The sequence below is a fragment of the Corvus hawaiiensis genome, chromosome 26 (genome assembly GCF_020740725.1).
Source record: "Corvus hawaiiensis isolate bCorHaw1 chromosome 26, bCorHaw1.pri.cur, whole genome shotgun sequence".
Taxonomy (NCBI): domain Eukaryota; kingdom Metazoa; phylum Chordata; class Aves; order Passeriformes; family Corvidae; genus Corvus; species Corvus hawaiiensis.
Window position 1 is genome coordinate 6502644 of NC_063238.1, and position 109521 is coordinate 6612164.

General features: G+C 39.6%; 2 protein-coding genes and 1 long non-coding RNA gene across 5 annotated transcripts; 1 reads left to right on the forward strand and 2 right to left on the reverse strand.

Moving 5' to 3' along the window:
* Positions 1–7482: 7482 nt before the first annotated feature.
* Positions 7483–8072, reverse strand: LOC125317121. Its single transcript, XR_007199944.1, has 2 exons — positions 7817–8072; positions 7483–7718 (listed from the first exon to the last, which is right to left on the reverse strand). It is a non-coding gene; the product is annotated as an uncharacterized LOC125317121 (long non-coding RNA).
* Positions 8073–8238: 166 nt separating this feature from the next.
* On the forward strand, positions 8239–23577 carry LOC125338428 (syndecan binding protein). Its single transcript, XM_048329192.1, has 9 exons — positions 8239–8348; positions 12719–12800; positions 15668–15746; positions 18319–18428; positions 18748–18906; positions 19772–19947; positions 21178–21349; positions 21908–21999; positions 22861–23577. Exons 2-9 carry the CDS (start codon positions 12750–12752, stop codon positions 22913–22915), a joined length of 894 nt encoding a protein of 297 aa, XP_048185149.1. The 5' UTR covers positions 8239–8348; positions 12719–12749; the 3' UTR covers positions 22916–23577.
* Positions 23578–27211: 3634 nt separating this feature from the next.
* NSMAF (neutral sphingomyelinase activation associated factor) lies at positions 27212–66260 on the reverse strand. 3 transcript variants are annotated; one of them, XM_048329189.1, is made up of 31 exons: positions 66127–66260; positions 56310–56399; positions 56137–56215; positions 55978–56045; positions 55856–55892; positions 52988–53038; positions 50517–50588; positions 50101–50148; positions 49923–49975; positions 49288–49417; positions 47410–47481; positions 46468–46576; positions 44249–44425; positions 43217–43296; positions 41763–41853; positions 41606–41669; positions 41434–41485; positions 40381–40501; positions 39985–40116; positions 38193–38235; positions 37536–37699; positions 35975–36083; positions 34567–34625; positions 34053–34120; positions 32383–32450; positions 32034–32157; positions 31211–31294; positions 30066–30216; positions 29587–29689; positions 28512–28621; positions 27212–27582 (listed from the first exon to the last, which is right to left on the reverse strand). In XM_048329189.1, exons 1-31 carry the CDS (start codon positions 66177–66179, stop codon positions 27488–27490), a joined length of 2757 nt encoding a protein of 918 aa, XP_048185146.1. In that variant the 5' UTR covers positions 66180–66260; the 3' UTR covers positions 27212–27487. The 3 variants fall into 3 exon arrangements, with proteins under 3 accessions (XP_048185146.1, XP_048185147.1, XP_048185148.1); XM_048329190.1 differs by lacking the exons at positions 55978–56045; positions 66127–66260; XM_048329191.1 differs by lacking the exons at positions 55856–55892; positions 55978–56045; positions 56137–56215; positions 56310–56399; positions 66127–66260 and adding an exon at positions 53917–54036.
* Between the last annotated feature and the right edge of the window lie 43261 nt (positions 66261–109521).

The following is a 109521-nucleotide window of genomic DNA, read 5'->3' on the forward strand; positions in this document are numbered from 1 at the left end:
CTGTGCTAGGACAACCTCCATCACTCCAGGGTGAAAGGAAATCAAAAGGTCCACCATCCTACTGGCAAGATGACATTCTGGCTGGGAGCCATCTTGGCACCTGTAGTCACAGTGGGGACTTTTCTCTTGGCTATGGCCACTACAGGTCTAAGGGGACAGAGAAGCCAATAGTAGTTGGAAACCACCAGTGACTTCCCTGTGATGGTGATTTCAACAGCTATTAGGCCACTTTGGGATTGGAGAAGTCTCCAGAAGTTTGGGAAAAATGGAGAAGCTATATTAACAATGCAGCTGGAAAGGATCCACAGCCTGAAAATGGGGGAGGTCATCAGCACAGCTTTCCTTGAACAGTCTTCTCTGGTTTCGAATCTTTTTACTTTTCTTTTGAATCTACACATGAACACAGGAATCATTCTACCATTCTCTGAGAGCATACCTGGTGGATTTTTGCAAGCCTGTTGCCTAGGTATGGAAAATTTTGCCAAGAATGGTTGTATATAAATATGTTTTTTAATGGAGATCTAAGCGTCACTGGACTGTGCAAAATGCAAAGAAGGAGAAGTGTGGGGCACACAGTTATGCAACTGAGCCACATTTTACTCTTCAAAGGGAAAATACATGTCCTTCTACTACTACTTCTACTTCAAGATTTACTTGAAGATTTCTTTTTCCTATATCTATATTGTACTTTTTATAATACAACATTTACTGGATTATACAAGCCAAGATTGAAGAGTGAGTACCTTTATATATTGCAGCAGAAATCTGCCAGTCATCACTTAAGTTCTTTTCTGTGATACATTTCTCTTCATGATCATACTTCTATGAGTCAAAGCTTTCTTCATTTTCTTTCTTTTTTTTTTTTTTTCAGAGAAAGGGAGCTGCGGCAGTGAACAATGTCTTCATTGTGTAAAAGAAAGGAAAAATAAAGAAAATGGTGGTGTAACAGACATAATATGAAACCAACTTCAAAATGTAAGGCTGTTCAACTGTCCAGATTAGATTAAAAAGAGATGAATATGGGAGTAAATAAACTGTCCAAAGCACAGTCCACTGGTTTTACCTGTGAATCAGCCTTCTGGCCTGAGAAAATTGAATTGCAACTGAATGCAGATGGCTAATTTGGGGAAAAAAAAAATCTCTATGCTCCTGTTTAATAAGTAATATTAATTTTCCACTACCAGAATTGCTGTAATATTGCATTTTACTTATTTCTTTCAATATGTTTTTATATTATTTTTGACTTAAATAGGCAAAGATCAGAGAGATACCTCTTACAGCTTTGTTTTGCAGTTGAAAAGACAAACCACAGGTAGAAAGGCAAAAATTAAAACAGAAAAACACAAACAGAACATGGTAACATAGGAAGAAAAAACTGATGGAAGAGGGGTGACAGGTAGATGTTGCAGAGAACAGGAAGATAAAGACAAAACACAAGGTAAAAGACAGAAGCATTTAAGCAGCTGGTTAGTGTACGAATGGGGACAATTTATTGCTTTTTTAAAGAAACAAACAAACATTGGTGCTCTGGTAGTTATATAGCTCAAGACTGGTCTCATAAGCTAAACAGGTTTGGTGTGGTCAGAAATGCAGTGGCAGACTGCCAAAACCCACTCCTGGAGCTATGGGAAGCATCTGACTTGCTGAGTCAGCGTGGAGACAGCTCCCCAGAAAAGTAAGGGCACTGTGCCAACACCAACACATGCCTTTGGATCAGCCATCTCCTGATTGCTCACAGCAATTCAAGTTCCCACAACAGTCTCCCCAGAAAATTTTGGCTCGGTCTAAAGACCTCCAGTGGTGAGAGAAATAAAAGGAAAATTCTAATTATACCTGCTCAGCAGTGGTAATGTGTGACTGAGGAATAATCTGGCATGGAGGGCAAGGAGGGGTTAAACTGGCTGGAAGCAGGAATGCCAGAGATAGAACAGACTCCTTCCAAGGGAGTGAAGTTTCCCTTGGTGATGGGATAAGAAACAGTCTCAGCTTTGTCTTGCAGCCATCCTGGAATAAGAGGGCTCAGGGATCCAAGCTCAGGGGCAAACTGTGGGCAGCAGAGCTGGGTGAGGGGTGGATCCACAGGCTGAGGTGCCCCATGCAAATACTCTTGGATTTGGTGATGGGTACATAAGGAATCTGTTTGTGATGCATCTTTGCAGATCTCATGTAGATCTGCATATTGTGATGGGACTCTGCCCAATGCATTGTTCATTAACTTCTTCTTTTATATTTGTGCTAGTTTGAAAACAAACTAGTGGGAGACACCAAGTCAGAATAACAATTTAATAGGGAAATAAAAAGAGGGGGAAAGAAAAAAAAAAAACCAATAAAAGCGGATAACACTGGGTTAAACTGACAGAGGTAGGATACAACCTGGCACCCTGTTAGTCAGGGTGGTGGTAGCAGTCTGGTAGAAGGGTGGCTGCAGTCCTCCCGAAGTGGTGATCCTGTAGAAACAAAGGGTCTGCTCCTCCTCAGAAGGTCCAGTGGTGGCTGTGTAGCTCCTGTCCTCTGGAAATCCAGTGGAAAGGCGTTGCCTCTGGTGGTCAGAGTCCCAGCTTATATCCACGATGGGATGCTTGGTTCCTCCCTCTGGGTGGAGCATCTCACAATGGGGTAATGAGTCATGAGGCCAAGTGTTGATTAGGCTCATTAACAGAAGATAGTCCGGAGGGAGTTATCTCTGAGTCAGGCGGCAGGACAATGATGGGCAATTAACAGAAAGATAGTCTGGGGGGAGGAGGCAAGGAAAACACTGCCCCACCTGGTTTCAACGGCTCCTGAGGATGGTAATAGAATACACTGCAACCCAGGACATTATTCAAGGGTGTGTTTAATTCACCTCGAGGGTACCATAAAAATTCTCCAACAGGTGCCACTAGTGAGCCTTGCTGGAGCAGCTGCTCTTGGCCTCAGCTCTCCTTTGCCTCTTCTGCCAGAGGCTGCAGCCCCAGGAGCCAGAGCAGAGTAAGAGAAGTGCCCACTTCTGTCCCACCACCCCATCCCAGAGGCTGATGTCTGCTCAGATTTATCCTTGGTGGCATTTGAGGACGAATCCAGGCTCCCACTGGGGCATCAGAGCTCATGATTCCTCATGCTGTACTTGCCACAAGCACTTGTGCCCAGGGCAGGTTGAATGGGGCTTTGAGAAACCTGTCTAGTGGAACTGTCCCTGCCTATGGCAGGAGTTTGGAATGATATCATCTTTAAGGTCTCTTCCTACCCAAAGCCTTCTCTGATTCTATGATTCTATTATTTTGAGGGCAGAGTGGTCTGCCCCTTTGTCTGGCTTCACGCTTCATCTAGACCATGGAACATCACCTAAATTAGACCACAGCCTTGGCCTGAAACAGAATGCATCTAACATGAATGTATAAAATGTTAATTTAGAGGTCCCAGGAGAAAGGAAAAGACATTGAATCCCTGGGGAAACAGTTAAACAGAAAAAATTACAGCTATTGTGAAATATACACCTTATTTCTACTATGCCTGCCTAGTCTTCACAATATGAAAACAGAGAATACAGATTTTTAAATCCTGAAACATGTTTTTCAGAGGCAGGAAATAACTGTCCAGGTTGTTTCAGTCCTTTCCAGCAAAATCCCACTTGTGGATTAGGCACAGGAAGAACACAATCACTCCTCCTGCCTGCCTGTGTAAAGCTCCAATCCACCCTTTCCTTGGCCCTCCTTCTTGTCTCCTGTCTCCTAGGACTGGCTCATGAAGCAGCCTGTTGTTTACTAGGCCTCTTCTTCATCTGTTGCAAAGGCTGGAAGGTGTCTAATGAATGACATCTTGCTCATGCCCTGGACTGTCAGGCTGTGGAGCTGGATGCTGCTCTCACCTGTGCCACAGAGCTCTCCTGCAATGACAAATAACTCCTGTCTCCAGGCTCTCCACAAGCAGTTCCTGTGTTTTGCTCATTTTCTGTTTGCCCCACAGAGGCTCTAGCTCTAATCTGCAGAGGTGTTGGGTGCACGCAACCGTGAGTGAAGTCAGGAAGGTGGGGCTCTAACAAAATATCTCCTGTATTCCCACAAATATGAGACACAAGTTTGTAGAACTGAGGCTCAGAATAATGTATTACAAGCATATCCAACTTGAGTACCTGAATTCCTTGTCTGTATCCCAGGAATTAGGAAAGAAAATAAATGAGCAACTGTTTGCACAGCACTCAGATGTTAGAGTGTTGCTTAGAAAGGATGGTGACAACATTAGTATTTCCATCTTTAGAGGGGAGTTTGAATAGTAGACAGGAAATCGGGCATGAAACTGCCAACTGAACAGTGGAAAATCACTCACTGAGTGCACTCCACCCCGTGGGCTGAGGAGGGCACAGTGAAAGTAATATGTTATAATGCCCTTGAAAGGCAAGACCAAAAAAATATGAAATGAGGAAAAAAGTGACCCAGCAGTCTAATGCTAAGTACCTTACTGGGGCAAAGCTCCTGTAACGTAATCTCTTCGGCATAACAGGGGTTTATGCTGAAATTCTTGTTTCCATACGGAAAGTACAAAAATTCTCGTATTTGATGTCTAGAGCCACAGCTCAGTGCAAAGCAGCCCCACAGTTTTTAAGCTGGTTTGGGGCGAGTTTGTTCTAGAAATACAAACAACACGTCTGGACACTCCTTGCATCTGGCTTAGACACGTTAACTCCTTCATAACTACCCCAGGTATGGAGCCACCTTAATACAATTATTCTGTTTCCAGTGCTGACAGGGTGCTATCTTGCACAATTTGTACATGTTTTGAGTGACCACTAATAATATCTCATTGTGGAATGGGTGGAGAGCTTCCTTACAAACAAAAGTACAACCCGTTCTCAGCTTCAAAGGAGAAATGTGAATTTTTCAGTAATAATTATGTATTATTTTATTGAGATTTTTGCAACAGCTGAGACTGATACTGATCAGTAGGTGGTTTCTATTATTCTTTGAAAGTTGGCACTAGACCACTAAAAAGCCCACAAAGAGTACACTGACAATGGAAAATTATCACACTCGCCCATGGGTATTCTAATTTCAACATGCAAAGTCTAATAACTTGGCCATTTGTTCCATGTCTTTCAAACAATAGATGCACATACCTCAGGAACTAATCTAGAGCCATTTATTTGGGCAATGCACCTCTGACTCCTTAGAGCTCCCCAGTCTCAGTGGAGTTCTTAGAAAGATATGGCCCGGCCCTTCTGCTCCCCTCCAAACTCCAGGGCACAGAAGTATCTGCCCTGTCCCAGGTGCTTAGCTCATGTCACAGAGTGACTGAAGCACATACCACCCCTTTCCAACATTTGGTTTCCCTGGGAAGGAAACAAAACTAGACCAGTAGCTGGAATTGTCTTTGGTCTGTGTGTTTGAAGGATGAGGACCCTGAGACACGCCAAACTGCACTGGTTGCACAGATTAGACATGCCCGTTTTTCAGCAATTATCTTTCTGGTTTACTATGTTTTGTTCCTATATTTAAATGAACAACAATTTTGAGAAAGCTTTTCAGTACAAAATGCATAATCTTTCCCTGTACAATAGCTGTTCCTAAGCAAGAAGAAGAAGAAGAAGCCTTATACCGTTCTTCAAAATCTTTGCTGAAATCATGTTTCATGATATATTGGGAGATGAGGATGATAAGATTCACTTTTGATACCAAGGTGGATGTCCCATACGTGGACATGGTGCCAGAGCTGCTGCCCATAACCTGGACTTCTGCTGGTTCTTAGATTACATATCTGTAATGGCCCACACACGGTATGCCCAAGAAGTAATAGATTATATGGAACCAAGTGTTTGGGCTAGGACATCATCATAAAGAAAATGAATACCCATTACAGTCTTGTGGGTAAAACCAGGGAAGGTGCATTGACAGTGCACGTCTGACATCCACTGAAAAAGGCTGCTCACTGGGTAACAGCAGGCTGTCTTGGAAGACCACAAAGAGATAAAGTAATGCAGAAAACAGCAAATAACAACCTAGCTTTCTGGAGAGAAGAAAGGTCTTTACAATGAGAGGAGCATTCAACATTAAACCAAAAGAAAACACCACCCTTCAGCTGTCAGCACTGGCACCCAGCAGAATTGCACAACCTGGAAAACTGTCAACCACACACCTGCAATTTCCATGCTACATGAACACTACAGTTCTCTTCATTCTACAGGGTGGGTCCAGGGCTTCACTGCACTGAGCTCATTTCAGGATGAAGAGTTACACACTTCGTCTGAGCACACAGTTTTTAACTTTCACTTATGTTAAAATCTCCTTTGGCTACATAGAAAATTTAGCACTTCTAAAGCAGTAATCATCTGTCATTATTAAACCAGAGCTAGATTCCCTCCCTTCCTCCTGGCCCAGAAGACATGTAACACAGGATTTTTATGAACTTATACCCTAAGCCCAAGATTTCACTTCATATATATTTAATGACCCGTAGTTGCATGACTCAGTAGCCAATGGTTCAGGTGGTAGCACGCAGGAAGGTTCCAGTCTGGTGGATTGTTGGATATGGAAAGAGGAGCCTCCCAAGCAGCTGGAGAGTTGCTGTTTCTCTGTATCCAGCACTGCTGTGGATGCTACTCCAGCCCCCTCCCCCCCCCCTCAGTTTGGGGCTCACCAAAGATGCTGGCAACTGGAGAGAATCAAGAACTGGAAAATATATTGCAGCAACAACAGAAAAACATATATTGCAACAAAATTTCTGTTTAGCTGAACTAAGGTTATGATTATGCAAACAACTCAAATGATGAAACAGCCTGTCACTGCCAGAATGAAGCAAAACAACCTTCCCTTGCAATCCCATTTCTCTTTCCTTTTCCTCCTGTTTCCAGCCATGCACTCCCTTGCTCTGGCTCATGTTTGTGCTTAAGAGAGCCTTTTATTGCCAGTATGGCTCACTAACCAGCAGAAAAACGTTCATGTTTTTTGGTGGATTTGATTTCTACTGGGGCAATGATTTAAGCTTTCCCTCAGAAGAGCTCGACAGCTGCTGGGACTGGCTGAGGACAGCGAAAAGAGACTGTAGGTGGGAGCAGACCTCCTTCCTCGGTGCTGGAGGACTGCTAAACTCCTCTACTGAACACTCTGGATTCTTAGGTGAAGAGAAGCTCTAAGGCACTTAGCACATTTAATTATCTGTATGATGAGCAAGATTTGACAACGGGCAAAGAATCGTAATGAAGAAGGAAAGACTGAAAACCGATGCCAGAGAAGTTCACACTCTAAATAAGGCAAATGGGGGTAGTTATGGTAATTGACTTATGAAAACCTCTTTCCGAGCTTGTTCTGGGATTTCTCTGTCGCTGGTACACTTTACATCATGGTTCCTTCAGGGGAGCCTCTTCAGGATAAAAGCTCTCCTTCTGACGCCTGCCCGTGGGAGAAGGCTCAGGCAGGTGCTGGACCGTGGGACAGGTGATGCGGTCACTCCGGCTCTGATGTGTCACAGCTCACCCATCCACGGCAGACATGCAAAACAAGGCAGACTCGGGGCTGTTAGTGGAGCGCGCTTTATTACAGTGGGGCGAAAAAAGTAGGAAAATGAGCAGAAAATCGTACTTTTTCCTCCATGAAGATGACAGCTGTCAACCAAATAAAGCAAACGAATGAGTCCAAGGCCCTACTAAAACAAGAAAATCTCAGGGGGCGCCTCAGAGGGGACCTCATCACTCTGTACAGCTCCCTGACAGGAGGTTGTGGTGAGGTGGGGGCCGGTCTCTTGTGCCGTGCCTGCAGTGAGGGGACCAGAGGAAATGGTCTTAAGCTGAAACAGGGTTACTCAGATTAGATATTAGATAAAGTTTTTCACTGTTAGAGTGGTCAGGCACCGGCATAAGTTGCCCAGGAAGGTGATGGAGTCACCATCTCTGGAGATGTTAAGAGGCGTCTGGATCTGGCGCTGGGTGATGTGTTTCAGTGGTTACAGCGGTAGTGCCGGCTGGACGGCTGGGCTGGATGATGCTGACGGTCTCTTCCCACCTTGATGATTCCACGGTTCTACGTGAAAAAAGCAGCCAGAGGGGCGCGAGGCCACTGCCACCCCGTTCGTTCCCCACAGCCGCCAGCAGCTGAACCCGGCCCCGGCCCCGGCCCCGGCCCCGGCCCCGGCCCCGGCCCCGGCCCCGGCCCCGGCCCCGGCCCCGGCCCCGGCCCCGGCCCCGGCCCCGGCCCCGGCCCCGGCCCCGGCCCCGGCCCCGGCCCCGCGGCCGCCGGAGCATGCGCGGGGCCGGACCAGTTCCGCCACCGCCCCCGCCCCACGCATAGCGGCGCTGCCGGGATCCAGGGGAGTCGCTGGCGCCGCCGCTCCTCTCCGTACTGCGGGCCCCGACGGACGGCATCCAACAACCCCCTGGGCCGGAGGTAAGCGAGGGGCCGGCGGGTGTGGTCCCCTCCCCGCGACCCTTTGTGCGGTCCTCGGGGGCGGGCGGGTGGGGGGCTGCGGGCCGGGCATGGCGGAGCGGGAAGGGGGCGGCCGGCGCCGAGGCGGCCCCGCTGTGCCGCTTGCGAGGGCGGTGTCGGTCCCCGCTCCAGCCGCGGAGCCGTGTCGTGCTCCTGCGGGGCCGCCGCTCCCCGCAGCCGGCCGGGGGGAAGGCGGCTTCAGCCGGGCTCGGGGCGCTGCCGGCCCGAGGGGCTCCTCCGCCCGCGGACGGGGAAAGCAGCGAGTGGATAAGGCCACGGACTGTGTCCGGCCCTCGGGTTTGGGAGCGTCTTCTGGCCTCCCGTTGCGGCTCCGCGGCCGCTGCGCGGGGGAGGCTCGGACATTTATGTTAGCGTCTCTTGAGACGGGCTGGAAGGTGCTGCAACGGTGGAGTGATAGGACGGGCCTTTTAAGGCAGGCGAGCCCTGCTTCAGGTGGGAAATGGAGGCAGCAGGTTTCGGAGCTGAGCGGATAATGAGGGCAATTGCTCCCAGGCTAATTAGATATGTATGAGAAGGGAAATACTGAGTTATTAGTAGAGATCGTGTCTTACGAAACCGTTCCTTGGTTCGTGATGTCTTAGCCTGACCTTTGGGAGGTGTTGTCCTGCATCTGCTTTAAAGATGAATTTTGGGGTTCATAAGCTTCTAATTTCTAGAAGTGGGAACCAGTATTCCGATATAGGTGCCAACGTTATGCCTGCTGTAATTTTTCCACGGGCCACAGGAGGAAGACATACGGGGTGGCGCCTTTTGTTTTGGTTTTTCTTCCCCTCCCGCAGTTTTGGCTGCTGGTGCTTTCAAAGACAGCAGTCACTACAGGCTGCCAGACTGGGGTTTAGCAGGATCATCCTATGTTGTGTTCATGCTTTCCGACCTGGAAAAAGCGTCGGGAAGCCTGTGTCCTCCCACGCACGCCAGCGAAAGCAGTTCGGGATCACTCCCCCCTCAAGACTTCCTGCTGGCTGGCTCAGGGAGTCACGAGTGACGCCTTTCATAGTTCTCCGATCGGTGGCCCGGCGCTTCCCTTTGGCAAACAGCATCTGCCTGGTGAGACGTGTTGGCACTGGTGGTCAGACTTTCCAGCCAAGTGTACTGAAGGGGGGAGAAGTCTTTACTGCCAGGTTTTGAGTGGTCACCAGCTGAGTTAGAGCTCCTGCCCCATGCTCTTTGGTTTTCACTTCCGCTTTCCTAAACACTTGGTCTCCTCACAGTATGTGGAAGTATGGAAATGGTTGGGGAAGGTGATTCTGATATTGGTGTAGTTTTTTAAGAGAGAAGAGGAGGTTGTAGTGACTAACATTTTTTGGTATCCACTCCTCACTGCCTAAAGCTGTTACAGCACCAGCTGATATTCATGTTTGTACTGTGAATAACATTGCACAGAAGTTGTGGACAAGTTCTTCCTGCAATTGCTGGTGGTCCCTGACAGTGGCAAGTGTTACTGAAAAGTCTTATTTTTAACTAAATACAGTATTCTTGTGGCTCTTGCATTATCTAACATTGGGTATTTGTATTACAACTGCCTTTGCAGAAACTGAAAATACCATATGCAAAGTTATGAGCTCACTGAATGCAGTTACAGTGGTGACTGTTATTCTGGCTATTTAGTTGGAAAACCAGAACTAGGAACTGGTGAGTTTATGATGCGGGAGCCAGCCCAGAAGATCCTTGGTGACGAACACTTGGGTTTATTAACCCTTGGCTGGGGAGGGGAGACTGAGGGGGTTGTCAAGGGGCAGGATAAACTTCTGGAGTGTTGTCTTACGTAATCTGAAAACTAGTTTATGTTTAGCTTTGCTAATGCTTTTCTACAGAAAGCACTGTACTCCTCTTTATAAACTAGTGGAAGGTTGAAGTTGCTGGTCTGTGACAAACGTAACCAAGTAATTGTGTGCAGAGACTGGTCTGGGGAGGAGAAATAAAGCTGGCCAGGGTGTACCGTGGAAGTTGGTCACTGGGACAGGGGACCCGGCACTCTCTGGGCTGTGCTCTGCTGCTCTGTGGATCCCAGAGATCACCACCTGCAAAGTGCTGCTGTTGTGTCCCTTGTTGCCCTGCCGTGGGGTGACTCCTTTGGGAACACACTGTCCTTGGCTTGCCCTCTTTTTCTGCCTGCTGCCAGGAGTGTGCTGACGTGTGCCAGTGCTTGGGCCAGCACCTGAATCTACCAGGGCAGCTGTAGCACAGAAGGAGATGCCAAGTCGGATGCTGTGTGTGAGCAGCAGAATGGAGCATCCAGGAATCACTTACCTGACCAAGGGCTTCGGCTTATGTTTGCTATTACCCATTTTGGATGAGCAAAAGCATTTCACTGTTTCACGTCAATGGTGGATTAAAACAGAACTTCAAACTGGCCTTAAATGTGCGTGTTTTATTTATAGTTTCCAGGCTTTAACTATGTTTGGTAGAATTGCTATAATTAATCAAAAAAATCAGTAGCAATTAATTATTGTAAGATAGCAGGCCACGTGTTTACAGTTTAGATCTGTCACATTTGGGGCATGCTTTTTTTAAAATTTTAATTGCAGTTTGACATGATACTGGAGCTGTTGGGCACTGCTGAACAAGCATAAAAGCTGTTGATGAACTTAGTGTAATATGAAGAGATGTCTATTGTGTTACTGCAGTATCACATTAGGCATGTGTGTGTGGTGTTCATTTAGAAACTAACTTAATATCTGTACTTCAAGAAGCAATAGCTCAAGGATTTATGCAGTGGTCACTTTTAGTCTGAATTTTTTGCTGAATTGCTACATTAATAAGAACCTCTTTTCTTTGGATGAGAAAATGAATCCCCAAACCAAAAACTTTTAATAAAGCTTCTGTATTAACTGTGTTCTCAGTGCCTTCTGTAACTTGCAAAACTGTTATCACATTTTGTTATCTTCTGTTTCTGTCCCTCTCCATCCCTCTCACTAAAATGTTCCCATATACTGATGTGGAATGCTTTAAGGTGGGTTTCAAAAGTTCAGCTGATCTCAGTGAGAGTGAACGAGCTCTGGAAAAATGGGATTTCCTGAAGTGTCAAGTGACTGGTTCTAGCAGAGCTGGATGTCAGCATGGTGCCTTAGAATACCATGTGAAGTGGTTTATTTTTTTTGGTTTTGCTGAGGGTTTTTCTTCCCCCTCTTGTTTTTTTTGTATTACTTCCTGATCAGTTGTCATAGGGCTCTCCCAACATCACATGAGAATCAGCCTGGAATCTCTGTATTTTGAAACTCACCACTTGACTGAATCTTCCTAGTTTATACAGGTCTCTTGCTGCAATTAATATGTTGTAAATGGACATGGGAAGCCAGTTCTCTCTAGTGGCTTCTTGCTGGATCTCATGATTTAGCCCCAGCCAGCAACTAAGTGCCACAAAATTGCTTGCTGGTTTGCCCTGCCCCAGCAGGATGGGGGAAGAGAATCAGAAGAGTAAAGTGAGAACTCATGGGTTGATGTAATTAGATAGTTTAATGTGACAGAAGAGGAAGAAAAAATATTATTAAAAGAGTTGGAATATATAAAACGAGTGATGCACATTGCCACTACTTGCTGACCAATGTCCATGCCTTTGGCCAGATTTCCCCCCAGTTTATTTGCTGAGCATGATGCCACGTGGTATCCCTTTGGCCAGTTTGGGTCAGCTGTCCTGGCTGTGTCCCCTCCCAGGTCTTTGTGCCTCTCCAGCCTTCTCACTGGCAGGGCATGAGAAACTGAAGTCTTTGACTTAGTATAAACACTATTTAGCAACAACTAAAACAATTAGTGTGTTATCGATATTATTCTCATCCTAAATCCAAAACACAGCACTAGGAAGAACATTTTCTCTATCCCAGCCGAAAGCAGGTCAGTGGAATATTAGAAGGGATGGAAGTGTTTAAATACTTTGGACGACAGAGTGGAAGCTTCTGCAGTTGTGTATAAAATACTGTCCCAGTTGGGAGGAGAGTTTTTGTAGGTTTTTCATCTTTGCCCTCATCATAATTGCATCTTGGCCTCCTAAAAGTCTCTCTTTGCTTCCTGTGAAATGTTTTTCTCTGTGTAGGTTTTCTCATTATTGAGACCTAAACTTTGACAGTGCTAAGCATAGTAATTAAAGCCTATTAGCCAAAGGCTGCTGTTGATAACAGATTAAATGGGTAGTCTTAATGGAATTCATCTGTAGTGCCAGGTATCTTTACTGCTGACTGGCAGGTCACAGAACACTTATTTAGCACTTAGTCTTGTTAATTTATTTTTAAAAAAAATTTTTTAAGAGTTGATCTCAGTAAATATCCGAGAGCTAATCCTGTTGTTTTTTTTTTTCCCATTTGTTTTTTTTTCAGTCTGCCCTCTACCTAGTAAGACTTCATCAAAATGTCTCTCTATCCTTCCCTAGAAGATCTGAAGGTGGACAAAGTTATTCAGGTATGGTGGACTTTAAAAAAGATGAATTTTGATGACAATAATATATCTGGTGATATTTAATCCAGGAAAGGGGAGGCTTACTGTAGTTGAGAACTTGTTTTACCATCTCACTCTGAAAGGGAAAAGACAAACTGTTTGCTTTGTAGCTTGATAATATGATTAATGCTTACTTAACCACTTGGATATATTTATTTTGGTTTATATATTAATTTGTCTTCATATGTTGATATGTTTGGGTTTTTTGAAGTATGGATACATGGTCTTAAGTAGATGAACATAGTCTCTTCACATACTTCGACTCTGACTTGATGACTAAACTAATACATCTGCCGCATCTCATTCCCAATGTCCAACTCTGCGGCAGAAAGCTTTTGTGGTTATTTGAGCACAAAAAAACCCCACTGGCTGTCTTAATGCCATCTGGAATCAGACTTGTCCTCCAGCTATTTCATGGTAGTGACCAGTTCTCACAGTACATCCAAGATTATCACCTTTGTGCAAAACCCTTTATGTGTAAGAATATTGGTAGTTTTATTATTAGACATGATGAGAACTAAAAAATATCTGTGAAACAAAATAATGAAAAACCCTTTAATGGATTAAAAACTCTATGAGAAGCTTGACGTGGATTATTTCACAAGGAGTTTCCCTTCTTTCTTCAGCATTTTACTTTTCCCTGAACCTAACTTGCATTCCTTCTCTGTTTAAACAATGGCAAGGAGTTATAGTGTGTTTTAAGGTGGCTTCTACTTCTGTCCTTGCTGTTTTCATTGGGAAGCAATCAAGCAAACTGCAAAACCAGCTTCTTTACTCTCCTGTGCTATTCTGAAGTGCAGTGCCTTGTCTCATCTGTGTTTGTATGTGTGGGGTGGAGCTTTTGAAGTTGTGGGTGCTATGTTGGGATTTCTGCTTGTCATGTCCACCCACTCCATTGTTCTTATCTAACCACAGTCCTTTATCTACAGTCTGGTAATGCTGAACTGAAAAATAAGTAGCCTGGAGCCAAGAACGTGCTCCTTTGGCCTCTTATTGACCAACTGCTAGAGTTTTATATTACAATTGAAAATTATAATAAATGTAATCAGTAAGCCATTCCATTTTCACTAACACTTTTCATAGAATCACTGAATAGGTTGGGTAAAAGTTCTCTGCAACAAGCAGGGACATCTTCAACTCCATCACTTTGTTTGGAGCCCTGTCCAACCTGACCTTGAATGTCTTCAAGGATGGGGCATCTACCACCTCTCTGAACAACCTGTTCTAGTGCTTCACCACCCTCAATTTATAAAACTCCTTCCTCATATCTGGTCCAAATCTAATTTAGTTTAAAATCTTTACTCTTTGTCCTATTGCAACAGGCCCTTCTAAAAGGTCTGTCACCATCTTTCTTACAAGCCCCCTTTAGTATTGGAAAGCTGCTGTGAGGTCTCCCCAGAGCCTTCTCTTCTCCAGGCTGAACAGCCCCAGCTCTCTCAGCCTTTTCTCGCAGGAGAATTGTTCTGTCCTTCTGATTGCTTCTGTTACCATTTCCTTGGGACCTGCTCTAACATGTCTTTCCCGTGCTGGGGATCCCAGAGCTGGACACAGCACTTCAGGTGGGGGTCTCACAAGGGCAGAGTGGAAAGGCAGAATCACGTCCCTCAACCTTTTGGCATCAAAAGTTAAACTGTTTCCTTCTCCCAAAAAATGCATTATAAAAATGCTGTCTCTTTAAATAAGTCTGAGAGCATTCTTAGGAGAAGAGGGGGCAGAGTGCTGGAAGACAACTTCTGTATCTGCAATGAGTGAGTAAGATTCAAATGACTGCTGGCTAAAACAAACAGACATGTTACATTAAATATTATTCCAACCTGCTCTTTTTGCCCATCATTTGAGTTGGAGCCTGTGCTTCTAAATACACGTGATATTGCTAAATAATGACTCATTCTTGCTGTGAAACTTTTTTTCTAAAGACAACTTCCTGGAGCTTACAGGACTAAGAAGTCTTCTATTTTTAAGCATTTCCTTAACATCATGAAGTAATTTTACTGTCATGCTGTGTTAGATAATTTATGTGTCCTGTTCAGCATAATGTTTCACTATGCATTGAGTAATTTCCCCCCCACACCTTTGACATTCAACCTGAGGAAAGTTATTGGGATAGCTATTTCCATCATGCTTTAGAGGCCTCTCTAAGGCTGTGTTTTTCATGGGTCATGAGCACACAAGGCCAAAAAATAGAGCTGAGATATTGAGAAGGAAGGAAACTGACTCACAAATATAAGAGAACTTAGTAAAGTAAGCCAGTCTGCAGTACAGAAATACGGCTTTATGTGTTCACTGTAGTGGCAAGTGCTGTAGAAAAATTATCTTGGAAGGTCCATTTCTTTCAGAAGATATTATACTAGTAGCATTGGATTGTGTGGAACTTGACACCTGAAAAGAACTATGGATCTCACTAATAATGTCTGTAAATGGTGTGAAGAAGTAAAACTGCTGCTATCTGGCTGAAAAAAGTAATAGCAAAACACTCTGCCAAAGGTTGTACCTTAAAACTTAGTTATAAGCTTTGTTGGACAAAGGTAATGTTTCCTTTAAGGCTTTTTAACTTGTTTGATGACAGAACAGGTTGACAGGAAGGCCGTTCTACATTATCACTGTGGCTTTGTCTCTGAGGAAGATGTGAGTTGATCTGCCAAAGTAGTTTTGGTACTATTACAGCATGTTGTATTGAAGCTATTTATTTCACTTAAAAAGATTGACTTCATTACTTCACGATGAATAGTAACTAGCATGTACAAGAAAAAAGAAAATATTGAGTCTCCTGCTTGCATAATGTTTACTTTTTCTTATACACAATTAACATATGTGAGTTTCTTTGCTTTTAGGCTCAGACTGCCTTTTCTTCAAATCCAGCTAATCCAGCAATCTTGTCTGAAGCTTCTGCTCCAATTGCTTGTGATGGAGGTAAGCTCATGTACTGTACAGTATCCTAATGTTGTGGAAAGCAGTTACAAAATCCTAAAGTTAACAGTACAGTCAAAAATAGCTATAAATATGTTAACCTATTTACAGAGGGAAATAAATGTTACCCTAATTACATTTCCTATTTAGAAATGCTAACACCCACCTTGTGGGTCAAATAGGCATCTATAGGAGTCAAAAACCAGTGTTTGCTTATAAAAGGAAGTTGTGTCTAGGAGTCGCCCTTCTCTGTTTGAAACCTTTTCCAAGTGAGCCTAACATAACAAGATTTGATGTTGGTACCATTTGTGGTCTGTTTAGCCCTTACCTCAGACACTTAATTGTCCTTATTTATCACATATATATTTGTACACTTTAGAGGACAGCGTGAGTCAGAGTCTTTCCTCTACACGTGAGCTCGCTCAGGAACAGACAAAGACAAATCTCTGTCAACAAGAGAAGTGTCCAGGAAGGTGGTACTTAATCTTGTTGTTTAGTCAACATTAAGCTTCCAGCAGATTTTGGAATCAAATGTATGGTGGGAAATCCATGAGATCTAAAGCTGAATGACTTGTATCCATTTCTCCTTCTTTTTTCCCATGCACATGTACATCCACAAAGGTGCACAGGTATGTTTGGGGTTGGAGCTCTGGATTAATAAATTACACTTGGTTTAAAAGGCCTAAAACCTCTAATTAGCGAGACCAGCAGCAGTGCTGGAATGGCAGTCAGGAAGGCTGGTGGATCAGGTATTAAGGCTTGGTGGATGGAACTTTGTTTCCAGGTCTTCTCTGAGTGCTTGTCTGTGTGTCTAAGATGACTTTAAGGCAGGAGTTTGCATAGTTCACCAGAGTTGCCTCCAGTAGATCCTTTCTGGATTGGATACTTGTCTGACCTCACCTCACCAGACCAGATTTGAGTTTGCTTCAGCAGTCTCTTCTTGGCAGCATTTTTTCTGCTGTCCATAGTTACAATTCTCCTGCAAGTATTTGGCCAGCAGGAACCAAAACATAATTTTGACATGAACTTGTCTGTGAATTGCTCTGGAACTCTGTGTGGCTGAAGAGTGATTAATCATTCAATATATCCCAAATGAAAGAAGGCCTTATATCATCTATAGGATGTGCCGGACCCACTGGAAATTCTTCTTCCTGACACAGACAGGAGACTACAACATCAAGAGCTTTTGTGTTCTACTATGGGTTCTGCTATTTGGAGCACTCTGTTTCAAATGAGAGTGTAATTCAGCCAGCAGAGATGCATCCTGAGTTGTGGTCTTTACTAAAGAACAAAACAAAAAAATTATGTAGCTGCAGAAATCTTGTGCTGTGTTGTGTATAATCCTAGGGGCTTGAAAAAGCAAGCAAAAATAGCAAATTTATTAATCAAAAGCTTGTAATCAATATTGATGAAGCTATAAGCTAGCAGTTTAGTCCAGAAATACAATCAGACAACTCTCGTGCAAAGCAGCATATTAAAGAGCAAAAAAATGTCTTGTTTATATTGGCATTCACCTTGCAATGACCTTTGTTCCTTCCCAGAAAAGTTACTTTCCATTGCTGGTCAGACATGGTTTCTTAGAATAGCTGTTTTTATGCATTTATACCCATAAATGAACACTAGAAACCTAAGCTTTATGTGCTGGGGAGTGTGGCTGCTTCCAAAGCCTTCCTTTGCATTAACCCCCCTCTCTCCAAGCAGGCTTTTCTGTCCCCACTCACTTAGTGAGAATGTCAGGGGGACTCTTAAGAGCTCTCATAACTGGCACTTGTTAAATGGCACCAGTTAATGATCTGTGGAATGTCAAGAGCAATATCAGGTTTATTTCTAGAGTTGTTCAGCTCAAGGCCTGACAAGTCTGTCAGTTCAACTTCCTTTCCTCCCACTCCTTGCACCTCCCTCCGCTTGGGTATAGAGGGATATTTTAAAGGCTGTGTGTGTCTTTTCTTGTTTAGAGGCATGTATAAAGCTCCTTCAGTTTGAAGCTGTGAGAAAATGACAGCTACTTTGTCTTGAAGACTCAAAGCAGACTGTAGTGGGGGCCTTACAGCCAGGAGGCTTCTGCAGAAACCTTCCCATGCCTGGGATCGGGAATATCCTTGTTATGAATGCCTCTTGCGAAGCAGTGCTGTTTTGAACTTGGTAGAAGGTCTCTGTTGTGTGTGTTCTTCAGCACACCTGGTTTTTGGGGTGGGGAGGAGAGTAGTTTTTCCCAGAAGTTCTAGTGTTTAAGGGCATGTCCTCATGGAATACAGCACAGTGTTAGTTTTGGAACTTGTCACCATGCATTTATCGTTATTTGTGTTGTAAAAGGTGAATAGAGTAACTGAAACGGAAAGTCCTCTGTAAGTTCTTTATCTCAGAAGTGCTGCTTGTCTGGTTACTCTTTTAAACCAGGCCACAATAACAATCCTGATTCAAGTGGATCTTCTGTCATAATTCTCCAATTAAATAATTAATTAATAATTACAATAGCACAAGATTTGTCAAAGTAATTGTGCATGTAAAAGCAGTTAACTGCTCCTTCTGTTAAACCAACAGTTGTATTGATTTTTGTTTCGTTGTTCTCCTGTAGCCTTGTACCCCAGATTGTATCCAGAACTTTCTCAGTATATGGGCCTGAGCATCAATGAGGAAGAGATGCAGAGAAACTTAGCAGTGGCAGCAGCTGCACAGCCACAGGGTGTAAGTACCAGTCAAGCATATTCTAGAAAACAAAATAAAGACTAAATGTGTATCTAGCATTCTAGAGAGCAGACTATCATTTGCCTTAAGTACCATACTTGACTGAGAGGTGAATTATTTAAGTAGCAGTGCCTGTTTTAGTCTTTAGTCTGTTCTGAAACTGAGCAGTCCATTTCCAATGTTGGGAGGGGGTGGGGGACAGCTGGTGTTGTGGCTGATTTTGTGTGTTGTTTTTTTTAAAATATCACTTCATACAGACTGACATACTGCTGCTCTTAAAACCTGAAAATAAGTTGTCTGGCTGTTTTGTTTTAATCAGCAACTGGTAACAAGACCTTCTACTAATTACATGGTAGCTCCAGTGACTGGAAATGATATTGGAATTCGCAGAGCAGAAATTAAGCAAGGCATCCGTGAAGCAATTCTGTGTAAAGATCAAGATGGCAGAATTGGACTTCGCCTTAAGTCTGTTGATAATGTAAGTGTAGAAGTTGCTTTTGCCTCTAGAGATTTTACTGCTGGACTGTATTAGTAGTGAAGTTAGTGTGTGGTCACAAAATAGTCTTCTGTATAATGGTTTCTTATCCATTACTAGAATATTCAAGTCCTTATTAGACTTTTAACTAGATTTCCAGCTGTCTGAGCTAGGATCTGAATTTACAGCTGCAGTTTAATGCCACGTGTTTTATTTATAAGACCTGAAAAACCACAGCTGAGAATCATCTCCTTTTTTGTAAAAGGTGCTTAAACCATTTTAGCTGTTTAATCTGAGTGTTTTTAAAAAAATTGTACTGAAGATAGCATATAGGGTTAAAATACTTTCCTGTAGTTCTTCTAATGCAGAAAATGGGGTTTTCTTAGAGTAGCATGGGCTGGTGTTTTTTTTTTTAACACCCCTCCCTCCCAAAGGTATTATTTATAATTTGCTTTGATATTTGCTTTACTTTGTTTTTAGGGATGCTTGGACTAGAAATAGCTTTGTAAACGCCTGTTAAAACAGACAAGTATTTTACTCCTTTGCGTAAGACTTTAATGTTACCCTCATGTCTCTTTTTTTCTCTTGAATATTTAGATATCTAGACAGAACAGATTTGCTCATTTTTGAACTTTTATCTAGCATTAATTATCTGTCAGACTTTTAAATACATCTAGAAACAGACTGAAATTTCACAAGTGCCTCTTAAGGAGAGATAATTAGCAAGTCCTTCTGGGTGGTCTGTTTGGCTGGTATTGTGTAGAATGGGAAACTTTAAGGGGCTGTGTGTTCTGTGACTGGTCGTCTTCATCTTTAACCAAGAACTTCCCCTTCTCCTCCCCTCCCTTTTTTTTTTCCTCTTTTGTAGGGTATATTTGTCCAGTTAGTTCAGGCAAACTCTCCAGCATCCCTTGCTGGTCTGCGGTTTGGGGACCAAGTTCTGCAGATCAATGGTGAAAACTGTGCAGGATGGAGTTCTGATAAAGCACATAAAGTTCTGAAACAGGCTTCTGCAGAAAGGATTTCAATGATCATTCGGGACAGGTAAAGCCAAGCACAGTTACGGATTTGTCGTTATCCATCTCTCAGTAATTCTGTGGGGTTGGGGTCTCCCCTTGCTTGAGCAGGTTTAACGGAATCTGTTTGTCCATGTACTTCAGTGGTAAAGATCTTCAGAAATGTTCCCTTTTGTGGAAACAGTCAAAATGGTTCTTAACTTGTAAGCTTCCTGGGCATGATGAGACATAATTTTTTTCCAAGATAAACTAGTGAGTGAGTGATGGCACAAGTTTAAATTTAAACTCTGAATTGAAGAGTTCTGTGCTTTTTTTCGGATACAATTTTTTTTCATTTAGTGTAAGTGAAAGCCAGCAATAAAAGATAGTAACACAATGCTTGCTGTATTAATGAATACATTTACATTTTACGTAGCATGACAGCTTTTCTTGTGAACTCTGTTGCTTATGTATGAATTAATTCCAGTTTTATTAAAAGCATGCTTGATGACCCAATATGTTTTTTCAATTGTATTAAATAAGGATCTTGTAGCTAATTGTATGTAGTAACAACAGGTGAGATTAAACATAAGGCCTGTAGGCTGCAGGAAGATAGATGATACTTCATGTGACTAAGCATACGCCTCAAAGCTTTTTCCATGTTCCTTCTTGCTTAAGAACCAAGTCTGACCCAGTGCAGGGCAGCTGTTTTCATCAGGGCAATTACTTCAATCACTGAATCAAAATACTGTGGTAGTAGGTTCCCTGCTCTGTCTACCACTTCTGTGCCCAACATGCCACCCTCTTCCTATATCTACTGCCTTTTTAAGACACAATTTAAAGGTTTATTGTCCCTACAGCAGTAGAAATGTTGTTGGGGAAGCCTTGTACTCTCAGAATCTCAGTTGTTGAAACTGCCTGTGCTATTTTATTGACCTTGTAATGTTTGTAGAGAACTTAATTTTTAGTGGATATTTGCGTTTGTTTGGTTGTGGTGGTGGGTGGGTGGATGTTGTACGGGATTTTTGTATTATTATTAATCCAGAGGGTGAAATATCTCTAGAACAGGGAAAACATGTAAGGTTTATAAACAAATATATTTTAATATAAAAATATTAACAAAATGAAGTTAAACCTAACAATTTGTAATTATAGATAACGTATGGGTTTCTTAGAGTACAATTACTTTTTGTAAGCTAAAGATGCTAAAATAGCATGTGGTTATTTCTGTGGTTTAGTAGACTGAAAACATTACTTTGTACTTTAAATGTCTTTTTAGACCTTTTGAACGAATTATTACCATGCATAAGGACAGCACAGGCCATGTTGGTTTCATATTCAAGAATGGAAAAATAACTTCAATAGTGAAAGACAGTTCTGCTGCAAGAAATGGACTTCTGACAGAGCACAACATCTGTGAAATAAATGGCCAGAATGTAATTGGGTTGAAGGTAAAATAAGTACTATGTGGGGGGTGTGGACGGCTGTGAGCTTTTTATGTTTGTATAGTAAGTGTGTTTTGGAGAGGGAAAAGGTTGTAATATATTGTTTAATGTTCATAAAATCAAAAATTCAGTCATGAGAGGTAACTTGACTGGAGAGACATGCATGTTTTGGGCTTCTTTGCAGTTTTGTATTGGTTGTCAGGGCAGCTCATTCTCATCCTCTCTGCCTCTACCTGTTGACGCTGACCCTCAGTTTTTATCTGTAGTCCAACCTTGCTGGGAAAACGAAGGGTAAGCTTCCTCCTTCCAGCCTGCATCAAATTATAGCAGAAATTCTGTGTATGATGTCTGTGTCCCTTCTCTAGTCAGTTCATGCAAGATACTCCTAACCAAACATCTGTGGTGTTGCAATTTCAGTGATTTGTCCTGAAGGTTGAGTCCTCCAAACAAGGAGTTGGAGGGGTCTCGAAGCCATGTGAAATGTGTCTAGAAAAAGCTCTTGAACTGCTGCTTTCTTAGTCAGCTTGAGTTGTGTTGCTAATATGACTTCTTATTTACTAACAGGACTCACAGGTTGCAGACATCTTGGCAACAGCTGGAAATGTAGTGACCATCACTGTCATGCCTTCCAGTATTTATGACTATATAATAAAGAGGTAGGTAATACAATGCAGCCGTGGTGTTAATTATAATCAAGGTGACAGTGACTATAAAATGTGTTCATTATAAGACCTAATTACAAACTTTACATAAAGATTGGAGGAGGGGATGGGGATGTCCGAAAATTTGTTTAATATGCTGTTTTGGTCAAATTGGCATATGTTTGTACAGTTTTTAACCTATTCTATGTTTGTGATGATCCTTTGCCTTTTCCTCTCTGGAAAAACCTGAATTTCCTCTCTGGAAAAGCCTGAATTTCTGAGGACTTTAAATGGCTGGATACCACAAGTATTTCTTACCTTGTAACTAAAATGTTTGTAGCACAACTAATTCCAGTGACATAAAAGTGATTCCTGGCAGGATAGTTCTGGGTTTTTTTCCTAATCCATTGGCAGCAATGGCTTTCTACAGCTCAATCTGTCCTGCAAAAATGTTTCCAAAGTTGCTAGAAATTAATAATGCTTCAGGTGTAATTGAGGTTTTTTTCCTGGATTTTTTTTTTTAATCCCCTTGGCTTGGTATCCTCTTTTTACAAAGCAGTTTTCAGTCTAAAAGCCACATTTTCCCCTGCTCTCCTTCCTTTGTGCTTGTACTCTGCTTTGCACACGTGCCCATACCCTGAAACATACCAACAACATAGCTCAGGTGCTAGAAATGTTGAGTATTGTGGGTTTCTCTTTTGTCTGGGGGTGCAGTTTGGGGCAGCTTTCTCTAGCAACATGTCAAAAATAGTGGAGTAAAAGTCCAGCTTTTAATTTGTATTAAAGGGCTGGCAATGACAAAGCTACTGTGAGCAGAAGCTTGAGTGGTCTTTTGTAGTTGTCTTACAAAACTGAATGCCTTTTCCTTTTCCTTAGGATGGCAACTAGCATTGTGAAGAGCCTGATGGATCACTCCGTTCCTGAAGTCTAAACTTGCACCATGGATGTCTGTGTACATATATATAATGATGATTCCACTAAACTTGGGCTATTATACTCAGTGATCTCTTTCTTCTGCACATGAGCCTTTCTGGAGGCTGAGAGAAGATATGCTGCATCAAGCATTTGCATCTAAAATGGCTGGGAATGTCACCGTTCAACATATCTTGTGTATTCACACACTGTAAAACTTGCAGCCTTACATGCTTGACAAATGTGAAATTCCAATTGTGTTATGACTTCTTTTCATAGGTCTTTTATTTAGCTTACTACTACTATAAGCCATTGCAACTAAAGGAACCAGGTATCACTTGCAAAGCTACATGTTGTTACCCAGGACAATGCTGTTCTTTCTAAGACAAATGAGTATTTTTACTGCTTTTTGTTTGCAAGAGTAGATTTGAAATAGCATATTAGAAGTAAGGCTAGTACTAGTTAATTTTTTGTTCTAGTAAATCCTGTTTACACAGAAATGCCACCTAGCTGGATATAGCTCAAGGCATCAGTCATTAAGTAACCGTAATTAAAGTAGTGTACAGATACTCAAATCTTTTTATTACTTGTTATATGAATTGTAACTAATATGCTTATCTCTCGCCTTAACCATGTTCTTTTAAGGATTCAGACATAACCAAATAAATGACCAAAACTTTACATCCTCTGTGTGTACATACTTAAGATGACCTTTCATCGAAGTCAGTTTCAGCCAACAACTAGGATAGGAAATACAGTGTAAAATATTTAAATATGCTTACTCCTTTTAACATTGAAATGTTTTAGAAGGGTAGCTCTGGGCTACTTTAAACAAGCTGTGTTTAATGGAAAAAATTCTTCACTGTGAGGGTGGTGAGGTAATGGAACAGGTTGCCCAGAGAAGCTGTGGATGCCTCATCCCTCAAAGTGTTCAAGGCCATGCTGGATGGGGACCTCAGCAACCTGGTCAAGTGGAAGGTGTCGCTGCCTATGGCTGGGAGTTTGGAACTAGGTGATCTTTAAATCCCTTCCAGCCCAAGCCTTCTTATGATTCTAACTCTCTTCGTACTGTAAGCTTAACACATGCAATAGCAGCCAGCTGTTCTCCAAGATGTACTAATTGTAGAGTTCCAGTTTCACTGTAAAACTGCCTGCAGCTTGCTGGGTGTGCTGGGTTGGGCTGGGGTGAAGTTAATTTTCTTGTAAGAGTGGGTATGGGGCTGTGTTGGAAGCTTGTGACCAAAGCAGGGCTGATAACACAGCACTGTGTTTGTTGAGTACAATGTGCAAAGTGTCAAGGCCTCTCCTGCTTCTCACTCTGCCCCTGTCCCTAGGGAGCAGGAGGCTGAGAGGGAGCACAGCTGGGACTGCTGACCCAAACAGATTAAAGGAAAATTCCACACCCTTTGACATTATGCTCAGCAAGAATTAGGGGGGAATCTTTCTGAGGGAGTTGGTCTGGGCATCAGTCTGCTGGGGGAATAGGGGAATGATTACCTTTGCATCACTTTTTTTTTCTTCCCCACTTTCTATTTTTCCTTCACTTAGTCCCCCCATCTATTGCAATCCACAAATTTTCATAGCTTTTGCCCTTTTGATTCTCTTGCCCCTCTTGCTGTGGGGCGGGGTGAGTGAGAAGCTCAGTAGGGGCTCAGCTGCTCATTGGGATCAGCCCACCACAATGGGTCACAGGCAGGTTCAACTGAGACTTGAAAGTTCAGTGATTGCCTTTTTACTTTTTTTTCCTCTGCTCTTTTCCAGATTTCAGCTGTGAAATATAGGATCACTGAACTTCAGTTTTCCTCATAGTTGGCAGCAGCATGAAGTCAAAGCAAAGAACTTCAGTTTAGCAGAGGTATTATTTTTTAAAGATGTATTTGGGGAATCAGTTTAGCTATTCCTTCAGAACTGACTTGGATCCTGAACTGGTCTGGGGATGGTGGCCTCTTAATTATTTTCTTGCTTGTCCATTTAAAGGACATACACTGCAAAAGATTATAAGAGATCACACCAAAATGAAAAGCAAACACTTCAGAGCTTGGCAGTCTGCAATAAACAGTCTCACCTGTCAGTTCCTCAGCATGTGTAGCTAAGTGTAGCTTTTCCTTTTTGTAGAAAAAGCAGGGTTGGGAAACCTGCTCTTCTGGGAGGAGTGAAGTTCAGCAGTGTAAGCTCAGCTCTGCCTGTCAAGAGAAGTCTTGCTGTGGAGCTTGCTGTTTCTCAAATGAATTTCTCAGTTATGGTAACCCAGAGAAAACCATTACAGTACTTCAGGCTGGAGATGTGATCAAATTCATCCTGCAAGCCAATTGAAGGGGACAGTTTGGTTGCTAAATGATGTGTCTCTGGAACCACTGTGGCAAGCCTACACTGGCAGTAATTGGTGGCTTCATGTAGCATTGGTATAATTCAGCCCCATGGGCTAGGCCTTGTGCCTGCAGTCATCTCTAAGGGCTTTGCCAAGCTCCTTAGCTTAGCTGTGAAATCCCTGGAGCCTAGACACTCATCTCTCTTTCTAACCTGTTTTCACTTAGGAGCAGATGAGTCAGCAAGGGCTGATTCTAGAGCTAATGGGGCTTTAAAACTCTTTATTTACAGCTTAACCAGTGGCATTTGGTCACTTAAATCTTGTGACTCCCTACTAAGAACAAGACTGGCTAAAACTAAAAAAAAAAAACGAACAAAAACCCAAGACAAAAATATGTTGGGGAATAGAAGATGACCATAGTTATTTTTTTTTGTTACCAGGCAGATTGCTGGAACTAGTGGGGCAATCCATTGGAAAAAACGGGTAGCATTTCAGTACAAGACCTTCCAGCTATAGCAGGTAGCAACCAGAAGTAAAAGAATAATCAAAAAGCTCTTTTTTAAGGTAGGAATCAGCTAGCATTGAAGAGTAACTTAGGGTTAAATGCATGTACATAAATTCAAATAAACTGCAAGGAAATATCAAGGCACCGTGGTTAACTTGACTGGTTTTTCCCTTTTCAAAAGCTATGGCTGCTTTAGGCAATGAAGCAGTGGGTGAGTGCTCTGTTTTAGGGCATGCTTTACAGCAGAAGGTAAACCTCAGCTGCACTCCTATGCTCTGCATACCATGCAACCCTGTTGAACCAAAACAGGGTATGTTGTTTGAGGTAGTTTAACTCAGAACTGAGGGGTCACAAGCTTCAGGGTCATTTTCCTCCGGTTTAGCTCAGCAGGAGGCCCCCTAGTGACAAAGGACAATCCAGAATTCACCCGAGCCGTTTCCAGGCATGTGTAGAAAAATCACATTCTGTCTTCTTTGTCTACACCAGAGTATGTTTGGGAAATAAATAAACTGAAAGGTGAAGAAACAGAGCAGACATCAAACATTGCTCTGCAAGATTAAGACTGGTACAGCAGGAACGCATGGTATGGCTTAGTCTTTTGCCATGTGTGACATAGCCACACACACTCATTGATTACATAAATACCCAGTGCATAGTGCAGCTGAAAGAAATACCACTTTGGTTTAATACCACTACCTTTCTGAAAAATAAGCTCACACTCCAACACAATAAAAGATCAGGGGAATGAGAGAACAGCCCCTAATCCTAAGCCAGTTGTTTTACAATGCCAAGTCTTTCACTTCAAAACAGCTCCTCCCAGCAAATGATACCCTGAAGTTCTACAGAGAAAGTAATCCTTGTGCAACATTGCTTTGTGCCTGGGTTAAGACAGTTGGGGAATTGGGTAAACCCAGGAATTCTAGCTCTGTTTAAATGCCATACTGAAATTCCATCCCAAAGGTGATTTGCATTAAAGAAGGTTGAGAAAACAAAACATGAAAATGCTGAAGGATAGTACTATAAATAAGGAAAAGGAAGAGTGATAGTCTTTTATGCTCTAACTTCAGGCACAGGATTAGGGGAATATTTATCCCAGTACATGTAGGTGTAGTTGGTCTGTTAGGAGATCAACTTTATGCTTGTCTTCTTTTCAGACCAATACATTAGTGCTGTTGTTTGGCAGGAAAAAGCAAGAGAAAATATGTTCTTAGTGTGCTCTATGCCTTTGCAAATAGCCACAGCTGAAGTCTATCTAGGAGCCCAGACTGAGGACTGCTCAGAACAGCAGCTGCTGTGATGTTCAAAGCAGTATTTACAATCACGTGCATCTCTACTAAAAAGAAAGGTTGATTTCACACAATGTGCATGCATTATGGCACGAGACATGACAGCATTAAGCTGCACATACCTGAAAAGGCTTAAATTAAGAATGCAAATGCTGCTTCTTTCAAAGCAGTTCAAACAGCAAGCTCTGATGCATTCCATGTAAATCAAACAATGACTGCAGGTTAAGAGCTCTTTAATTACAGAAAAATAAGTCTTTAATTTCATATCAGATCTCATTTTAGACAAGCAATTTCAGTATGATAGTCCATGAAAAACAAATGCATACTCTATGGAAGTTAAGAGCTCTCAGTAAAGTCACCATAACATAGAAAGTTGTAGGTGAACAAAGCTTCCTATCTGGTTGAACTTCAGCAGCCATCATTGCACGCAGTTAAATTCCTTTAAAAGGTCTGGTTTAAAATTACAGTTCATTTAAATGGAGGGAAAGGCACTTAGTATTGCAGTTTCCAGAACATGATTTGTTTGTCTTCCCCTCCTGTAATAACACTGTTGCACTGTTCATTCATCCACATGGACATTACAGCACCTGGGAAACAAAACAAAGCAAAAAACAAACAAATCCAAATGCAAATGAGTGTGGTACTCGAGATGACAGAACAGATCTTTTTAAGAGAGTTTAGCACAGTCTGATCATTACATTTCAGTGACACCATATATGCGAAGAGGAATTTTAGTAGGCTTGTAGGTAGCTGCTCGTATTCACAGTGATGATCTCATGCTCCATTGCCTCAGCTGACTTTTGGTACTAGAGGGACATCACCACTGCAGTGTAGAATGCAGATGGCAACTAAGGAAAGCATTCATGGAGAATGAGCTTTTTTACTCTGCCATTTGGAATTTTCATGTTAAAAGTGTATTCACATCTTGTAGCACATGCCTTAGAAGCCCAGAATGATCTCTCCACAGGTCAAGTTCCAGAGTAAAACTTACAGTAGGGAAGTTTGAAACAACTGTTTTTAGTTAAATAGCCTTAAAAACTTAAACGACCTCAGTTTTATTCAGTTTTCTCCACACATTCTGGTTGCTGATGTCCTGAGACTATATAGATATATTTCATCAGCCTATAAATCCCCATCCAAACCAAGTTCTCTAGTAAACTTTATTTAACATTGTTAGACTCAGCCTGGACAGACCATGACAAAGGATACAGTGCAGTCTATACTGTATTTGTGGGCCAAGAGGTAGAAAAAGTTTGGCTTTTGCAGTGTTGTGTGAACTAGAAAAATTGAGAGTAATTTCCCTTTGGCCAGTCTGGTAAACAGCAATATTCCTCCACTGTTGTTAGATTTCCTAGGCAGCTCACATGGACCTACTTTTAATTCTGGTGTTTCATGTAAAGCTGACATCAGGAACAGCCTGCTGGGCTGAGCAGATGAGTCAAAGTTTTCAGTACTAAAAGAACTGGAAAATAGAAATCTTGCATTCAGTTTGAGAATGGGAATACTTCAGGCATACCTGTATGCCCTTTGATTCTTTCAATAACTTTTCCTCCAAGAATGTCCCAAATCAGTAATTCACCAGATTGAGAGCCTGATAAGATGGTATTTCCATCCCACTTGAAGCACCTGCAAGTAAGTCTGAAATTAGTTCATGCCAAGCTTTTACATAATGACAGCCAAACATTTCCAAACTAGGTCAAAAAAGAATTGGAAATAGAGATATGAAATCAAAGGAAACTCCACTTTTTAACACAGTCTTTCTGGAAAGATTATTCCCAAATTATTTTAAAGAGTCATGACCCAAACTTGCTTCTCTGACTGCCCTAGATCTAGCTAGGCCTGCCCCTGGCAGAGGATAAAACAATCCCCTAACAGAAGAGGACCCAGTCAGCTACACGTGTGTGATATCCCCGTGCTCTCATGAGCCATCACTTCTGCCACTTCATATTCCTGAAACAATCATTTGAACTGCAAAGATGACTTTCAGGTAAATAACTAGTGAAAATATATATGTGAACATGTGTATGTTTAGATATACCCACAAAAAAGTGAACAAGTGTACTCCATGTATAGCTGCTATATTTTTACTCCAGTAACTGAGTAAGCATTCCATCTGTTTACCTGATAAACCATAAATAACTGTATACATCTCAGTTGCTGGAAAAAGGTGATCAGTCTTTGATTTTAATAGCCAATCATTTTTTAAGATCATTGAAATAAAAAGAAAACATTAAAACAAACCCCCCAAAACAAAACCAAAGAATCAATTATTAGCTATAGCGATGATTTAAGTAAGAAAATTGTCACCTTATTAGAAATTTCAGTAGCTCAGCTGCTGGAAGAGCTGGTTAGCTACAGATCTCATCATCTTTAAAGGACATTAAAGTTGTTGTTGAAAAGTTATTTACTTAGCTGTTTGAGTTTGCCCCAGTTTGGAAAGCTTGATCATAATGCACACAACATGATAGAGTGTCAGCCTTTGCCCTCTAAAAAGTGATTCAACAAAAAGTTCCCAGTATTACTGCCCTTTCCACTCTGCTGTCACCAACTATCTCCATGCACCTCCGTAACCTGCATGTTCTCAGCATTACCTCTGTGGCTCTTCAGCAGTCACAGAAGATATGAGCATTCCAGTTTGTACATCTATTACTTTAAAACAACAGTCCTCTCCTGTGCTCAGTAGATGTCTGCTGTCTGTACAAAAGAAGAAAGCAAACAAAAGAAACAACAACAACAATGCATGTTCAGACATTCGGTTCTAGTTACTAAAGCACTCTGTGATCAGCATGTTGGATATGACATTGCCTGACCTACTTATCTATAAATAATTTACTGGAAATTAAGTCTCTAAGCAAGCAAAGATAAACAAGATTGGTTTAGAATCTAGACCACTGGTCTACAGCCTAGCATGGCCTTGTGTACAATTAAATTCGTTACAGTGGAGATGTGTGACAATCCAAAACATCTCACCATTCCCCTTAAAGCAGTAGTTCTAATAGGAAAGATACCAGGAATAAGATTCCCTTTGAAACTCCCAACAGTGCATATTAAAAACAGAAATCCAACATACCAGGACTAAAAGCAGAATGCAATACAGTCCCAGAATGACATGGCAACTGGTGCAACACTGTTGCTGTAGAAACATCCCAAACACTAATGGTACCTTCTTTGGTTCCAGATGCCAGTATGGTATTTGCAGCATTAAGGTCGATTGTATTTACCTAGGAAGTTAAACATCCCATGATTTTTCCTATTCTTTCATGTAAGCCATCTTGAGACAGGTTTTAAACATACACAAAACAAGCCCATTATCCCTAAGATGATATTTTATTTATGAAAAGCTTTGAATTTAATTCTCAACATCCTTAAATTAAGTACAAGTATGAAAAATCTGAACTATAAAAAGAAAAAATAGGTCACTTAAAGATATTTTAAAAGGCTTTTGCTTTGCTGAATCAGAAATGCTAAGTAACATTTCATATTGCTTTTAGTACCTATACTCTCCATCTAAATGCCAGACTCTACCCTTAACGGTAAAATTTTCACTTTTAAAAAACTTCCTACCCATCAGTGTTTCCAGTTCTCTTGGCTACAGTTCTTAAATATTACCAGAACTGTTTCACTATTTGCCAACGTGACCTGTTAAAAAACCTAACTCTTAGGAGGTTTAGAATACAGTAATTCTAAGTATCTTACTAGGCTGACATTAGAGGCTATAAACAAAAGTATGCAGTTACACATTTATGATTCATTGCACACAATGTGTTTATATATTTACAGTGAAATTCACTAAGATATTTGATAACATAGTAAACAACTCAGGAATTCTTTTTCATTTGCTTGCCTTACATTAAGGGGAAGCTGTAACAATCAAAACACTTGAAAAAAGATTAGTCTGTTTTCAAAACCAAAGAAGCAAACAAAAGCCACCCAATCCTTCCTGCCCCCATAGGAATTCTGTGCACACAAGCTGAGCAAGACAAATTAAGAAACCTCTGTTTACACTGGTGCTTCAGTCCCCAGAAGTGGGCCTTTCAATGAAGCAGGGAGCAGAACCATCAGACAGTGAAAACCCCAAAACACAACAAAAAGCCCCCATACACATTTCCCAAAACACACTCCTCAGCCCCTAACCCAACCCTTGTGCTTTACCACTAGATCATGATTTAAATGATCAATTAATTTTATTATTCTGAGATACTGTAACATACTTACACTAACATCATGTTCTAACTCTGCAAGCAGTTCAAAGTGGTGTTTTTTATTGCTCAAGGTCTCTCCAGGAACACAGTGCCACACCTACAACACAGATAGTTAAGTTTGCTCAAGGAAGCAGTAGTATAACCCCAGATGAGTTCCTCCAGTGCTGAACTCTCACATTACAAGGAGGACTGCTGGTGTTCACTGTGGGCCTTGCCTACATGGCAGAACACAGCAAGAAATGGCACCTGAACTCATTTACCCTAAGCAGAGCCACGTGCTAAAGATGACTCTCCTGACTCCAGATAGCTACAGAGCTTACCTAAGAGCGGGTATATCACTGCACTGAGTGTGTACTTGCCAAAAAGTCATACGCAGCAGTCTTCGGGAAATTATTTCCTGTGTCTAGCTTCCAAATTATCTTTCCACCTAACTGTAGGCATGCTCTTTAAAATTAGCAAGTTTCTGGTCCTCTTAGCTGAAGAATGTAAACTACAAAATTATTAAACATTTTGGAAGTCTATTCCACCCCGGGAACAGAATCACCAAAGTCACAAAACATTCCAGTTCCTCCAACAAATACAGTTTGTCTTCAGAATCCTTATTTTTTACAGTAAAGTTAGAATGAATGAAATTTCTTGAAAAATAACACTTTAGCTTTGAAACAGTTGAGCTAAAGCTAAATGAAAAATAAACTCTAAAGTAAACTTACTGTGATACTAGCTAGGTTATTACTCTAGTACCAGAGGTACATCCAGCCCAAAGCATTTGGCTGGCTGAATATTACAAAGTGCTGGCTATAAATAATTATGCAACTGTAACAACCCCATCTACAAACCTTCACAGTGGAATCCCAAGATGCAGAATATAAGCGCCCATCACGCCAACAGATCTTGCTGACTGCATCATCATGGCCCATTAGGATGTCTTGCTGTCTTCCAAATGCAATTGAATAAAAATATCTAACAGAGGAAGGTTACAAAAGCATTACATTTTGTAAAACTTAAGGGTTTTTTTTCTAGATAAAGTAACTTTGTTTCTGTAGTTTCTAATGGAAATCTAATGGGAAGAAATAGAAACAGACACTGTTTTAACTACGAATTTCTGTATCATTATCTAAAACCATAAACAAAACAACCAAGGCACCCCATGCAATTCAATAAAGTCAAAAGGAAATAAATACACACATATGATTGTCCCATGAAGAACTTATGACAGTGGTATCTCCTGGTAAGATCAGACAAGATGACAAAGCCTGTAAAAAAAAAAAAAAAAAAAAGTAGTATTCAATTTCTTACCCCAAATTCAATAAAAGTATATTAACATGCTTTTGGAGAACAAGAAGCATTTTAATCTTCTGTAAACAACATGCAGATGTTATATGAACACTGACCAAGAAAAACCTTAAGAGGCTGGACACTGAACAGCAAGAATACTTCATCTCTGTTAAATAAAGGTAGCAGAGACATTCAGAAATACATGCAGAACTGAGAGATCTTTCCAAAGAAGCTGGTATATTGAAGTATGTAATTCCTCACTCAGAAGTAACTGGGTCAGATCATCTTTTAAGCTGCTGTCAATTCTGGACTCAAATGGCTAACAGAAACTAAAAATGCAGATTTCTTTTGATGTTTGTTCTCCATCACAGGTACTTATCAGCTCAGCTCTTCCAAAGAACAAATATAAGTAATTCCTGCTATTCTCAACAAGAAACATTTACAGATACCTGCTCAGTTACATTACTATCACTGGAAATGGCAAGGAAAAAACCAACAATCAGCCCAGTGCGTCTACCTGATGTCATTACTGGTCATGTTTTAGGTCTGCTTGAAGAACAGTAAGCCGCTGGACTGTAGAGACTACTTCTTGCTGTACTACATTACTGTAAGTGTTTAGATCAGCACTAAAGCTACAGGGGAGAAGAATAAGAGTATACAAGACCTCCTCATGAAAAACAGACTTTTTGCTTAGGAGTCAAAGAGCTCCCTTTTCACAGTGCCAAGAAGCAACATTCCAAAGTTTCCCTTTGCTGAAGCATTAGGAATTGATGTATCTCGATTCACCTGCTAGTGTGTCCCACGGCAGACCACAGGCTCTTGATCCTGCACCTTACTTGGGGACCACTCAGGACATGCTATGGCTTCTGTCTGGGCAACACATTTGCCATTCTCGTTCCCCCCAGAGATGATGGTAGAGAGAAAACTGATGTATCTTGGTGTCTTGCACCAATACAAGACTGAACATGACAACTGGGAGTGTATCTTTATGACCCAGGTCTGGCCACAGTGCTCAAGCACAGAAAATCAAATTCAGAATCCATTTGCCAGCTCTTTTAGGAGCAGGGGAAAAATGTTTTTCAGAAGTTGCTGAGATCATTGCTCATGGAGGAAGGATGGCTCATTTTCACCCAGCACAGATTCCACTCCCTGTGCTTGGTTTTCCTTTGCTGGCTGACTCAGGCTTCAAACACTTGGGTGCAGTAAGGCAATGCTGGATGTAAGCACATGGGTGGAATTTAAGCTTTGCAATTCTGGTCCCAATGGTAGTTCAAGATTGCTCAGGAAGACACCTCTGCTGATGCCAGACTATCTTTGTCTACCACAAGTTCTTCCCTGGATAGCAGGGCAACTCAGAACACAGCCAGTGTAACCAATTAATGCTCCTTCCCCATGTCTGCAGAATGTGCTGTCTCTCTGGTGGCCTGACAGAGTCTCAATTCACTCTGCTAAATTATTCACACACAATAAAACTGAGTAGGGAGGAGAAAGAAAAGAGGCATTGATGGATGCTAAGAGCCATCTCTCTGAGCAGCTTTCAGAAGATTTCCAATGATCTCCTTATTTTGACAGCAACTTACCATATTTGAAAAGGACACACTTCTCTGGATGGTTTTTGATTCTTTGGAAAACATCTTCAAAGTTGAATCTGGGGACAAGGGACAAAACAGAAGATAAAAGGACTATTTTATATTCTAGAAGCTAATAATTTTGTTCCTGCTTGAATATCTTACTATGGGAAGCAGACACAGGTTTCTCATAGTCTCTGAGAAACTCTTTATAAGGCCTGTGACTTGGGCCTGGAACCACCCTGTTTTGTACCAGTTACAGATGGACTACCCCAAGCTCATCAAACTCCAAGAGAACTCTGGTATCTAAATGGACAAACTTCCATTATTATTATTACTGAAATTATCTTCCAAGCCTAAATAATACTGAAATGCTTGAGTCAAAATCATCTAAAACAGAGCAAATTCATATAGTTAAGCTATTTAATTACATCAGATATATATTTCAGTTTCATGCCCTTTTGTTGAAAAACCCCATAAACCTGCATTTACACTGCAGGTTGGTAAATACCTGTGCAGTACTTACCCTGGGAGGTAGTGAAAACAGAAGACCCATTGCAAGTGACAGCTATTCCAGTAATTGCCCTGTTTAATACAAGTAAGCTTGTGGGTGACTTCATAGGTTTTGAAACTTAACCACCATACTGTAAACAGACTACAGCTGAAATCTGTTATTTGAGCTCTGTAAGAGCTAAGACATTCAAGGAGAATAAAAACACTTCAGTGGTGTGTTATCTGCCTAGAGACAAAAATATACCTTGACATAATATGTGAAACACCAGGACAGGATCCCCATAGTGTTCTGTAAGAACTCCATCTTCATCAGGAGGGACTTGCCCATGTGAGAGGATAAATGGTTTCACATTTAGTTTTCCAATTTTGGATTAGCTACAAATAGTCAGGAAGCTGCCTACAAGCAGATACTGAATACCCCAAGTGTCAGGAATTGGAACTTGCACATCTTTTCTCCTTTAAGTTGACATTGGCAAAGTCACTATAGGTAGAAATTTAGACAAAGCTTATGTCAGGGAATTAGGAAGCCCAGAGCATCCTGCACAGCCAAAGTTCTGTTACACAGCTCTGTGTCTCATTATTTCTCAGCAGTCTTCAGAGGAAAAAAAAAAAAAGTAATAAAAATAATCAGAAGCTGAAATTTGAGTCTCTTCAGGATCAGGATTTCTCTAATGCTAACAGTCTGGTAACAGGTTTCTCACTAAAAATATTACCTTGTTTTAGGGACGTGATAATGTTTTCCTAGATTGGATTACAGTCACCAAGAAAGTAGCTGGACTCAAGGTAGTAAGAAATCCTCATAACCAGCCCAGTCACTAGGACAAGAGATGGGGCCAAAGAAAAATCTGTTCTTTAAAATATAGCTGCCATTGTTCATTATTAGGTATTTTCAAAGTCCACCTGAGTGCCCCTACTGACTGTTGACTCCCTAGGAATCCATCAGAACAGTAGTTTGGTACCTGGATTAACTGAAAACCTATAGCTGGAGACTTGGCAAACTGCTCACACAGCAGCAGCTTGAGGTGTACAGTAGAAAAACTTAAGTGTTTAACAATTCAAATCAGATGGGATGAAGAAGTTTGGTCCTCCTGGTGTTATAAAAAAATAAACAGAAGTCTTTATCTGGCTGCTGTTATCAGTTTTAGAAAACGGTAATCAATATCTGCTTCAGCTACTAAAATGGTAATGAACTTATATAGCTCTAGAGCTAAGGAAAAACAGCAGCAAAAATCAAGCTGACAAATACCTTCTCTGGATTCACAACCCATCATATACTCAAATTAATCTTGCATAATCAAATCACTAAGTCATCTCACAAAGAAAAGTATTTACCTTAAACCCTAACCCATCATTCAGATTGATAAACAGATCTCCCACCCCAATTTAATGGAAGAATTTTGACTGAAAAGAATAGTACCTACTCTTTGTGAATTTTATATTGCTTATCTAATTTTAGTTTGGCAATATTGTTCCAGGCAAGTGTTATACTTTCTTCTGTCAAATCTTCAAATGATTCTTCATTTGGAGAAACTGCAATAAAATGCCACGATAAAGTTTCATCACAAAGAGAAAATAAAAAGACATATTTCTAATACCTAGGTAGCTGACATAAATATGAAAGTACAGAAATCATGCAGAGCTTCAGGAATAAGACCCTTAGGCTAATGCAGAGAGTGACAAGATCACTAACTTTTTTCCCAAATCTCTTCCTGAATTTGCATAGGCTTACACAGTCAAAACCAGGATTTTTCTCACCAAATTAGTGCTTTTAAACTGCAGACTTTATAGAACATAATTCCAAAATGGAAAACAAACAAACAAAAAAGAAAACCCAAAAACTCTGCAGTGATGTTCTGATGGCCTTTGAAATGTCAAGGCCTTTCCAGATGGAAAAAAACTAGAAAAGCCATTTACTGCTACAATACAGTATATGATTTTATTATTCTGTTGCATTCTGTTAAGAGTGTCACAACTTCATTTCACTGTTGCAAAAGCTAACGGACGAAAAATGTGACAAAATTGAGATAATTAGATGTCGATTATTATAAAAAGGTCAAACCCAAGAGAAACTGTTAATGTGTGAATTAATGACTCTAGGCAGCAAACCACCACATCTACTTAATACATATGACCATTACTATCACCACATACAACTTCCAAAGCCACTCTTGCCACCTGGATGCTACAGGTTGCCATGCTAAGTAGCACTCATTGTCATTCCTCTGCTTAAAAGTGAAGGTCATCAAATGGTAAGTGAATTAAAGACAATCAAATGTGAAAAACCTTTCCAAGTGATACCTGGGCTGAATCTTCAGCCCAATTTATAGTTAAATCACTATATACATTATGAAGACAAGAGCATCTTAGTTTCAGAGAAATGGTGTTAAGTCCTGCCTTGAACAGAAGCCTGTGAGGGCATTACAATCATTTTCTTGAAGAAAGTTATTCAGTCAACTCTGGCCCTACAGTATGTACAGGGGAAAAAAAAAAATCCCTTCAGATTTTCATTCAAGTCATGGAAAAGGGAAAAAAATTCAGATGCTTAATATAAGTTCTTAGGGTTTACTTTGATCAAGCCAATTAACTGATTACCCCTAAGACATTCCTGTTAAAAAGCCAAACAAATCTTTACATAATTTAAAATGCCTGCAGATATGGTCAGTGCAACTGCTGTCACATCAGCTTGAATTTGAAGTGTCAGGAAAGGCTGGGACAACAGCCTTCCCACACCTTCAGAAACAGAGGTTGAACAGTCCCAGAGGAGAACACTGGAACAGAAGGCAAAATACAGGGCAACATCTGTATTTTCAAATTTTAAACTGGTCTAGTTTGTTTTTCTTTAAGATTTAGTTCATGGGTTTATCTTGGATTGGCTTACAGGGAAAGTAGCCAAGAGAGTTGTATAATGAGATCCTGTGGGAGAAAGATACTACTGAAAATTACAAATCCTTTACATTGTCAGTTTATCTACTAAACATTTACCTGGAGACTCAGTTATGGAAATGCTGTGACTAGATGTTCGAGACAAGCTTTTCAATTTTGGAGTTATCCTTCGAGGATGAGGGGTTGTAAACAACTGTTTTGGCGTCTGTCCAAACTCCAGGATTTGTGTCAGCAGAGCTACTTTTTCATTGGGGTCCATAATACTTTACAAAACAAGATATATAATTAAGCCAAGGAGACAAGTACTACTTTTCCCTTCCCTCCCCTGAAGGCATGGGCCTGCATGTGCAGTTACTACAGCACTATAGGCCATCACACATTCTTAAAGAACTGATTTACTGCAGATTCATAATCATATAACAGCTTTTTAATTTTCTTTATGTAAAATGACAATATTCTCAATGACTGAAAAAATGACAATATTCTCAATGACTGAAAAAATGACAATATTCTCAATGACTGAAAAAATGAAGCAATTTCATGAAAGCCAGACTGAAGATATGTTCAAGTAACAATCTTTCAATGCAAGCTAGAACTGAGAACAGGATGCTGGTTCTCTGCATATTTGGGAGTATAAAATGGAAGAGAAACACCGTTCATATACAGAGCCCTTCTACAGCTAGCAGAGAACTTCAAGAGATACTGAGAAACTTAGCTAACTGCTTTAACAAAAACATTCAGATTCTTGTTAATTACCTGTTTAAATCCACTCCTCCTTCATAAGTTAATGGGTGAAACACTGGAAGAAAAAGTTTATTTGTACAATGTAGATATACAAGGCTCATTTTGTTTGTCTTCCTATAAACAAAGCTGCATTTTTAAACTCACAAATAAGCTATTTCAGTAGGCATTAGAGTTTGAGGTCTTACATTTTAATCCTGGATTTTTTTACCCAAAAAAGTTTAGGATTTCTAAGAGATTTTCAGAAAGTTCCAGAAGAAATCAGTACTTTCATAAAGGAAGGATCACTTATTTAAACTTCATTAAATACCCCAATAAATAAACAAATAAGTAAATAACCAAGCAAGCACAGTTCCTTAACTGGTTAATTCTGGTTAATTTTTAGACAGGGAACAGAAAGTAATAAAGAACGATCAGAAAGGTTTGTGTATTCACCTTTCCAGGTGAATTGCCATGACGCAAATGACGTTGAGGCCTCTGCTTAAGATTATTTACTTTGACATGACTTCCTTCATACATAGATCCCTTCTGCCTCTTACCTACTTAAGTGTCTGCAATTCATTATGCTAATAAAATTCCGTACTGCAGCAGAAGCAGCACATTATGCATAAAACGTGCTCTCATTAGTGCTCTCTTCTGAGAGGTAAAAATATAGGTGCCATAATTTATATGCTGATTTACTGTATTTACAGTCTGTGGTAATTGACACTTATACTCACAGTATGACTGGATGCCAAACCCTGAAATTCTAAAATATAGCCCATCATATGTTGAGGGCATGTGGAGAAAGTACACTGAAGAGAAATGAACAACAGGAAAACTACCCAAAACACCCCCAAGCAAACAGAAAAAAAAACCCCAAAACAAACCAACAAAAACCAAAATCCCCACCACCCAACAAAACAAGTCCTATCTCAACTACCTTACCCTGGAAGTAAAAAGTACTGAGTACCAAAATGAGGAGTTGTTTATTCCTACCCTCACCACTATTGTAGGAAGGTTTTCTTCTAAACATATTCTATGTTGTTAAGTGCAAATTATCTCAATGTTAGCTGTTACCTGTAGTCCTTCAAAAGGATCAGGGCTTCTGGAATAAACATCCTAAAAATCTGATCTGCTACTCTTTTTTTACCAAGAGGGCATTTCCTTATTGGGTAGTAACATACACAGCTAAAATATCAGACTGATGAATAAGCTAATCATTGGTAATACTATCAGGTGTAAATAAACACATCTACACAGCAGTCACATAACATCCCCTTTGTAAGGGCCCACAGTGATGAGATACATGTTCAGAGTAAGGCTGTAAACAGTGAAGCATTTCACATGCAGTCTTATGTATGTATACAAGGACAAACCAAGACACTTTTTCCTTCATGCTTGCTCCTAAAGACCTGGAGCCCACTAGCCCATTCCTTCCCTTGCCAATTCTCTCAGGAGGAGGGGGAAATTGCGTTGAAATTCTGTCACTGAAATTACAGTGGAGGAAAGTTAAATACATGTTTATTTGGAGACCCTGCAGGCTCCCATTTTAATTAGGAAACATTAATTCCATACTCTATTGCCACACTGATGTGCAAGCAATTCCCAGCAATGCTACAGAATCGTCTTGTCCACCCCCTGAAGCACATCTTCAAAGATGCAAATCACCACGAAGGCAATACTACCAGATAAGTCACTATTTCAAATAAGGATCAAACGTTCAAAGCAGAAAATAAGCATTACAGATAAGTTGTGATTTACCATTCCTGCCTAGTGGAAACATCCCTTTTTTATTTTTTTGCTAGTTCTATAAATGTGTATTTACCATTGTGAGCTGCAACTGCTTCACTTCCTTTCTGCTTGTAGCCAAATATGATGTCAATCCACTCATGAAGATGTTCTGATACATATGGACTTTCTAAAGCCTCTTGGCTCTTCCGAAGAAAGTCATCAGGACCTGACAAGAGAAAGGTTAATTAAAGGAGAAAACATCCCATTCAATATTGATATCCATCTCTCTTCCTCCTCTTTCTTGAAAAGCCAACCAAACACCCCCATGCTAAACATCAATTTTTTTACAAAAAAATAAAAGCACCTATTAATTATGTCAATGTTTTAAAGAATTCATCTAGAAGAAACCAGAATGGACATTTTTGAGGAAAAACCATGATTCCAGCAATCTTGAATTAATTAAAAATACAAGAAGTTTGACTATTATTACCTGATGCCCAGGGTGGAAGCTCTACATCTTCAACCATCTTTCCACCCTGCCTTTTTCCCAAGTCCAACTTCAAACTGTTTACTAGAAAACTAGAATCATTTTCATAAAATTCTGGAATCAACTGGAATTTTAAAAAAAGAACAAAAAACAACCAAGTTTTGGTATTAGCTTAGCTTTGATCACTTAAATAGATCATTCAGTGGAAAGAAAGTTATTAAAGTTCATATGTCAAGCCCTAAAGTTGGGCAGGTTTTCCCTACAAGACAATTCTCTGACCTAAACTGCTAAATTTGGAGTGGCACACATTTTTAACAAGTAATGTGTGACATATAAATCCATAATATCTATGAATATCTTCAGAACTCTCATTGCATAGCTACCTTCTCATTTTTAGGACATCAAGTAAGAGTCAAGACTAAAATCTAGAACAAAGCTAAAATTATGACCGAAGTTTCGGAGGTTAAATCAATTCTTTAAATACCACCATATCTAACCATTAACTGTAGACTATTTTTTAAAAAAGCATCACTGTATTAAATAATGTTTCTTTGATAAAGGAGTTTAACAGTATTTACTATGTGACAGTTTATTATTCTCAACGTATTCTACAAGTTAGGGTTTCTTAAGGCTCAAAAACCCAAGATACTACTACAGTTTAACTCTCTCAATGTAGCATTGCTATACATCCAAATCCTTACAAGATTCCAGCAAACAATACATAAAATTGCATCTTTTCAGCATTAATCCATAACTCTGGTAATTCCCATGTATTTCCAATGGGATTCACAATGATACTTCTGTTAAACTAAGAACCAGAAAGCAGGCACAGACAAGCAAACATGGAGCTGATACAGGATTAATATACAGTTAATAAAGGATTCATAAAATGCAGTCATCAGCCTTAAAAAAAAACCCCAAACCAAACCCACACAACTGAAAAGCACAAACAAGAACAAAAAACCTAACACACTCCAACCAAACACTCTCAAATTAACAGTAGATGAGAAAGCAAAGCACAGATGAGAAGATTTGAATAACTTTCCAACCATTTACCTCTTTGAAATCTGTTGCACCATCCAAACAGTTTTTCCAGGTTTCTGCAATACTAGATAATACAGATCAATCACACATTTGTTAGAAAAAAATATTTTTAAGGCTTCGCACTCCCTATTGGTGCATATTTGAAAACAAACCCAGCCTAGTTATATACAAAGTGTAAACAAACCTGTTGAACATTCTGTCAGCGTGATCAAACTTCCCATTCTGCAGACAGAGCATGTATTCTGGAGCTTAGGAGAAAGAAAAACAGCATCAGCTTGCTCCAAACCCTGTCTGCTTTGGAGGTAACTGTCTGCTCAGAGAGCATATAAAAGTTGTCTTACCAACTCTAACGAGATAAAACAAAACATAACCCGGAGAAGAATAATGGCTTCCATACATGAACTTGGGCTCTGGCATTTCCTGATAACGTGTCTGCAACACAGGAAGAAGGAAATGTCTGTTTCAAATCAGCACTCCTGCTTTCTCTCAATACTGAACACATACACACTGTTTCTTTTTAAAGACACAGATTAGGACCACCCTCAATTTTTCTTCTAATGATAAAAACTCTTAAGTTCTAATAACCATGCAGCTTTAATCAGAGCAGTAAATCAACACAGCAAAATAGTTGTTATAACTGGTCATCCAAAACTACCAGGTTTTCAGTGTTTTTTTCCTCTCTCACTTTAACACAACTGCAGTGACTCAAATTCAAAGAAGTGCAAACAAATTCTTCCTTTTTGTCTTTCACATCAAGTTTAATGAGAGTATGGAAGAACATACTGACTTTCATCAACCTAGAAGATTCCTTCCTGTCTGAAGCTCCTATGAATTACTCTACAACATATCAAAATATAAACAGAATAACTTTTACTGCAGTAAGCATGAAGCCAATAACAGTTTGGGGAAAGTCAGATCTTAGAAGGAAGACTTTATATACTGTTACTGTAAACACAATATTGTTCATATTCTCACCTTCCACAACCTTAGGAAGCTATATGATTTTGAAATATTTTAATCTTTTTTATCAATATAATGGAGTTATTCTGGCAATATTTTTTTCTAATGTTCTGTAAAATATTTTGGCATAATTAACTTTCCATTTATCCAGAAGATAATAATTTTACACAAATAATTAAAAGCCAAGCAACAGAGGAACTTCTAAGTCTCTAACTATGTGTTTGACAGCTTATGAAAGGAAAATCTGCCTACCTTGAGAAATAGAAACACACAGTGCACTATTATAAGCATATAGAATTTTCAAGTTAGTGCTCTGACCTCCATGGATCCAAATTTCCTCTCTCTGAAGTACTCTCCCTCAAACTTAGTTTTTTCTGAAATGGAAACACTTAAGACTTCTACTACTTTTTCTTATTTCTTTCAAGCACATGTTTTACATTACACATTTAAATCCAAGGGTTTTGAAGTTTCATAAATTCCTATATGTTTATACCATCTCAGTGCCACGGTATATAAAGTCAAACGGATTTGGGGATATTATTTCAAAAGTAAGGCAAGACTTTTAAAAGCATATATGTATGAAACAGTAGTAAGAGAGAGGAAATGGATTCAAATAATTTTAAATTAGTACTGACAAAACCAGTACTGATGAAATTAAGCTGGAAAATAAATGTGGAATGGTTATAGGTATGTTTGCTTCTGATAAGGTTTATAGTTAACTTTAGATATAATAATTCATAACACAATTCCCAAAGCTTGCTGAACAAAGCTCCTTTTATTGCCAATATGTACAAGGCCCAAAGTGTTCAGCATATAAATACCAAGATATACATACCACGAGTCTATCCAGCCTTTCCTTATTCAGGGCACCAACTGGTTTACTCAGCTCACGAAATGTTTCAGGCTTTGTCAGATCTAAAGAAAACCAAACCCATGGTTATAGACTCCAAGCATTCTGTTAGACATTAACATACTCTAATCAATATTTAAAAACAAACAAAAAAACCCCCAACCTATCCAAGCAGCAACAAAGCAAACAAAAACCAACACAGAACACCTCCAGTAATTTTCTCCCTCCCTACTAACTGCAATCCCATAAAGTCATACTGTAAATGGCTACTCATCTTCCTTCCAAGTCCATAAAATCTCATGCCTCTTGCTTAAGAGCTAATAGCTAATATATGGGACAGTTATTACAAGTAGTATCATGTAGTCAAGGTCCTGCTACCAAAGGCACAAAAGCAGCTGTATCGTCTTCTTCCTACTCACTAACCATTCTGTCAGGCTACAGTTAAGTCCCACCATACAATCAGACTGAAGTGTTTGAGCAGGTGTTGATGAATACCATGAGATTCCCCTACTCTGCTTCTGGCAGAAGGACACCTTCCTCAAAAGGACAAACTCCCATCACAAACTGCACTAAGACCCTTAATCAAGGAGTCTATTTAGGCACAAGTCTTGTCAGCCTCTTGCATTCAATTTGCAATGCTAAGAATTATAAAAGAACACCTGGATTCTACACATTTCAGTGTGTATAACTTGTTTAAAAAAAAGTCATTTTACTTTTCCATGGTTCTGTTCAATTTATAAGAATCACAAAGTCTTTGAATGCTCAGTACTGCCAATCTGCAAAGCAACCAAGCAGATGTTTGGTACATACTCTGTATCTGAGGAGTGCAATACTTAACAGAAAAAGATGAGGTATTTTATTCCCTAAGCTAAAGGGGAGGGGTCCACAAGAAAACATCTGAGATCACTAATGCCAGGTTCATTTTGATGTAACATGAACTTTATGCAGTGTAAAAGCCCCCCCCACACATTTCAGGTTGGTCATGATGCACTAACATGCCTTTTTGTGTACACATACCTAACACTGAACTAGAGTAGTCTGCTATGATCCAAGGAAATACAGGATACTGGGAGAGATCGTTGCAGCTTCTATCAGCCAGATTGTTGAGATGGAGAAGATACTGGTAATTTGATATATGTCCTCGCTGCCACTGCAACATATAACTTTCAGCTGTGTGCTCTGCAATATGGTTTTCTAAAATAAAATAAAACATTAAGAGTTGTGAGGTTTAGAGTTTGACTCCCAAATTATACCGTGATTAACATTACACAAGATACTATACAATAATTAAGGGCATAGTTTCTTAATAGAACAAGTAAGAATTTACTGGCAACTTCATGTTTCCACAGCTACCATAGCTTTTTAATGTCCCTGCAAATGGGCCTAAATTGCATTTGCCCAGGAAAAAAAAAAAAACAAACAAAAAACAAACAAACAAAAAAACATAAAGAAGGAGTTCTGAAACCAAACACAGTAAAAATGGATGAATATTTACATAGGAACGGAAAAGTATTTGCAGACCATGAACAACTCTCTCAGCAATCTGGCAACCTTTAAGACTTCAAATTTCTAGACTCAGTTCTGCTAGAGTCAAGCAAAAATTAAATATATTTTCCTACTGCAACCAAGGACATCCACTATCAATAACTTGTGGAAAGAAGTCATGTATGTACACAAACAGGATTTAATTTCAGATCCAATGAAACAGAGACTAGAGGAAAAGAAAACTTGACCCACACTCAAAAAAGTAAGAATTATGCACCTGGAGTTCTCTTTGAAGTATAGGCAGGAGCTCAAGAAATTCAAACTGCACTACTCTCTGCTTATTAGCTGTAATGTCAAGGTACACTGCTGGAAAACTGGGTTATTTATTTATTTTTAAACTTTCTTCCATTGATTCAGTATACAGCACTTGGGCAAGTGCCTGAAATAGCAGAATTGAAGGACTGCAACCATAGCACAACATCAAGAAAGAAACTTGGATTCGATAAGGGCAGGCCTTTATTTTAGCTCAGCATAGGGTAGAAAAGCATATTCCAACCTTTCCTTCACTTTAGTACTTTTAATTTTACAAAAAAAAAGTGTTAGCACCTTCAAAGAGAAGCTCTTCTGTCAGGGAGAGATGCTGAGGTCCTACAAACACTTTCAGAGAAAGGGCTCACCCTTTTTTTACTTTACTAAGTTCCAGCATCATCAGCATTTTCATCTACACCTTGAAATTTCACCTTAGAAAATTATCCAGGAAACAAAGTCTGAAGCAGGGTAACAGCATGCAGCTATTTCAATACAGAGAAAGTGATGTCAGAATCTATTTCCTTTTCAAAGAAAAATCTAAGAGACTAAAACAGTTCTCAAGGAAAGTTATCATTCCTTCGTGGCCTTTCCATTTTTCTTTGTGAAGCATGAGGGAAATGTCAACTGATATTTAGGTGAATTCATTGAAACAGAACTAGAGTCCCAGTACAACAACAAAATAGCACAAAATTTACATAAATACTTTCAAGAGTGGCAGTAAATATGAGTTTCAGTGTTTCAAATTACAGAATAACTCTGTCTTTTTCTCCTTTTTTTCCAGGACACACACATTTTAGGAAGCTTCTGTTTACAATCTGCAAAAAATATCCATCACTTTCTAGGAATTAATGCATATAACATTTAATAGAAATGAGAATTTAACTGTTTCAGAATGGTAATTTTCATCAATGACTCCTAAGACTGAGGAAAGCTCAGGTATTTATGTGTGCACTGGAAATCTACCTATTACATGAGGTTTCTCAGTAGGGCGTTAACTGAGGGCCTGGGGGATCCACACACAAGCTAGTCTATATTTTTTCAGCAAAACACAATTTAGCTGTGTGGACCTTATTTATCCCTTGCTTTGAAGATAAGAGTTTTGTGGCTTTGTTTGTTCCATTTGTTTGATTTTTGTTTTTTTTTCTTGAAGTGGGGGGGGAAGGGGGCTGTTAAATGACAGTGCATATCAAGTTGCAAATCAAAATAATTAGTTTTGCCTTAATAATGCCACCTCAGCTTTCACACTCAGCTCTTCAAACACAACCAAATAGATGCCATTTCACAACATTCATTTTGATCTTTGCTTATTTCTATTAAAAATTGTTACAGCTTATATATCTGTTTATTCTTCTCATTCTTCCCACACATCAACAGAGCAAAACCCAGACAAATTTCCCTTCACAAGCTACTACACACTACATTAATAAATAAATACTGCAAACCTATATATGTTGCAATAAGGAAATAGACCTCATCTCGATCCTGATAGTTGTAGAATTTCAAGTAGATGTCAGAACACAGATCATTTTCTGTGCAAAATACTTCAAGTCCCTGAAAAGTTAAAGGGGGGTGGGGGAGACAAATGAGAGCAATTATTGACAAGCTGTAGTATTTGGGGTTTTTAACAGAATATTCCAGTTACTAACATGTAAGACTTACAACTCTATACTGGGTAGCAGTTTTTCCCATAAAATCTAACATATTAAATTTTCTATTTCCAATCATAACTGCATTCAGTTTACACTGAGCCAATATATTGGCTCTGTCTGGATTGATTAAGCATAGGTAATAGACATTTAATTCTTTGCATCACTCCATTCACTCAGGCAAAAAAAAAAAAAATATTTGGTTTACATGTGTTTTGAGAAAAAAAAAATTCTACAAGACTAAAATTCCAGTGCTAACACTGAAAGCACACAACTGAGGTTTCACTGCAGAACTCTTGTCATTCCTCAGTCATGTACAGTGGGACTCATCACTCCACGTTAGTCTCAATATGAAGCAGTGACCAAACCTCCTCCATGAATCAATCCAGAGAAAATACATCATGAGAGAGAAATTCATTCAATCCTGTGATAGGTGTTTGAGATAAATGGAATGAATTGCTCCCTGATGGTACTCCCGTCTCCCTTCCCCTATACTGACTGCTTATGAAAGAAGTTTTTCATCTTGTCAGAATTCACTCTGTTTTTATCTTTTTGACAACACAGGAAAAGAAAACACTTGAAAAACCGGAAAGGATCATTGAGTACTATTTCACTATTTAATACAGAGTTTTTAAGAACGCATGGCTTTTATATAACGATGCAGACTGTTTCAGCTGGTCACTTTAAGAAACCATATATACACCATGACATTAAAATAAAATAAATACTTGAGCTTACCAGTGGCATCAGCCCATGTCTTCTTTTATAGATGCGACGCACATTTTGCAGTGTTATTTGTACAACTGGTTTCTGTGAGGGAAGAGGGAGGGGGAAAAAAAGATGGAGACATTCTAGTAGGTTTATGCTCTTCTACCTTACCCTCCTCAGACAATCTGAAGTCTTTCGTGACTATAGATACTAGCAATATGAAAACAATATCCATCCATGTCATTTTAGCAGAGGAATAGTGATGCTAAGCAGTTATGTTAAAAAGAGGAAGCTAGTCTTTGCTGTTGGTTTTTGCCTGAGTAGCAAAGCAGCTGAGGAATCAACAAGCAGCAGTGTGTAATCCCTGAGTCTGTGGCCAGTAACAATGCTAGTGCACGAGAGAAGCAGAACACAACAAACGCTATCAAAAGGGAGCCATTGGGCTGCTGGGCGAGCTGTGCCAACGGTGCCACCTGGCGGGTGGAATCAGAACGGCACCGTTATCCCACTGAAACCCTTTTCCTTGCCTGGACTTGCTTCCAGCATGTCAGAACCAGAGTAATTCGAGTAGAAAGGGACCTTTAAACGCCATCTAGTCCAACCCCACTGCAATGAGCAGGGACATTTTTAACTAGACCAGGCTACTCAGAGCCTGGTCCCACCTAATCTTGAATGTTTTCAGGGATGCGGCATCCATCACCTCTCTGGGCAACCTGTGCCAGTGTTTTACCACCTCCATGGTAAAAAACTTTTTTTCTCTGTCTACTCTGAATCTAGCCTTGTCTAGGTTAAAACTATTACCCTTGACCTATTGCAAAAGGCCCTGCTAAAAAGTGTGTCCCCCAAATTCCTCCTCCTTTGTCAAACACACTTTCTCCAATTCCCTTCTCCATTCTCTGTACTAGCTCCAAACATTCCTTCGTCTTGTCACAGACATGATCTCTGTAACTCAACATTCCTTTCAGAGCACTCAGAGCTTTCCCTTTATTTTCCCTGTGTCTGAGCCTCCAGACTCCACTGAATCTTCTGCTTGTCTCTTCTTCCTTGTCCTTAGGGCACTCAAGTTAGGCAGATTCCCTTCTTCCCCCACAGGGTACCAGTGGATGAGAGCACTAGAGGCGTGCTTCAGTCCTCAGCCCTGTGGAGGGAACTGGCAGCACAGCATTGGGATTAGAGAATGGGTCTAGCTTGGTTCTTCATCCCTGGCCAGACTGCTCCACCAGCCTGCAGGACCAGTCATACCCAGCTGGAACAGCATCAGGGCTGCTGATGCAATCTCACAGGCTGACAAGCAGAGTGGAAAAAAAAAAAAATTAGTCTGAGAATTAAAGTTTACTGGTGATCGTGCTACTGCCATGTCCATACTGAAGGTATTTCACAAAATCATAGCCAAGTCAGTGGCCTGCTAAGACCATCACTACTATTTCTATGACAAAGATCCAAAGCAGTAATCCATCTGCAACATGTACTCAGCTTTCCTCCAGAGAAAGAAATGATCAGTTTAATAGGAAACCTAGCTAAGAGCTCCCAAAGTAAACTCCATGGATATAAAGCTTTCACTAAGTTGAAACAGCATCAGACTGAGAAATTTATCTTAAATGAAATGTTACAAGTAGTGATCTTCAAATATTAATAGAGAATAAGCAAAGGACATTTTGTGCTTTGTCAGTAGGGGGTAAACTTCAAGCAAGTTAGCACAGAACCAAGCCTCAGAAAAAGAGATACACTGAATGCAGCAGAGCAGCAGATATCAAAGGAAGACTAACAACCTTCTAAATGTAATTGAAAATAGTCTTCTTGGAGATGTGCTCTATGTGCATTTCAGAGAAATAGTACAGACAATTAAAACTGCCCACTAGCAGGGCAGCGTGCTCACATTGTATGCAAGACCATCTACGAGGCACTTACAGGATATCCATTAAGAGGCTGGAAGTACAAGTTAGCATCAGTAACGCACACATGCCCTGGATTAGTCACCAGTGGCGTCACCATTTCTGCTTTACATTCCATATGCAGCGTTTCAGAAATGCTTTGAAATCTACAAGTGAAGAAAAGGAGTAAGTTTACCTCCAGTTCTTACTTTGGTAGAGGCACCCTTAAATTATTTAGAAAGGTTTCGGTTAGCTTATAGCCTTGGGACATCAGAATGGGGACTTCACTAAGCCTATTTTACACAGGAAGAAGTTTTGTTGAGACCTCCACTTTAACAGGCACTCCAGAAAGGAACACTGCTACATTCTGCTCCAGTCTCAGAGAAGTAAGACAGCTGACTTTTCTAAAACTAGTTTTATTTGGCATATACTGATGTCAAACTGCAACAAATTCACAGACAAATGAAATGTTTTGGAGATAAAGTAACACATTCATCTTCACAGCACAGAATTTCCCACTCTCCATTCCGGATGCTTCAGAACAAAAAGAAGCTAACTCTCTGAATTGGAGAACTTAAACTAACTCAACCAGCAATCTAACTATCAGTGCAGTAGACTAATCAATCAACAAGATGAAAGTGATTTCCCAGTAGAAAGTGATTAGAAAAGTACCTGTTTTTATCAAATGAAGTTCTAGCCAAGCGTGATTGCAATATAGCAGTTATCTAACATAGAAGGAAAGAAAAATTAGTATGGTCTCTGATTCAAATGCAATGAGAACTTAATTATTAAACAATGATATCACAATTTCATTATTAAACAGGGATATTAGAAATAATCAGGTACTTACCATGGCAGCTTGATCTCCCATCTTATCTAGACAAGAAGCCCTGTAAAGCTAAACAACAAGCTTTGAGTGAAACAGCACAGAGATCTCCCACACAGTTCAGGAGTCAACAGAAACAGGAGGGGCTTTAGCATTCTTGGTGACAGCATACTAAAAGATCTATTACTATTTCTTTTTAAAGTAGGACTTACATGTTCACTGCTACTGCCATGTTACTACTTTGTCTGCATACTACCACCCTGTGTACTAAAAGCTAATATGGGTCACTTACAACAGCTGTCAGAACTAGCTGCTGTGTTTAATTCTACATTTTAAAAATAGATAGTTCAAGATTTTCACCTTAAAAACAAATAAAGCTCTACATTAAAAATCAAAAGATGCTGTGATGAACTATGCAGGGATACCAAATAACCACATACCTGATGTAGAGTTTGCACAACATCTCCTACTTTCCCAGCAATATCCAGTTGGAATAAGTGTTCTGTTCTACCCTAAAATTGAAAGTATTTTTACTACAAATGAATTTCAAACAGAACTCAGCGGAAAAAAAATAAAATCACGCTAAACTAAAATAAAAACCCTTAAATAATGAAACTCTAAACCCTGATAAAATTATGCTATTAAAGATTGTGCTGTATCTCAAAGATTCCAAAAGCAGATGTAAAACCTGATCTTTTTCTCTTTACAAATATATCTTTGCTGTGGAAAGCTCTCTGTACAGTATTTTGTCTGTTGTTTAATACAATACAGCACAATAGCTTTGAAGTGAACAAGTTAATGTAGTAAATGCAGAAGTAGTACCTATTTTAATATCTATTTTTAACACATGCAAATACAGAACTAGCAAATGACATTACATTTAAACAACTATTGTATTTCTTACAGATAAAAGACACCAGCCCATCAAATCTTTAAAGACTAGGCTGAAAAAGTTAGTCACTGTCATCTACATAAGTAATTTTGAGCTGGAAAGATCCCAAATACAATCGCAGCCTATTTTGACTAGTCATTTACAAAAGCCTCACTAACACATCACCTAGCATATGTGGCACACTCATTTTTCCCCTACAAAGTTTTCCCAACTTTCTTAAGTGTCGTTTTATAGTACCTATTTCTGGTTTTAACTTAAATATATTAAAAGTATGTATATGGATCAACTGGGACTAACTCTACACACAACTCATGTTTAGCAAATGTTGTTCGATCCTTTCATGACCCCTGACTGCAGTATAAAACTGTATAAAATGTGTTTCTGTAGGGTTTTGTGATTTCTCAGGCTAGACTTTAAAAAAGCCAACAAAGTGATCAGTAAGACTACGACAAGACCCTGGTCAGTAGATACAACTGGATTAATTTTAAACTGAAGGAAGGAAGACATGAAAATCTAGACCATCTTCACATACATTAGTATGTGATCTGAGCTGAACTGACAGCAATGCAAGAGGAAAGCATGCTTCAAAAAGCAAATGGAACTGGATCATAGGGACACATGAAATCCAGTAGCAGTTTAGATAAAAGCCTCATAACATTTCACCCAGAGCATCATTTTCCTTCAACAGGAAAAAGCACAGCTCTCTGAAATCCTAGTGAATGGTCTACAAGGATTGCTTACAGACAACAATGTGAAAGTTTTTGTCTCTGTAGCTCTCCAGCCGTGTGCAAAGACAACAGCTCAGTATTTTGTAACTGATCTGAAACAATCAAAGAAAGACACAGAAGATAAAATGTATTTCTCAATTCCAGCACTTAGTGACATATATGGAACTGGCAACAATTCAAGTAGAAGATATTTAGCAGCAACAGAAAAAAATCAGAAAAGATTGAAGGTGAACTAGATTTCTTGTTTAAAAATACAGAAACATAGCTGCACTTTAGCAAAGTAAATTGTAATGGTTAACTGTCAGGAATGTTTTAGCTGTGGATGAATCATAACTTAGGAGAAAATGAAGTGAAAAGCTTTCCAAACAACCCTTCTGATTCTTTTCTTTTTCACTGTGTTGGCAATGGGATAAGGTATTTGTGTGATACTTAATAAATCTTGTACATGGCTGCAAAACAGATCATGGAAGGACTAGGAGACAAAACACATGTTGAAACACATGAAGAATTACAGGAATAAAACAAACAAAGAAAAAAAATTTAAAGTCCTAGTTTAAAGGCAGATCTAATCACAAAACCAACCCCAAGCAGTCGTTGAGAGAACGGAGATCCTCTCTTGACTCTCTTCTGTTGACTACAGTAATGCAAATTTAGGGACTCCATCATTCTTGAAATTTCTTACTTGAACAAATACATTGAGAAATATAATTCTGTCTTTTTCAATTCTTGGGCAATATGTTAATTAACTCTGAATTTTTATTCTGTGTTTGTGCCTTAACTAATCTCACAATTTAAGCAAAGAACCCTTACTTGTATGCCTTGAAGCCTCCAGGCTCAGAATTGGAGCAGACCGATCCCGTCAGCAGAAAACAACCAGGAGTAAGCTCCAATTTCTGCTGTGAGCAGCCTCATCTGCCATTTCTTTGAACTAAGAAGCACTCAGCTGGGAGATGTCAATTATCCATCTCTCATCCTCAGGTCTGAGCAGAACTGAGGAGAAGCCACTTAGCCAGGATGCAATGTCCACTGTACACAGCAGCCAGCTGACAGCTCTGTTGAGCCCATAGAGTTGCACATCAAGGTAAATGGTAAGTGTGAAGTCTGCAGCATGTCCTCCAAGAAGTATCAGAAAGCCATCACAGAAGAATTCTGACATGTTTTTTCAATATACAATTACTTTTTTTTAAAGCTTTATTGTCATATTCCTCAAATGATAATTATCTTACTCTTTCAGAAATAACATAAATCCTTACAAAACTTTTCTCAGAACAGTGAAAAAATACATACTTACTCTTACTGTTTTATAGGGTGCAATAACATTTCTTTCTTTAATGAGAAAAACCTGAAATAGTAACAGACATTACAGATTCACACCTTAAAAAATAATAAAATTAATCAGAAGTACTGGTAAATACAAAGCTAAAAACACTGTTTAAGCAAGCAAAACACTAGGTTGTAATATCCTGCTTTAACCACCCCAGATAAACTGCAGAAAAACAATAAGCTTTTATATCAGCCAACTGCAAGAAGGGCAGAGTTCAATTTAGTTCAGAGGCTTACTTATACAGCCAATTAGTGGGCTTTTATCCCAATCATATGGCCTTAAAGGAGTCGCAATACTAAAGCAAATACACTCAGCTACATTCAGTGGGGCAGATCCTCCCCCTCTTCTAGTAGCTCAAGGTTCTGCCCAAACAGGAATTACCCCAGGCTAGCAACTCACAACACACACTGTGCAAACTTTCTCAAATGAATGCCCTTCTGCTGCTGCTGCTAAACGTTTTGCTTCCAGCTCCAACCATAATGAACACCAGATTTCCTCCCCTCATCCAATACCATGCTTTTGAACAGTTTTATTTTTCTGGTGCTAGCCTCATATCTGAGAACATCTTCCCTCTCCAAAACCCACATAAAACTACTCTCTTCTTCAGAACATTCTCAACTCCTATAAAAAGACCTGACTGCTGGCACACTGATTTGTATGCTGTGCCTTACTATCCACCTTCTGAAAGGTGACAACCCAGAAGTAAGTTGTGGTTTTGCTCTGTTTCTAGAGAAGGTTCAAACTTGCTAAATCTCAGGCCTAAGCTCAGGATTGGTTCTGAACTAAACAAAACACACTGGACTGCATAACCTACTGTGTTCTACTCCTGGCCCAAGAGAGTTGGTCGAACACAGGTCCTTTCCAGAGCCTCAGTTTCCTTCCTACAGGTAGCATACCTGTGGTTCTACGCTCCAAGGCATCATGGCAGCAGCCTCAAACCAAGGGCAAGTACTAAACTTGCAAGAAAGGATGTTCTTCTCTATCAGGAATCCTTCTGGCTGCTACACAGAGCCTTCCCCACTCCCACCAGCTGACAACAGAGGCAACCTTCACCACACGACCACTCCAAGAGACATCCAGCTAGAAGAAAGCAAGTGGTAGGCTTAGAAGCCTCTAAGCTCAGCATGCCTCTCTAAGTGCTACATTAAAAAACAATGGTAATTAGCGTCTTTCATCTGACATCAGCACGTACAGACCTGAATCAGGCCAAGGGAGAATCAGAATGAGAAACCTGCTTTACATTCATCGCTCTTCTGCAGGACAACTATACTGAGTACTCCACATTACATAAGAAGTAGACACAATGGTTTGTGGTTTTTTACTTGTAAGCTGAGCAAAACCTTGAGCATACTGTATTAATTTCCTATTTTGGAGGATTTCCCCCAATTTTATCTCAAGAAAATATACTGAATCTCAAATTATTATTCCCATTTAATATATTTTAAAGCCATTAGTTCTAAGTTGTCTGTTACATAAAGAAAAGCTGTTTATCCAGCTATGTATTAAAAATTTCTTTTGAGTCTAAAAGACAAAGATTTTTAAGATGTTCCAAATGTTTGCTATGTGCAGTTTCCTACAAGGCCAAAATTCTACTTAAAAAACATACTTTTAATTAGATCATGATTTGTCATAATTACAGCTAGTGACTACTTGACACTTGGAAGTCCATATGCCTTCTGTACAAAATACCAGCATTTATGATGTCACCCAACTATTTCAGAACTCTTCCTCACAGATAGGAAGAGGACTGGCAAGCAAGACATGGGAGGAGTGGGGGGTGCTAACCACATTTGCCATCTTAAAACTTAATTCCTCTTTCCCACAAGGTGTTTCTTATAATCACCTGCACTTCAGAACATATAGTAATGATGCATGGTGGAAGCATTGCCCGGAGCAGCTAGAAATACTTTTTTTAAAATCACTCAGTACACAAGAAAACCTGCTAACTCAAGAAATAGATTACACAGCATTTTTCACAGAAGCAATTTCAAAATGAAATTAAGTATCCTGATTACTTCAACACAGACCACAAACTCCTCTGGCACTGACAATATTAAATGCTTGAATTTGTTTTAGACTGCTGCAGCATGTAACTGAGCAAGGCTATAAATTTTGGGCATTGATAAAGACAGATTTTAGAAATACACAAGAATATTTAAAATTGTATTTCACTCCCTCAACTCTGTTCTATCCTGAAAGGAAAACATGATTTTTGTTGGTTTTTTTTTTTTAAAACCTTTTACAGCTTTGGAACACCTATCAACCGCAATTTATCAAAATTTGAAATGTATCCCCTTGGTTAACTTTAAGAATTAATATATCCACAATCACAACTCTCGACTGGAACTCAAAGACAATATTTCAGGACAGCTTCTGAAAACTATTTGGTGGAGATACCGCACAGTCCAGAGTTTTCGCAAAGCTGAACCACAGGGACTAAGATGGCTTTGCCATTACCACAACATGCTGAAGAAAGTAGACGAAAGCAGTATAACAAGACCAAACTAAAGATGACTAATAAGAAGTTTTATTAGAGTCTTGTCTCCTTTTTCATTCAGTTCTAACGTTTCCCTAAGCTCCATTATAAAATGCACAGGGCAAAAAGTTTACTTTATTGAATTAATGACTTAATGAAGTCATTAACAGTTTGCAATTTCCAGCATTAACAGTTTCACATTAATGCTAAGTTTTTGACATTAATTAGTTTTGCTTTCAGTTAACTTCCCACTCTTGGACTACAGCTTTGAGGAATAATACCATTAAGGAATGTAAGCGTGCTCATTTACGTAACCTCACCCATTTATAGATCAAGAACCTGTTATATGCAGGTCTTACCTGGCTACATACAACAGAAATCCCTCCAGATGTATTCCTAAAATGTAAATAAGATATTTGAAATGATGGGCATTTCAGCTTTAAAGGAAGTTAAATACATACAGTGTCCCAAATTTACCTACCGTCTGAAAGGGTTATTTGCTTCATTGTCTTCTGGGGCTTTTATACTAATGCAATCTCTCAACGGTATCTGCAGCAAGTTATAAAAACACACAGTCTTTCTTAAAAGCTTTTTAAAGAGAATCTTAAGTTACCAAGAAATTTAAGTTTGCACCACTTACCTTGATAATGGGCTGGATATTGTCATCTGGTTCAAAAATAATTGACTTTGAACAGACTTTTAGGGAGCCTCTGAATTTTCTAAAAGGAACAAAAAAAAAAAAGTTGTGCATGTGTTCAAGACACATGAGCCTAGAATGACTGCAGGAAATTATGGTATGTAAGAGTTTTTTACCTTTCATCTCTGCAATCTTTATTTATAATATGATTAGCTGTGTGCTGTTCAAAGTAATATTCTTCCAGGTTAAGAAGAAGCAGTGAAAACCTACAAATTAAAAAAAAAAAAAAGACTCTTTTACTCTAAGAGAAAATACTGTAACAGTTAGTACTCTTAATAAAACATATCAGGTCTTTGGAAAGCCTTCACTGATCTCTTTTCTGTGCCACACCTCAATAATAAATTAATTTAGCTCTTTAAAATAACAACCTATATGGAAAATTTGTCTACACATGAAGAAGATCAATTGATGCTCTTCCAACATATGTAAGGTTAGGTATTTGATTCTGATGCCTTAGGTGGAAACTATTCTAATACAGTCAGGCTTTCTGCTTTAGCCCTATGCCAGTCAGAATGTGCAATGACAAAAAAGAAGGGCAGGAACTAATCACTTAGAATGGATGGAATTAGATTGTTTTGAAGCCAAGCCAAATTACATTGGTCTAAAATGTTAAGTGAAAACACTGGCACAGATTTTACAACACAGGTGAGTCACTCGATGGACACTCTCTGAGGAAGCATTACCTTCCTCTCCAACCACATTTTGTACTTCCTCTGTACCTCTGTTCAACCCCCCAAGAAGCCTGTTCATGGCTTAATGTGATTAACAACAAACCTCAACAACAACAAAATAAAACCAGGAAACTGAAGTCTTCTGAAGTATTTAATTTCAGGATCATAGCAATGCCAGTGCTGGTACCAAATAAATTCAAACAGGCCAGATCAGGGGGAACATGAAAATGCTTTCTCTAACAACTTAACTAAAATTGCTGCAAGTGATCAAAACTCAGCAACTTTCTAACAGGGTGAGCACTTGGTCACTGAGTGTTTCAGCTGTAGAGAATGCCAATGCATGCTGCTGGCACAGCAGGAGATGCAAAAATAACTTCAGTTGGAAGTACAACTTGTCTGTGTGTAGCACTGATCTGATCTGCACAAGCACTTAGTATTTATTTACACCCACACTTTGAGCTTTTTGTACTTTGTTCATGATGTGCTTCACTAGAAATGCCTGTGAAAACACTAATAAACACCAAGTGTTCCCAGAGCAGTATTCAAACAGCAGTAAATATGTCAAGAGTTCACAAAATGAACTGAGTGAATCGAACAGCCTGTTCATTGAAAAAGCATATTTCACAATGGAAAAGATAGTGTTATTGAAAATACATCTTGTGCACTTAAAGATTTGTGTTGTGGTTGTTATATTAAACAGAACATAACATCAAAAAATAAAGGTTTACTGTAACTACAAGTAACAGTGGTTACTTGTAACAGTGGTTACTTAACAGTGTTCTTGTGTCCAAGATACTTTGTCCTACTGCTCTACTGCTTATTCGAAATGGCCTTATCTTTACCTCTCCTCTCTTGAAAACAGTTTTTTTATGATCCCATTGTGCTGGTTTTGGCTTGATTTTCTTCACTATCTACTATGAGGCTTTGTTTTGGATTTGTGCTGAAAACAGTGTTGATAATTCAGAGATGTTTTTGTTATCACTGAGTGTGCTTAAACACAGTCAAGGCCTTTTCTGCTTCTCACCCCACCCCACTAATGAGGAGGCTGGAGGTGCACAAGGAGCTGGGAGGGGACACAGACAGGACAGCTGACCCCAAGTGACCCAAGGGTTATTCTGTACCGTATGGCATTATACTCAGGATGTGAAACGTAGTAGCTTCCACACAGTTACCATTAAATCCCATTTTTCAACATATCCAGTTGAAATCATCTGGGACAAACTTAAAATTTCTGATTTTGCAAACTCAGATCTTTCAAGTTCTATCACATTTTTAAAGCTTTCCAATAAAGCTATGTTAGGATGTATAAAGAGCAACTCACCAGTAGAATGCTCTTCTTTCTAGTATGTATAAGCATATGCATTCAATTTATTATCCACAAGCCAAAATATTAAAATAATAATAAAAAAGTCAAGAACAAACATAGCACCCAGATTTTTTAGAAAAAAATCTATTCTCTTTCATCATAAAACAGCCACTATTCACATAGGAAACATGAGCTTCAGAGAAATAGCATTTATGGTCCCACAATTAATTATTTTCCAAGAAAACTGATGCCTGTTCAACAGAATTAATTTCTGAAATTCTTCATTCTTAGTCTCTTTCCTTTGTCTCCACCTACTCTTTTAACAAATTCCTCACATTTTTATATTCTTTCCAAATTCACCTGTTGACAGCACTGGTAATTACTAGACTTTTTAAGTTTTTGGTAAATGCAGGCATCCCTTATGTATTCAGACAAGCCATGTTTTTACATCAAAACATTGGCTGTTATTCACAGTAACTATAATATGCTTCACATAAGCCAAAAGACATAAACCAAGAGAGTTCTCTTTGAAATTTTTCATTATAACTATCTCCATGAAACTATTGTATCTCTATACTTGTCACTTTATAAATCAATTCACCTTCCCAAAACCCGAAGCTGTGGGCAAGAATTTGAGGTATTCCTTCCCTGGCATAACACTCACTGCTGCTGAACCAGATGATTTCATGAAGAAAAAAAAAGAAAAGATATGCACAAAAACTCAAGATAAACTCTTCATATAGGCTAAATAGGTACTGTGGGGAAACTGTAGGTTTATTCCTTTTAAAATACCATGTTTGCTAGCAGTATCCAGTTTACCCTTTTGCTATTCTCTGTCTCTTCCACATGACTACTCACTCCTAGGTTTACAGAGGCAGCATCACTGTAGAGCTTCTTGCTGGAGATCAGCAACCTCCTGTGCAACAATCTCCTGCTCACTGACCTCAGCCTTCCTGTCTTGAAAATGGGTTGTATTGCTGTGCTGGCAACTGTTAAAGCATTTTTCCCTCAAACATTGTATACCATATAGGCCAAGTGCATTTTCCATATTTTATCTTCCCCTCCCACTCTCCACAGAGCCTTCCATGTAGTTCTGAAGTCTCTTCCTGGCATTTCTATGCTTGTTGCTACTCTACATGCAAGTCCATTCACTCTAACTGCATTTTCCTGTATTTTCAGGCTGCCGTGAGTCACTTCTGCAGGCAGACAGAGCCAGATATCAAATCTCCACAAATGCAATCACAAGTCTCTACTTCTCTCAAGCACCCACTGCAATTGGGACAAACTTACTGCCTGTCCCAAGACTATGCCACAAAAACTGCCCCTTTTAAAATAGACACGATACCATAAATGAAAGCAAAATTTTCACACTTGCATCTCAACTACTGGTTAACAAATCTAGACCAGTTCAAGTTACTGCTAATAATGAACTCTGGAGATTATGATGCATGATCTCTGGCACAACCTTCTGGAGTTTCTCAACTCATCTCAGTCTTTACTTCGTAAGTATTTAAATTTCATTTCCCTGTGTTAATGATCCATAGAGTTGTCAAAGAAAAGAAAAGTCAAGTTTCATCACATGTTACTAGAGTACATCAGAGCTTTTTATCTTCACAGAAGAAACATCTTTTACATAAACAGAGCCATTGATAGTTACTGTATCAAGAGGGCCCCTCTTGAGAACCATCACAGCACATGATGATACTTCAGGCTTGCCAGGAGGTTTAACAAGTATCTAGATCTACCAAGACCGCAAGGGTACGGATCAGTCTATGGCATGTTGCGTAAGTAGGCAAACAGTGTTGTGAAGGCCTGAAAAAAAAGGACATCAATCATAGTAGTTATAAAATTACAGCAATGGGATCTTCAGTGCACAACTAAGCAGTTGGGCTTTGGGCTGACTGCTTTCCAAAGAGCTAAAGGAGGTATTCCAAAGACACCTGTGATATCAAGATGACTGGCATACCAAACTTATATACTATCAGCTGCTATGTGGTCCTACAACTAGAATTTGTATGCACACTTAATATAGATCTAAAATAGAAATTTAATTCTGCACATGACAGGAAGACTTACAAATAAATAAATAAATAGTAGGAAGAGAATGCATGAGATACCCTGTGTAAGAAACTGGTTAAACCTGTAACAGTTGAAAATTGTATTTTGGTCTTCAGCCACTGAGCAGCTGTACTGTTCCCAGTGCTGTGTAATTAACAGCAAACACTGTAAGCCTATGACTTTATCACACTGACCTGGAATAACAGCATGGATCACAAAACCAATGTCAAGACAAGTAACAATGTCCCCAGTCTACCCTTTTTTGCCTTCAAGTCTGATCCCAAGATGAAAAAACCCCTCAATCTAAGTGGTTAGTCAGGCAAATTTTAAGTTTTAACTGGGTCGTGTACAAAAATGTTTTGGCATCTAAAATGAAAAAGGGCTGGTTTTTTGTTTTGTTGTTTTTGGTTTTTTTTTTTTTTAATTTTAAATTATCAGCCAGAACCAACATCTAAAAAAAAAAAAAAAAAAAAAAAAAAATATCAAACAACAAACCAACAAACAAAACCCAGTTCTGGTTCTTACACATTTTTAGGAGATCCCTTCAGTTTCTGTTAAATACATTTGCCTGGTGATCTAAAACTTTGTATTCCTACAGTATTCCACAGTAATAAAGAAATATCACAAAGTTCTTTTTCAGGCAAACAGAAAAGGATCAAATTTGAGACTTTTTTCTTATTATCAGCATGTGGTTCATTTTGATCCATTTTCAAAATTAATAACCCAATTGTTACTTGAAACTTCCCAAGTATAAATCATTAATGAGTGTTTATTAAAAATCTACTTAGAGAAAGGTAATGCTATAGCTTGGAAAGCAACTCGAATATCTGTTGACACAAAATCCTTTGAAATCAAGAAATAAAATTCACACCTCAAAGCTTATTACAGGATATTTTTATGCTTGCTTCTGAATAAGAACAGGTTTATGTTCACAAATGTTGTGGTCACAATGCTGTTTAATGCTTTGCAACACACTGATGAAGTTAGTAAGCCACAGACATGTCTTCGGGGATCATGGACCTTTTTTTCTTGTACAATGAACTTGACATACTAGGCTATCCAAAAAAACCCCAATGTGTTATTCTGAAAATGACAAAGAGACAAATTAGACAAGATTTAAAAAAAAAAGTTCAAACTTCATGGAAGTAGCTATAAGGGTAGAGGGTCTCGAAGAGGTTCAACACCTTATACTATAGCTTCTTAACAGTCCAGTCTTTGTCTCCAGTGTCTCACCAACAGCAAACAAACCTTTAGAGAACTTCCAAGATGACTGTATTTTCTTATTTACGTGTAATATTTGAAAAATGGAACTTGAGAGGGGGGAACAGCTTCAGTAACTTTGCTGGTCCCACACACTTGTAATGCCTCAAAAACTACTTCCAGTTGTGGAGACCAGCCAACTTTGACTTAAAAAGTTATCACATTAGCAGATAGGCCATAATAGAAGCTTCTGTTCAGAGCCGTGGAGTTTTCCCAGGATAGTTTTGCGCATGGAAGGGTACATGGAATACCAGAATCAGTAGCATGTGAAGGGGTCAGGCACAAGAACAAGGTTGTCAGGAACAAGACTACCCTTTGGAATGCAGCAAACCTGTGTGGCAGTTCTGCTGTCAGAGATTCTGGGAAAGAGACAGTTCCACTTTCTAGGGTAAAATAAATCAGTAGCTACCACTGCCACTATGGCAAAGCCTTGAGCTTTAGAGTGGGAAAAGCACTCACACTGTTACATCTCAGGTTTAATGCAAGTTCTGCATTCAAAAATCAACAGCAGCAGCAGCTTGGAGGGGGAAGAACTAACATGCTAGATAAGGGAATATCTTCTATTATAATAACTCACATAGCTGGAAAAACCAACACCACCAACTTAAATAACACAAGGAGTTTCCCAGATCCAAAAATGGAAAGAAGATTTTCAGCCATAGTTGTGCCTGTCTGAGGGTATAGGAGCTACAGCAATGGATTACCAGTATAGTGTACACACACACATCTCTCCATCCACCCAGATAACTTTAATGAAGTCTTTAAGAGCTTTGGTGCTGGAACATCCTCAATTCCCACACAGGGTTAAAAGTATACAGAGCCTGGTGGAGTAAAGAGTTAATCTTTTAACAGTCTATGAGGAGCCGTTTGAGCTTTAAATGTAAGCACCTACACTTAAGGGGAGAGGTAAATTAAAGCATGCCAACGTAATTTTGCTTGAAGACCTATTTCAAATTCCTGTCATTGTATAGCCCCAGAAAGAATAGAATAACTGGAAAATTCATACACCAGTCACTTGGAAGGTATTTTCTTGTGAAGGGAATCAGTATTCCTTTGAGAAGCAGCTCCAGGTAAAAAACAGAAAGAGGTAACTATCTTGCCAAGAAAAACAGAACTCACTGCCTTTTCCAAAGGGCTCCCATATAATTGCCATTCGGAAAAGGTCTGAGGAATATGAGTCAACAACACACCCAAGACGCATAGGAAAACTCAGCACTAAGTATCAGGAAAACACTTGCAAAACTTCAGCTTGTATGATGTCATTCCCAATACACAAGGTTTGTGAACCCAAAGGCACCCAAATATTCCTAGCATTGTTCAGAGTATGCAGCTAAGAAGCCAATCACTCTTTACAAACTACAACCTGGGCTTTTTAAGTCCTGCCAAGATGCTACAAAATATCCTCCAGACAAAAGTGTGTTGCATCAGGCTTAGTCTACATGAGAATTTAATGTTATTTTGCTTGATGTGCATGTACATCTATACTTCACTTCAAAAAAGACTCAGAGATCCAACAACATCTGGGAGGAAAAGAAAACAAAACAAAACAACAAGTCCACCGTTTAATTTAGATACCAATCTCACCAATTGAAGCACTGGATTTATTCAAACTGGACACAGGAAAGTCCATGCAGAGGCCTGTGCCATGGCAAAATGCTGTTTATACCACCCAGAAAAGGTACCCATTGATCCTGCTTTAAATTCATAGTCTGTGACTGAAGTCTTACTATTTTCATCCTTTCATTAGAAAAGCATATGCTGGAAATCTACTTGGACAGAAGGGTTTCAAGTGGCTGATCCAACACACCTTGCATAATCACTTGACTTGATACTGGAAGCACAATCCTGATAACAGAAGGAAATTGTCAGGGACGAAAAAGCAGGGCAGCCCAATCTAGCAGCAGCCCACAGCTATGCAAAACCAATTTTAAAATTAAACCTCCTCCCAACAAGAACAAATTACCTATAGGCCAGCTGTAGGATTCATTTGCTGATGTTTGGATAAAAACCTTCATTATGCATATTGTGTCTGAAGAGAGTAAGATAAGGCTACTGATTTAAAATAAGTAAATAAATAATCCCAATGCCCCAGCAGCCATCACATCGAAGATCCATCTGGAGCACCTACATGCTGCCAGTAGGTTGCTTCATGTGAGTGATGTTTCCAGCAGAAGAGACAAACCCCTCACACAAGAAGCTGAGCAGCAGGCAAGACAACCAGCAGAACTTTATAGAGAGCCCCTGTACCAAGTGTTTACACTTGCCTGCATTTGGGCACACTGCCAAGAGAAGTGAGAAATCAATTTATAAAGAAAGCAACAACCTGAGCCAAACACCACATCATCTAACTTGATGTTTTGTAACTAAAATTGTTTGCAAAAAAGGATTGCTGTTCATGAAGGATGAGTATTTTAGGGATTAAATAAACTGTCCTGCACACAGGACATTTCAGAACTTTCTTGTTTTCTACTAGAAAATGGCATATAGTCAGAAAAGAAGGTTTATGTAATCAGATATTAAAGTGGACCAACTAATTAGTCAAGAAGAAGTATTTTTTTTCAGATCACTTAAAACTAATCTGATCTTCCTTCCCTCCAAAGCAACTGCATAAGAAGATTAACTTCTTACTTACCAAGTTTCACAGTACCCCTAACCGGAACTTTTATAGCTTAAAGTTTTGTAGAAAGCGATGTACAAGTAATAAAAAAGCCCAACCAACCAAAAACCTGAAAAAAACCCAAGAAACCCCAAACCAAAGCACACAGCAAATACAGCTGCCACAAAATTTTTAAAAGTCCTGCTCATCTTACTAGGAAATATCTACACCAAGGACACAAAGATCAAGTAAATGCCTTCAAGCAGAAGTTGGTGTCTGTAACAGCTACCCAGCACCTAGGTAAAAAATTCTCAGAACCTGTCCCTTCAATTAAGTCATAGCAAGCTGGTTTTTTGCTGCTTTAAGACAGAACTATAAGGACAACGTGCAACAAAAATACAGTGTTTCTAATCTGATATTTCAAAGCTCAAAGTATTTTAAATCACTTAAATGCTTTTAAGATTTCCTAATTGAGAAAAGCACAGGAAAAGAGGGAGGGGCAGGGACCTGATACAGGGTACAAAACATAAATTTACTTGGATTTTATACTAATATCAACTGTTAGGCAGGGGGAAGAAACAGAGAAATAGGTTTGCAGATATAGGAAAATCTGCCAGTGTAAATGTGAATGACACTAATCTTTCATGAAGTGCTCAAATTACAAACTCAAATAATAAGATCCTGATATGCTTTCAAGTATGAGCAAAGAAAAAGAGTTCTCATCAATAACTGCAGAGCAGTAATGATGACACTGATAAGCTGAGTTTGTTCTCACGGCTTTTTAAAAGTGATTTAGATCCCACTTGGGTTCTTTGGGACAAGTCTGATGAGTTCTGGCCTTTTTTTCCTCAGCTTCTCAAAAAAAAAAAAAAAATATACTATTTACATTAAATCCGTAACACAGCTAACACAGTCATTTTACTTGCTTTTCCTACAATTAAGATGCTTTACTTTACAATTAAAAATAGTTCTCTTTTCCTTCTACACAGTTTGTCCTTTCTCCCTGCAGCCCCTTACACACAACTGAAACTAGAGCAGCCCCCCAAAGAAACGAGATATACAAGAAGACAAAACGTGATCCAGAACACATCTGTACTTCAAAAAAAAAAAACACCACTTCAAAGGATGTGGTAGCTTCATGGGCTGTACAGCTATTAATCAGAATTTATATGGACAGAGTGAGTCCAGCTCTTCATCATGTGGTTTTCTCATCAACAATAAACAGTGCTGTGTAGCCAGCAGAGACCTGCACCAGGAATTTGCGCAGGCTCGCATGGGAGCAGCCTGCTGTCCGCCTGGTTCCTGCGGCAGGAGACAACCGGGAATCCCTGATCCCTCCAGAGAAGGCAATGTGTCCTTCTGCTGTGTGACCCATGCCGGCCTACTGCTCTCACAGAGATTTCCTACGTGGAAATATTAAGCTTGCAAAAGATTTTGAAACTTTGTGACAAGACAGATACAGCTAAGCCAGGTAAAAGAAAGTGGGACACTACCTAAAAAGAAGAGGGTAAATTCAGGATACACTCAAGTGTGTGTGACAAGCCTTTGTTGTACGTTCAGAAACAAAACAAATATTACAGTCAGCAAGCAAGAACGGGCTAATTGAATTTAACACTTTAAAGAGGCAGCACAGAGTCTGTAATTTAAAGGCTGACAATATACTGACTATAGCGTTCAAGGAAAAAAAAAGAAAAAAAATCCCAGCAAACTACAACAAACTACAGTGAAGCAAAGCTCCATGCCACAAGCACAACTGAGAACAAACAAAGATACAAAAATCTACAAGACGCTATTTTTCATGCAGTTTATGCAAGGCAAGCAGCATTCCTGTTTTCCCAGGTCCTTTCTACACCCTTTTCAGCCGTAACTCAGGGGAACCATCAGCCGCCTGATCCCAGCAGTAACAACGAGGGCAGCACAGCACCCGGGCTCTCCTCTCGGCGCTGCGCCGCGGCCTCCCCGGAGGCCCCGCCACCCGCAGCTCCGCCGGGCCCTCCGAAGGGCCGGGGCCGAGCGGGGGCGACCGGGGCCGTGCCACTCACCTCTCCTTGGAGTACAGCTCCCGCTCTAACCGCCGCCTGCGGATGAAAGCCATGGAGCCGCCCGGCCGAGCTGCCGGTGCCGCCGCCACAGCAGGCCGGGCCGGGCCAGGCCAGGCCGCGCCTCAGGGAGGCGGGGAGAGCGGGCCGGCCGCAGCCGCAGCCGGGCTGGGGAGCCCGGCCCGCCCCGTTTATACCGCCGGAGAGGCGGGGGAGGTGGCACAGGGAAAAGCCGGGGAAATGGAGGCCGTCGGCAGCGAGGGTTCTGAGCCCTCGCCCGGGCTGCCGCGTCTCTGCGGCCCTTCGGGGCCTCCGCGGCGCACACGGAGGGAAGCTCACGCTGTATTACATTGCGAAAGAGCTTAGTTACGTGGATTTAAATGCAAGTTTTAAATGTAGTGCCACTGCAGTGAGATCATTGTGCCCGTAATTCGTGCGACAGAAGCTGTCCGGGCAGGAGGTGTGTTCAAAACCTAGAATCACAGAATATGCAGAGTTGGAAGGGATCCATCAGGATCATCCAGTCCAGCTCCTGGCCCTGCCCAGGACATCCCCACGACTCGCACTATGTGCCTGAGAGCATTGTCCAAACGCTTCTTGAACTCAGTCAGGCTTGCTGCTGTCACCACTTCGTGGGGAGCGTGTTCCAGTGCCCAAACACCCCCTAGGTGAAAAACTTTTTCCTTATATCCAACCTAATCCCCTGACTCGGCTTCATGCCGTTTCGTCAAGTCTTATCATTGCCTAAAAAAGACCTCTTTGGAAAGAGGAGTTAAGTAAGATCCCTTAGTTCTTATAAAACCCCTTCAATTCATAGAACTGCCACTGTATCTGAACGATTTATAATGTGTTTACAGACACGATCTCTTGTGCAGTAGAAAAATGCTGCTTTTGCATATTTATAAGTTAGAAAAATGGATTCATGGAGGGGATATAATTTTTCACATAGGAATTAGAATAATTATAGGCTTCTAGGCCTCAAGAGATTGTCTGATGTACTCGGTGCACAGGCAGATTCAGGTATATGTTGATCAGTGTAACTCAAATACTTTCAATTTGTGGACATAAATATGAGAAGTGTTGTATTTACGGAAGACAGGTTTACTTTGGCTAATTGTCTTTCAGGGTCCTCTTGGAGTACTTCACAGAATCTAAGGAGACAACAGATCACAGTTTAAAAATCACTTCTGTCATCTGCGTGAACTACTTCTCTAATCAACTTGTAAAAGCACCTGTTTGAAGAAAACATGCAACATTTGCATGTAGCTTGTACAAATTTCTAACAGCATCTATAGACATATATTTGTCCAATAGCCAACCTGAATTTTCTTTGCTGCATTCCTTGTTGTCGTACTTCCAGTGGAATCATGGAATCGCGGAATCATGGAAAGTCTTGGGTTGGAAGGGACCTTAAAAGTCTAGTTCCAACCCTCCTGCTGTGGGCAGGGCCACCTTCCACTAGACCAGATGGGTCAGGTCCCCGTCTAGTCTGGCCTTGAACACTTCCAGGGATGGGGTACCTACCGCTTCTCTGGGCAACCTATTCCAGTGCCTCACCACCCTCACAGTAAAGAATTTCTTCCTAACATCTAATCTGAACTTTCTCTCTTCTGGTTTGATGCCATTACCCCTTGTCCTTGTCACTACATGCTCTTGTAAATAGTCTCTCTCCATCTTTCTTGTAGGCTTCAGGTACTGGAAGGACCCAATTAGGTCACCCTGAAGCCTTCTCTTTTCCAGGCTGAGGAATCCCAATTCTCTCAGCTTTTCCTCATAGGAGAGGTGCTCCATCCCTCTAAAAATCTTGGTGGCCTCCTCTGGACTTGCTCGAGCAGGTAGATATCCTTCCTGTGTTGAGGACCCCAGAGCTGGGTGCAGCACTTGAAGGTGAAAAATATTTATGTGCCTCATATATGTTTTAATAAATATTTGTGTGTAAATACATATTTATTTGTATAATTGTTTATATGTGCAGACATGTATATCGTCCTCTCATAGACGAAAGTTTTTTTTCACTTTTCCTATAGACTACACTCATAAATGATTTATTCTTACAGCTTTATTCTGCCTTTTTTCCAGGATGACTTTTGCCTTTATCTTAAGGTATAAGGCATCAACACCAACTAGAGTGTGGTAATTATGCCCCATGTGTTACACAAGAGGAACATTCACAAATACATCCCAGGAAGAACTTGCTTTTCTTATTGTGACAAAAATTTCTCCTCAAAACCTTTTCTAACATAATGCCACCTAGTTCTCCCCATTTTATGCTGAACATGTAAGTTCTCCTCAGGTATAATATTTTGCCTTAGTCTTGATGATTTCATTCTACTAACTTTAGACATTTATCCTACTTAAGAAACCAGTTTTGAAATTTGATACTATCTTCTAGCACCAAGGTTGGTGAGAACCAGGTTCTTAATATATCTATATTCTGTTGCACCTTGCAGATCACTAATGGAAATACTGAATAGAACTGAAATGACAACAGATCCTTATGGGTTCTCATTACAGGTTCTCTTCAAGTTTGATTTTTGTAAGCAGCATGCCAATTTCTTGGTGCTTTCATGAAAATTGTGTTTCTTTTGCTTTTTGTTTTAATGAAACTGTCATGGGACGGTGTCTAAATTTTACTAAACTCAAGATCTATAATAATTACTGTTTCTCTTTTTCTACTGAATCAGTGAAATTGATTGCAAAAAAGGGCATTAGAGGAGTGTGAGAGTATCTGTTCCTGACAATCTTATGGTAATTTCTTAATAGTGAAATTTATTCTAGATTATTCCTTGTCATCAAAATTAATCTGGATTGCTTTAGACTAGCTTTCCTTAGATAAAGGCATTTTATCTTTTTCTTGTCTCTTTAAACCTATATAGTCTTTTAGCAACCAGAGATTATTTTTGCTATATTACTAAGTAAATTTCTTTAGGCCTTATTAACTTGATTACATAAAATTTACATAGTTTTTAATTAATTCCTTCTTTAAACTCTATGGTAAGATAAATTCAACTAAGTATCTGGGCACTTCTTATGTATTTCCAGAACATTTTCTTGTTGCATTTTATACTCCTTTTTACCTGTCACTCATTTTGTACTGTAGGCTTTGTAATTGTATTCTTTTATTCATATTCTTTTATGTTACTCTTCAGTTATGTCCCCTTATTGTGACTTTTTTCTTCAAATCCTTGAAGGGTTTTTAATGTGATGTTAACACAGTCTACTTCAGCTTCCTTTCCATCTTTTTGTTCACATCAAGATAGCTTGCTACTGTATGTTTAATTAAAAATGAGTGTATTGTTCTCTGTAGAAAATCTAGGTTAGCTTTAAATGACTGAGCTCAGGCCTAGACTGAACAGAAAGGAGTTTAATTAACTCATATCGAATGGCATGCTGTTATGATGAGCCTGCTTTTAGTACCTAGACTAGCTTGATTAAAGTTAGCTTAACTATTTCTACATATCAGTGCAATCCAGAGTTGGCAGTGCTGACATGCTTTTTCTTCCTCTTTCTCTCAGAGTAGGGAAGCCTATTTTGGTCAAATGTGTCATGATCACTTTCACTCAGTTTACTTTCTGCCTTTAAAGTCAAAATGAGCTCCTCTCTACTTGTCATGCAGTTCCAGTTGGTAGTGCCTCTTGTAACTTCCTCTGTACTGTGAAGCAAAACTTCATCCCTAAATACTACAGGAATTTGGTGGACATTTTGTGTCCTGCCATATTGTTCTTCTAACTGGTATTCAAATGATTGAAATCCATTATTATCTCATGTGCAATCTTCTTTAGCTGCTCAGAATACATCAGAAAAATCACCAACTTCCTCCTTTTGAATACAGCTGTAGTCTGCTATGAAAAATAGACCCCAATCATAGGATAATTTTGCTTCCTCCTTTTAATTTTCACCAAGAACAGTATCTTTTGTCTCTTCCTGGTTTCAGTACACATTGAATCATCATCCCCTGATTTACTGTGCCCATTTTCCCTAGCATTCTTATATACAGCTATCACTCATGTGCTACCATATCTCTGGGAGGCTATTAAACTTGTATTTTTTCCATAGGTTCACTGGATCCCTGGCATTTGACTTCAAATATTCCAAGTTGTTTTTCATTATTTTTTTCATTTTTTGTGTCTGGCAGATATTCCCAATGGTATTTAACCACTAAAGCTTTGTCTTTCAGGTATCTAAAAAGTTTCATTAAATACAATGCTCAAGAGTTTCTTGTCAATCTATTCTATTCTATTGGGCATTTTTAAACATGTTCATAGTAGGCTGAACCTCAACTGTTGAAGTCAGTGGTGAAGTTCTTGTTGGGAGTATAAAAGACTCCTGAGTGTAGTTCAAGGATTCGTCCAATAATGTATTTATTCTGAAAGATATGTCAATAGCCAATCTGTGGCACATTAACCAAAGGCAAACTAGTAAAGAGTACTTTCGCTTATTGTTAGTAGAACTAGTCAGAAAACAGAAACTCATTTTTTTCATGGGGAAAAACCCAGCATTGTTACCTCTCATTACAATGACATTTAAACTAGTTAAGTTAGCATTTTTGTAAAGAAAGCATTTTTTGAAAGATATGAATGAATGGTTTTGCTTTCAGGAAAAGTTTAGGACAGACTAACTTCTGCAAGGCAAACAATGACCTGAGTCTTCTGTGACACATGCTATCTTTTCACTGTGTGTGTACTCAGAGCTAAGAATAATATAGATCCATCACAGTAACTGTAACAGAATCAACAACAATTAGTTGTGCCATGGCTTACCTGTTGCCCTGATCTGAGTGATGACCTGGAGTTACATGCTAAAACTCCACTAGTTTAAAAATAATCATGTAAAGTTTACCCTTGTGATAGAATTGTCAGCTCCACTCTGAACACATTTAAACTAGTTTGTAATCATCTTTCTGACACCAAATTCTGCTAAGCTTTTTTGAGCTAGTTGTAAGTCAATTTATATGTGGATATAGTGTGTGTTTGATTTAAAATCAATTTTAATTAAACCAATTTTTATCAATAAACAAATGTTTAATTTACCATTTTCCCTGAAGAAAAAGATAAACCTAAAGTGTCAACATTTAAAGGTGTTATATAAGTCAAATTGTAAAGGCAAGGATAAGAGAAACTTGTACAATTATTTTACATGTCAATTTAAATTGAAGATTCTATGTAAAATTCATGTTTCCAGTGAAATCCCTCTGAACCACACCCATTCTGAAATACAGTACTTGATTATAAATTGTTTTGGTTTTTAGTACTCCTTGAAGGATTACATCTCCTTTAGGTCTCTATACTCCTTTGCTAATGTTACTAACAGCTCTTTTCCATAGGTTAATCTCTGTAGAATTTGAGTGCTGGGTTTTTCAGCCACTGGTTTGGTACACACTGCATATACAGATCCCTGCACTTCATTTTGGAAGTGTCCTGAAGAGGACTCATAAAATAGGGCAGAGTGCATGGTAATCCAGAAATAATGTGATACACTTTTATCTGCACTGCTGGGAAATAAAATAATACTAATTTAGTCTCTTCAAAGGCATGTAAATTTTAAAGATCAGAGACAAATTTGTAACAGAAAAGAATATATTTACTTTATTAAAACAGATTTAGAACACATGTGAACTATATGGAAAAAACAGCCGACTGTGTTCATCGAGTAAGATACTCCCACACCCCTTCAGTGTTCCCGCTACTTTATGGAGCTGATGAATTGGCTCCCCTCCAACACCCATGCATACTTCATGTCATTAGATGCATGAGTCACTGTGCTCTGCTGCAGAGCTGCTAAATGTGGTGCCACAAATGTTGATTTGAAAAATGGATGAGCCCTTGAGTCATTTTTCAGTATAGCTGGTGTTTTAAGGAAAGGCCTTTTAGTAAGCTTGTTACATATAGCCCACAGGACAATGGAGATGTATCTTATATCATAGTAATGAAAATAAACATGGATAGTGGTGGTGAGAGAAAACCTGAAAAGTCTCAAGGAAGGAGGGAGCATCTATTAAGGACAGATACTCTACGCAAAAGTAGTATATAATAAACCTTACAGACTAAATACCAGTTTCCATTTTATCCACCACCATAACATATCACTTAAATGTAAATTTAAAAAGTAACTTGTAGTGTCATTGGGTTTTCTCTATTTTTGTATGGACACAGTTAATTTGTTGGCAGAACATTAATTAGCTGATGAATACATTGTTTTATTCCTTTGCTCATGAGCAAGTGCACGTGACTAGATGTCTAAGAGTATCTGTGTATAAAACTCAAAGGGAAGTTTAGATCCCACTCTGTAAATGGTAAAATCACTAGTCTCCCTTTTTTTGGCCAATAGGTTCAGTGTTCTGGCAGAGGGTGTTTTTCTTGGGTGTAGGGGAGGGAAAATAAAGCAGAAGAATTGAGATGCAGAACTAAACTGTTTAATTTGCGTAAGTAGTTGGCCTTTAAAACTCTTAAAATGTTTCAGCGAAGAATATTTTAAATGCCTATACTTTTTGCACAGGTAACAGTCGTAGGTATGTTAGGCCATTTGTTTATTAACTATTTCAGCTCTGTGTCCAACAGCATTCTTGCTGCAAAGAAGAGCTGTGACAGAATAATATTCATGCTTCCATTTTATATCAGTAAAACAAATTCATAATTTAGATTAATTTTCAGATGTGCATACAAACATATTTTTCCTTTGACATATATTCTTGTCTATTGGTTGACTTTATCCTGCTTTCCCTAAACCAGAAGAGATAAAGAGCAAACCTATGTTATCATAAGTCCTGTCCAAAAGCTAAGACAGCGTGAGCAACTGGGGAGATACAAGATCAGTGCAGGTAAGGCCTGCATAAACAAATTAAACTGTTTTTTATATATTGAAGAACATACAACAAATGTATAAAGGCTTTTCCTTCTTCCTTCCCATCTAGAAAATTTGGCATGCTTTGTATGATGTATAATAGAGAAGTCCTATGACTATATTTCTGAATGTAAGACTAGAATTTTTGTAAAGTGTAAAATGCTTTCTTCTCTGTCAGCAGACAATTGAGTTATATATATATATTTTGTAGCAGCTGGAGAAGTGACGAATAGAAACAACTTTTCTATTCAGAGCAGTTGTTTAGAACAGAATTTCTTCAGGAAATAATTGCACTTGAAGCAGTAAGGATGGATTCTTCTCATCTAAATTTAGCCAAATATGCAAGTTAAGCCTTTAGTCATAGTCTTACATGCTTCTACTGTGCATCATGGAGAGAGGTGGGTGATTAACCAGTCTTACCTTGGGCATCACACCTGAGGAGAATGGATTGCTTCCTATAGGATCTCTGTTAACTCTGGAGAGAGTCCAAATGACTTAAATTAGACTTTCAATTTTAAGGTAACTACAGCTGAGTAAAATGAGCCATGTGCTGCAGGAGGTGCTTTTCAAAGAAAAGTCATTGTTTATGTTACATTATTTGTTAACAGCGACTCCAGATTTGCCCTAAAGATTAAACTTACCCATTGCCATGTTCACACACATGCAGGAGTAACTTGTTGCACATTTTAAGCATTTCAAAATCTGTGACCATGTTGATCTCATAGTGATCAGACATGCCTGGAGAGGCTGGACACCAGGTAGCATTGTGGAGGGAAAGTTCCCTGGACATGAAGCACACTCTCTTATAGCTGTTTTGTAAGATGTGCTTTTAATTGTGGTGGAAACATATCTGCTTTCAGTTGACTGGTTCAAAAGAGAGAGGAAAAGCAGTCTTTTGCATTTTAAGAGGAGCAGAGGTGAAATTCTGGGGTTTTGTGTGTTCTGAAAAATTTCCAAAACCAAGCTAGAGCTTCTGCTCAGTACTCATAAGCATATGGTAGTTTTTACAGGATCACATTTAGAATTCCCACTATGTGTGATATGAAAGAGAAAAATTCCGTATTTGATATTGCTGCCTCATTATAATAGCTTGACTTCAATAGCCTTCTGTTCAAAGAATTGGAACAGAATAGGGTGTGAGAAACTGCTTAGGACTACATCACTCAGCTATACGCAGAAAATAAATTGAACAGCTCCTCATGCTATATGCTTTCTGATACTTACATTTTTTTGAAATTCCTAAAGCGAAAGACCATTAATGGAGGAAGAAGTCCAACTTCAAGTTACTAGATGACTTATTTTAAAAGGATATTGGAAAGATGGTTTAGACAGTGAAGCAGTGTTTGGCTTGTCACTCTTGGATGGTAAAGATTAAAGACTTCACATGCTGCAAAGACATACTTCAAGTACCCAAGAATTTTTAGAAGTCTAAAGCAGAAGGCACCTACTCTTCTTCTGAGATTTTGAACCTGAAATCCATGCTTCAAAGGAAGCATGTATGTTCCGCATCTATAATGGTCAGGCATTAAAGGATACAGCATTCTGGTTGACAACTTAAGCAATGAGCTGTGGTGGTTTGGGAAGACAGGAACAGAAGAAAAAAGACAAGAGTATGGTTTTTCATTGCTATATAAATCAGCATATCCATGTCCAACAAGTGGCTGCATTCTTTTAGCCAGTTGTACCTGTGTGTTAGATGGTTTTGACTCTGGTTATTTTCCTTCATCTGACTGTAAGGATTTGTTTTGTCTTTATGTAAGAAGAAAGTTAATTATTTGGGAAAAGGAGCATCTCTTGGTTGCATTTGTATAGTATGTGGCAGGATATTGTGGTCCATGACATTAAATCAGTTACAACAGTAGAGCTACATTAGTCACTGATGATGGCATCTGGATGATAAGAAAGTCAAGGAAACCTTGACTCCAAAAGTCTAAATTAAGTGATGAGAGCATAAGCAAATGCCATTAATAAAAGGAAATGTTTTGATGGACAGGGTAAGATTCTACTAGTCAATTACTGACAGAATTTGATTGAGTAGAGTTTTCCTCTACTCTGACCAGTGCTTCTCAATCAATCACTACTACAATCAAACTACAGTTTGAAAGCTTATAATTTAGGAGTGATGTTTAAAGGAATTTTTCTTTTAAAAAACGTTTTTCAATTTTTGCCAGCAAATGCATATATCTTTACAACCGGTGCAGGTGTTTCTCTGGTCTGTGCTGCTCTCTGTGCTCGTCATGGTCACGTCTCCAGATATTGAACAACCTTTTTTTGTCCCCACCTTTTTCTAGAGATATTTAGAAACTTCATTAAGAAAGAAATAGTTTTTAACTTATAAATTTTTATAATTTCATAGGAAAGTCAGAACCAAACCATGAAGAAGTACAATGAATAGACAGGAAGTTATTGCACATTTAAATATGCTGCAGTGTCTAAATATATGAATACTCATTACACAGCTCTCAGTGCACTTGAGACCCTGCCACCAAACACATGAAACCACTTTAAAAGCTAGAGATGTGTGGAGAGCTTTCAATTCTTGCAGGCTTTTTCACAAAATTGATCTAACTGTAAACCACAGGCTCTTGTGAAATAGCAACACCACAAAGGTTTGTTTCTTCCTTATATTTCACCAGAAGCTATAACCACAAGTGCCAACTGTCTACAGATGATACAGGAGTTAATTTGTGAAGGGAGAGATGCAGCAAACTATCAAGAAAATACTTTTACAAAATCATCTGTGGTGTTATTTCTGCTGTTGGGACTACTTGCTAACAAATATTATTTGTAGTGATATTTCACTCTGCTCTCAACCACAGCAAGCCCTGACAGACCAGCAACCTTGAAGCTTGTTTATTGCACACCAAGGCATGACCTGGGACTTTTAAAACACTTCTATTTACTGTCCTGTCTGTGGAAGCTCTCCCAACTTCTCCCTTCACTCTAGTGTGTTTAATAAAGTGTTTGCATTTCTTTTCTGCCAGTTCTAGGGCTTAAGTTTACCTGGTGACTCATACAGGTCTCTGTCTTCTGGTGGGAAATCAGTGTGACAGAGCCAGGAGAAAACAGATTCACTTCACCTCAGATTGATGCTTCTGAGATTGGTTCCATCATAATAAATCAGAAACTTAATATGTATTCATCTACTACATTAATGAGTGTTTGGAATTTATTTACATATATTTTAGACAGACAAAATATGGAAAAATAATTTCCAGAAATATTTTCTTAGACGTTTACATTACCTGTGCTTGTTTATCCAAAATTTGATCATATAGTAAGTGGGCATATTAAAACCTAAACATTTTTCTTGGTGCATCCATTTCAATCCTTTTAAGATTCTTGTTTCTGACAGAGAGAGCTACTGTATTTCAGAAAACAAAATAAAGATTTACACACACAGTTTATGATGCCCTTCATTAAAAAACCCTTTGGATATCACCACGCAATAAAAATTGTTATGAGTTTTCACCTTGGAGAGATCTCCTATTGAGTTCTACACAGCAAGGATTTCAGCCAGAGGTGAGTGAAGTACTTCAAACCTCATAAACTGTGAAAACAGAGGAGACCTTGATGTACCAATGTGTGGAAGAAATTTTGAAGCTAACTTTGGAATTCTTACTTGAAAACTTCATTCTTCAAATGCCCTAGATGGAGATGATATACTGCCTGTGAAGCTATTTCCCTGTGCTCATATCAACAGGATAACATATCAGCTTTCTTTAGACTAAAAAAAACCAAAACCAAACTGGAAAAAATAGGAGTGCTGTTTCATATTTTTGGTCACTTGATGGCACTAAACTAACAGTGTATACATATTAATCACCAATAGCATAAGAACATTTCTGTGTCAGTGTATTTTTTTTTTTAAGGCTTGGCCTGATCTAAGTACTTTGTTTTGTTGAGGGTAGATTTCAGACACAATGGAGATTAAAAATAAACAAACCTAAACCCAAGAAGCAGTAGTGAAATCTGGCTGTGTTCCGTCTGTCTTGTTAAAGTTCATGATATGCTACAAATACCATGATGGAGTGGAATATGTAGCATTTCTGAGGAAAGTAAAAGTCAGTTTTCCAATGTAATACATTGAAGACCAAACCAAGCCTTCCAGTCTAAAATCTGAGAGAAGTATCTGCAAACTTTGGATAGTGGCATTTCCACCAAAGTCTGTGGCCATCAGGTGGCCACCTACATGAGGTAGAACATGTGGACCTCTTGGACTTTTCCATATGTCTTTGGGGAAATTGCCAAGATTTCAAGGCTAAATGTTGGGTTTATTGTGTGAATTAGAAGTGAAGCAGGGAGAACTTTGCTTGGATGGTGTCAGCCATGTAATAGCATGCCTCTGCTGTGATACATGTGTGAAGAAGGGATTGCAGGACTGCTGTGTCTCCCACTAAAGTCATCTCTTCACAGACTGTCCAGCAAAATGTCTGTATTGTATTTATTTGTACTGAAATCTGAGAAACCCTCAGTTAAATGGATCTTTTGGGGGGATTTTTCAGGATATAATAGAGTAGCAAGGGAGCATTTTTATTTAATTGTCAAAAACTTTGATCTTTCAACATATTTTCCTCTTCTACAAAGGAAAGAAAACCACAGTTTTTAAAAATTTTCATGGATTAGCAACAAGAAATGCTTTTGTTGTATCAAAGAATATATTTTCTCCTGATAATGCTTTTTCTCTAGATGTTTTTGACTTCTTTTTCAACAGGAAGTTACTTGCATTTCAAAATCTCCAACTTAAGTTCTACCTGGACTTTGGTCCTTCTAATTTTCTCCCTGCAGAACCTCATAACATCCTTGTAGTCTTCCTGAGTTGCCTGCCCCTTCTTCCAAAGGTCATAAACTCTAATTTTTTTCCTCAGTTCCATCCAAAGCTCTCTGTCTGGTCACGCTGGTCTTCTTCCCAACCATCTTGTCTTTTGGCGCATGGGGACAGCCTGCTCCTGAGCCTTTAAGATTTCCTTCTTGAAGAATGTCCAGCCTTCCTGGGCTTCTTTGCTCTTCAGGACTGCCCTTCAACCAGTCTCCTAAACAGGCCAAAGTTTGCCTTCTGGAAGTCCAAGGTGGCAGTTGTGCTGGCCACCTTCCTTAATTTGAGAGCTGAAAAGTTTATCATTTTGTGATAGCTGTGCCCCAGATGGCCTCCAACCATCAAATCACCCAACAGTCCTTCTGTGTTCACAAACCATCGGTCCAGTGAGTGTGTTCCTTAGGTGGTTCCCTCAACAGCTCTGTCAGGAACTTTTCTTCCACACACTCCAGGACCTTCTGGACTCTTTAGTCTCTGCTGTCTTGTATTGCCAGCAGCCATCTGGTAAGTTGAATTTCCCCATGAGAACAAGGACTAGCAATTGTGAGATTTCCCCCAGCTGCTTACAGAATATTTCTTCTGCCTCTTCATCCTGATTAGCTTGTCTGTAACAGAGTCCCACTAGGATATTGTTGGACTTCCCTCTGATTCTTCTCCACAAACACTCAACCCTATCAGCACCATCATTAAGCTCTAGACAATCAAAACCTGTGCTATGTGTTTCCATTCTTACTACCTATTACGTTTTCATCTATGTGCAGTATGGGAAACTTGTATGGTACTCATCCTGAAGGGGAGAAAGTCCATGACTTCACCACTCTGGAACAGTGGAGCATTTATCTTCAGGTCTTTTCATCGTGTTGTGGTTTAACTGCCGCAGAGATAAGGCCATGATGGACTTCACTTTCTCATATACTCATAAGTTCCTATCTTCAATGATTCTACAACTACTGAGAAATAGATCACAAACCAGAGGATATTCTGAGTTGAAAGGGGACCCACCGGGATCATCAAGTCCAGCTCTGAAGTGAATGGCCGATACAGGGGCTGAACCAACAACCTTTGTGTTATTAGCACTGTACTCTAACCAACTGAGCTAAATAAATATGGTATTTTCTGGGAGGTTTTAGGACTTTACAAAGAGTTCAATTAAATGGAAGATTTTCAACTTTCTAGCCAGTGAATCCATTGTCAAAATTTTGGTTGCATTTATCATCTCATGTGCTCTTAGCCATGATAAGCTGAGGGAAAGGAGTTGCAAAGCATTGAAGCAATTTCCACAGCATGCAAAGCCAATTTCAGCTCTCCTTTCTACTCATGAAAGTTAATGGCTTTCCACAGGAGGTAAATGAGGACAAATTTGGCTTTCTTGGCTTAAAAAATACCTTGTTTTCATGGCTATCTGCACTAAATTTAATCCAACTACAACAAATGAATCCATTCACAAAGTTGGATAAATGTGAGTGAAGCTAATATAAGCCATGTGAAAAGTCACCCTGTTCTATGCAGTACCAGTCAAATAGTATTTGAACTTTATATGAAAGTATAGAAACATATATTAAAATCTTCTCAAAAATAGTAGATAAATGTCTAGTTTTTAGATACATGTTTATTTTTGCATGATAAATAAAATCATAGGATCTCAAATTTGAATTTGCAAGCTTGCTGCCAGAGAAGCAAAGAGAAATGAGAAAAAGCTCAAGAAACTGTCCTGTCAATATCACACACTGTCATATAAGCTTTTCACTGTTACATTTCTTAGTCTCTTGTGCTCCGTATGCATGTGCTGGACTCACATAGCACAAATCCTAATTTTTTATAGGCCTGGTAAAAAATGATCATAATTTTAATTGCATGTGAAGGTTTGATTATGGTTGTACGTATGTAGCTCAGAAACTGCCCTCTCCTTATGTTGCTGTTTTTCAAATAATCTTTTCTTCATGCAGCATAGATTGAGTTGGTTTTGCTCCTATAAATTTCTAGAGGGTTTTAAAAACATTGCAAACTTAATCAGTCTGTAAAAATTTTAATCAAAAATCTAGCATTCAATGAAAGAGCTGCTAGAGGGAATTTCAGGAGGACAGACACAGGGAAACTCAGTAGGTCTGCCTGGTTGAGGGGTGAGTGTGCTGCCTGAATAGCATGGGCACTGCTGCCTTGCCTCTCTGTGTCTTCATGCAACCTTGTGATGCCTATTCAAACCATTTGGATACCATTTCTACCTGAATAAAATCGTATAAAAGGCAGTGACTGTGACTCAACCAGAAACATTCCTGGAAGCTCCTAGGAAGACCTCCCAAGTCCACTCATTCCACTGCTTATCCCTTTTAGCCCTGATCAGCCATTAGCTACCTAACAGGGCAGACCCATAGTTCTGCTGCATTCAGTTCTGTCTTCTTTCTTATGATTATATACACACAGATATGCTAAGATGTATACATCTGACAGATCCATAGCCTAACTAACTCTTCCTTGCAAACAGTTTTAGGTATAGGACATCCTCTTTGGAGAATGTGCAAATGAAAAGATGAATCTTCCCTTCACAGAGCTTACTAATTTTCAAAAATTCACAGGCTGTACTTTTAATTATAAGAATAAAAAAAGAGCAACGAGTTACAGACTACAGACAAATTATTAGTACATGAGTACTGAAGGCCGAGTTGAATACAAAGAGAAAAAATGTTGTGAAGCCAGATACTAAGCTAATGCAACTTGACTTAGTTCCCTTAACATCAGTGGAGTTCTTCTGATTGACACAAACTGAGAATCTGGCCTATTAAAATTTAAAAAAAAATCTACAAGTACCTACTAAATCTGACCTTTGTACTTTGAAGTATAAAGCAGGCTTTTTATCCACAGCTCTGTGCAATCTTTGGTTAAAATCCACTGGAATTAAGACATATTATTTTTGGCCACTAGAAAGAGCTAGTTTCTGAAAGAAACAGAAACGTTGTTGTTTCAAAAGAAAAATTAACAGAAAGTTTATAAAAAAATAATTAAAGTAAATAAGGCTATGGAGATCAAATCAAGTGCATTCCTTCACCCCAAAATAACAGCTGTGTGCATGATGATCTGCTCAAGAAATCAGACTTAATTTAGCTGGCTTCCCTTAGCACTTCAGTGTGGTAAAAAGAGCTTTTCTTTCCCCTTGTTGCTAACTGCTCATGCTCCTTTTAATCTCTCAATTCCATTCCTGAATAATGTGTGAAATTTTGGAAAGACTTAATCTCTAACAAAGAACTGCAATTATAGTTGTGTGCATTGCTGGTGCAGTACCTCGGTGGCAACCATCCTCTCTCCAAGGGAAGCCTTTGCAGCTTCTGTGCCTGTTGAGGACGCCTGTGCCCTGCAGCCCCTTGTAAAAGCTGCCTGGGAGGCTGTGGGGTCCTGGAGGAGACCATGGTGGAGGGCAGACAGGCACAAAGCCTCTCTAAATATTATAGAATCATAGAATCATTTAGGTTGGAACAGACTCTTAAGATCATTGAGTGCAACCGTGTAACCTAACACTGCCAAGCCCACCACCACTAAACCATGTCCTTGCGTGTCCTATCTACAAGCCTTTCAAATAACTCCAGGGATGGAAACTCAAGTATATCCTAGCAAATGTTATACAGGTAAAATGAACTGACTTGCCAGATCATGAATCACAGATTGAGCATGTCTATGAGACCAAGCAGAGCCCCAGAATTCAGAGCTGAAAATAGGTGTGGCTTTCCAATTATCATGGGTTAAACATGACAAAATGGAAGTTTTAACTTTCGGTCCAGTGGAAATCAGAAATAATTAGATCAAAATTAATGGCCTCATTTGGAAAACTGTCCAGATGATGTACTCACCCAAATAAATGCACACACCCGAGTGCTGCACTCTTGAACTACTGGAAGCCATGGAAGTGGTAACACACACCTACCGAGCCACATAGCAGGAGTCATGGAGAAACTCACAGTCTGGCAGCCCCACTGCATGATTACTCAGTAGCCTGCTGAATAATGATTTTGTCCTGTGCCAACTGGCATGCTCTGCCATAAGACCAGAGTCAGATTTGGGGTTTGGAGTTGTTAAAGACCATTCCCAAAAGGGCAGTGTGAACAAGAGTGACACAACTTGGCTCCCTCCACCCTCACTCTCCTCCCTCCATAGTTCTCCCAGACTGTGCTAGCAGCTTTTTTACTTCAAATACATGGGCATATCAGACCCAAACTGTGCAACCCTAATTTTATTTTCATGCAGCAAAAGCACTGTTTTGGTAAGCTGCAGTGGCCTTCTGTATTACTGTGAACAGTGTGAGCACACACAAATACGATGATAATCATATGTTAGGGCCTCAGAGGTACCACATTGGCCTGAAGGAGACCTGAAGGACAGGAGATACCTGGTGTAGACAGGATCAGGCCAGGCCACCTCACTTCAGAGCTAGAGAATGGTCCCTGAACAGGTGTTATTTGGCAGTTCAGCCCCAGTCACAGCCACTGCAGTATCAGGGACAAATAATGGATGTTAGTGTTGCCAAGCAACATTTCTGTGAACTGAAATGCCACCTGATAGAACATAGCAAATACAAACATAGGAAAGGCCTTGATCCTACACATGGTTTAGGTAAGCACATTAATGTAAAGACATTAAAATAAGCCATGATATCAAAGTATAAATCTGGCATACGCTTTTCATTACAGTAATTCTTTAAAAAAAAATCCCCTTTAATATGAAGTCCTAAATTTTTAACAAGTGCATCTCATTGATATGCTGTATTATGCCTAGCAAACCAGAACCCAACAATAATAAAACCCCATGTTTTCTTGGACAGAATGCATAATGCAAACTTTTCCATCTAGAGAGGTTCCTTTTTTCTCACTGGGATGAAGTAAGAATATGAATAATAAGCTAGGTGGTAGCTCTAAGAGACCAGTGTTCTTTCTTTCTTGTGTAAGTTAGAAAGGCAAAAAACCCCAGGAAAAGCATCTTCCAACTGAGAGATGGCTATTTTTGAAAACATTAGGTAGGAGCACATTTAAGTCCAGGTAGTCATTACGCAGATATGCTCACCCAATTCTTATTGCCTTAAATGGGTATTTAGTGCTGATCTGTGCACTACAAATTCTAAATATTCATGTTCAGTTATTGAGAGTAAATATTCTTGAGAAGAAAGCTCAAGACGCACTATAGAAAATCCACTTCAAGCATAGCTGGAAGAACATTACAAATCCTGGGCCTGGAGAGACAGAAATCATCCCAGCAATGTATTTAGAATGGCCCTTAAATTTGTTTCCATTGTGATGTATATTCTAGTCTAAAAGGGTTAAATTTTCTTAGGAATTTGGAATCAATAGGAAACTATGGACCTGATCCTAGTGGTACAATTTAGATGAAATGGTGTTGACATCAATACAGAGTGAAAATCATATTTTGTCAGTGCAAGGACAAAGGCAAAGGCTCACTAGATCTATTAGACAACTGGTTTGGGCAATAATTTGGCTACTTGCTACAAGTGTATGTGTAAATGTGCTTAGAAAATGATGAAATTCTGTTTGACATTTTATTTGAGATCTTCTGCCACATTGCACAAAAACTTTCTTAGGACTGCTGTCTGCTCTCTCCATCTGCAACCCACAAACAGCATGGAATATACATGGAAGAGTGCATAGGGAAATTAAACTTCCTAATACAATTTCTCCTCTTAGGGATAGATAAATAGATCGATTTTTAAAAATATTAGCTCCTAAAGTTAGGCATGTGAGTCATCTAATTTTAAGATTCTTAGTCCTGGTTTCCCCAGTGGATTTGAGAAGAATCAGTGATACTGTTGTTGGGGTTTCAGTTTAGTCTTAGTTTTTTTTCCTGTTAAAGGAATTTTCTCCCATATGCATGTTGCTAGGGGACAAATAGCTGTACTTAAGAAAGACAAAAAGGGGGGTGGGGCGGGCCTGGCTACTCCTTTGTCTACACCTGGGTGTGGGGTGAGTTCGCTCTGAGCGTCCGGAGAGAGAAGCTGCAGAGAAAGGAGCTGCTGCTTCTTTCTTTTTGGCCGTTCTTCCTTCCTGCTGGAAGCAACGCCGGGACCCCAAAAGCCGCTTTCCCTGCCCTGCTGGAGACCGAGCTGTGGCTGCCCTGCTCCGCTGCTGCTTCGAGTTTTCGCTACGCTGTAGCCCTGCTCGCCCTGCCTGCCTGGGCCTCCGTGGTTTTTCCCATCTGGATACATCTCGCCTGCCACCCGGGATTTGCGTTCGTCCCTGCCATTCCAGCCTGCTGTTCCTGAGAGCCCGGGATCGGCTGCCCAGGGGTTTGTGAAGCCTTTGTTCCATCCTTCCCGGGATCCCAGGGCACCAGAGCCGCGGGTTTCCCGAGCTCGCTCCGGAGCGCCCCCTGCAGCCGCGGGGGAACCATCGCACCTGCCCTGCTCACCGGGAGCCGCCAGCGCCCCTGCCGGCTGCGAGCGGAACTGCACCCGAGGGGAAAGGGCCTGACAGCCGAGAAGGCTGGGACTGGGTTTGTGATTGCTGTTACTGCCATAGTTGTTGTTGTTTTGTTTGACTGGTTATATACATATATATATATATATATATATAGTAAAGAACTGTTATTCCTATTTCCCACATCTTCGCCTAAAGGCCCTTGATTTCAAAATATAATAATTTAGAGGGAAAAGGAGTTATATCTGCCACTTCAAGGGGGGGCTTCTGCCTTCCTTAGCAGACACCTGTCTTTCAAAACCGAGACAACTGTCTAAGGATTAGGTGACTGGTCCTTTATTCACTGGAGTTTTAAAAACGAAGACATGCTTCTCCACTGCAAGATGGCTCACTGTTTTGCAGATTAAGCATTCATAGCAGATTGTGCATTCCTAGCAGATTGCATTTGGCCTTCAGTTATTGACTACAAAAACTTGAAAGCGAGTTTACATATATAGGTTTAGCTAAAATAACAACAAAAAAAATCTTTCTTAATCCTGTACAAGGCAGTAAATGTTAACTTAAAAAATTTCCATTTGCCATATGGTCTTCAGGTGATTTGATGTAATTCAAAACAGGCATTCAGTAGCCTAATGGTTTTACTGTACCACAGATGTATCATTCCCTTGAAATATATATTTTAGCTTGCTGCTCAGGCCTTGATTCTGCTGGCATTAGAAGCCCAATTACAGAAGTAAAGAAAATTCCAAATTCAGTCCACAAGGCTACATTTTCAAAACCCTCTCCACTGGAAAAATATTCATGTCAGGCTTGAAACACCTTAATCATATTCCTCTTCATTTCTCAACACAGTATATGAGGATATGATGTAGAAGAGCTAGAAGCTACTCAGGAAAAGCTTTTCCCTGTTTTGTCCAAGTCATTTCAGAGAACTGTGGTTTGATTCTGAGCTTAGGCTCGTGGGGTCGCAGTTTTAACATGATTATGCACGTGCATGACTAGCACCCATACTCGAGTGCACATACTGCAGATTTTAAGTCAGTGGTTCCAAACACAGTTTGTTTTGTTGCTGTGTCTAAAGCAGTAATGATAGCTCTGTGAGAGGCTTTAGGGAAAAGGTTTGTTTTCCTTTGCTGCTTTGGTTTCTTACAATAACAGAACTATTAGAAACATTTAAGATGGGGTGGGAAAAGTCTCAAACCAAATTACTATGTATTCATAGACTGATGAAGTTTAGATACCTGTGAAATATATGCATGAAACCTTGGGTGAGAAAGTCCACTTCACTTTGCACAGCCATTTGTTTGGGCTGCTTTCTAGCAGTTGCTGCACAATCTACCTCATGAAGATCAAACATATTAAATAGGGAAGGTAGTAATTCTACAGCATGAACTTCTGTAAGTGTGGCCAATGTGGGCCAAGCACTAATTGACAGATACAAATGTTTTGTTCTGATTCAACCATATGGATCAAAGGTTGGTGAAACAGACATCATAGATGGCAATCCCCTATGAAATAATGTCTTTTCATTCAGTTGCTTTTCTCAACATTATATCTATTACATCTAGTATATACTTCAGGTGATTTTGTTTTAAGTGAATGGGATTACTTCAAATTACTGGAATGATGACAGTCACTGGTTCTTTAGAAGATTTTCAGATTCCTTCTCAAATGCTTCCAGAATCACCATTAGTGGAGTGGGACTTCTCACACACAACTCACCAGGGGCAGCAGTATATACTAAAGCAACTACAATGAAACTGAACACTGTTTCTAACCTTTCATTAGTGAGATCACAGTTGCTAGTTCAAAGCAGGTGAAACAATAAATATGTACTTTGAGCAGAGAAAGTTAAATGTTATATTGAATATCTTATTACATAAAAAGCAAAAAATTGTATTGCAGACATGTTGCTTCTTGCCAAGCTCTTGTTGGTGTTCCAAGAAAATTAATAACTGGCCTACTATAAAATGCTATTCTTTTTTTAATTTCTTGAAGCTTTCATTAAAAATAGGTATCTCGAGTGTGTTGGATGTTTCTGGTTCTTTTGAGGATTTGCTGTAATGTTAATCTCCACAGTGCGGTTGTGTTAACACCTTCCTGCTGCTAAACTAAATTTCACCTTCAGACACAGGGGGACTGAATTTTTAGACAGGGATAATCCAGGACTCAGCAGCAGTGGATTTTGGAAAAGTGAGTGAAATATAACCCAAGCTGGGCTGACTCAGTTGGCAGGCTGAAGCTGAGACAGCTTAACAAGAAGTGAGTCTTTACAGATCCTGTGTATTGATACTTCAGGAGTATGTTACTTTTTCTGAAACTTCCAAGGGACTTTATGAGGACTAGAAAATGCTATTTCATAGCTGCAGATTAACAGATTTTTTTCCTTACAAACAAGGGATGTCCATCTCAATCAATTCTGCCCCATCAGCTGCTTTGACAGGAATAAGCATTGGACCTATTAAAATGTCTGCAGATTCCTCTTTCTTCAAGAGTACATAGAAATTAGAGTTGAGTGTTTGCTCATGTATTACAAGTTACAGACACAACAGTGCTATGCATTGTGTAAGATTGATAGATTGATATGCAGGCAGATAGACACAGAAATGTTCTCAAATGTTGATGCCATCAGTATGTGTATGGCATCAATTAGATGTAGGTGAACCTCTCCTCAGGCTGCAGTCTGGGTAGGGGATTGGTTGTATGAGGCTCCACTATCAGAGCTGCAGGTTGTTCACTAGGTAAGAGCAATTCCTAAAGGATGCAAGGGAGGTGAAATCAGAACTCTGGTTTTCCATAGCTATTGCAAATGAGGAGGGAATTCTGTCCAGTTACTGGTACCTTAGCTCTGGTTACAGGAATAAAATGCTGTGGTGGTCCATTGTCATGGGAGTGTAACTTTTCCATTCAGTTCTTAGTTCATTGTGCTCATACACAGAATCACAGAATAAGCTGAGTTGAAAGGTACCCACAAGAATCATCGAGTCCAACTCCTGGCCCTTCACAGCACCATATATATACACATATATACACATACACAATTTGTAGCAATGTGTTCTGTGTCAGCCTCTGCTTGGCAAAATGTCTAAACAGAAACTCCAACTATCAAGTTTTATACTGATGCTTTTTTTGTGTACCTTGTTTATGCAAAAGGAGTTCTTGCCTTTATTTAGTTTTTGAAATAACAGATTGTTCTTTAACTTGAAAAGCTCTTTGGCTATGCCTACCTTAGCAAATATGCAGATGAATCCAGGAGGGGATCTGCAGACATTTTAATTATATACGTTTCAGAAGGTGTTACTTTGGGCTTATTCTATTTTGGTCATATATGCTGAATGCCTGTCAGTGACTGAAGTGCACTAGGTGTACGGCAGAGGTTTTTTGTTGTTGTTGTTTTTGGTTTTAGAATAAATTCTAGAAGTATCCACAGTTCTCAGTGTCTAACCATTATCCTTTGAACATTTGACAGGTGGATCTCAAGGAGCTTAGTAAATCTTTGCAGTTTCAGAGTGGTTGAAATAAGTGCTGTTATCATGTTACAGACAGGGATGCAACATACTGAAGTATTGCACAACTTGCCAACACAGGAAGTCTTTGTTTGAACCAGGTGTATATGCCATGTCTGTTGACTTCCAGCTAATTTTTAAACTTCTCTTCAGTAGTTCAAGTACAGCTACTTTCAGAGCAACAAACCACTATAGATTTGTACTTCAACCTGTGCAAAACAGTACTGCTTATCACCTAATGAACAAAATGCGCAGAAAATACCTAGGCTGTATATCAGGTTTGTTCTTTGTGACAATATGATGTGAAAGCAAATGCCAAACACAGCCAAAATAGAATGGTATTTCAGTCAAACCATGTTTACTCTGTGTACTCTGAATATCTATGCAATGTGCAGGGTTATATAAATCAGGCATGCAACTTGTAAGCAAAGATATTCACCAGCAAAATGTAGCAACTGTCATATTCAAAATGAATGAATAAAAAAGAACCAGACTGGCGGTAAAATAACACAGATTTTCAACCTCATAAACAGCAGTGACATGCCTCTGATTTGCACTTTTTTATAAAGAAAAAAAACTCCTTTTAAATCTTGTCGATGTTGAAAATATACATGCAGTAACTTTTTGTCTTCTGCCAAAAGCCTGCCCTCTATTAGATCAATGACATTTCCTTTGAAAGGCGTCTGGCTTCTGAGACTACAATGTCCATCACTGAAATTCCTCGTTGGAAAAAGCAACAAGCAGGTGATATAGCAGATAAGGTTACTGACATATCTCCAAATAGGATTTCCTCTGTGGCAATTCTGAATAGTCAATTTTGAACATTTATAAAGAGTTTCACAAATAGACAGTGAAACTTTATTATCTTCAACTGGTGAGGAGATAGGGTATTCTAGAGTAAAATAGATGGCTACCCCATTCAATCTATCATCCTGCCTACAGATGTGTTCATTGTCTGATTGTAAAAGTTTAAAAAAAAGGTCTGCACAACAAAACCAAAATACACCTGGCCAGTTGTGAAATGCTGATTTCCTAAAACATATTCCTTCCTGACTTATATAAGTAATGTGTTTATATCAAGAAGCATGATGTTTTATTATACTTAATTATCTTAGCATAATTAAAAATGCTAATGGTCACATAATTATCTAGATCTTTTTAAAAACCAATCACTCAACTCACTATTTCACTCAAAAAGTCTCTTGTGGCTGTAAATCCCATGCTTTTCATGAAATAATATTTCCTTGAATTTTTTCTTCATTTAACTGCCATTAATTACATCATATAACATCTTCTCTTATTTTGAAATAGAGAAAGACTGGGTGCTTGTCATAGTTTTATATTAATAACACTGCATTTCAGTGTTTGTTTTATAAGTTAAAACCATAAAATAATACATAAAAATCTAGTGAATAAGATGATGACAATCACAGAAAATAACAAGCTTTATAAGCTCTGTTACAACCACTACCTTAAATCATCATACAAGCATTCCTATTCAAAAATATGTCAGGTCTGCAATCAGTCTGAAATTGAGGTGTGTAGGTGAATACTGAAGACATGAGTCCAGACCTTAGGACTGTATGACAAGCCTGTTCTGCAAAAGGCACTACAGAGAGGTCCTGCATTGTCTGAAACTGTCAGGTGGTCTCACAGACCCCAAGACCCCAGACCATCATAATCACAAGTCGATAGTTAGGACATTTTTACTCACTCCTTCATTTTAGTGTCTCAGTTCTGGACAGTCCTCCTCTTGCACCATTGCAGATAACAGGGTGTTGCCATTGGTGGGCCCTTCCTTCCCCACTGTGGCTCCCAGACACCACTGCTGTCACCACCTAAATCCAGTTCATCCCCACAGGTCACTGAAATCATGACCTTTTTTCATTTCAGAAATCTGACTCTTACCATAAAGCCCACTATGGGGTCTCTTTTTTTTTAATTAGCAGTACAGGAACCAGCATCAAGCAGAGCAGGGAAGTCTACGTGCTGTCCTGTGACCGTTGTTTTTCCAGCCTGTGAATGCCATCCCTGCCCTCCTCTCTTAATAGCTACCTTATCTCACCTCCTCTTTCCTGCATTTGTACGAGTCAGCAAGCAGACTCCTTGTCATCTCGTCCTTCAGCAAGGCAGGGTTCTCAGAAGGCAGTTCTGGAGGCTGTCTAGGCCAAACTCCCATGTTCAAGTAGAGTTGACTAAGAACAGGTTGCCTAAAGCCCAGATGGGTTTTAAATATCTTCTGTCTGCTCTTCTCTCCTATCTTCTAGAAAGAGAGATCCCATTTATAAGTTAATAGTCTATGTGGCATCTGGATGCAAAATCTAAACATTAATGCAACAGACACAGTATGTTAGCACAGATTTCATTTATGATGGTTTACTGTTGTTTTTAATAGGATAAAATGTTTGTAAATGGTTGTGGAATCCATGGCGTCAGCTTTAGATCTTGAAGCATCTGCTTGAAGAAGAACTTGCTTATTTTTTTCTTTGTTTTCATGTAAAGCTGTAACAGAGGAACAAGGATTATGTGTGTATGTGTATATGTGTTTATATATGTATACACATATATATATCCATATACACATATATATACACACATATATGCATATAGAAGGGGTTTTCTTTGAGTACATGTGAAAAGTATTGTCAAAACAAATTTTACTGCTTTCTCCCTTTCATCAGGGGGGAAAAAAGTTGTTCTCCTGTACACGAAAGCACAGAAAAAACCACAAACATCTGCCCAAGCTGCATATGTTGAACCAGATAAACTTTGAAATAAATTTCATTTCTGTGCTTTGAATAGCACAAAGGAAAAAGTGACCTTTCTTCTCCTGATGTCAAGCAGATTGCAGAAGAGGTATGTAAGCTAAAAATGCAGGTTATGTAATTAAAATTGGACTAAATGAAGTCAAATAAACAACATGAGAAGAGCTGTAAAACATATCACTGTCATTATTGTCACATTCACAAGTACTTCCATTTGCATTTCTGTACTCTGTGGGTTGATCACTACAAATGGTGATAACCTTAATGCCTTCTCTACAGCGAGCAAATCTTTGCCACTAATGGTGTGATCATGTATTGACTAAGTGACCTCGTCCCATAGACAATCTTGGTACTGAGTTGGGGGTTATTTTGAAGAGTTTTACTGAAGATTATGTTTAATTTTGAAGAAGCACTCAGCTTTAGTGAGAACTTCTGGCACTGAAGCTAACAACTGCTTAAGAAATACCTAGTCAGAGTGCAAAAACTGCTTTCAAATTAATATTCTTTCAAGTCTACTCACCTCTTGCATAGCTGCACTGGCTCCACTTTTGTTTATTATGCTGAACATAAGATACTTCTATTTGCCTTCATGACTCCCTCCAAATTCTCTTCATTTTAAGGCTATCAACAATAAATGGATACAAATACTCTGTTATATTGCACATTTTCTCTTTGTTATATTGCACAACTGTGTAAATGTACAGTTTGAGGAAGTCAGACATACAGAATTAAGTAATTTCCAAAAATTTGTAAAAAAAGTGGTAGTAAGTAATTGATGTGAATTATTAATTGCAAATGATTATGAACATTGTATCTACTAGTCTAGAAACCACATTTCCCAACTGAAAAAGAAAAGCCTAACTCAGTTAAACTTACTTAAAGAAAGGATTAAAATTGTCCCTTTATACTTTGTGAGAAAGGAGAAATTTCTGGTAATAAATATTAATCATAAATGTTGATTTCTGAAGTGATCACAAATTAAAGAATAACATGATTCCTTCTGAAATTTATTAATGCAAAAATGTCAAGTTATGAGAGTACTATAGTACTGTAAACAATGGGAAACATTCCTATGTATATATGGTATATATTGTAGGATATATCAATGTCAAATATGTACTCTCCAGTTGTAACTGAAGAATATGTCAGAGAACAGCTGTGGACGAAGGTGGATTCAAATCAGCTATTTGGTCATCCCATATACATGAGTTTAAGAGAGCTGGCAAAGGAAGTCAATGAATATGAATGCTGAAATTTAGTCAGTATTGCAGCACTAAAAAATATCCATTAGACATTTTAAAATGTTCCCATTGTATTTTAATAGGCAGGAGGTAACAGTCTAGGTAATTATGGACCTATCAGCCCCTTCCTGTCCAAATAATAAGCAGCTGACATAGAATAAGCAAACCTGAGTGCTAATACAGTTCTGTGCTATGGTTCCTTTAAAGTGCTAATATGGTGCTAATGAAGTTAACATCAATTCACATGCACAGATGGAAAACAGATTCGGTCTGACCAGCCTGATAGGTTTTTTCAGAGAAGCTGGGTGATAAGTGTAGTGGTGCTTGAATTTAGAAGTTTTTGACAGTCTTCAGAGCAACCTTAGGGGTGAAAGCTGGAATGATAGAAAGTAGCATGGCATGTATAACTGAATAGAAAACTTACTAACTAGTCCTTGCAAAAGTGGGGAACATGTTGGGCAGAGTTATTTCTTCCCACTGGGAGCAGATCTGGAACCTTTTCATGCATCTCTCATTGCTGATTGGGTTTGCAGATGTCAGGGACCCTGTGGGAAAAGGTGAGTGATGAAGAGAAAGGGGTAAGCTGCTCATTGTAAACAAATTTTATTTTTCAGATGGTCACATATAATATCTCTCAAGTTAGCCCTCTTTGTGCAACTGAAATCACCAAGTAGTGAAGAAATAGCTCAGCTCAATACAAGTGCTTATTGTATGGCAGTGGGCTGAAGTGCTGATGTGATCCTTGGACTGTAAACAGAGTGATCTTAAGAGCTGGAAAAATATATTTCTTCTTCATTTGGCATGAATCTGGCTGTTACTGCAATCCTGTGTTAATGTTTTCTCTGCAGTCTGAGGAAAATGTTTGCAATTTGGAGAGCATTCAGGGAACAGTCATGACAGATACAGAAGGACAAGTAAACATACCTTGGAGAGAGAGAGAGGGAATGCAAGAGCTCTGTCTGTTTATCTCAACAAGGAGCAGTTAGGAGGATGCCTTTGGTCACAATCTACAGCTGAGTGCAGGAGAAAAATAGGTTAGAATAGAGGTTTCTTTGGTCTGGATGTAGATGCATGAAAAGATCCAGCATTGAGAAGCTGAAGACACACACACTCTGTGGTAGTTGAAGACTTTAATTGTTTACCAAAAATCCATGGTGAAGTCATTTGGAAATATCTAAGTTGAGATCACATGCTCTTTAAAATGTTTTTCATCACAGGCAGGAACCAGCTGTGTGAAGCCCAATGGTCAATATCTGAATGCTAATCTCTGAGTCAAATCCTTCCCCAGGATTCTTCCAATCCAGCATATTTATTTCACTGTTTGGCAGGAAATGAATACCGGCCATTTCAGTACCTTCTCCTGCACACAGAGAACCTCTCAGAGCCAGGAGCTGTTATATTTGCATGGGATAAGCAATTAGAACTGGAGTCATCTCCTGTGCCATCTGCTCATGGCTTGGCACTCGGGACTGTGCCTGCATTGTAGGGTGGATCAAATAGGCTGGTACCACCCAGGCAGGAAAGCAGGTTAAGTGATCACAGTGGTATCTTCTCCCTACATAACCTTTCAGTCTAGTTAAGCAACTTAAGGTAAGTCTGTGTGACTTTTGTTAGCATAACTCTTTAGCAGGACTGTGGATAGCATGTTAAGGCCCATTTGGTCAGCAGCACCAGAGGCAGCCTCATTTGGACAGTCTAACAGCAAAATAACCTTACACATAACAAAACACTACAAATTTGTCTGAGCACACCAATGGGTCTTAGGTGCCCTTGCTAGACTTAGTGACTCAAAAACATTTTTCCTGATAACTTTTCCCTAGCCTAACCATATCTTGGGAGATGATTTAGAGTCAGTGGACAAACCCTTTCTGAAAAAAAAAACCCACCAAAAAAACAAACCTGCTTTTAAATCTTCCTCACTTTTATCTTTATACTTCCATTGTATTTTTCTTCATTTACTAGTTCCAGAAAGTGTTTTATGAGAGTTTTCCTCTCTCAATGTCTGGATCTGATTATCACCACATATGATCTTTGTACAGCACATGCATAATAGTGTTTTGGGCATTTAGATTAAGAACCTGCTGCTAGTTATCTAGTCCCATCAAATATGAATTTCAGGGAAACACTTAGCTGTTGGAATAAAAGGAGATTTTTTTGTAATTTCTGTTCTCTGAATATTGAGTTGATAGTATTATAAAAGCCTGAATTCTCCTCAGCTATTTGTCTGTACCATTGTAAAGCCCAGCTGTTCAAAAGACACTAGACAATAACATAATGTTGCTTCTCTAAATCACTCAGATACAGGCACAAAGGATGGCAAACACACCTCATTGCTTTAGTAAAGGCTTTAATCTCAGAAGGTTGGAAAGGAATCTCTTGAAAAGTTCTGCTCTTAGGCCAAAACTGTAAAAAGCATTCAGACTGAAAATCAGAGGAAGATTACACTGAATTTTGCACAGTTTGGAAAGGAAGATTAGATGTAGGTAGAAAATTAGGTTAGATTCCCAGTCCAGCCTAATTTCCAAGTTAAACACAACTGTCAGATATGCTGACAATGTATGCTGATAACGCTGTCTAATCCCAAAGGTACCTGCACACTTTACACAAATATTTCTTAGAGCTTTCCTTCCGGGTCGTCATCTCCACTTCTTCTACTGAGAGAAATCTTTCAGTCCTGTGTTTGGAACATTGTGCAACAATGGGTTGGTGTCCTCTTTGGAAACAGCAGAAAATGAGCTCAGTTTTTCTGCTCTCTTGACAGAAGGTTGTTGCTGCTGCTGCCAGTTGAGATGAATTGGTTCCTCCTGAATGCTTTTAGAAAGCAGTTTGGAGGAAGCCCAGGGAAGTCAGTGCGTGTCTCCTGGCAGCACAGAACCATGTGCCACAGGGCAGGAGATGGGCAGATGTACCTCTGTCCTCGGCTTCTCCCAGTAACTGCCTGAACTCTCTCAGGTTGCTGAGTGCTGTGGAAGCTGTTCTGAGACACCAAGCTTGCCCTGTGATCACACTGAGTGCTTACTGCCCGATTCCACGTGAAGACTTTCATTTCAGGAGTCTAGACACATAAAAAGTAGGAACCTACTTTGGCAAACTGCTGAGCTTCATAGTCTCAGTCTTCCTCTACATCTCATTAAAAGCACTGCAGCAGAAACTGTGTTTGCTTGATATATCAGCATGTAGTTTTTGCACTGTTCAGGTAAATAAAATAAAGCCTATAATCTGGACAACATTTGTTCTGCAAGGGAATGCCATGCTGACCACAGCACTGAAATAAATGGCCATGACATTTCCTTAAATATATGGAAGCATGTGAAATCCTTAGAGCTCTTGTAGAACACAAACCAGCAAACCTACTTCATTACATGGAAAAAAAATCAGGCCTTCCTTTTCCCCACTGTTTTTCAGCTGGGTAAATGCTTTGCTCCAATTCTGCTTTTTGTTCCAGCAGTTTTCTGAAGCTTCCTAAGTTCTTCAACCTCCATGCACTTTTCCTTTTTATGGCCAAAACGTAGGTGTCCACATGACATCTCATCTACTACTACTCATGTCACTTCTTTCTCACATTGCTCTCAAATTGCCACATCATAGTACAAATATGTAATGAAATCTGTTTTGTGTGATCTTTTTCTGCACTGTGGGTGGGATACTCAGTGTGAGAAATTTCCTTTCTGTAACCTTTCAGGAATATATAGATGTCCTTCAAGAAGGCCATGGAATAGATAATGACCAGCTTTGTCAGCCCACACTTTGTCGACTACTGTCTACATCCTAGGACTAGGTTTTGTGTCCTATGATGACTAATGCTTTGGCAAGACACAAATTTTTACATTAATTCTTTGCCCTTGCTGCAGCACCAAACCGTGTGCTGTGTGACACACCCTTGAGCACAGCCACGGTGCAGCACTGTCTCTCAGTAACAAAGCCATTAGTGCATGTGGTGATGTTCCCACTGCACAGCCAGGGAGTTAATTTTTCATTGAAAACTACAAATCTCTTTATTTGGATCAGGCTTGGATTAATTTGTCAAACTAGACTCACAGGGCTGGCTATTATCCTTTCCAGAAGATGGTGATTAGATCTGTACATAAGTTGGGGGTCTAATCACTGTCTTATACAGTAATAATAAATATTATAACCTTCTTTGCTTTATGTTTTTCTAGCTGTGCAATCTGTCAACCAGTTTATCTTCTTCACTAATTAGGCTGGGGGATTTGGGGGAATTATACTGTAACTCCTAAGTCTCCTTTCTGATTAGCTCCATGTTTACCCTTATGATTTGATTTGACAGTTCTTACTATTACTTTAATACAGAGGAATATAATTATTAATACCTTAGGAGAGAGGGCATTGGTACCTTGACTGTGCAACAGTGGTGTCAATAGCTACTGCCCTGCTGTGCTTTCCCAATGCTGAAAGTGGATTTGAATGTTGGTAGGAGAAGGGCTTCCCTGTGTTTCCAGTAAGCATTTATAAGTAGCTGTCTGGGACGGGGACTGGTTTTTCACTTGTGTTATATTTTGGAAGGGTGTAAAGAAACAGATTGGTGTGGTGGATCTGTGGATCTATCCTCCAAAGCGTTAGCAATGGGGAGTGAAAGTCTTCTTTACTCTGCCAGGAGACAAGTTTTCAGATGGAGTGAAGCCACTGCCCATCAGACTACACAGTCCCTGATATAAATGATGTCCATCATTTAGGAGACCATCAGCTGGTGATAATTGGACTTTGCCCTTTGAAGGGAAGTACAGGAAAATTTTCCAAAGCATAACTTTTTCCCTGTTTCTTTGGGAACTTAGAACTGTAAGCAAGGGACCACATTAGTCACTGTTCAAAGAAAAGTAGAAGATAGAAAAAGCATGCTGAAAGATGCATTCTAAGTTTAAATTCCGGGTTTGTGACTGAAAATGTCAGACCACACATAAAAAACCTTGGAAGAAAGTGTTTTCTATTTTTTAAGGGCATTGTTTTGATGAGGTAAGGAAAGTATGGGCACCATAAAAATGCCCCTTAACTTAGGAGTTCACGTCCAAAGCATCAATCATTTTCTCAAATCAAATAACTCCACTTTTTTTTTTTTTAATCCCACCCAAACTAGGAAATAAAATGCAAACCTACAAAATCTGCATAGGAAAAACATTAAAAACTTGAAAGAAGCAAAAATTACATTTCTTACAGAAGCAATGCTTTGGCTGCAGGGGACATATACAAACTCTTCTGTGTTCTCTTTTTCTGCTTAAATGAGTAGTATCTTGATATGCTTTACTGTTTTTGTGTGGTCAACAGCTGTAGGAAACACAATTCAATTATATTTCAATTTGAATGGTGGAAACATAGCACGATATTACTAAAACTGTTTGGATTTAACAGAGATCTGAAACGACACAGAATCAGATGAGTTGTGACAAAGCCCTCTGAATGGTGCTGGTCTAGTTTACAGACAAAGGAATTGTGAAGAAGTTGGGGAGCACAAGATCTGAAAGTCCTAATTTGGGGAATTTACATTTATTTTGAGCTCAGACTTACCACTGGGGTCAGGGCTGTACTGAATGAAGGGTTTACTCTATCCTAAAGGACACAGCTCTGCTAGTTCCAGCAGCAACTAATTTCAGGCAGAAGCAGGGCCTGGGAGGGGAGGGGGCACAGCTGCAGTCATGGGGCTCTATGGTAGAGCCAGTGTCAGTATATGCAGGACACTTAGTACTGTTTTACTTGAAGGACAGAGAAAAGACAAAAAGAAAGGCACCAGCTCAACAAGAAAGTGTTGAGTACAGATGCTCAGTAGATTTTAGACAATTTCTTCCTCGGGTTCAAATTCTAAAGGATTTGCAGTAATTTCAGTTAAGGCAGCTTAAAAAAGGATCAACAAGGCAAGCTTGGGTGTGGACCAGTCCTGGAAAGGAAAGAGACAAAGTTCCTGAGACCAGCTTGACTGTCCTGTGCCCAGCTCACTGCCTGTGGCAGGGGCTGAAAGGGAGGTGGGCAGCCAGAGGCAGTGCTTTCCTGCAGGGCAGCAAAAAAAACACCTCTGGGACCAGACAGGAACAGCAGGACTCTGAACACAGGAAAGGCACCAGAGGAGGTGCAAGCCAAAAGGAGCTGAACATTCAAAACTCTCTGTCTTACTGCCTTGACCCCAGCCAAATCTAGGGCTTTTCAATTAAAAAAAAAACAAAAACCAGAAAACCAAAACCAAGCCACAAGAGAGAGAGAGATTGAACCACCTGAATCTCGGTGTCTGTGATAACAAAGTTTTGGATAAACAAACAGTTTTGGGAACTTAAGCTTCTTAGAGCATTAGGGAGAAGAAATCCTCAGATATCATCATAATGTGTTTGCTTATTTTTTTTAATGTAATATGTCACCTAATTGCAGTGGATGGCTACTCTTGAGTGTAGTTCAATAGACTGGCACACTGAGATGGCCATATGTGGGGAAATAAACATCTTGGTAAACTCCTTGGCATGTGACCAGTATTGAGTATAAATCTACAGAACAAGGAAAAGTAGCCCTTTGTGTCACAAGATTATTTTGAACTCGAGCTTTCAAGTAGCTATCAGAGATTACCTCTCGTCTTTCACAGCATGAATTTCATGTCCGTATTGTCAGAGAATACAGAATAATATGGAAAGCAAGAAGGAAGAAAGGAGGAATTAAAAGTACCTAAATCAGCTGAGTCATGGCTGAAATACAAAAAGGATTTCTGAAGGGTTGAGATTGAAATAGTAATGAAAAAATTCCCTCATCTATAGCTACAGGGTTACTTACTACAGTGTTTTTAATGGGAATTATGACTTGGTTCCTGGGGACTATCTTGCTTCAATTAATTAAACTCACACTGAGAGGACTATTTCAGCCCTGCAATGATTATTTCTTTTTTCATGGGAAAGTAGGAAAACTGATTTGAAAATAATTTGGTGACCCTTTTTTTCATTTTCTGATGTTGGAGGCTTTGAGTGGAAACTAGAACTCGAACCACAGACCTGAGTCTGGGAGCAGAGCATGAGGGGAGAGGTGACAACCATTGAGGGCATCACTGCAAGAAAGCATGGACAAAATATCTCTAATAACATCACCCCTCATATCAATTTGTCTTTCATATTTCTTTTCTGTATTCCTACTGCTTTTTGCCTCTCACCCGGAATTCCTTTTTGTTTCTGAGCTCCAAGTTGCTTTTTCAAAAGAAATAGAAAATTGTTTTGGTTCACTTATTTATTTTAAAGTAAGGCAAAAGGGTAAGTCTTCTTCTCTGCGGTAAAAGGAATCACGCTAGCTCCAGTGACTGCTAGGCAGAGTAATAGCCAACTCATTGGAGCCAGATGGTCTTTCAAAACAGCCTGTTATTCTCCAAGGTATCAGGTTGACTCCTACAGGAGACACCACTGCCCAGATTTTGCTCCTTTCCCTTTTCTCAGAAGCAAAACAGGTTATTTGGAACTATCTTCCATTTTGAAACAAGTCACTCATCACTATATTCTCTCTCCTTGAAGTTGGACAGACAGTAGTGCCTGTGGTAACTTTGAAAACACCACTGGGTGATAAGAACCATACAATTAAACCCATGAGTGATAATGAACAGATGCATCCCTCCCACAGATGCTTTCTCATATCAAATGAAGTGTGTCTGCAAGATTTTATCAGTTTGAGGTGTTTACTCAACTTTAGAGAAAAATGTGACCTACCTCAATAATCCCCCATACGGTTATCTTTCACCCTGGGCTTTTTACCTTTGTGGGTAAGGTTTTGTTGCTTCTGTTAAACTGATTTTTCTGATCTTAGCAAAATTAAAAACAAAAAGGCATGTGACTCCTTGTGGGTTTACAATAAACAAAGCCAGTGCGCATGTACTATCTGATGGGGGATCTTTCTCTACACTCTTACTAACCATTGAGATATTTTTCCCCTAATGGGAGAGGACAAAGATAAAATCTCAGTTTGTATCAGTAACAGAGCAAGGAGACACTGGAAGATCTTATTTGTCATCGTTTTTAATCCAGGAGTGGCCAGGATAGGATGGTTTCCAGGAACAATCTGCCTTTAACATGTTGAAACTTTGCTTTGCCCTCTGGTATTGCCACACTGGTATTGCCACACTGGTATTGCCACACTGGTATTTACTATGGCGCAGCAGGAGTAACCCTGGCACATGCCTAGGAAGTGATTGGGAGCTTTCACACTGGGGCCTGTGCAGGTCTCAAGCAGGCTGGGAAGCTGTGAGCCCTTGCAGCTGTGGGGTGATTGGTGTGGCCAGGAGGGGAGTGCAGCACCCGCCAGCTCTCCGGCTCTGCCACTGCTCTGTTTAGAACCACTGGTCAGCCATTAACTTCTCTGTATACCTGCTTCTTCCTTTTTGTCTGTCCTGATGTTTTGGATGGAAACCTCTGTAAGTGAAGGATGCATTTTATCATGTGTCTGTCAAGTGCCAGTTTTGGCTGGGAAATCTCAGCACTCCTGTGAGATGAATGGTAATTCCAATAATAAAGGCAAAGGCTGGCCATCTGGCTGCTATTATGGTAATGTGTTGCTCCATGACAGTGGGACACTCTGTGCAGCTGCTTCTCTGTCTCATTCTGTGTTGGAAAAGACTGTTCTTAGACTTTGGGCTAAAACTCCACAGCATGGAGATAGAAAAGGCCTGTGGTAATGCCGCCTGACCTAGGTACAGAGGCTGAAAAGAACCCCACCATCTGGAGGGTATCACTCAGGATTGTATGTCCTATGGTACTCAACAGTGAGCAACAACTACACCACTGGGTTTACCCTCAAAGTGAATGACAGTCACTGCTCACAAGTGATCATCTTCTCAGACTATTCCATCCATGCCTATCTTGGCAGATAACTTTCTCTGTCCCCAAAGAGTAAGAACTCTCCTGCTTTTACTCAAACATCTATGGATAATGACAGGAATCTGACTTAGTAGCAAACATTTTCACCTCCCAGTCAGCTCCAGATCTGGCTGTACACCATGCCCACCTCACTCCATTTGCTGCTTGCAGAATTGATGCATTTCTGGTTGGCATATAGCAGACTCTTCAGTGCTTTGGGATTGAGATATCACTACAGCCATGAGTCACAAAATGAAACAAAACATAAATTTGAAATTACTTATAAGCTGCATAATTTATGTTGATCAGAGTTTTCAGATATGGCCTTTTTCATATTATGAGTCATGACTTGGGATAATAATTCACATGGCTGAATTTAGTGCTACTGATAATACTTAGTAGAGGGAAACTATCAAATACTTAGTCTTGATGTTGTCTATTGTGTTCTCCCATTAGTTTCCTTCAGTTCACACTCTATGTTTGGCACAACCTACATTAAAAAATGCTATTGCATTTACAAAATTATTTTTACTATCTCAGAGAGATAGCTTGCAAACTCAAAATTGAAACTAAAACTCCTTTCCTTTCACATTTACATACAACTCCAGAAGTGGCCCTATCCCATCCCAGAGCCACAACACACAGATCAGTTTGCATTAAGAGATGAGGATTTTGTAGCCTGTTGGAACACATGGCAGGAAAGATAGGGAATGGGAACGGGCTCCTTAGGGGTGATGGTCATTGTGTGGATGGTGCTGGGGTTGTCATGGTCTTTTTCATCCTCAAGGACAAAACTAATGGGTTTCTGTAGGGAAATGGACTTAAAACCATACTTAGGCCTGGAGTGAAGAGGAACTTCTTGACTTCAGCAAGGAGATGTCCTGCCTAACCAACCTAGTGGCCTTCTATAATGGAGTGACTACAGCAGTGGACAAGGGAAGGCCTACAGATGTCATCTACCTGGACTTCTGTAAGGCCTTTGACAGAGCCCCGCACAACATCCGTCTCTCTAAACTGGAGAGACATGGATTGGATCGACGACCTGTTTGATGGATGAGGAATTGGTTGGGCACCCCATGTTGGACATCCCATTCCATTAATGGAAACATTCAAGGGCAGGCTTGATGGAGCCCTGAGCAGGAATCAGATCAGGATGGGGCCTGTAGCAACCTGATCTAGCAAAAATTGTCCCTCCCCATTCCAGGGGAGTTGGACTAGGTGACATTTAATATGCAAGCTATTCAGTGATTCTGTGATTCCAAGAGAGACCTCTCAAGTGAGCTACCGCTTAAGAAACACAGATATATCAGGGTCCAACACTGAAGTGGTGAAATAAGTTATTTGGCAGTGCTGCTACACCTTTTAAATCCCAAAGATGTGCTGAAGTGTAAGATAATTTTTTTTACCTGAGCTTTTTTATCCCTGTTCAGGCCAAACTTGCTCATATCCAGAAGTCATCACAGGCTGTAATTCTGTAATTTTTTAAATCCCCATGGAGACCTTGCTGTAGCAGCATCCTCTGGAGAGAGGCAGGTTCTCTGCATGGCCCAAAGCAGGTGGAACAGTCACATGTCATATTGCAAATTGGATGCTTATTCCATTGCGAGCCCTTCCTTTGTGTGAGGAAAATTAAATCTCTGGCTTGTCTAAGGACAAGGAAGGCTGACTCTGTTTTGAGGACAATAGTGAATTTTGTCTCTCTCTTGAAACACAGCTTCATTCATTTTAAGTGTTTGCTTCTGTGCCTTTACCTATTTTATCTGTTTCCCTTTTGAAAAACAGCATAGCATGGAATTAAGGCATTCATTGAATACCGTTCAGTGCTTGGCTTTGCTCATACATTTCTGCAGTCTATATTGGTTTTCTACTTTTTTATTCAGTTGTATTCAAAACAATGGCAAAGTCCCTTTAGTTGTGATGATAGAGAATGAGGTCTTACTTGAGAAACACCTTCTTAGGCTTCTTGACTTGCATGTGTCTCTCAAGAGGACACCTTCTGATTCATTTTGGAAAGGGCATTAAAATCTCAAGATCAATTTCTTTTCCCAAACAAGATAAAAGGAACCATTTGGAAAGTAACCAATGCAGGCAAATCAGTTACAGCAGATTGTTCAAAAGATGAGTTACATTGCTTTTCTGTTTGCAAATGTGTGCCATGAGCCTGGTGTTTAGAGAGATGAGCTGGCTGTTTCTGGATATGCAGCTTATTCATGAATGGTTCATTGTAATTCAACTCACGGCTCTTTCAAGGGCACACAAGTCATGGTTTGGGTCAGTTTTCTCTAACTGGATACACATTATTCTTTTAGAATCTGTTTCCCTGATATAAACATTCATCACGACAGAATCACTGTAATGACTATTTGCTGCTGTGATGAGAGAGTTCCCTTAGAGCACAGGGGGGAGGGGAAGGCTGCTCACCCAGAGGAATGTGCTGAATTCCATACAATTGGAATGCAATTCTGTAAAATACCAGCCATGGGGATGGTTCTTAGTCTACTTAAGTTTTACATGGCACATGATAGTTAATTTTTCAGGTGTGACTGAAAAGTTAATTTTTCAGATATGACTGAAATAGTTGGCAATGGCTGATGGCCCAACTTCAAAGGCTGATGACCCAGTTGACTTCAAAGCACAGAGAGGAAAGATCAAAAAAATGCTGGAGGAGAAGGATAAATGAAGATGTAACTCAGTAGCTTTGCCCATCCACCTGCTGCTCCATTGGTGTGCTGATGCAGCATTTTGGGTGTGGAAATCCCCCAAAATGCACTTATTAGACTCCTTACCAGGCTGTGAGAGATATCTCCTATAGTCTGAGTGTCTGCCATACTCCTGCGGCAGGTGTCTGAGAGGCCAGGCAGTGGGGCCAAGGCATTATGGTGGAGCAGGGTTGCCAGGGAAGGGACAGACTGACCCAAAAGGAAATAAAACCCTGAAACCTTTACCTGCTGTCAAATGGAAAGCTGAGGGTCATCAATGACAAAAGGAGTTCACTAACTTTTGACCTTGGCAAATGGATCTACGTCTCACAATCCATTGAAGAGCATCAGATGGGACAGTTACCTATTCCTGGTGTAAAAATCTCTGTGGGGCGGAGATGTCTCATCTAGCCCTCAGTATAAGTGATGTGCTTATATCTGTTTGGATTATTTTGTGAGGAAATAAACACCACAACATTCCCATTTGCCATTTTCCTATCTAGATTTTTATCTTGATTCAGGAGGCACACCATAAAAATAAGTCTTGGATCAGCAGGTATTTCTGACCCATGGGTTATTTCATTTGCTTTTATTTCATATCACAGGGGTTTGTGGCTGTCTTGGCCTGGCTTAGATTTTCCTGGTGCTGTTCATTGAAATGTTTTATTTTCCACCATTGCCTGTAGGCACTGACATGGATTAGCCTTGGCAGCACCATGCAGGGGGCTTACACACCCTGATGCTCACTAATTACAACCTCCTGAACATCCTAAGAGCTATAACAATACAGTGATGTATATATGAAGTCACAGTCCATCAGTGTATTGCCCCTGTGGTATAAACCCTGCAAGCAATGTACTCAGGACTGGAAATCCCTTTATTCCATGGGGAGTTTTGTTCTTCTGAGTGGTTTCTATTTACATATGCTCAGGTTGTCTGAATGTCCAACAGAATGTGATACTACACCAACCCACATCTTGAAGACAGATGGGCATTTTATTTCCCTTCTTCTGCTCCATTTTTTCTTGCTTTTGACTCCCTTACCTTCTTCTTCCCACAGCTACTTGTCAACATTTTTTTTTATGGCACAGTACCTGAAGTGCCCAACCCAGGAAAACACATGTAAGGTTTATTTGTTTGTTTTAAATCTCTGTGTTAACAGGGCATTTTGCTAAATACCTGCCAGGGTCTAAATGTGAGTTCAGCCCCCTAATTGCTGGTGTGTGGATTGCTGAGTTACAGGTGATGAGGTGCAGTGCAGGGGAAGACAGTAAATTCAGTCCTATGTGAAACTCCTGAACTTGATGCAGAGGATGTCAGAGCTTTGGTCCCCTGCATTTCTTCAACCAGCTGATTAACTCCTACTCAGCAAAATTATTTCCCAGTGTAGGCATAGGTATTTAAGATCTCCATACGTTTTAGAGAATTAGGCAAAGGAGAGAGGATTTTTTTCCTACATAATAAGGCCCATGGAGGTACTGATCCTCCTCCTCTGGCTGCAAAGGGAGGCCAGCACGATCAGCTTCCTAAGAGCATGCCTCCATCAGGTGTTACTGTTAGGTCCTATTGATCTGCAGGACCAATGGCTGGGTGCTGGACACCCCTGAGCACCTGGAGAGCCCTGCTGAGATGAGAGAAAATGGCACATAGTGTCTGGTGTGGACCAACCATGATGACCATGAAGAGATTCTGGTGTTTCTCATGCTCTGCTTCACTCAGTCCCAAAAGATTTCTTTGAGTGATATAGGAAGACATTACACACTTAAAATGCCTCAGGTATGCCCTCCTAACCTCCCCTCAGCATGTGCAAAGCAGAGCCACATTAATTTCAATGCTAGGGGGAATTTCCTGTCTCCGGAAACTGGAGAGGATTTTGCGTGTAATGGCAATTAGAGTTTCCAGTAGTGAAACTCCTCCAGTTTTCACACACTGAATGTATTCTCCAAAGCAATGACATCAAGACAAAAAAAAAAAAAAAAAGGAAGATTAAGGGTTTGCATCATTATATTTGACAGAACATATACACTACTTTTGCAGAGATTGAAATAATCATGGAAAGTTGCAAACACATAAAGGTTGTATGAACAGATGCATAAATCAAATTGTGAAGTAATTTTAATGCACTTTTTTGGACATAAATTCTTTTAGAGGACTCATCAACCACTTTCTGGTATGAATTTTGTTTAATGGTAAGAATGATGATGATTAAAATATTAGACACCAGTGAAAACTTCTCCACTTCTAAAAAAAAAAAAAAACTATATCTAAGCCTTGAGGCAAAAATGTTAAAAATAGACATTTTTTGTATGAAACTATTTGCATAAATGAAACTAATAGGTTTTTATCTAAACCATCTGGTGGAGGAAAAGCATTAAAATATAAAGTCACATACTGAAGCCCACAGAGACTTATTCTGAATGCTATATGTTAAAAAAATTTTAAAAGGAAAACTGTATCTTTTCCTTCATTTATCTGAGGCCTTGCTCTTCAGAGTCCAAGCTTTAACCAGTTAGTTTTGCTTTGGCAAAACCAATACACTCCTTCTGGTCTTCGCTTAAAATTTGTGCTCCTAATAATGCAATCTAAATTCATTTCAGAAAAGTGATTAGTGGATTAGCATTTATGGTTTGCTTGGGAGGTTTTTTCTCCCCTTAAATAAACCTCTACAGGAAACTCAGATACAAATGACATTCACTTTTGTTTTTTCTGTACATGTAAAACCAGACTGCAAAACCTCAGTTTAAAATAGCACAATTTACTGTAGCACAAGCTGTGTAACAGGAAGTAACCAACTCTCACCCCCTTTCACAATTTGAACCAAACAACCATGATCTGCTGGGCTTTCTTTCGATCCTATGTGTAGGGGGTTTTGTGTGAAACTGAATCACAGACTAGCCTGGATTGGAAGGGATCTCTGCAGGTTTTCTGGTCCATCTGATGCCTACAGGCAAAGCTGGTACAACTTAGAAAGGGCTCTTCAGGGCTATCCTGTTGACTTTTGAGTATCTTCAAGTATGGAAACCCCACAGTCTCTTTGGGCTCCTGTTTCAGTGTTTTCAACCTTCCCCATGTGCTTATTTTTACCCTAATATCTAATCAGGACTTTTCTTATTTCAGCTTGTGTCTGTTGTCTCTTGCCATTCATGTATGCCTCCAGAAAGATTTGCTCTGTCTTCTCTACAGCTCCACTGTGCAGTTACAGACTGCAGAGGGAACTCCTCTCCTTGAGACTGACCAGATCCAGCATTCTCAGCCCTCCACCTTAGCCCTGTGTTCCAGTTCCTGACCATCATGATGGCCTCCTCTGGATTCACTCCAGTATGTCAATGTTTTCCTTGTATCAGGGTCACTTCTGGAAAGGGTCCTGCTTCTGGAGTCATGTTCCTTCCCAGTCTGAAGGTGACAACACTACAAGGAGATAGGATGGCCTATTTCTGACTTTTGCTCAAATTGTCCTCAAAAAATTCTCCCTTGAGAGTTTAGAAATACTCAGCCTTGAAAATCTATCAGCCATGTACTGCAGAGGCATGACCTTCCTGCTGGGAGCTCATTGTGCATCTGCTTCCAGCCTGCTTGCAGAGAGCAGCTTCTGCTGTGGATGCAGATGCAGGACAGTCCCACGCAGCTGTCATGACTCTCTCCTGGTGAGTCTTATCAGTCTTCTTGGTGGAAGAAATATGTGTTTGTATGGTGCTTTCTTAGGTCTGATGTAGAAAGGCAGGTAAAAAGCTTCATTGAGTTCTAGGCAGAAATTCTGGAAAAAAAAAAAAAAAAGAGAAATAAATCAGCTTGAAGGATATGAATGATATAGTCAAAATTCCAGTCTCATGAGCTTTGATATTTTAATCAAGGATTCCAGGAACCTAAAACCAGAGATTACTCAGACTTCTTTTTATTTTAATCTTTTAAAATTAATTTAGAGTTAAGTTCAAAAATAGCACTCAGCTGTCCACATATGACTTAAAAGTAGAACTGCTGAAGACAAATAAAACCTGGCAACTTCCCCCTTTTCATTATTTGTAAAATCTCACCTAAGTTAAAGCTGCCCCTCTGGACCTGAGCACTGCTTCACAGATTTTGAACTTTAGTTATGACTAAAGCAGAAGACTGTTTTTCAAAACTCTCAGATCTTAGCTACCTTTCCTCTAAATTACTCTGTGTCCCTGGGCACATCACTTACCTCCTTTCATATTCATCTCTTTAACAAAACCATGTAGCACATGCTTGTATGCCAGAGAAGTGGAGAGGCTCAGCTCATTATTTCGAACTCTGAGCAAAACATGAAGGCTTCCTCTGCTAATTAGGGCATCAGCCTTATTTATTCAAGTGGTGATATGTTTTTGAATGAACTTTGGATCTTCATGTTGCTATCTAAGCTGTGCTACATAGACAGCAGGAAAAATCTTTCTTGCATCTTCAGTATTTAACAATATGACTGTACTGATGGCACAAACATGGATCCAGGTGTTTCATTGTGAAGAAAGTTGGAATTACAAAAGCAGCCTGCAGGCTTTGTGTCTGCAAAGGGCTTATGCTGCCACAGGTATTGTGCTAGCACCCCATGTGCCCCCACCCTCAGCCCACATTGGAAAGGTTTTGGACTTCTTTCACTTTCCACTGAAACTCAGCACTATGGGAGCACCAAGGTCAGCATATATGCTGTGCATAAAGCTGGGAAATTTTTGACTGCATGCATCAAAGTTTGAGAAACCAGAATGTTCACTAGATGTTTTCTTTGTCTTCCTTTCTATTTTATTTTTTTTGAAACTACTGGAGCCAGGCCAATTGTAAGGCAGAACTTCTTAGAAAGCAGTTTAGAGCAGCATCTGAAATGGGTGATTCTTAGAGCCTTCGGAGACTTCTGCATTACAAAATGTGTGCCCAGCCTTCTGTGAAAAAGTGGCACATGGAAGATCACCTACTTGTATGTTTGATTTAGCTAAAGAACACAGTTTATAAAGATAACAAAGACATCCATCCTTGATCTAATATTTTTTTTTTCCCAGGAGGTTGTGTATACACTCTGCTGTTTGGTAAATTCAGAGTTCAAAGGAAAAGTATTTTGGTTTGAGTTTGAAATTTTATGACCTAAACATCCAGCCTCTGGACATGGCTCTGAGTTCTCTGGTTCTGCCTGCTGTGTGTGCTCGGTGTCTGCTGTCTGCATCCTCACTGCTCAGCTGGCCGGCAGTCTGGAAAATGCTGATGTTCTAAGGGTTACTGGATTACAATTGTTCTCTGCAAACAAAATTCACATCTGTTCTGACAACTTATTTCAGCCTGATGCAACTTGAAAAGGTCGAGATTAATCCCAGAAAATCAGACTTCTATTTGAAAGGCCAAATCAACTTTAATTGTAACACATGGTTATTTGTATTGGCATTTAGCTGCAGCCGTTTATCCTTCTTTCCACTGGTATTATTTGTTTCTGAGCTTGCTACTAAAGCCTACAATGCCAGCTGAAATGTTTTAAGTAATGTAACAAAAATAACAGCTGACATCTTTCCTTTTACAGGTTTTACAGGTTTCCAGAGTATTTTGTGTGCATGACTTTTATGACTTTTGTTTATCAGCAGTCTGGGTAAAAAAAGTCATAGAAGAAAATGTTGGTTCATTTTATAAAGATTAATGGCGTCTACTGTACCCTCCTATCCTGCTGGCTTTATCCATCAGAGCCTGAGGGGATGAACCACTTGCTCTGGAGTTCTGCCTCCTATCCAACTTTGATCCCAGACGTTAAGGGATTTAAAGCCCCTACACATAACCCCAGTTGCAAGCTGTGCTTTTCCATGTCGATGAGGTGACTAAGAGCAGCACCCCTCCCCTAGGCGTGGTGTAACACCTCTCTAACTACCCTGCTTCTCCTGGCAGCTGCTATCAGCTCAGCCGTTCATCCGTCAACTGATAGCTGAGCTCTCAGATCCCCTGAAAAGTGACAGGATGAAAGAGACTGATTTGGCAATACTTTGCTCTTGCTGTTTGGCCTGGAGAAAGATACTCTAAGTGGTAAGATTGTTTAGCAACAGCTGGCAAGCACCCGGGTGTGAGCCTGATTTTCAGACATGACAAGCACTTATAGGAATGTTGCCAGATACAGCTGTTTAAAAGCCTTAATAAACAGCAAGTCAATACTAATCTTTGCCAAATTAATCTTTTCCTTGACAGCCCATCAGAGCAATTATACTCAGACTCGTTGTAAACACACAATTGTCAGAGGGTAAGGACCTTCTCTGCAGTATACTGTGGGTTTTTGCACACAGATTGTTTTCCAAATAGGTAGGTTTCCTTTTCCTTTCCTCTTC

What these genes read in the sequence shown, in the direction of transcription:
- LOC125338428 (XM_048329192.1), top strand. Translation starts at nt 12,750, where the DNA reads ATGTCTCTCTATCCTTCCCTAGAAGATCTGAAGGTGGACAAAGTTATT. An exon ending in AGGTGGACAAAGTTATTCAG is followed by an intron (nt 12,801 to 15,667) that starts GTATGGTGGACT and finishes CTTTGCTTTTAG; the next exon opens with GCTCAGACTGCCTTTTCTTC. An exon ending in TATGACTATATAATAAAGAG is followed by an intron (nt 22,000 to 22,860) that starts GTAGGTAATACA and finishes CCTTTTCCTTAG; the next exon opens with GATGGCAACTAGCATTGTGA.
- NSMAF (XM_048329189.1), bottom strand. Translation starts at nt 66,179, where the DNA reads ATGGCTTTCATCCGCAGGCGGCGGTTAGAGCGGGAGCTGTACTCCAAG. An exon ending in GTGCAACAGATTTCAAAGAG is followed by an intron (nt 40,502 to 41,433) that starts GTAAATGGTTGG and finishes TTAAAATTCCAG; the next exon opens with TTGATTCCAGAATTTTATGA. An exon ending in TTCCATAACTGAGTCTCCAG is followed by an intron (nt 36,084 to 37,535) that starts GTAAATGTTTAG and finishes ATTTTATTGCAG; the next exon opens with TTTCTCCAAATGAAGAATCA.